The sequence below is a fragment of the Nelumbo nucifera genome, chromosome 1 (assembly GCF_055504915.1).
Source record: "Nelumbo nucifera cultivar China Antique chromosome 1, China Antique-T2T, whole genome shotgun sequence".
NCBI lineage: Eukaryota > Viridiplantae > Streptophyta > Magnoliopsida > Proteales > Nelumbonaceae > Nelumbo > Nelumbo nucifera.
Window position 1 is genome coordinate 187,053,132 of NC_142649.1, and position 144,179 is coordinate 187,197,310.

The following is a 144,179-nucleotide window of genomic DNA, read 5'->3' on the forward strand; positions in this document are numbered from 1 at the left end:
GACGTCAAAAATTAATAAAAACATTTAGAGCATATGATTTGTAGAATAATGGAAATATCTATAGGAATCGACTGTAACAAACCAAAAATGAAATATAATAACGGTAGCCCTTGGTGGACTTCACAAGACATTGTCCCCATAGATCAAATACAATAAGCTCCAAAGGTTGTTTGTAAATAGTTTTTGAGGATGATAAGGGAAGTTGATGACTCTTTCCTTGGGCACAAGCAGAACAAAAAGTGAGAGAAGAACCCATTGTGGGAAGATCAGAGGCATGCACCACCCTTTGTACAATATCCGAGCTTGGGTGTCCGAGTCGAGAGTGCTAAGTGTTTAGTGAGGTCCGAACACCAACAAAGGCTACCACTTTATTCTCTATGTGAACTTTATTCAAAGGAAGGGATAAATGATGGAGGCCATCCTTAAGTGGCAAGCGAAGCAGAGAACCCATGCACTGATCCTTGATGATACATTTAGTAGAACGGAATTCAAAGAACACACTATTGTCAGAAGCAAATTGAGCAACAGATAGAAGGTTCTTGCGAATATGAGGGACATGTAGAATATCTTTCAACAATAAGGGCTGAGAAGAAAAAGAAATTATAGATGAACTAGTGTGAGATATGTGCAAACCTTCACCGTTACCGACGGTAACTTGATCAGGGCCAGTGTAATCTGAGTGTAGCAGAAGTTTGCTAAGGCCGGCTATCATGTGGTTTGTGGCACTAGAGTCAAGATACGAGCAATCATCTAGAGCATATGTCGAAGATACTATGTAAGCTAATGGAGAGGATGGTTGGGGATTAGGCTTCTTAGACTTTGGTTTGAACTCATTATATCTTTGTCGGCACCAGAATGCTGAGTGGTTGTGTCCTCCACAGATTTGACAGGGGTTATTTGCATATTTTGACTTAGTTGTGCTCGAGGATTCCTTATCATCAGGTTGTCGAGGAATTTTGGAGGTGTTGCCTTTTGCAGAGTAGTGTGTAGATGGGAAAGAAGAGAGTGTTTGTTGTCAAGCTTCCATTCTAAGCTCTTAACTCATAAGAAGGGCCTACAAATCATCGAATCCAATATCATCTTGCTGAGCTTGGGTGGAAGTAACAAATGAATCATACTCTGCACCAAGTTCGTTGAGAGTGTAATGAGTCAGGTCCGTATAAGAGAGAGCAGAGTTGGTTGTAGATAAACTATCTAAGATGGACTTGATCTTTTGAAGATAAGCATACATCAAGTCTCCATTCTTTCTGATACCCAAGAGCTGATTTCGAAATTGGGTGATGCGAGTTTTGGATCGTGATGCATACAATGTAGCAAGGTTGGTCTAGACTTCCTTCGTAGTTTTGCATCCAACGAATTATGCGATGGCAGATTCTGTTAGAGTGGAGAGAAGCCAGTCATTAGGAGATGGTCTTGCTAAATCCAGAGGCTATGGGCCGGATTCACCTGATTGTTGTTTGGGAGGTGACGAGGTGGGCATTCTAGGCTTCCATCAATAAAGCCAGTCATACTAGCACCGACTATGATTGGGAAGATGTGGAATTTCCACAATACGTAGTTCCGGTCGTCCATCTTGACTAATATCATGTTTGAGAAGTTATTGTTGCCAAAGACCAGAGACGAGGTAGCAGAGGGTAGGGTATTCAGAGGGGTCGAGTTGGTGATTGCTTTGATACCATAAAAGTATTCTAAATTAAGGTAATTTGCTCACACACTTATAAGTAATTAGTGATCTGTATTTATAATGTTCTATTATAGAAAATGAGAGACCCAGAAGTTTGATGGACTCTTAGAGATAAATACAATATTTCAAATAAAATAAAGGAAGAGCAGATAAAGATAACAGAACAGAGATAGGATACAAAACAAGATAAGAATACAAGGGATAAGTGTGAAGAAAGGATAAGTTCCTAATCACGTAGGAGTCTGAAAGTTTGCTGATAAGGCATAACTGTCAACAAGATGACATACCAAAAAATCAGTGCACATATAGCTAAGCAGTGTATTCAAAACCACACTGGACCAGACAGTCAGATCGGAAAAATTGGGAACTCGTCACTTTCGCTTCACCCCAAAAGTGCTTTTTGGCCAAAAACGTTGATTTGGTCAGTAAACCGTTGACTTGGGCAATCAAATTTCTGAACCATTGACCCAAATAATAGTTTTTGACTTTTTTTATTTTTTTTATTTTTGACCCAAAAACCTAATCTAGAATGGTTCTTTATCCAGTCATGTTTTAAAAACCTTGTAGCTAAGCATGCCCTTTCAATTCAAGTAACTATCATATCGTTACATGCATGGTATTCATGTCTTGACTTTCTTTATCTAATTGTTCCTCGCATATGGATGACCAAATTTGTATTAAAAAAGTGTAATGGGTAATGTATTGAAAATATAACGAGTGAACTTGTTTTATGATAAAGAAATGTAATGGACCTTGAGAATGAGTTGTAATTTAATGGGTAGAGCTGTAGAGGGGCTTATATCTTTGTAAGCTTAAGTTTATAAACTTTAGACTTCATGTGTTTGCCTATCGGTATTTAGCAAAGGCTAACACAATATCAATGTTTGTTTTACAGTATATTACATCTTGTGGTAAATGAGTATTCCCAAGTGTCATGGGGCTAGTCGATGAGGCCCCATGCGGCATTCAATTGGGTCGAGTAAGTTTACAAAAGCAAGCAACAATACACAAAAGGCAACAAAGAAGGCACGCGAATTAGTCAAAAGGCTCTTTGTATTGCATAAAATGATGGCAAGTATAAGCAATACGGTTTAGTATCGAGGGGACATCATGCTTAACATTTACACGTTCTTAATTAACTCAACTACCTATCTCCCCTCAAATAGTAAGTTAAGTTTTTGGGGGAGTGATAGAAGGAAACACCAAAATGGTGAAAAATCATATTACATAATTACAATAACGCCATTGGCATACCCCACGTACAAAATACATACATAGCCCACCCATGACATACACAATGACACTCTAAAGGCATGCTGACGCACGGTGGAAGGTGCTTGACAGTGCAGTGAAGGAGTCACTTGTGATAGTCTCCCCCACTCAATTCGACCTACGTCCTCAGAGATTGGCTTCAATTGGTCTCTTGGAGTTGCTAGAACAGAAGGAAGATTTTTCGGTTATTCCATGAACATGTTGTTGTCCAAGGCTTAAGTGTACACTTGGGTGGAAGGGTTGAAGTCGCTAACTAGGTTAGGGAATCCTATGGCTAAGTCCTTTCCTAGTTGCTTTGAGGTATGATAGTTGACAATTCGGCTTGGTTGTAGGCAAGGTTTGGGCTAGGTCATGGTCAAAATGATGTTTTGACTCATGCATTTTCGCCCAAGAATGGTTGCTCACAAGGCTACTACATGGTTTGGCTTGAGAAAAGATGTGGAAGTGGTCCCTAGGGTGGCACTCTCTCCCCGATGGTTGAGGTAGTAGGTGCAGCTATAATTGGAGATGGCTTTGGATCTTCTACTTTGCTTGATTGTTGATGGTGGGCACAATGACCGTTGTTGTTGGAGTGATGAGGATGGCTTGTTGGGTTGCTGCTTCATACTGGCATCGAGGTCGAGCTTCAAAGTGACTACTTCGATAAGGAATGTGGAGGTCTTATCTTGCAAGGGGAGCGCTCATCCAATATGCATAATGAGTCAATGTGAGGCATGAGTACTACTTATGCCTGTGTCTAGAAAGTTATTCCCAAAACAACTTGGAAGTCGTCCAGGGGTACCACTAATAAGTCAATCTTTCTTGTCCAAGGTCCAACTTGGAGATCAACCCCATGGGCCACGCCTTCGATAACCTTGGCGCCAAAGTTCACAACCTCGAGCCACCTTGTCTCCTTTCAGGTTAAGTCACTTGGCCTCGGTGATCGAAATGAAGTTGTGAAATGCCCCTGAATCAACTAGGGGCTAAGTCGGCTTCCCACCGAAAATAATGTCTACATACTTCAGCCCCTTTTGGGTTTTCTTGGGTTGTGTGGGATTGGCCCCTTTCTTCACCATATCATTGAAAAATTGTAAGGAGCCCACTCTTGGTGCCTACACAGACTTTTCCTCATCGCTTTGTTCATCATCACCAAGCTTGGCAACAAGGGCATTAATATTCTTCTTGTAGGGCAATCACGAACCCAATGCTTCTCCCCACAAATAAAGCAAGAGTGTGGGGTCCATTGGATCTTGGCTTGTAGTTGTGTTGGTGACCCTGTTCTTCTAGTGACTTTTTCCAAAAGTCATGTTGCTAGCTTGTTGAAGTTGGAGTTATCATAAGGGCAGCATGATTGATTTGTGCCCCCACTCAAATCTGAGGCACGTGGGTTGATTGGCTTGGGGACTTCTTCATTTGACAAGCAAAGTTCAAAGTATTGGATACACTTAGTGTATCGAGAAGGCAATTTTAAGATATGTATCGAGATACGCCTTGGATACGCATGCATATTGGAGAAAAATTAAGATGCGCAGAGAAACACTATAAAAACTTTAATATAACATAAAAATACTTCAATAACACTAAATATAAGGCTTTAATAAGATATACATATTAAATTAATATATTTTAATAGAATTCATGAAGAGCCACATCATAGTCAAGCATACGTGAACATCTAAACAATGTTTATTAAAGTTATAATCACATCAATATTTACAAAAAAATAATATTTGAAGAAAAATATCAAATTATCTTTGCATATGATAGATCAACCATGTATTAAGAATATATTCAACCCTTATGGGAAAATTACAATAAAAAATAATTAATTAGTATTTGTTTTTAATTCTGAAATTTACAAAACAACAACAAAAAAATCATATTTGAAGAAAAAATATCAAATGATCTATGGATATGATATATCGGCCATATATTAAGAATATATTCAACTCTTATGGGCAAATTACAATAAATAATTAATATTTATATTTAATTCTGAAAATTACAAAAAAACATCAACAAAAATCATATTTGAAGAAAAAATATTAAATTATCTATGGATATTATAGATCAACCATATATTATCACTATATGCAGTTCTTATGGACAAACCACAATAAAAATAATTAATTAATATTTAATTTTTAATTCATAAAATTACAAAAAAAAATCATACTTGAAGAATAAATGCCAAATGGTCTATGAATGTGATAGATCAAACATATATTAACACTATATGTAGTTCTTATGGACAGTTCACAATAAAAAATAAATTTTTTAATTTCAAAAATTACAAAAAAATTCAAAGAAAATAAATATTACAAAAAATTTCAAATCTTACATGGATATGGTAGATCATCCATAGGTTTCTAACATATTAATTTCTTACATTCAAATAAAAAAACAAACATTTTTCTATTTTTTCTTTATTTTTTATTTTTTTCCAATTTTCCTCACAAAATCCATAGACCTACACATATAATCAAAAAATTTGTGATTTTTGACATGGGAAATGTAGATCATCCAAGATTATAACACATTCAAGCATTCAAACAAAAAAAAAGCAACAAATCAAAAGGATTAAATAAAAAAAAAAGTTTAAGAACTCACCTATTTTCGTAATATTTTCCAAAACTTGAAAATTTTTTCTCAAATCTTTACTTTTGATGCGTTTTTGTTGGGTTTTTTTTTTTGTAGATCTAGCAATGTAGGCAAGCTTTCCAAATATTTGGAGTGGTTTGGGGGTATCGGTTGATACACCCCCATATCGGTAGTGTATTGACCGATACGACATTGATACGCCCGAAACACCCATGTATTGTATCGATACAATACCCGACACACATGAAAAAAGACAATATGTCCGATTTTCATGTGTATCCTGTATCCCTTTTCAAAGATACGACACAATACGACCCTGTATCGGGCGTATCATGCCAATGCTTTAAACCTTGCTGACAAGGTTGTCTCAGCGAGTTTTTCTACCACTGCCATTTTTGTGGCAAGGTCTTGCACATTGCGGTGTTGGAACTCTAGTTCCTTCCATGGCTTCAATCCATCCATGAAATTGAACAATAGATCCTTGTCGAACATGTCCATGATTTCCAAGGTAAGTATTGAAAACTCTTTGACATATTTGTGGAGTGAGTCCCCGTGCTTGAGTCCTTTCAACTTTTTTCGGGCTAGGCACTCCACGTTCTCCAGATAGAATTGCTGCTTCAATTCTCTCTTGAAATCAACCCATGTGTTGATGGTGCATGTGCCACGTTCAATGTCTTGGCATCGCCTGCGCCACCATAGCATAGAAATGTCAATCAAATACATGATTGCAGTACGAACTTGAGTTGTGTCATCATCAATGTTAGCGGCCCGAAAATATTACTCCATTTGCCAAAAGAAATTGTCAAGTTCTTGAGCATCTTGGGAGCCGACATAAGGTGTAGGCTTCCGAATCTTCACATGAGCAGAGGCTAGTGATGTGGAGGGTCTAGGTGTGTTGGCCATTGCTCTCTTTAGAAGGGTCATATCCCCACTCATGTCGTCTAGTTGTGCTTGGATGTTAGTAGGGGCGGCCATGGCAGCTTTCATGGCCATCCACTTTCTCTTGATTTCTTCTAATTGTGCTTGAACGGCTACGGGCGTAGGCATGGCTCTCTTCCATGTTGACCATTCAGCTTTCATCTCATCAACTTGGTCTTGTATGCTGGATTGGGAGGAACTCCCTTCCTGTCGGGGTGGCGTGCCAAAGACTTCCTTGAGGGTGTCATTCAGGATGTCTTGGACTTCGTTCAATATGCCATTCATGTGGGCTTCTAGCTCCACCATGGAGCTCTTGATGGTTTAACATTAAGATGGATTTCTTCCACTCGATCATGCATCTCCCTAACTATTACCTTGCAACGAAGGATGTGTGTGTCAAAAGGCAGCAAGCTTGTCAACCAACTTGTCATGCTTGCTTGATTTGGATGTATAGCCCTTTGGGGCTTTCTCCACAATGGCTTCATTGGTCTCCTGGGCATGGGTAAGTCCATGTTGTATCCCGTTGGTGAACTCCTTGTTGTGTTTCATTGCGCCACCACCAGTGTCGTTGTGCAAGGGTCACAATGCGTCAAGAGCAACCTGGCTTTGATACCAATTGTCATGGAGCTAGTCGATGAGGCCCCGTGCGGCGCTCGATTGGGCTGAATAAACCTATGAAAGTAAGTAACAACACATAAAAGGCAAAAATAAGACACAAATTAGTCAAAATGCTCTTTGTATTGCATAAAATGATGACAAATATAAGCACACAGTTTAATGTTGAGGGGACCTCGTACTTAACCTTTAGATGTTCTTAGTTCACTTGCTACTTACCTCCCTTCAAAGAATAAGTAAAACTTTTGGAGGAATGACAAAAGGAAACATCAAAATGGTAAAAAATCATACTATATAATTACAATAAGGATATTGGTATACCCCCATGCAAAATACATACATAACCCACCTATGACACACACAATAACACTCCAAAGTATGCTGAGGCGCGATGGAAGGTGCTTAACATCACGGTGGAAGGTGCTTAATGGGTAAAGCAGTAGAGGGGCTTCATAGCTTTATAAGTTTACGTAGACCAGTCTATTTGTATTTAGTAGGGGATAAGTCGGTCAACTGGTAAGTTGACCATAATATCAATGTTCATTTTACATATTACATCCTAAGTAAATGAGGATTCCCAAGGGTATCAGTTACTCAGGCAACCGATACTCTCCTTCAACTTGGGTAAACCACTTACCCATCTGCTGAACCATGTCAATAAGTGTCCGAGTAATTGATACTCTCTCTCAACTTGGGTATGTGTTCTCACCATCTCACCTCTCTTTACTCTGTAACTATATTAAGTGTATAAGAAAACCAGAAGCATGCTTAGGCAGACAAGTTTTAACCAGGAGACATTTCACCGGATAACCACATTTACCCAGGTGAGTAAAAACGAATGAAACTTATGTGTTATGCAGAAGTTGATTTCTTGACTAGTAACTTTGTATAAGCATCGATGGTGGCTTTGGAAATTTTATAGACACAGACTGTAATAGGGCAGCAATTTCCCTGCAGCATCTCATCGTTGAAATCCTATAAAAGCCAGGGCAACAGATCATCGAACATCTCTTCTCTTAGGTCATCAATATTTTAAATTACTCCATTAGCGATTTTTTCCGGAGAAAACGAAGACAAAACATGATTGCAGTAGTCCAAAATTCCAAATGACCACTGTTTCTTCGGTTCTGCCAATAATCCTTCCTTTCCATATTTCGGTTTTGTATTCAGTAAAATGTATTATCCTTTCTGCATTTAATGTAGAATGACATTTTTAATTTCTTTATTATCCTTTCTTTTGACAAAATTCTTTGTCCAAGCAGACTGCAGACGCTAAACAGCCTATGGCACAATAAGACAAGAGCTGCTTGCGCCCGCCATTTATGCGGTTGGAACCGAGCTTGTGAAGGATAAATTTCAAGCCAAGGCAATTGACAAAGTTCATTCTTTTGTTGTTCATATTATGATCGCAGTCAGAGAAAAAGAAATGCTCAAAAAAAATCTGAGCAAAAGAAAGTGAAGAATTGAGTGGTGAACTCCATCACGAAGTTTCTGATCGCAGTCAGAGAAAAAGAAAAGCTAAAAAAATCTGAGCAAAAGAAATTGAATAATTGAGTTGTGAACTCCATCACGAAGTTTCTGATTTCAATTTTTAGTGAATAAAATAAACACTATAACATGTTTTGGTGTATAGTAATCAATCCAAAATGCCATTTAAGTCATTAAGTTCAATCATTTTTGCCGTTGTCAAGGGACCCAGTTTCAGTATGATTGGGGGGATTCAGCAGAAAGCCAGAACTCGGGCTGTTAATACCACTGTTTTCAAAATCAGACGGTCGGATTAGAAAAATCGGGAACCGGTCACCTGACCGGTTCCGTTTTTCTTTAAAACCGTTTTTTCCCCCAAAACCGTTGATTTTGGTCAGCAAACCGCTGAACCGGATGATTAACCATTCAAACCGTTCAAACGGTTTTAACCGTTTTCCAATTTTTAAATTTTTTTTATTTTTTTGTCAGAACAGGCCAAAAGTTTGAATTGAACGGTCGGACCATTGAACTAGTAACCGGACCCCTGACCAGTTCGTTTTTAAAAACCATGGTTAATACAACCATACGTTCATCTTGAAATCAACTCATTCGAACCTCCAATATACTAATATATAAAATACACGACAAACAAGCTAATCCTTGGGTTTCTCAATTTATCCAAGCAGGGACTATCTTATTTCTATTATCTCGAGGGTTAATATAGTAATTCAAATAATCTATATAGGTGATCTGGATCATCCATAGTCTTTAGCCCCATCTTGCATTTTTTTTCCGGAATGATTTAGCCATCCAAAGTTTCCGTTTTTTATTTTGAAACTTGTCGAAAAAATAATAAAAAAAGGAGGGCTTATTCTGGGCACATGAAACTATGAAAGGCTTCAAGGCTACCAAAAGGAAAGAAAAAAAGCAAGGCTTTCAAGGTAAAATTTGCCCAGGAACAAATGGTGGTCAGAGAAACGCACAGGTTCCTTTTGGGTCCTGGCCATCTTGCCATGTGGAAGATTCTTGGGTTGTCTAGGCTTATTTTTGGCAAAGTTCATTACTGCTGTAAAAGTTAAAAGGCTTCATAATCGAGCAAGGGAGGGAGCTTCCATGCACCTTACTTTTGCTATGTGGAGGGATCCTGTGCCCAATCCAGATCATCCACCAGACAGGGGACCTACTGGATTGACGTTCAATACTAAATACCTGACCTTGTATTGGGTTTGTGGCTTTTTGCAACCAATAATAGCCATTCAAATTTTAGCTTTTTAATGCAAAGTTTGATCGTAAAATAAGGAAGGTCCTTAGGACCAAAAATTTTCCCATGAACAAAGGGTGGGGAGAGGAGTACGGAGACTCCTGATTCCTAAGTTGGAACGTTGAAGAAACAATAGGAGTGATGCAGACGGCAGACTCAACATAATTCTGGTTACTGCATTTCTTTTTTCTTTTAAATACTTAAATCTGCAAGTTCAGGCAAAAAAATTATGGCAAGGATCATTTGAGAGGCAATAATTATGGTATAACTGCCTGGAACCTCCCCAAAAATTGCTGAAAATGTGACCCTTATTTCTCATGAACAAGGGGGCTGTAGATAGGGTACCACATATTACGTGCCACATATTCCACAGTCTCCTCCTGCATCGACATAAGATCAATAAACAACAGAACTTTAAAATAAGATTGTTATGTGATTTAACTTTAAATTTTTACTGCATTTCAGGGCCCTTTTTTGTATGGCCGTAAATCAAGGCTGGGAATCTTAACACTATTTTCTCACAATAATGTAAAAGAAGATCAGCACACTCATACCTTTGACATGTGCATGAGCTCTCTGGGCCCTATTTCGCCATGCCCTTCAGCTAGATCTTCAGCAACAGCTGCTTGCACAACAGCTGCTCCAACCTGTGTTGTTATGTGCCGAATACTGCATGGTACACAACAGGTTATGAAACTAACCAGGTGGCCACACTTTTACATCCTATACCAAGAATACCCACTTCTTCAACTTCAACATCAATCTCAATTTATTTATATACTGTGCTAAATGCCATACGGAATGTGTAGTCACGTCAAAAATGTAATTTTCAATCACTGTATAAAACAGTGAACTTATGCTCTCAAATGCAATGAAAAACCACGATGAAATCATGCATCATGGGTGGTTTCCAAAGATCCTATTACTAAATGGCATAACATCATAATAATTGCAAAGAAGCTAACTAACAACAAGCCAGATTGGGTTATTCATCAAAAACAAAACAAAAAAAAAAAGAGCCAGATTGCATCAGATGAAAGAAGCTAGAAACTAGACAATCAAACATCTGTAAAAGAAAAATAGCAAATACAAGCATGCATATGCGCAAGCAATCCAAAAGTCTAAGGACTAAGGGGCTGTTTGATAACAGATGAAGTAGCTGAATTGAATGATGCACTGCTTTGTCTTTTAGTGGATAAAATAATTAAGTAATAAAGCATTCAAGGATATAGTAATCTACCCAACTTCAGCTTCAGCCATTAAGGAGCCCAGAACCTCATTAAAAACTTACTAAAAGACAAAACAATAAGCTTTTCAGTTCAGCCATTTCAGCTGTTATTAAGCAGCCCCTCAGTCTATTAACTGAACCAACAAGGCAATTATTATTGTTCAATTAGTCAAGAATTTTGAAGAAATTGATCATTCAATTGGAAGGTGCTAATTTGGGCAAACCTTGTTTGATAACTGGGACATGACACTAGTAAAAATACACAGATGACCTTAATTAGTAATAATAAAAATAACTGCATAAATTTTCTGTTCCAAAAAGTGCCTTTTCAACTAATAATTGTGTGTGCTCCATTTTCCAGAAATAAGATGTCCCCACATGACCACACTAGAAGACTGCATCAAACGACATGGAATGCAGAATATTACCTAGATATAGAAGGGAAAAGGATGCCATTCTGGATTTCTTCATCTGTCATATATGATGCAAGACTGTAAAAATACCAGCAAGCTAAATTAGTAGAGTGAATTTAAAAGAAAGAATTTTAAATAAATAACAACATGACAAATCTATAGACCCTATGTTAAGTTCCATTTAAATAAGTCTTGTATCTATGGTAGCGCTTCATAGACATTTTTACTCTGTCTTATATCTATGACAAAATAAATCAGCAGACTCAAATTATACTTGATTGTGCCCTACGTGTCACCCCAGTAAATAAAAATATGGAGAAAATTGAAACTTCTTTTGAGGGTACCTGTTTTTGTCCAGGTTCTGATGAAGTTATAGAACTGATTATCAGGTGTGCAGACAATATTCAACAAATGCAATGCAATAAGATTTTCAAGGATTGCCCAGATTCGACTAGGGAATATAGAAGAAGTTATGATGCAGAAATACACAGTAATGCAAAGAGTCTCAGTGTGGTACAAGAAAACTGCATCAACCTCCTCCACATTCCAAAACTTCTAGTTAGCATTCATTAAGATCTCACCAGTCAGTTCAAGACTCAAATATCAAACCAGAAATTCTTAAATGTTGCTCAGTTATGGTTCCAGTTCTTTGTACACATGAAAATTAGTGCTAATAAGTTAAACTGAAAAGCATGAATTCTATTCACACTGAGTTTTACCATTCAGCAGCAGCTTGCAGCATCCCATCTGAAATAAAATGAGCACCTGACAGAAGAGTTCCCAGACCAATCCTGAAAGATGACATCATATTAGAAGAACATACGTGGATATCTGGTGGCTGAAGCAAGATGTGTAGTTCTAAGATCAACCCTGAACAACAAAACAGTACATACCCTGGAAATAAATACATGTTATTTGCTTGATTAACATGACCTATCTTTCCATTCCCTGCACGTATGAAAGGAGTGTAATTTGTTGGTGTCATAAAAATTAGGAGTATTGACAAAAGAACCACTATTTTTCCAAATTCCGTCCTGCTCAAATTCTAATTGATTGAAAAGAGCAGCTGCGAAAGGGCTCCCACTAGCAAAGGGCTACCAAAATAATGTTGACAACAGAACCATTATTTTTCCAAATTTCAACACCTCCTTGAGGTGCAAACCCACTCCTTCACTAAAATAATGTCGTAAAAAAAGCAGGAAGGCTACCAAAATGAACATTTGCGAAAGGGCTCCCACTAGCAAAGACTACGTTTTCTCCCACATGCTTGAATGCATCAGCAGCTGTGCACTCAGCTGTTCCATAGAAAATGGAAAAGAAGATAATATTCAAAAAAGAACAATATGCAATAAAATAAAAGAATCCCTCTTCTTGAAAAAAACTGTAAGGCTTGAAGTACAAACCATTCATGGTAGGATTTGACATTGCAAATATGGCAGGCCTAGTGGACTCCGATTCCTGCATGGCTTTAAGCACCTGCCATATGCTCCAGAAATAGCATCAAACATTACAAATATGGAAAATAACCAACTGTTAGAAAGAATAAGAAATAAAAAAATAAACGTCAGAATATAATATTCATCAATGACTATAGGGAATTGAACCATGTGATTTAATGCAGGCAGTTGTAGCAGTAAAATAAGGTTAATACAATGTGATGTTAAAGAACTAGATATATTGTGGCATACAAATAATATTTGATAATATAAAATACTTCAATTTATTTCTTAGAGATTATATGACCTTGGATAAAGTGAAAAGAGAAAAAGGAATCATGTCTTAGGCCGGATATAGTTGAGACATGCATTGGAAACAGTTGAGGTAAGACATGGATGATAATGATGACATTTATTTACAGAAATCAGGTTATAAAAGCATTAATATAGAAAACGCAACTCTACCAATAAAAAATACAAATCTACATAAATGGTATAAGTTACTAGATTCATGTGCACCATGCTGATCTGCATCCAACATAGAACCAGTGTAGTTATCCTTTCAGAATCATCACTACATGGGATAATGCATTGATGTTGTATAAAAGGCAAGGTGAGGTGTTTCAAGTTGAAGAAGTTTTAATGGAGGGTTTTTCCACAAGAAGAAAGAACAGAGAGAGAGAGAGAGAGAGAGAGAGAGAGAAGATATATATGGTCTCACCAGCCTGTCCAACCTTGGGATTGAAGTCTACAGACTTTATACCAATCCTAAGGAGGTTATATGGTCTCAAAATCACAGATGAGTCTCACTTCTTGAAACTACAAAAAATTCAGCTACAAATTCTATTCTTTTACTAAAATGGAAATAGAAAAATATAATGCCTTGTATAAAATGGATAGGTAACCTATCTTGCTCAATAATTAAATGAAAACCAAAAAAAAACATGAAGAAAATAGGCTGCAGAATCACTATTTAAAAGGACAAGTTTGGAGCCAATAAAGATTCTCTTTTGGAGCTCATTTTTCTCCATAGAATTACTTAGGAGGATGAGTAGCTCAAAAGAACTCTGTCTACAAATTTTTCACATTTTCAAACTTAAAACTGATTATTAGAGTAACAAGAACCACCAGAATTGATTCTCTAACAATATTTGTTAGTGTATTCTCTTCTTCAATATGATTGCCAGAGTGGCCTTATACATAGGTGTAGGTTAAATGACAAGACTGGACCATGGGTGGGTAATTAAAAATGGGCCGAGGATATAGGCTGACATATAGAACCACCATAGGTTAAGGGCATTTTAGCAGAAAGGAAGCCCTGTGGTAAGGGCTTGAGGCTGCATGAATAAGACCCAGCTGTGTTGCATTATCCTCAGTAGACGATAGAGGGCCACACTTCACTAAATAAGTATCACTAGAGAAACCATTGCAGGTGACATACAACACATGCCATTTATCAACAACTAATCTGTCTTTACCAATTAGTTTTTTTTTTTTTTATAAATGAGAGTAGTTTTGTTAATTCAAAAAACAACAGTACAGTCAGCCTAGGAGGAGGCACGAGGTGTTACCTCCCCCTAGGACTGAGCCATAAACACTAAATATACACAAGCCTGAAGCACAGTTACAAAGTGACCCAAAACAGATATCCCCTTGACACCCCTTGCTTCGCCAGAGAATCAGCCATTGCATTTGTTGATCTGCTGACCCACTGAAACCTGACTGACATATTTCTTGTCAGCCATTTAACTTTCTTTAACAGATCCCTGTAGCCCCAACAAGCTGTCTTTATCAATTAGTTTTAAAATGCACATACATTCTCGTTCTGGATTAGTTTGAACAAATCAAAAGAGTAAAAGCTCAAGTCTTCCCCATCTGCAAGTATGCAACCATTGACATAAGATAAAAACATAGGCACCTAGTAACGCACACCTCTTCATTGAAGATACCACCAACTCCAGAAAGACCGAGAAGCACATGGGGTTTGACTTTTTTAACCTGATAAATAGTCATGGAAGTAAGAATCAATCAATTATTCATGTGTAAACTTAAAAAGAAAAGATGTTTGAGTGAAAAACGGTTATTAAGCAAAAGGGTTTAGTCTATCTTCCAAAGGGGAAAAGTTTTGAGTTCAAAATCATTTTACTGTATTTTCATCCCACTATAATCAAACTAAAAGAAAGAAAGAAAGAAAGAAAGAAAGGGGAAAAAGTCATGAAACTTGGATAAAGTCTGTTGAGGATAACCAACAAAAATTTACCACTTCAGTGAGACTAGCCCCTTCCCTGAGTCCTTCAATTTCTCCTGGACCAAACCCTCTTGCAAAAGGTGCAGCCGCTGCATCAATATCCTTTCTCTCTTTTGTTATAAGACCCTGCACATCTTTCTCAAGTGCAAATTAATCATCGTGGACATCGGATTACATGCAATTGAAATAATGAAGCTTTTGAAATCCTTCACTGTAGGAATTTTTTACACAACTTGATTATCACATTTATACATAGATATGTAGGTCAATATGTAAACAAATGGTGCAGCAGCATAGGTAGCATGATTACTTTTACAAGCCCAAAAAAGTTTCATAGATTCTTCTTAGTTTTGTACACACACATACAAAAGCTACATGATGCTTTCAGTAAATAGCTAATGAGATGGGTTGCATGCACATAAAATAAGAAAGTGGTTAAGGGACCCCAGACAAAAATAATGGTTGATCACCGTATACCATACAAGATGAAGAAAATGAAGCAATGCAAGTTGTGAGCAATAAGAAATTAAGAATGAGATCATACATCTTTATCGAGTAACCAGAAATTATGGTTTTCCATTCCATTATCTCCTGTCATTCTTGAAACAGCCTGTTTGGCCATATTAAGAACACCTATTCCTGCACTGAATGTCAGACAAAAGCATTAGAAGTGCGAGCTAAAGCTGAAAATAGAATGCCTATGCAGCTATTTCAGAATTGATGTATATGAAAGTACACCCAGAGTCTGAGACTCCAAAGTCATGGGATTTTGCAAGTACCTCCCAGCTCCCACTACAACTATCTTTTGTTTCACAAAGTCTTGCAAAGATCGACCCTGTGCTCTCACAGCACCCAGTAGTCCAGCTAGTGCAACACCAGCAGTTCCCTGTTAGCCATGAAGCCATGAAGTTCCGGCACAATAAAAGAAACATTAATAAAGAAATTATAGAATAATCAGCACAGCTATGATTAATTAACAATAGTGTAGATATAAAAACCAGGAGAATGTCATAGAGGCACTCACCTGTATGTCATCATTGAACATGCAAAACCTTTTACGATATCGTTGGAGAGTTTCAAAAGCCCACTTCATTTGAAAGTCTTCAAACTGGTTGAGTTGTCAAGAGTGTCATGGCACTAAGATAATGATTATTAAAGATAACATGCTTTATCATATTACTGAAAGAAACGAACCTGTACTATAGCCTTCGGCCAACGTCTGAAAACAGCTTCCATGAATTCATCAATAATGGATAGATATTCTTCTCCTTCCAAACGAGGTTGTCGTAATCCAAGATCTGTAATTAACATAGTCTGATGATATCACACCAAGAGAAAGGTAAAACAAGCACATAATTTAATATAAAGTACATGACATGTGTTTTTTTTTTTTTTTTGAAAACAGTAAAGTGATTTCACTAAAAATCAACTATAGAAACCCCTGTACAAAAAGAAATGAATAGAGGATATACAAAGAAACCAAAACAGTAGGGGTGGCCACGAGCCGAGCTTCTCACGAGCTATTCAAGCTCGGCTCGTGAAAAGCTCAGCTTGGCTTGGTTTAAACTGAGCTTCAAGCCAAGCTCGAGCATGATATATAGGCTCATTTGCTAGTCAAGCTGAGCTCAAGCCCAATGAAGCTCGGCTTCATGCATACATATAAATAAATATATATATATATATAATAAATAATTTTTATTGTATATTAATACTTTGTATATAACATTTTTTTTGTTATGTATGATGATAAATAATTTTTATAATTCTTATGTTTTTGTGTATAAAACAAAAACAATATTTATATGTATATTTTTTATTTTTTATATTAATAATAAATGATTTTTATAATTCTTACTTTTTTTGTATGTAAAATAAAAAAAATTATATGTATACTTTTTTATTTTTTAGAAAAAAAAAAACTTGGCTTGCAGTTGAGCTTGAGCCAAGCCAAGCTCGAACTTGCGAGCTTTGAACCAAGCCGAGCTCGAGCGTAACACAGTTTCAGCGAGCCGAGCTCAAATAGCCAAGTGTTCAGCTCATCTCGGCTCGAATCCACCCCTACGAAACAGTCCCATACAGCCCTCAATCCCCTAAACAAAAAAAACTACTCCCTCCTTACAAACAAAAAATTAAACTCAAAAAAAAGCACTTGGATGTCTGTCTTTAAACACCGGATGTACAATCAGCCATGAGTGGATCATCCCCATAATTTTCCTCAGAACAACTTCTTTTGATTTTTGAATTCCTTCAAATAATTTGTTATTTCTTTCACTCCAGACAGTCCACAGAACAGCTGCGGGAATAATACCCCAAGCCACCTTTTCAGCTTTACTCAGACCACTCAGCCACTAAGCTTCTATGAGTCCCATAATATCCGCAGGGAAACATAGCTTAGCACCAAATAATTCCACCACTCTTAACCACACCCGGTGAGTAAAATTGCAGTGTAACAGCAGATGACTAGATGATTCCACATTCCCAATACATAGGGGACATGCCATGTCTACCACTTCTAACCCTCTTTTGACTAAATTGTCCTTGGTTAGAATCTTATCCAGCACTGCTGACCAAACAAAAAAGGTTATCATTGAAGGCACAGTTCTAACACATATTCTTTGACTTGGGAAAGATATAGCTTCCTCCTTTGAAACTGCTTTAAAAAACGATTTTACAGAGAACATACCTGACTTCTCAAAACTCCACTCTTTTATCTTCCCCTATTCCAGATATGTTCAAGTCATACAGAAGCTGGAGCAATCTGATTAAGGATGCCACCTCCCAATCATTTAAATTTCTCCTAACATGTGTTAAAAATTTAGGGGTATGGTTTCAATAAAATCTTCTTTGCTGATCAAAAAATTAGGAGTATGGGGTGCAGGTCACTTTGTACACTAAAATGGGGTACAGGGCACTTTGTACACTAAAATGGGGTGCAGGGCACTTTGTACACTAAAATGGGGTGCGGCACTTTGTACATATGGGTAAACCATCAGGGTGCTGGAACATTTCACATAACACTTTCTGCATTGCTAATTTTAATAAAACTTCAGTTACTTATCAAAAATAAATAAATAAATACTCAAATTAACAACACAGAAGCTCTCAACCCATAGTAAATTCAAAATTCTAGATAGAGTAGATTTCCCTTGATGTCAAAAAAATTATCACAACTCTCAACTTCCAAGACAAGGACAGCCAGTGCACAAGGCTCCCATCAATGCAGGGTCTGAACTTTGAAGGCACATGGATCTAAATTACTAAGAAAAACTTTAATGCAACAATAAAAACCATTAAAAATAACTTGGGTTAAAGAAAAGGTTAGGAGAAATGGGTATAGCAACTGAACAGGATTTGCCACAATAACCACAATATCCTACCAACCACAGGAATTTTGAAGCAATCTTTGTTTAATCTATCTCAATTCATGCAATTAAAATAGAAGGCCTAGCATGGAAAACAACTAAAATATTTGAAGATTACAGTAAAATGTCTTTTTTATTAATCAATAAAAGATAACCTTCAATAACCAAGATCACTCATTTAAAAGCCATGGTTTCTTACAATATGCAGAATAGATAAATGGGATTGTTTACATTCATATTTTGGTAATTAGTTTACTATTTTGTCTGACTATAAATTCTGAAGTACAATGTAATAATTTAATGCTATCTCTACATAATATTACTGCTGCAGGTTATATTACTGTAAATTCTGGGTCATCATGAGAAACTGCTTTGAGAAGACTTGTAGGTTCAAGACCAGTGTTTTAAAAGCACAAGCCACACACACACACACACACACAAACACAAAGGGCATTTTGTGCCCGAGGTGCAAGGCACAAGATTATTTTAATAAAATTTGAAAACAAAATCAAAATAAGTGAATAATAAAGTCAGGAATCAGGATAAAGTGGGTTTTAAACCTAATTATATGTCAACATAAGGAATCATAAGCATTCCATCCTCAAAATTAAATAATTGAATAATCTAAAACAATTGTCGGTTTATTCTCAAACATATATAAAAGATGAAGCTCTTTCAAAGGTTTCACACAAGTATACTAGAAAGAAGTCTAGGAAATTGAATTATACACTCACATAGAGGGTCTTCAAGAAGCCTTTTATTGTTGGTTCCAACATCTAACATAACTGGAAGTATCTGCCATAAATGAAAATAAGGTTTATCAATACTACAAGTCCAGGACCATGCCAACGAAGAGTACACATTTTAAGCAGGATAAAGGAAATCAATATTAGGGACATCTCTGGAGATGGTCCAAGGATGGAGTGTTCTCTGTCAAATCTTTCTACAGCAATCTGGTGGATCCTATGGTTAATTATTTCCCTTGGAGTGAGGCTTGGTTACCCCATGTCCCATCCAAAATAAATTTTCTTGTCTGGTCAGCTGTGATGGGGAAAATTCTCTCCAAAGGATCCTTGCTGCAAAAGGGAATCAGTCTAACCTCAGTGGAGAGCACTTTTTGTCGCTATCACTCTTTGTTTTCTGACCACCTATTCATCAGCTGCTGTTTTACAAGAAGCATCTATCATTTTTTTTCTGCAGCCTGGTGAACAGTATTAGTGCTACCCCAGATATGTTAGGGAGCATGTTATAGGTTGGAAGATACAGGGTTTAGCCATAGGGGAAAGGCTCTTTGGAGCACAATTCCCTAGGTGGTTCTTTGAAAAAGTCTCTACAAAGAACTCTTTCTGCATGGGGAATCAATCTAACCTCAGTGGAGTGCACTCTTTGTGGATCTCACTCTGAGTCCACTGACCACCTATTCATTGGCTGATGTTTTACACAAAGCATCTGTGATTTTTTTTCCTGCAGCCTGGTGAACTGTAGCTGGTGCTACCCAAGATATGTTAGGGAGCAAATTGGAAGCTACAGGGTTTAAACAAGAGGGGAAAGGTTCTTTGGAGCACAATTCATGTGGAGGTGATGTGGATGGTTTTTTGGAAGGAGAGAAACAGCAGAATTTTTTACAATAGAACAAAACAAGCATCTGAAGTAATTAGGTGGGATGTGGCAACTCTTCACTCTTGGCTCTCAGCCCATGAGCTGTTTGGAGGAATGCCACACCATGGTTGTCATCTCTTTTGGTTTAAAGTTGAAACAGACAATATTATTTAGCCATCTTTGTGGAATGAATTTATGAGTTTTTGTTTGTACATCTTTTACTCTAATGTGTAGGTCAATCAATGTGCATGGAACATAGTGATACATGTTTACACTTTACAGTAACAGATTAATGAAATTCCTTATCTTTTCTCTAAAAAAATATTGGGATTTGGGAATATCTCATTAACATTATTTTTTTAACGTGTACATGTTGCATGTATATATTTTTTTAAATTACTAAAGACATAGAATAAAAACTATGGATAAAAAAGACATGATAGAAAATGTCAAGTGGTATAGAAACAAATTTATTTCCAATGGTATGCCATAATTGGTAATAAATACCGGCATACTACTATTACATGTTCAATTGTTCAGTAAAGAAATATACAATCCTGATAGGAGAGATTTAAAATTAGTGTTAACATTATAAAACTCAGGTAGCTAGATAATACAAACATGCAAGCCACCAAACATGTGAACACATTATGTTAGAAGCAGTATAATATATACATACTTTCTGTGGGTTGATGCCAGCAGCAGCAACATACATATCAAGTTTTCCTATAGGTATCCCAATTCCTTGAACCCCAAGGTCACCAAGGCCAAGAATGCGGCTTCCATCTGTCAGCACTATCATGTCAACCTGTGAAAACAGAGGAACAACCCACTATAATGACAACAGAAAGACAAACAATGTTTTGAAAACCAAACAAGCATGTAGTAACCCTTACAAGAAATTGCAATTCCTAACAAAATAAAATTTTTTTTCTATTATGGCCAATTGGCCAATTCATGATGAAAAAACAATAATACAGAACCTGCAACTGTCTTCAAAAAACCATTATATTTATCAGTAAACCACTATAATGACAACAGAAATTACACAAATAACCTTGTGAAAACCAAACAAGCACATAAGAAATTACAATTTCTAAGAAAATACAATCTTTTTCTACTATGGCCAATTGGCCAATTCATTACCAAGGAGAAAAACAATCACAATTAAAGGACCTGCAAATGTCTTTAGAAACCCACTATATTTATCAGTAGATAGTTTCAGCTGACAGACATACACAGTAAGTCTCTCTTTTTTGAATAATATGTTAAAGCATCTGAAGTCTTAATCAACTGAAATGCAGAATTTGAATACTCAAAATGCTAGAAAGACTTCCATATCACTCAGCATTCAATTGTTCAGAAATTACAGAAGGACTAGAAAATCAAATACCTAAAACTTCAGAAAAAAAATATAAGCATGAAAATATCCCAGCTTAATTCAAAATAACAAGACCAATAAATTAACGATGTGTCAAGTGAAAGTTATATACTAACTTGCATGACAATGAATGGGTAACATCCACATGCATTAGAGGCACATATAGACGAAAAACGAGACATTTTGTGGATTATTGAGAAAGTAGGCAATCAGCCACAAATTTGGGAAATATGGAGCCATTGGCCATTGGCATGCATATTGGAAAACAGTAGACACTTCATCAAGAAATTCTATTATATCAAACCATTATAGATCACCTTTGGACTGCTTCATCATCTAAGCCACTTTATTAAACCTTTTGATGATGATGACACCACATTGCAGAGAACAAGTCAACCATCTAAACAGGATCCATTGCTTGTCCAAAAAAAATACTTGAATTGGTGTAGTGTCAATTCCCTGGACCTGACTATCCATTTGGGATGAAATGGTGTATTTGTACAGAAGGGTAGCATCCAGCACAACTAACGTATAGAGAAAGCAACCAAATTGCAGACTCCCTTGCAAATCATGCTTGCAACACAAGAACCAGCATTTTCTTCTGGTTGAGTGATACACTGCCACCTTTGGTTCAGAAATGCATCATAGAAGATAAATTGGGAGTGCCATGGATTCTAGTCAAATGGGTAAAATAACTTTGTATTTTATCATTTTCTGGGAGAGGTTTGAGTGGCTTAGGGAGAGCTCTTTGTTCAACGGGTTTGGGGCAAGACAGGCCTTTTTTTTTTGATAAATGGCAAGGCAGGCTATGTCCTCCCTGTAAATTCCAATCTGATTTTTAACAATGGTTAATAAAATTTAAGGTGGACACCTTTCCACCTGGAGAAAGTTTTGGGTTTAAAAAATACTTGAATGGTGTAAGCTCAGGTTTTCTTAAAAATTAACTTCTTTATAGTTTTCTTCTTGATCTTGTTGCAAGAGTGTTTATTGATGTTCAAAGGGGTGTTATTGTCTTTTCATTATCCCCAGCATGGTTCACTAATTCGATATAAATGGACATTTCACCATGTAGAGATGGGGAAATTTTGGAGATGTTCTGCTAATTTCACTAAAATATTTGGAAAGTTTTAAAAATTAGGGAAGTTTTCTAGAAGCATGGAATACTTAATAAGCCTCCAAGTAATTATTAGAAGAATTATAATTGCACGTTTAAGGTTCAAAAAGACATAGCAAAGAACTGTATAAATCAAATAGAAGAAAATCAAGAGACTTTAATAGATATCTTTCTTTGTCTCCCATTTAATCTGTCAATCATCTTCTCTCTGTTAAATTTGTCATTTACTTGCCATTTTGTCTTTTTTTTGTTACTATATCTTTTTATTAGAGTGAGAATCCTCTTTTATAGTTGTAAGTATTTTCCTTTTTCTTTTGAATTACAGTGACTTAGTGTTGAAGGCATTTTTTTAATCCAAATAATATTTAATAAATTAGAACTCAAATAAGCGGGTTGGCTAGTCTGCTAGCCAAATCATTAAAACTATATAAGGAGTTCCCTCTCTTTAAGTGGGAGGGACAGGTGCCCTTCACCTAGGAGGAGGAGGTAGTTACATAATTACCCCACTCCCTATTTAAGATCCTTAAGGGGAAGCTAGAGAGACAGAGAGACTCTTCGGAGAAAATTTTCACAAGAGATTCTAAAGAAAAGCGAAGATAAGGAGAGAAGAAAAGAGAAGTGCTCAAGGGAAGGCAGGGAAGGAAAAGTCTCACTAATACAGGTAGAAAAAAGAAAGTCCTCTCTGTGAATACTTCCCATATATGTCTTCTTCTATGTATCCTTCTTCCTCTCTCTTTTATTTTCACTTTTGAGAAAGGAAATAGAGGGAAATAAACCATCTACAACCAGGTGTCTCTACTTGGTTGATTATGGTCCCTCTTTCAAGACAAAGTTAGGGATTAAACCATCTAAGGTTAATTCTTGAAGACTGATTATGGTTCCCTTCAAATGAAAATGAAGACTAGAGGAGAATAAATCATCTACAACCAGGTGCCTCTACTTGTTTGATTATGGTCCCTCTTTCAAGACAAAGGGATTAAACCATCTATAGTCTAATTCTCGAAGCTGATTATGGTTCCCTTCAGATGAAAATGAAGAGCGGAGGGATGAAAATCGTCTATAATCAAATATTCAGTTTGATTGACTATGGTTCCCTTTTTGTATGCAAAATTCCATGGATTAAGGTTGTCTACAATCAGAATTTCATCTGATTGACTATAGCTTAATGTGAAGAAAGGAGTGAGAAGGAAATTTTCTTTGTATTAAAAAGAAAAGAGAAATATATTGATGTATAGTTTCTCAATTGTATTTTCTTTTCTTTCTTCTCATTCTTGTACACTTGATGTAAAAGAAAAACAAATGAAAAAGTTCTTTTTAAGTACCCTATTGTTCTTTTCTTTTGTTCTGTGTTCATTTCTCCAAGTCAAAATCAAAAGGTGTTCCCTACTTTCTTATGTAGATGTGATTAAGGGGAAGAATCCGTATGATTCCCTGAATGGGCCTTACCCAAAATAATAAAAACTCAATCACTTGATTGAGTGAATTATGTTGCATGAGAATTTATAAAAATTTTCACACCAACACTTAGTAAGTAAATCATATCAAAATTGTAACCTAATTATCCAATCAGTTATTCTCCTTTGGTTCTTTTGGGAAAAGATTTTTAAAAACTTGTAATGATCTTAATGAAATATTGGAAAGCTTTTAATAATATTTTAAAATTTTAAAACTTAAATATATAGTCTACCAATGGAATCTGAAATATCAGCAAAGTATTGGAGATATTTGGAAAAAAAAAAAAGATTCCCAGAAAATTTCAATTGCCACCTAGCAAAATGGGGAGATTTTGGGGAAATTTAAATATCACTGATATTGTGAACCATGATCCCTAGAGAGAAGAAAAGCATAACTTCTCTTATTATGTGCTTATATCTCCATGATCCTGCCTTGTCCTTTTTTAGCCAGCCAACAATCACATTTGAATTCCCTTCAATCAAGATGTTCTTTAAGTTAGAGACTTAGCCAACTAGAGACCAATCAATACTGACATAATTCCCGCTCATTGAATTGACATGGAGAGGTGTTTGCTTGTGGGGCTGACTTAGCTCAGTAAGATAATTTTGGGATCAAACATATGTTTTCATGTAAAATTCCATGCAGTTGTGAAGGTTCATGATGAAAACACTCTTCCATATTTAATGTCTATCCCTGTATGTGCAATCCTAGGGCATTTTCCAAATGTTTTGAGTTTTGACAACTGTTATGATCCTCTAAGGGCATTTCTTGAAGTGCATGAGTGATAAAACTCTTTGGTTGAATTGCTGGTGATTTTTTCATTGGTGTATCCCCTTTTGCCTCTATGAGAGTTGACTATGAAGGGAGAGGTCTGTAGGTTTGTGGCTCCACATAACAGATTGAAAGAAGTGAAGGATGTCAAGTACTGATGAGTTGAAGGCTATCTCAAGATCCAACTAGACTTCCATGGGGATGTGTAGAAATCAATATTCAAACCACAATACTAAAACTTAATGGATATAATATCCTAGAATGGATTTACTCATCCAAGCTCTATAATTCTATATCGGTGGTAAAGGCAAGCTAGGCTATGTTATTGGGAAAGACATGCAGACTAAGGTTGTAATCTGTTTTTTTCAATATAATAAAATAAAATAAAAAGAGCTGCAAACTAAGCCTAAGGAGCTTTCCTATTCTAAGTGGCTACAAGAGAATCTTATGGTGATATTGTGATGTTATGGCTTGTCATATCTGGAAACAGCATTTAATGTAGTTCAACTATACAATCTGAAACAGGTACACCATCAACAAGTAATATAATTAAAAGTTGTCTATAAGTCAGTGCATTCAAAGATTCACAAAATACCTCTTCAGCTGGCCAGTTATATATCATGGACATCATCTCTCCTTTATCTTTTGCACTGAAGTACATCCCGCGTGGTCGTCTAAACAAACCTCCATAGTTTTGGCATACCAATCCCACAGTTGGAGTGTATATAATAGGAGCAAAATCTTTAATGTTATCAATAAGAACCTAAGACACAAGTTATAGATATCACTTTAGATGAAAGTTTAGAGCCAAGTAGAAATTTACTAGCTTATATTGGCAGCTTACCCTGTAGTACAATGTCTCATTCCTGTCATGCAGTCTGTTCAAGATTCTCCATTTAGCTAGGGACACAACATTATCTGGTTGGTCATGGGTATTTTTCTCCAGGGATCGAAATGATTCCACTAACAATTCAAACAAAAGAACATTGGTATTGGATTTACCATGTTTTGAGTGAGAAACATCATAAAAGCCAATTATGTCAAGAAAAGAGATGCTAAAATGAAATCCATTGAAGATGGTCATACAAAAGGCAGATTACAATATGGTAGCTATTTTTATTTACAGAGTTTCATGCTCTTTGAAACCATGGACAATCTTTCTGCTAACACATATGGACATAACTAAAAAGATACAGGGTTCTTATGCAAAATTTTTGAACCTTAAATGTTAATTACACCATATACTAGACATTCTTTGGATGTTATAGACTTCAAAAACAAAAATATCCATGCCTTATCCCAACTATTGGGTCAGCTACATGAATCCTGTTTCACCAATCCATTCTATTTAAAGCCATATCCACTGTTAAACTATTGGTGCTTAATCATTTCTTACTACTTCTATCCATGTCCTTTTTGGTCTACCCCAAGCTCTTCTAGCCCCTTCAGTGTATAACAAAACACTTCTTCTAACTGGCAAAGTTGGTGATCTTCTATGCACATGCCCAAACCATATTGGTCTGCACTCTCATTTTATCACCTATTGGAGCTACTCCTAGGTTCCTACAAATAACTTCATTCCTAATTCTATCCTTTCTGGTTTTTCCACTCATCCATCTTAGCAATCGCATTTCTGCCACATTCATTTTCTGGACATGTTTCTTGGCTGCCCAACACTGTTTTATAGAATTTTCCTTTTAATCTAAGTCGTATTTGTCTATTACATAAAAGTCCAAATGCACCCCTCCATTTTGCCCATCTCGCCCTAATTCTTTGGGTAACATCCACCTCAATCTCTCCCTTGTTATGAATTATTGAACCAAGGTACTAGAAATGGTCACATTGAGTTATCTCTTGGTCTCCAATCCTAAGTGTATCTTGATTTACACTCCTATTATTACTAAATTTACGTCATATACTCTATTTTAGTCCTACTTATTTTAAAACTTTTTGTTTCTAAGGCATTTGCCCATAAGCTTAATTTTGCATTCAATCCTTCATTAGTTTCATCAATTAAAACAATGTCAGCCGCAAACAACATGAACCATGGAACTTCCTCTTGAATATGTTTAGTCAATTCATCTAGGATCAGTGCAAATAGATAATGGATAAGTGTTGAACCTTGGTGAAGACCCATAGTAATTGTAAAATCTGAAGTCTCTTCCACCGATGTTCTAACATTGGTTATGACCCCCACATACATATCTTTAATTAGGTCTATATACCTATTTTGAACTCCTTTCTTTTCCAAGACCCACCATATTACCTCTCTAAGAACTCTATCACATGCCTTTACTAGATCAATGAACACCATATGAAGATCTTTCATCTTCTCTCTGAACTTTTTTATCAATCATTTCAAAAGAAATATAGCTTCCATGACTGATCTCCCTAGCATAAAGCCAAATTGGTTCTCTGATACACTTGTTTCAAGTCATAATCTTTGTTCAATTATTCTCTCCCAAAGTTTCTTAGTGTGGTTCATAAGTTTAATCCCCCAATAGTTATTACAACTTTGTACATCACCTTTGTTTTTTTACAAGTGATAAGCGGAATTTTATCAATAATAAGAGAAACTATCAATGGATACAGTATGGAAGTTCCAAGAGGCACGAGTTGCAGCCTCAAAGAGAAAACAGGTTTACAATTGAGCCCAAAATAAGTTGTCCCTAAACACCCCTTGCTTAGCAAGAGAATCTGCCAGTCCATTAGTTGATCTCATCTCCCACTGAACTCTCACTGTTATGTTGCAGGTTAACCACTTAAATCTTCTCATCGCCCCCCTAAGGACTAGGCACCATGCTATTGTTTCTCCAACCATCAGGTATCTTCTTTTCTTTCACTATCTTATTAAATAGTTTGGTTAGACATAACAAGCCTACCTCTCCCATACCTTTCCATACTTCTGTTGGAATCCAATCAAGCCTAATGTCTTTCCCTTTTTCATCTTATTTAGTGCTTCTTTTACTTTAGTAGGTCTAACTCTACGAAGATACGTATTAATTTTAACACAACAAGTACTTCTAGATTCTCCTCCATTATCCCCTCCTCCCTGTTGCTCATTTAATAATTTTCAAAATAGTTTTTCTATCTTTGTTTGGTTTCCTCATCTTTTACCGAGATTCTTTGATCTTCATCTTTAATGCACCTAACATGGTTTAAATCTCTACATTTCCTTTCTCTTAACTTTCCTAGTTTATACATTCCTTTTTCTCCCTCTTTAGTGCCTAATTTATTGGTAAAGCTCATCATAAGCCTTACATTTAACTTCATTCACTTTCTTTTGAACTTCCTTTCTTATAGTTTTATATTTTTCCTAGTTGTCTACATTTTTAGCTTTTGCCATTCTTTGTAGCATTGATCATTTTAATCTAATTATATTTTGGACCTCTTCATTCCACCACCAAGTTTCTTTAGTGCTTTGCCACTTCCCTTTATATTCTATTTAAGCCTGAAATAGCATTCTAAAAATTGACCATATTTATAAAAATATGGGGAGCTAAAAAGACCCACCCATCCTTAACAAACCAACGAGTATATTATAGGAGCAACCCAGAGACCATGTGTTGAAATGATCTTGTAGAAAAAGCCAGATAAACTAAAAAGTGGTGTTAAGATTCAAAACAATGTCTATGCATATAGGGTTCAGTATTTCAGCATTCCACTTTGCAAAGCATTGCAACCTGTGTGACCAGGGTTCAAATCTTGGAAACGGCCTTTCTATATGTGCTAGGGTAAGGCTGTGTACATCCGTCCCTCCCCAGACCCTGCATTGGCGGGAGCCTCATGCACTGGGCTGCCCTTTTTACTTGCAAGTTGCAACTACAGAAACCTAATATTAGATCTATACCTTATTTTTGTCTTTTTTGTTTTTTGTTTTTTTCATTTTCCTTGCTGTTTTTGTTAATTCCTTTTCTCATTTTCCATCTCTTGTCACATGCAACAAAAAGTTTAGACTCAAGACAAACTTGTTCCACAAGTTTCATGCTCAAGAAAGCTGTCAAAGCATCTCATAGTTTCAGCAATACAAGGTTTCTCAAAGTTTTAGATATTCTAGTAATGAGTATATATCTACTTCTATAAACCCATCTAAGATCAAATTAACTCCATCATTGCTTCAAAATAAATATAGCATGACTAAAACATGAATGTACAACACTCGGACTTACTGAAACGATCATATTGCTGCTCAAATGACATAACACGAGGTGGAAGGAGGCCACGGAGTCCAAGCCTATCTCTTTCTGTCAAAGGAAAGCCAGTATCCTGTCCGCCAAAAGATCAAACAAAGAAAGTTTCACATTATCTCATCAACAATAATGTCACTATCAAAAAAAGCGATGTTCTAAAACTTGTTTTGAAAAATCATCCTTCCAAAGTTTTTTTCAAATTTTGAACACCCAAGAATATTAAAAAGATAGTTATACCAAAATCACTCAGAATTCCATTCACATAGATATGTCAAAAAGGTCACATCTCAAAAATAAATTGCCAGACTTCAATATATTTGAAGTTCTGTTTTTTAAATAATTAACTAGTGGAAGGCAGGTACAATGCATGTATTTGCAAAGGTAAGCATCAAAAAAGCTAACTACATATAAGTTAGTGAATAGAATCCATTGATTGGAATAGTGGTACCAGATCAATAGAAATCCTCTGACTGGAAAGAAAAAAAAAAGTCCACTAAGGTCTCTGAAATAGGATGATTAGTTTATTGTCATCCCATCAAGTTCATATTTTTTTAGTTATCACTAGGACAATGTCTAGCTACAGAATTCTGTAAAGATCAAGCAGGCCATATGAGTGGCAACAGGATAGTCATTTCGCAAGCTCCTTTCTACATTAAGATCTTCAAAATAGAAATCTACTGATTCAACACAATAAGTGGTGAATGTGCGCTTAGGTAATGACAGATTACATAAGGCCCTTGTCAGATGTAAATGTTACAGTTCATATAGATAAAAACAAGCCTGTAACTGAACAGAGTGGTCAGTGTGGGTGATGGCACTAGAAAGAGTGATCATGTGGTATGTGCATGACATGCAACGGAAACTGGAAATCTTCTGAAATACAGCATGCTTTTTTTCATTTGTAAACAGAGTCTATTGGCTAAATGTCCTAAATTCCTCCTTGGGTGTTGTGGTTTTTGAAATTGCTGAAAAGTGATGTCTCCATCAAATGAGAGGTTGGCAACTTTACTAGTGTATTTACCTAAACTTATTGTCATATTTCCAACATTGATAAGCAAGCAAGGTTTTCAAGCTCCAGCTCTGTCTAAAATCTATAAAAGCTACAGAAATCCCGATCTGTGAAATATCAAAATCTAGAAATCTAACATAGAACCCGCATAATTCAATTATAGGACCGACATAACCAACAAAACTCGTGAACATAACCAAACGCTACTTCACATTTGTAACTGGAGTGAACATAGGCATTTATGTATGTGCTGCAAAACACGACGATTTCGGTGGAGCTCTCTAAATCTGTAGAATCAATATATACTAAATCCACAGGAGACCAGAACTGAAACGGTTAAACTATATAATATAATATAAGACACAGAATACAAAATTCCATATAAATAAAATTTAGTTCCTACTCTAACAATGAATTATCCTGCCAAAATCAAAATAAATAAATAAAAGCTAGCCTTTTAACATAAACAAACTGTAAACTTGAATAGAATTCTCACTTGACTTGAAGTCTTGACGCAAAAGCATCGCCATTATACTGACCAAAGGAAACAAACGGAAAAGAAAGAAATATGCAAAATAAGCAATTCTAAACCTTATTAAACCATGGATCGTGCAGAATATCGGCCCCGCGCTTATGCACGATGCAAGGACCTGGAATCGCAGCAGAGAACCGCCGCGCCTGGCGCAGATTCGACGCTGCCGCTCGAGCCAGATTCCACATTTTAAGCCCTCCGCTACGGTCCGGATCGGAGAAGACAAAAATTCACAGAAATTCAGATCGAAAACACACTAGGAAGCTACTTCCACTCAGTATCGCCCTGCTTCTAACCACATTTGTCCTGTAACTCGGTTGGATCAGACGAGAAAACAAAGTAGCGTTCTAACCGGTGTGACTTATTTATACTCTACGATCTCCACATCTCTCTCCCTCTCTTTTTGCATCTGCTCGAAACTTTAGAAGCTGTTGGAAGCAGGCCAGATTCCAAATTGCCCGAGGAAAAATCTACGGGCAGGTTTCAATAGCTGAAAAGGCGAGATGGATGGACGTCCAGCCGAGAATGGGGGGGAAGGCGCATATGCTGATGCTAATACTCATATCCTCCCACAAAATAATAATTGAAGTAGATGGTCTGCACGTGGAGAGCCCCGATTAGGACTTATAGGAAAGGCGATGATGAATTGATTCCCAAAATGTGGAAACTGTGGAATTTATAATTACTTTTTCTTCCTTCCATTCTTTGTTTCATTCCCAGTAAAGTGGACTGTGTGTATAGTACAATCATTCACGGGTTCGGGTATTTCAACGAGGACAAATCAATTTCATAAATCTGCGTCATTTTATTATTGTAGTCCTGTTGATTTTGTTATTTAATCAGAACCGTTCACTGACTATCAGCTCGCAAACGGTTGATATCTGATGATGATAAGGCTGTGTTTGGTTGCTATGCAAATTTATTTGCATTGGTGCAAAATTTTCATTCTCTTTATCTACACTTTCATACATTTGTACTAATACAAATAAAATTGCACTGCAGCAGCCTAAAAGACGATTCGAGAAAGAAGACGCGTTTGCGTTTCGATATTCCATTCTGATATTGCCACAAGGTTGGAAGTCTTGATGTATGATGTCTGACAAATTTCTGTGTTCATCTGTTAAAGTATTAGTCGCGGCAATTTCATTTTGCAGCTGTTAATGGAGGGCGTCTGTAAAACGAGAACTTATTCGTTATTCCATATTTCAAGTTTTCAATGTATCTGCGTATTAATTCTTATTCCCAACATTAGGCGTGAAAGCAGAGCTTGATTGACCACACTTTTTTCCTACATTTTTTGTGAGTTTGTCAGCTTTCCTTTATTTTTGACAACTTTTCCGGGCAAAAGAGTGGTGATTGAATTATATTGTGAGTAAAGTTGTAAGATTCGCCCAAAATGAATTTTAAGGTAAAGTTTATAAACATAATAAGGTAAAGTGTTCTTAATTTTAGATATGTGCCGACTTTGGATATGTAAGATTCGCCCAAAATGCACTTGATCGATCATGTACGCTCCATTATTAGAAAGTTTAACTTCTTTATTATTATTTTAGCATCCAAGAAAATTCACACTGATTGGCATTGCAATGCTATAGCAGCTTCTAAGTCCTTGATGACTGTATGAAGTTCTACATCATAATTGTCAATGGCTCTGCAGGTTGACCCTTGGGCTGCAATGATCTATCTATCATCAGATTTCTTGATGACAAAACCAATGCTTTGCTGTCTGTGTGTTGATCATAAGATCCATCAGTGAATACTAGATAATGGTTGTTTAGGAGCAATGCATTTAGAGCCCATTTGGTTCGCAGCAGGAATCGGAATGGTCATTTCCTATAATCTGTTTGGTTCAGGCAGGAATGGGAATGGGTATTAAAATCAGCAAGAATGGGATTTTAATCCCAAGAGAGGGGCAGGGAATGGCCATTCCCTCAAATGGGGGAAGCCATTCCAGCAGGAGTGAGAATGGGATTTCAATTCCGCCCAGCCAAACTGTTGGAATCGGAATAGTCCAGACCCCTATTCCCGCGAACCAAACGAGGCCTTAATTTGTCCTGACAGAGAGTGAAACATGAATCAACAATTGTTTCATTTGCTTTGTCCACCAAAGAGACGGAATTCACATCCTTGTTTAGATGGAACTTCTTGTTGTGCGCCTCCAAGATCATATATAGAAACACTTGAAATTTGGACAAAAAGCATAATCTAATACCTACATTAAAAGATTGCCCAAGTGACTGAAGCCAATCCGAAATAAGTTTGTAGGTGTTCACCATTCACTGTACTGGGGTTTATACCAAGTTGGGCTTGACATGCTCTTGCAAAGTCATATTTGAAAGATCGATGTGAAAAACTCTCCTCTTAATGATTGCAAAAAATGCATGGTACCTCTGCATTTCTATTCTATGGTTTCAACTTATTTCTTATGGGAATTCCTCCCCATAAAGCCTTCCATTCAAACACTTGGTATTTAAAAGGCACTTTAGTTTTGCCGGATTAATGACCATTTAAAGGAGGAGGCAGAGGAAAATGTATTTTGATCGAGAAAAGTCCATTATGCAGATTTCACATTATACGTGCCCAACTTATTTCTCCAAACATCACGGTTAATGACCATTTAGGGCTTGGATTGACAAATAAATGATAAATAAATTGCACCTCAGCCTGGCCTTTTGTTTGTTAATGATCATCTTCACGTAGCGGTGATCATTTTCAGCCTGGCCCGAAAAATCCAGCCCAACCCAACTCAGAAATTCTGAAGTTGGGCCTAAGTTCTATGTTCAGGCACATTCCAAGATTGAACCCGTATCAAGTCTACAAATTTTAGGGTCAAGTTTGGGCCTAATACTTCAGACTCAACATGTCCATAATATATATAATTTATAATATATATATATATATTATTTAATGTCATACTTTATATTTTATATATAGATTATAATATGACAACTATAATTTATTATATTACAAAATATACAAAATACATTTTTATACACATATTATATAGGAAGATCAGAAATCAGAAATCTCATTGGGCCTGTCCATACTTCTGCGAAGAAATACATGTATACTATACATAATTAATATTTTATAAACAAAAGCTTTATCCCGTCACATTTTGAGTTTACCAAAAAAAGCTTTACAATCAGGCCGTTGTAAGTTGTAAGTTCGGGCCCAAGGTCGGAAAGTCTGGTGCGGCTCATGAACCCCTAATTTTGTATTGATAAAGGGCTATTGAAGAACATAAAAAATAAGTGGCCTATTAGCTCAGTTGGTTAGAGCGTCGTGCTAATAACGCGAAGGTCGCAGGTTCGAGACCTGCATGGGCCAAGTCAAAGCTTCGCTTTAGCTTGCTTGATTTTAGTGGAATGAACTTGTATTTTATTATTAGGAAGTAAAACTTAACATCGACTGGCCTAATAACGCGAAGGTCGCAGGTTCGAAACCTGCATGGGCCAAATCATATCTACGTTTTAGCTTGCTTGATTTTTAGTGGATTGAACTTGTAATTTACTATTATAACCTAGTTCAGTTGGTTAGTGCGTCGTGCTAATTACGCGAAAGTAACACCTACGTAGAGATTGGCCTATTAATAGTACGGGTTTTTCAGTTTGTATGAAAAAATAAACCAACAATTCAGTTTGGTTTTTCATGTATGAAAACCGAAATTAAACCAAATCGATCCTTTATTTTTAAGTAATTATTAATTAGTTCTTACCCTATGTGTTAAATATTGATATATTTTAATTGTGTTTTTTTTAATTTTAAAAAAATAGTTATTTATGATAAAAACTAAAAACATAAAACCAATACAAATGTAATACAATGGTACAATATTTAATAAGTTTTGTATAAATTTAAATACATATTGACCAAAAAATCAGTTTTGCATAAAAAATTAATGGATTTAAATATATATTTTGGTTTTGCATAAAAACTAAAAAGAAATAAACTTAAATATAAATAGATATTTAGATAAAGATATTTTAGTTTAAAATATATATAAAAATCGACTAAACTGATAAACCGACCCTTCATGTTTGGGTTGGTTTTGCTTCAAAGTCAGTCGGTTTCTGTTTAGTCGATAAGTAAATCGACTAGGTCAGGTCGGGTCGGTTGAAAAAAATGACTCAATTTGACCCAACCCGACCAGTGAACACCCCTACCTATTAGCTCAGTTGGTTAGAGCGTCGTGCTAATAACACAAAGGTCGCATGTTTGAGACCTACATGGGTCATGCTAACAATGTAACATTTAAAATTAGGGTTCAACTATGATATGGAAAATATATGATATTGGAAAACAACTGACCAATAAAATGAAATCACAGAGGTGGTAACAAATAAGGTGTAATTTAACAAAATTCATAGGTGGGTTTTGATTGGTCAAAACTTTTTCCATATCATATCTTTTCTACATCATAGATTTTCCCTTTAAATTATTATTAACCTCGCAAGATTGACTCAAAACCCTCTACCTAACATATTAAGGCCATGTTTAATAGCTACTTATTCAAATATGTATTTATTTGTATTTGGTACCTAATTTTTTAAAGTGCTTTTGGTACCTAATTTATTTGTATTGGGCATTTGATAATCTTTTTTCTCTAATAAGCACTTAAATAAGCATTTGTGTCATTTATTTTCTTTCAAATTTTCAAAATGTATCCTTTGAAAGCACTTTTATAAAAACTTTCATAAAGTACTTTTTATAAAATTCAATTAGTGATAATTTTATAAGTGGTATTTTAAAATTCAACTATGAATAATTTTGGGAAAAAAATTGAATAAGTGTCCCACAAAATGCATTTTTAATGTAACTTTTAGGATTTAGGATTTAAAATTAAGGGTTAGGGTGTAAAAATCAAGAGGTGGTTGTATTTTTTCACTCGACCATTGTAGGAGCCAAATAAAACCCGAATTATGAATAGTCACACATCGATTTTTTTTTTTTCTTTCATTTCCTTTATTTTTCTTTATTTTATTGGTAATAATCGCAGTCTAACATTTTTTTTTTTTTGCACACACTTAAACTTGCCTTTTTTTTAATTTTTGTTGTGCCGGAAGGTGGGGCTAAGGACTAGATTCATAAAACTTAACGTTTAAAGCATTCCATCATATCACCTTTACAAGAATTGGCAAACCTCCCCTAACGCACTTTTAGGATCTATAGGATCTCCAAGTCAGAAATGCGGAGTATGATGTCACACCAGTTTTTCATTGTTTAATACTTTTTTCTACTATAATGTATCGGCCAATTAGGATTTGAACTTCCATGCTCCAATGGGTTATAATTTATAAGAGTGGATATAGTGAAATCAAAAGTCGTGTGAATATAGAGCATGGCATCCGATCACACATTGATAACATCTTTTGTATGCATGCTGAGAGCAAAGCAAGTGTGATATGCTGAAAGAAAATGGGCATCAGTTTAGGTGCAAGTGTGCAAACTATAAAACTTAGATAAGAGTATCATATTATATACTCTTATATGTAGGGGTGCAACTTGGATGGGCCCAGTCCGAGTCTTAATCAATCCAACTCGAAATTTTATACGAATTGGGCTTGGATATTTAGTCATCGGGTTTAAGAAGTCAGGCATTTTTATTTTTCAGGCTGGGCTTGGACCAAATCTTTAGGTAGCCCGAACCTGGCCCAATTATATATATGTGTGTGTATGAAAATGTTGCATACATATTTACATATATACATACATATTTGTATATATAATATTTGTATAGATATTTTGCATACATATTAACATACATACATAAATATATGTAAATATATTTGTATAAATACATTTATATATGTATAATTTTAGAGTGGGTTCATTAACAACCCGAACCCAGCCCGGGCCTGAGCCCAACCCGAGTGCATCAAATTACAGGGTGGGTTGGGCTCAGGTTGAAAAAATCAAGCTTAACCTCAGACTCGGACCTTAAGCCCAAATTTTAGGACCGGGCCTGGGTTGACCATAAACCCAACCCAACTGGCCTGACTTGCACCCCGACTTATATCTTTTTTTTATCTCTATGTACATGTATAATATAAAATCGGATTTGATCCTCACAAAATCACTCTCACAGCCCCTTGCAGTCGTGTATTACCTCCCCATGAATAAAAAGACAATCAGTCCATCGCTGAAAAAGGCTTTGAAAACAATGTAGACATAATTTTGTGTGGACTGAATCTTCCCTTGCGTATCACATGTACGTCACTAGTTGGAAATTAAAAAAAAAAAAAAGGAAAATCAGCTTACAACAATGAGAATTGATAAGATGATTTATGAGGGTAAAACTTGGTCCTACCCAGTTGGAGGATTAGTGTCCCACAAAATGCTTTTTCAACCTCAACTTTTAGGGTTTAGGAGTCGAGAGGTGGTTGTACATTTTCTTTATCTGACCATAATAGGAGAAAAATAAAGGCCGAATTATGAATAATCGCATCAAGAATGTTCATCTCTCTCTCACACATCCATGCGGGGTATGTGTGGGATGCGGCAGTCCTTCCCCCATCTCAAGGATTTGATTTATAGAGTGTGATAAGTACGCGCTTGCCTTTATTTTCCGCCTTCATGTATCATATCAGCAAGCCCACCTTACCGTACTTGTACAAGTCCCGAAAGGGAAGATATGATGTTACCACACCAGTTTTCATTAATTATTACTTTTTCCTACTGACTTATTGGATTTATCGGCCAATTAGGATTTTGCTGAATGCAAAACGTGTGTGAATACAGAACATGGCATCTAGTCTCACATTCAGAACATCTTCCGTACTTTGCATGTTGAATTCATCATGCTTTCAGTATGTTTTGTATGCTTCAGAAGATCCTGTTTAAGTTTATAACAATTGATTTTGATGTAGCAGTTGTTTTTTCTTTCTTTTTTTGAAAAACAAAATTAAACATATTGTTAACACCCCCTAAGCCTGATTAATCCAACATTATGTTTGACACTGAGTAGAATGAACAAGTTTGATGGTGATTGGTCGTCGATCCATCAAGCGTACAGATTCAATTGTTCCCAGACATTACAAAAAACACACCACGTACTAAACAGATCCTTTGCAGTAACCAAAAGAAAGCACACTTTGTTCTTTGCCATTGCTAGATGGCAAGATAGGGAGGTTTAACCATTATTGTCCTTATAGTCTAAAAGAAGTACAACTAATATTCCTTATTTCCAAAATTCTTGCACCAGAGCTGCGAAGGAATTGGACGGACAGGATGATGCGGACGTTGCTGCAAGAAAATTATCCCGTTAGCTCTCGAACTAAAAATCTTTCAAAGTACATGGATCAGAAAGGAACAGTAAATATAGATCTGTTTTAAGTCTTTTTAATAGTTTCTTATTTTTCCTTTTTTTTGTTTATAGAACAAAACTGCTAATGCAAGAGGAGAACCACACCTACAAAAGGGCTATATATAAGAAGAGTTTCACGTTCAATACATTATGTATACAGGAAATGAAGAATCAAGAGAACACAAACATAAAATTAGAAAATCATATGCCAATGACAACAGGATAAAGGAGCGGGCTAAAGCTTTGGGTTGTGTGGTGTCTCAATGGCCTCTGAATTACTTGGGGATGCCTCTAGGGGATAACCCGAGGAGAGAGAGCTTTTGAAGTCCTGTGATTGATAGGTTTACTAAGAAATTGGCTTCTTGGAAGAAGAATTACTCATCTTTAGGTGGCAGAATTACCTTGATTAAGTCTACATTGGCTAGTTTGCTTGTGTATTACGTATCTGTTTTTGGATTCCAGTGAAGATAAGTAGGGTTTTGGTGAAGTTGATGAGGGGCTTTTTGTGGGAACCAAGGGAGGAGTGGAAGGATCACAAGGTGAATTGGGATTTGGCTTCTAAAAGTAGGGTTGATGGAGAGTTAAGATCAGGTAACATTCAGAAGAAAAATGAAGCTTTGTTGGGGAAATGGCTGTGGAGGTTGGAAGGTGAGAGGATAAGTTGTGGACTAGGGTAATTCTGAGTTTTCATGGTCAGGCACATGGCGGCTGGGACTCAGAAACTTTGGCAAGGTCTAATGGTGCCTCTCCTTGGAAATCAATACATCACATTCTTCCTTCTTTTTTGCAGCACATCAGGTATGACCTTTGCTCAGGAAATCAGGTAAAAATTTGGGAGCACATTTGGGTGGGTGCAAGGTTCAAAGTATCGATACGATACGAGTTTCAGCTGTATCGTATCGGCACTTAGAAACGGCCGAAACTCTATTTTTTTTAGTTTGCTTTTCAAAGTTTGGTTTTTTGGAAAGCTTATAACCTATTTTTTATTATTAAAAAAAATTGGGGATCCGAACCCCTGGAAACAGGCGTTTCAGACCGTATCGTTTTCAAAAGATACGATACGATACGCCCAATACTTTGAACCTTGGGTGGGTGAGGTACCTTTGAAAGACCAATTTCCCTCCTTGTTTTCCCTCTCCAGGTATAAAGGCAAGGTTGTGTCCAATTTTCTAGTTCCTTCTCAACTTTGGGTTTGATTGGGATTTGAGGTTCAGAAGAGGCCTAAGGGATGTAGAGGTTGAAGGTGTCTTGAATCTGGTTCAGATCTTGAACGAGGTGGTGTTGGACCCCTCTGAGAGGGATAAGAGACTATGGACTCTAGCTCCCTCTGGGACCTTCTCTTGTGCTTCCTTCTTTAAGTCCCTCTTGCCTTTGACCAATAATTTTGCACAAAATTTTCCATTTAAGGATGTCTGGGGTGAGTCGATTCCTCCAAGGATTGGAGCATTTTGTTGGGAAGCCTTCCTGGAAAGGTGTAATACATTTGACTTACTCCAAAGAAAAAGGCCTTTTGGTGCATGTCTCCTAATTGGTGCATCCTTTGCAAGGCTAATGGTGAAATCTCCTACCACTTATTAATTTCTTGCCCCTTTGCTGTTGATCTTTGGGTTTGGTTTCTTTCCTTATTTGGTTGTAGGCAGACCCCACTACCAAATATTCAAAGCTTGTTTAGCTCTTCGTTCCTTCAATGGCCTAACAAAAGGGGGAGAATTACGTGGAGATCTGTAAGGGCTGCTACTTGCTGAACCCTATGGGAGGAAAGGAATGCCAGAAGGCTCAGAACTTTTCCTGAAAATGAAAGAAGTAAAGAAAGCCTTGTTGAAGTAATAACAATTAGGGTGGTGCACTCGCTTAAATCCTTGGACTTGTTTGTTGATGTTTCTACAAACATGTTGCTGAATAGCTAGATGGAGGTGGCAAATTCTGCTCCTGCTCTCTCATCTCTTTGTCCTATGTGGTCACCACTAGTCTGTGGCTTTACAAAGCTAAACATTGATGGTAGTAGTGAAGGTAATCCAGGTCCATCAGGAGTAGGAGGGGTCTTCAGAGATGAGGATGGGAGGGTGCTTGCAATGTAATCAGGTCCCATTGGGGTTGGGGACTCTCTTAAAGCTGAGATCTATGCTGTACTAGAGGGGATAGGGAAGACTAAGGAATTGAATATACAAAAGTTAGTTGTCGAAGGGGACTAAAAGTTGGTGTTAAGCTGGCTACAAAAAAAAATAGTGGACTTTGGAAATTTGCTAATGAGAGGAGGGAGATTAAGTGGCTAACTAGAGGGCTAGAAATCCATTTTCAGTGGGTTAAGAGAATAGCAAATGCCTTGGCAAAGCAGGGGGTGGGAAGGGATCAAATGTTTTGGGCTGTTCTGTAATTTTTTCTTTGTTGTCCTCCTAGAGAGAGTAAGCCTTTTTATCTCTCCCTAGAGTTCTGTAACTACATTTTTTATTAATCTAATGGATTACTGTTATTGATCAAAAAAAGGTTGCTTTTTATTATGAGAGCAATCAATTAATTCATCAAAAGATTATTACATGCATAATACCTAGCATCCCTTTGTGTATGAAGGCTATTCATGGCATAGTTTCAAGTTTTGCATATCATGTATTCCCAAACCCGATGCCCACATAGGTCATCATCATCCAAAGGAAGGCAGTGACTGGTGATAACATCTAGTTTAAAGACTACTTAAGGTAGCTTAGTTCCATACTTGCATGCAACAAATGTCATGGTAGCACAAGCAAGGAGCAAACTGACATATATGCCAAAAAGACTAAAAAGAGTAGAGAAAGGCTAAAAATGATAATAGAGCAATATTGTAAGGATGGAATGGTGATTCTAGCATATAAAGGACCAATTGGGTGAATAATTACATACATGCACAAATGCACAGACAATATACATTGACTGCATAACTGTGCTGGTTTAAGCCCCTTGTTAGTGAAAGTAGCTCAACTTCATTTGATTCCATCATACATATTGAAGTACATCTAAGGTCATCTGATTTTTGAGGGGAAAAAGGACAAGATTTTCTAAGCCTCCCCGATTCGAAGTGAGAGAGAGAGAGAGACCTAAGTTGAGTGCTACATGCACTTGTGTCAACCCAAAATTGGTTGCACAAACTCACATAAATATATTAATATGTGAGATAATCACTTATCATTGGCACAGTTACCACCTACCAAAGTTTTTCAACAAGGTGACAGACATCTAAGTGCCTAATATGTAGCCTAGTCAAAAGCCAGGCAACGCTTCAACTGGTAAGTACACTAGTTTAGACTATCTATATCAATGAATCCTCAGATTGTAAACAAATTTCAACTTGTGAGATGTTACTTTGTGTTGTGAGGAGCAGATTTTAAAATGAGGGCAGCCTGATTCAGAGGATGGCGCTATGAAAACCAAGATGAGGAACCTATAGCTATTGTTCAAAGTATCGTCGTTACGCCCATGTATTAGCAGAGGTGTACCAATACTAAAAACCATCCGCTTTTATTTTTTTTCTAGTTTTTTTTTTAAATTGGTTTCAGGTACACACACACACACATACATTGTATTAAAAACCATCCACTTTTATATAATTTTGTATTAAAAAAAAGATACTACGCCCGACATGGGGCACATTGTATCAAAATTTTGATCATTGCCTGTAGCTATGATTGAGGAGTCAGTACCTTCAGGCTTAACAAGGGCAAGTTGGAGTAGCAAACGGAGATAATGAAAGGGGAAGAAGACTTTGTTCACACAGCAGGTTGGAAAAGAACTCATAAGATTGAATCCAAGACCTTTGTAGCTGAGGAGATGATGTACGAGGACTTCCAACTTTGAAGGTCAGGGAGCTGAGGATGACAACAGTTTTATTGGTGGGTGTAGCAACAGAGTGGTTCAAAGGCTTCTTAGATGAAGCAATAAGCACTGAAAGAAGTGGGTTTTGTAAAAGCTCGACTGAAGCAGGGGGGAAAAGATATCTTGCTGAAAGAAAAGGAAATGGGAAAGGCTGCTACATAACTTTGACAGAGTTCTTTGGACAAGGTCCAAAGCAAATAGTGTGTACCCCTGAAGGATGGAAAGCAGAGGGATGGAAGGAGATGGCAACATGCTTGCCAACAGTTTTTGATGGTTGCCGGGGGGGGAGTCAAAGAAGGCAGAAGAGTTGAGAAACCCGAGCTTCTCGGCACTAGAAGCTCCTAGAGTGGAGATGAATTAATTAAAGTTGGCTGCTTATGCAGGGTCTTCTAAACTTTCCATTTGCAAGAGTAAAGGGGAATGGAAGCGTTGTCTGGTGGTAACAGCCAAGAAAGACTGAAAGAGGTTTGAAATTGGAAGAAAGTGGGCATAGAAATCAACCACACCAGAGGAAAAAGGAGGCAATCAATCCCAAAGATGGAATTTAGAAAAAAAAAAAAAAAAACAAAGAATTAGAGGACACTCTCTTAAGGGAAGAGATAAATTGGAGGCAAAAATCCATGTACAAGTAGATAAAAGAAGGTGATGGCAACACTAAATTCTTCCATGTTGTGGTAAATGGGAGAAAGAAAAAGAACTTCATTTCCAAGTTAGTAAGGGATGGAACAGAGATCACTAATCAAGAGGATAAAGCAAGTATTTTTGTCACCCATTTCAAACTAATCTTCAAGAAACCAACAGAGGATCACTTGCAAGTGGAAGGCTTGGATTGGTCTTTGCTGGATGGGTCTTGTAGAGTTATGTTGGAGAGGAGATTTGTTCTGGTAGGATGAAGAGTGTTGTTTTCTCCACAAATAGATCTAAGGCACCAGGACCACAAAAGGTTTTACCTTAGCTTTCTACCAAGATTGTTGGGATATAATCAAACCTAACTTGTTTGAGGTTTTCACTGCATTTTATGAGAAAGGCATAATAAAACCAAGGCTTAATGCTACCTTTCTTGTGTTGATCTCAAAAAATCCAAAGGCTGCACACCCCAAAGAATTTAAGCTAATCAGCCTAGTGACTAGTGTCTACAAAATAGTGGCGAAAGTCCTTTCTCTGAGATTGAAAGTGGTACTCACTTCTATTACCAAACATGCCCAAGGGGCCTTTGTGCAGGATAGGCAAATAGTGGACCAAATTTGAATAGTCAATGAGAGTGCATGGAGGAGAAAAGAAGGAAAAGCGAAGGGTTTGTCTGTAAGTTGGGTGTTGAGAAAGCTTATGATCTAGTGGATTGGTCTTTCTTGATAGAGATTTTGAAGAATTAGGTTTGGGGGAAAATGGTGTAAGTGGATAGTTGGGTGTCTACAAACTAGTCATTTCTTTGTGTTGGTTAATGGTGTGGTAAGGGATTTCTTCCCAGATTCTAAAGGCCTATGATAGAGAGGCCCAATTTCACCTTTCCTTTTCACCTTAATTGCATATGTCCTAAGTAGACTGATTTCTAAAGCTGACCAAGAGGGTCTAGTAAGAGGGTGGAGAGTAGGGAGAAATGATGTGGCAGTCACTCACCTACACTTTGCAAATGATATAATAATTTTTTGTGATGGGTTTAACTTGCAACAGATAAGAAGGTTGAGGTTGTTATTGAATCTTTTTGAAAAAGATCTCTAGCTAAGTAAACCCTGAGAAGAGTTGTGTAGCAAGGGTGAATTTAGCAGAAAGTGAATTAGAAGCAATTACAGAGGTCCTAGGTTGTCAAACTAGTGTGTGGCCATTGAAGTACTTAGGTCTACCATTGGGGAGCAATCCAAGGAATGTTAGTTTTTGGACACTAGTCGTAGAAAGGTTTGAAAAAAGGTTAGCAGCTTGGAAGCATAATTACATTTCTTTAGGTGCTAGAATACCCTTGATCGAATCCCGCTTGCACCTGGGTTGGGGAATGGGCTACCCCCGTTGTGTAGCCCTTTAAAAGAAATCAAAAAAAAAAAAAAAAATCTACTTTGGCAAACCTCCTAGCTACCTCTCAGTGTTTAAGGTACCCAAGAAAGTGACTAACTTGTTGGAGAAACTAATGAGGGATTTTCTTTGGGAACCTAGGGAAGGAAAGAAGGACCACTTAGTGAAGTAGGAAAAGTGTATTAAACAAGAAACAAGGAGGCCTAAGGGGTGGGGAATGTGACTTGCAAGAATCAAACACTTCCAGGGGAAATAGTTGTGTAGATTCCCTCTGGAGTGTAAGAAGCTTTGGCACAAGGTGATAGTAAGTTTACATGAGCTGATGCAAAATGGCTAGGGTGTTGGTGTATCAAAAAAAGCTATGTTAGCCTCTCCCTAGAAAGCTATCTATGTGGTATTCCTTTTCCTTAATCTCATCAGGTAGATTCTTACTCAAGGTCTAAAATTTTGTTTTGGAAGGACCTTTGGTGGGTGTTTCTACTTTAAAAATGCTTTCCCTTCTCATTATGACATTTATTTGTTCAAAAATGAGCCTATTTCTTCCTTTTATTCAATTTCTGAGAGGGTGGCATGGAACTTGGGTTTCAGAAGAGATTTGAGAGAGGCTAAATGCTCCCTTGTCAGTGAACTTTTGCAAACCCTTGATTTAGATTTCATTGATCCTTTTAAATTTGATGAGAGAATTTGGACTCCCGACCCCAAAGGCTCCTCTTCTTGTGCCTCTTTCCTCCAGTACCTGGTTACACAAGTTCTCATTGGGTCCCCCTTTCCCGTGTGTGAGGTTTGGTGCAAACTAGCTCCCCTAAAAATAGAGGTTTTTTGTTAGGAGGTCTATCATGGAAAAATCAACACTCTAGAACTTTCAGGTGATCAAGGAAAAGAGGAAGAATTTTGTGGAGATGCACTAGAGCTGTTGTATTATGGACAGGTTGGGGAGAAATAACTGCAAGACTCTTCAAGAAGAAGAGAGAAATGTGGAAGCAATTTTGGAACGTATCATCATAAGGGTGATTCATTGGGTCAAATCCTTGGACTTGTTCTCACCCTATTCTTTTGATGATATATTAAGACATTGGAAGGAAGTAGCTTCTTCGTCTACAAGGAAGAATAGGATACTTAAAAGTTCGGCAACCACCTTTGCAGAACTTTATAAAACTTAATTTTTGCAGGAGCAGCCTTGATAACCCAGGCCCTTCAGGCATTGGGGGGTTAGGGATAAAGATGGGATCATAGCCTTATTCTCGGGCCTTATTGCTCTAGGAGATTCAACTAGAGCTGAATTGCTTGTTGTACTTTATAAGGCACAAGTAGCAAGAGTTAAATGTGAGAAGACTGATAGTTGAAGGGGATTCTCAAGTGGTGGTAAGCTGGATAAGCAATGAAAAGAAGGCATCCAGGACTTAATGAGAAGTCGTGAAGAAGATTAAGTGGTTATTAAGGGGAATAACAGTAATTTTTCAGTGGGTTCCAAGGGATGATAATGGGTTGGCAGATTCCTTAGCAAGTCGAGGGGTAACTGTATTGGGCTCATTTGTAATGACTGTGTTTTAGGGGAATTTATTTTTTTGACAAGTATTTTAGGGGTATTTATACCTCGTTGCAAATCTTTGTTTACATTAATGAAATGGTACCCTGTTAGCTATCAAAAAATTCTCAGATTGCAAGGAGGGAGGTGAACAAGAATAGATCCAATGGCCTTGAAATTGATTAGGGAGGCAGGATGTTAGAAATGCAGAGTGAACACCCCCTACCAATGAGTTCCTAGATCAAGCAATTTATTCCCAGACAATCTTATGAGGGAAGAAATATCAAGAAGTATCTTGAGCTTTCATTACCAATTTGAGGGCTACTTTAGTATGTTTGCACTTAATTGTATATTGAAAGAGCCAATGATAGATTGAACGAGCAAACAGAATTAATGGAATTGACCCCAAATAGTTGGCAGAACACTTAGATTATGATTAAGTAATACCTAGATTATAACAATCATTAGCATCTGAAATACACTGTTGATTAAGTAGCTTCCAGCTGCTAAACTAGTCAAAATAGATCATGGTTCCATTTCAGGACTCGGAGCAAATAAAAAGCATATAATATTGCTAGGAGAGACTATGCAAATGATAGAATATCAATGGGTGAAATGATTATGATGATAAGCATTTCATACCGCCAACAATTACATGACTTTTTGAAGACATGTGAAACACACAATAAATAAGGAAAAAAAAAAAGGTCATTACCCAACGTTGGTCCCAGCTATAGGATATACTTGGTACAGTCCTAACCTTTTTTTCTTTTTTCTTTTTTTGGGTGGGGGGGAGGGAGGGACACAAAGTGTCCATCCTCAGACTCAAATCTGCATTCTCATGCATGCCAGCCTGAGGTTTTACCATTACACCCAGTAATGGCCCCTCTGTAAATCATATAATAGACAAATGTACCATAGGCAATTCCTCACATGTTCAAGAGATGTGGTTGGTTTGGACTCCTAATTCAGAATTAGCCAGGATCTTCCCCAACAAAATGATCAAGCACCTTACTTTGGTACTATGTTTTTTCTTTTTTTTTGAAAGGTACTTTGGTACTATGTTACATGGGCATTTCAAAATGGATTTCATATTCATGTGGACACTTATATGACATTTTAGGGGACCCTTCTCTTTGTTGACACCATAATAGCCGACTAAAGAACAATGAACTCTCGGGATAAAATTTTGCCATGATTTGTTTTTTTATTGCAATTGATAATTTAGTATTATCAGTTATAATATTATTTTAATTGTTTAGTTCATTGGTTATGCTTCCACTTTTTTTGCCTTTCCCAACATTTATCCCATTATTCATTTAACAGAAACAATGTATTATTAAAAAATAAAGCACTTAAAATATTCCCGGCAAGTACATCTATTTTTCCAGGCTTGCCAAAGCCCAAACCTCATACCATTTCAGATTCTGAATATATTCTGTAGAAAGTAAATATCATAACTCAATTGACTCAGTGTTCATAAAAGCACTGATCCTGCAAAAGTATATTCCCATAATTCAATTAATAAAATCACCATTTGTATAGGCACAGGATCCAGATCTTAAACTGTCGAACAATCTAATGATAAAATTCAATGCTTGAAAGTATGCAATGTATAATAGGATGAAAAGGGGAACCTCGAGCTCAGCGGATTTCATGGCGATGGGAATGCAGATGAGAAAGACGCCGAACATGGCGATTGCCGTGTTTCGCTTCCAATGTTTAGGCCTGCAATACGGGCCTCCGGTCATGCTCCATACCTTGGCTCTGAAATCTCCATGTGCTCCTTCTGCGTGACCGTGTTCGCCTCCCCCACCCATGGATGCGCCCTTCTTCTCTAGTTCTACAATACGGAGAGTAGATCGAGGGATGTCTCAGAACGAAACTCCGAGTATTTTGTAGCGTTTGAAAACTTGGAAGTAGGGAGGAGAATTGGAGAAATAGAGATTAGGATATTCGACGAGGAAGATGAAGAAAGAAAGTTTTCTTACCTGTGAAGATGTGAAGGTCAGTCGAGGGGTGCTTGAGAGAAAATGGAAAATGTTAGGCTGCCATGGGCAATTTATGGTGCTTGGTGCTACACTAGAGGCTAGAGCAGAGCAGTAACACGGAAGATGAAACACGCACGTGTAGAGTAGAGCTGGTGATTATGATTTGTGAGTCTACCGTTCATGCTCAAAGTCAAACCCTAACCCTATTACGTGTTCCGGTTCCGGCTCTTTTACCCTACTGAACCATGAAATTGAGCTGTTTGGACTTTGGACCCGATATCCACCATGGTTTATGGGTGTAATCAAATCGCACCGATCCCACGAATTTCTGCATGATTTTGGCTAAGTTCGGTTCCATTAAAATACTATTAGGTTCAAATTCGAGTTCAACTTAAATTTTATCTCAACTCGAAAGCCTTAAAAACGGATATATATTTATATTTTATAAATATATTGATATAGTATATTTTTATATTGTATTATATATTTTATAATATATATTATAAAATATATTTTTATATTCTATAATACATATATATATATATACATGCATGTATGTATGTGTTAATCAAGCCAGGATCATGGGCTCTTGGGTTGAATTTTTTATTGGTTGAATTCGAGTTCGAATAATTAATCAAATTTATTTCAAAATACAAACTCTAATTGAGCTTAATCGAACTTCAGCCTGAACTATTCGATTAAATCATAAAAACATTTTTACATATAAATGGATTAGCCATTTCTTCCACCCTTTTTAGGTTTTGTGTTGGTGGGGAGACATATTTGTTTTCTAAAAGTTTTTTTATCAATTGGACCAAAGTACATGTATGGTTTGCGTGTTGGTAGAGCTTCTAAACATTTTTGTGGAAGCTTGTGTGTTGGTGGGACCCATACACTCCATTTGCATAGTTATGTATAATGGTGGGGGCCCACATATCTATTTTTTAGGTTTTATATTGAAGGAGCTCACACATGTGCAAATGTATATATGTTCTTGAATCACACATGTATAAAATTTGTACATGTAAACTCATACCACAATCCAAGGTTTAAAGTATTGGAAAGGTAAGATGTATCAGAAAGATAATTTTAAAAGACGTATCAAGATATGCTTTGGATACGTATAGATACAAACGAAAAATCAAGATATGCATAAATATGCTAAAAAACTCAAATAAATCATAAAAATATATTAATAACGATAATTACAAGTTTTATATGATTGTAAATAAGTTATTTAAAAGTAAAAAAAAAAAAAAACTGTAATTTAATGGTCTATATAAAATTCAAGATACCGGGACACACTTAGTAACTATTCACAAATGATGGAATAACTAAAACGTGAAAAAACAAAAAATAAATAAATGTATATTGATATATATTAGTTTTAAAACAATCAACATAATTTATCTTTATATTTATTAATACATAAATTTTAATAATTAATTCTAACATTTATTGATAAGCATACACTAAGAAAAAGAGAAGATTTATTTAAAAATAAAAATGCATAAACCTATAACAAGCAAATGGGTGTGCCTTAGTGTGAACCTCTGGTTGTTAAAGCCTAATGTCCAAGGTTTGAATCTTGTTATTGCTAAGTTTATAGTTTTATACTAATAAAACGAATTTAATGAGAAAAGGGGTTATTAATTAACGAAATTAATGTTGGGTTGAAAATTTTGTTTTATTTTTTCAATATTGGAATTTTATGCAATTTCTACTTTTTAAAACAATATTTTTTATTTTATCGTTTTCCTTTTCCCTACAAATTTATATCAATTTTTATGTTTTTCATGCTTTTTTTGCAACTTTTTTATGTTAGTAATTTTCTTCAAGTTTGTATTTTTGTTTGGGTAGAATGTTTGTATTTTCTTAATATTTGCCTTGGAGTAGCAGGTCATATGGGTGGGTTAGGGTGGGTTCTGACCCACTATGACCCAGTAAATGGGGTGGCAAATGGGTTAGAGGGTCAATGTGGGTGGATTGATACTCAACCCTCACCCAACCCAACCCGATTCACTCACTTGCCACCCCTGAATCAAGTGACAAGATCTCTCAAAATAAATGACTACCGAACAGTATTTGGTCTATGAAGACCAACTACAACAAGCCTAATTAGCACATTTTTCTGATTAATGGAGTGATCTAGTTAAAAATACTTGTTAAATGACACCAATAGATCCCAACTCAAATCTTACCCTTTACAGATATACTAGTGAAGGCATGTGAATTTAAAGTTTAAAGACTCACATAAGTTTATTCTCTTAACAAATCTCCATTCTATAGTTCACTCTTTTTCTTCTCTACTCCACTCATCCCAATCTCTCATGTTAAAAAAAAAAAAACACAAGGTTTTGTCACTCCAAAAAGTTGTCTTTTCCCTATATGATTTTAGTGATTAATGGTTTTTTTTTATGTTTAGGGTTCAAGCTTATTGTTTTTTATCTAATCCATGCAAAAAAAATTCCAACAATTTTTGTCCATATGGATCTTATAGAAGAAAGAGTGTTTTTTAGTTATTATAACCTAATACAACACCATTTTCAACCACTAGTTAGGAGTGACATGTGGCCCTTGTAAGGGTCAAATTGAGAAAAGGCATCGATGGAAACGAATGTAAAAGAGGAAATCTTAAAGTGGAAGATTGACTAACATAAAAAACCATGCCAAATAAGGAAATATAATCCTCCCTTGACCATATCCCCCCTCTATATCATGGTTTTAAAACCATCATTCTCCCAAGTGGTCAAACCATTCAACCTAAGAGTCAATCACCTGTACAGTTCCATTTACCACATGGCATGGATTTTCTAAAAAAAAACATTGTTGAATTGGTTAACAAACCATAAGCATGAATAAATAGTTGAACCGTTAAATCATTTCATCCAAATGATGGTTCACAAATTAATAAAATGTTTATTTTTTAATAACTAAAACAACCCAAACAGAAAATGGAAATTGTCTACAATGGTAGGAGGGAGATGAAAATCAAGAGAGAGGGAGGAGGGGAGAAACAAGTGGTGACGACAATCGTTGATGATGTCTATGACATAATCATTGTCATAGTTGCCGGTCAACATCACCACCACCAATTATTATTCTTCTCCTTCCTTTATTTCTTTCATTTTTGTTTTTTGGTTTATTTCTTTTGTTCTTTCTCGGCAAACAGCCACACTTCTCACATTCTCTTCCCTCTAATACTAATAATATATATCCCTCTTACCCTAATTAAAAGTACATGTTTTAATGAACTTGATTGTTTTAATTGTCTGACATGGTCGGTTAAACTATTGACTTGAACATTGATGGTTAATGTAGTTCTGTTTCCAGTTTGATTTTTAAAACCTTATTCAATATAAAGGCATTCAACCCAATGTGTTTACTTCACAACTTATGTTGTTGAAACCCTGTCTCTCCTTATGTTTTTTTTTTTTTTTAATCTTCTTTGTTTGACTTAAGCCTCAGAGAATCCTCCACAAGGAACAATTTTTTGTGGTTTATGACAAATTTTAGAGCTTGTGGTGACAAGTTTTTCCCATTTGTGTTTTGCAAAGTGGCGCCTTTTCCTCAATTGAATCCATATGATTGCCCAAAACTTGTATTTTCTATACGGGTTTAGTGATCGTTTTTTTTTTTTCAAATATGTAAATCATTGATTTGTGTTTTAGCTTATCTATCTTTAATTTTAAAGCATTTTTTTGTCAAATCCTATAATCCCCACCCAAAACGAGCGTAGTTCCCCATTTGAATTTGGAGTTAGTGTCATTTTTTGCCCAATTGAAATTCAAATGAATCAGAAAGAATAATCAGTTTAAAGTTGATATAAAAAATAATCACTTTTAACCCATAACTTATTATTCAAATAATAAAATTTTGAGCATAATATCTCAAATTTCCAAAGTACTAGATGAACCAAAAGGGAACACAATTCATACATACACTAAAACATAGCTTAGAATTATGAAAAAAAAAATACAATATCAACTCTAAATACACAAAATGGATAATTTTAATAAAGTAAAAAAACCAAACAAATTAAAAACCAGACATTAGCAATAATCTTCTATAACTTCACACTTAAGATCAAATCTTTACTAGCCATGTTAGTGATGTATAGCACTATTGCACATCACTAAAAATATAGTTGAAGCATGCACTTATTTCTCTTCATCAATGAAGAAACACCTTTGGCCTCCTAAAAACCTTCCTCATAGGTCGAAGATGCTTACATGGTAGTACTTACTCCAATGTTGGCATTTGAATAATCCCCTTGATTTGAAAGCCTTAACGACAATTTTTAGCGAGTACAACTCTAATAAATCTAATATGTGAGGCTTATCACAAGGGTTGAGAGTTTTGCTCTTTGGAGCTTTTTAACAAACAATATGGTGTTGGAAGGGAAAAAAACACATGCACTATGGTGTGAATTACATTGGTTTTGGTCAAGTTGATTGAAAAGTGCGCAAATGACCCTTCCTTGAGCATCATTATTGGAAGAAAATATCAAATTATTGTTTTTTATTTTTTATTTTTCTATGGGTAGTAGAGTTTGTAAGGTGGTATTTCAAGGCAAAAGACAACCATGTTTTATACGTCTACAATTAACAAATTTGTCTTTTCATTGAAACCATGTAAGATAACATTGGAAATGTATATTTAGCTCTATCTCTAAGGCTTAGGGGTATTGTTTAAGCCAATTTATGAAAACTCAAGGTATATTTAAGTGTTGAAAAATTTTATATGCTACCAAAAAGACATGATACTAGCTAGAAGGCCATATTAGTAAAACCCCCTCTCAATTTTGATAAATACCATCTTATTGGTTACCACTTTTATGACATTTGTTGGTTGGCTGCAAGATTTTTCAAATATCATGTTTTCCACTCAAAGTTTGAGGAGAGATTTTTTTAGGGAAGTATAGATTTTAAGGGAACATTTCATGGCTTAGATTATTGTATGACGAGGGAATAGAATGAAAAGCTCATTGAAGATGTAACCTTGGGTGATTTTTTTAGGGAAGTATATATATATGATCATCATTAGGGAGTTTGTAGAAAGAGTAGTGAAGGCCTTTTCACTTGGGTGGGAGAATGTTTTTGAACTGTCATTGACCCGGATGGTCGGACCGTTTGACTTGAAAGTTGTCTTGGCAACCGATTCCATCACCCTTAATCCGTTCTTAGGTTAGATAACCGTTGACCCGGGCGGCCAAACCATCAACTCATTCAACCCAAACAACGGTTTGTGATTTAAGAAGCAGAGAGGGTAGAGAGGAAAGAAAGTGAAACACGAACCCAAATGATCAGATCTGAGATTCGACTGAAATAGATAAAGGAAGAAGAATAATAGGTTGGAGAGAAATTGATATCTCATATCTCAAATATGATATCTGTGTTTGTTGTCACTGCCTCATCGTCTCCATTATTGCCACTAGTGAGCATCAAATCCTCCTCCTCTTCCTTCTTCTTCCTTCATTTCCTTTCTCTTCTTTTCTTTCTTTCCTTCTTTCTTTTTTTCTTTCTCAACCGACAACTCCACAATCTCCTCTCAATTATCCTATGAAACTTATAAATGAGAAAATATTTACCCTAATATAGCAAACCATCTGAACCGTTTGACCTGGACAGTTAAATCGCTAACCCAGAAACTGGTAACTAGAATGGTTCTGTTTCCAAGTCAGTTTTTAAAACCTTGGATGGGAATGACAAGATAAATAAAGAAAAGTTTTATAACATTAATCTCTCAAACAATGGACAACTTTAGACATGTAAGTTTGTCCAGTGTAATTTATAAGATTATTACTAACATTCTAGTTAATATAGTGAGGCTTATCTTTGTTAGATGATCTCTCATTTTGATAGTGCATTTATTCTAGTAAGGCAAATAATTGATAACATTCTAATTGCGCATGATAATGTTTACAAAGGGGAAAAAAACAATAGTTATGGCTTGCAAAATTGACATACAAAAGGCCTATGACATGTTGGAATGGGATTTTATCTTATAAAACTTAAACATTATTTTTTTTCAAGTTCAAGGCAGAAATAAAAGAAAAATGAGAGGTTATAAAACTATAAACAAAAAGCACTCTTTAGTGCAGTGAAATTATATTGTTGAAATACATTGTGAGTATGATCCCCTGGTTTCTCATAAGTTCATTTCTATTTTCTATCATCTATTTAAAAAATATTGGATAAGGCCCAACAATAGTTTTTATGATGAAACGGTGACAAAGATTGGATGAAAAAATGAGATTAGTGAATGCAACCTACATGGTCAAGATTTGATGGAAGATCCTCACTTGACTAAACAACATTTGAGCATGGGTTAGAACAAGAAATTACCTACAAAGGATAAATTTTTATTGCTAAAATTAGAGGAGGAATATCACGGGCATGGAAGGGTATCCTTCATTATAGAGATATGCTAAAGAAAGGGATAGGTTAGAGAGTTGCTAATGGGAAAGAATCAACTTTTGGGATGATATATGGGTAGGAGAAGTGGTGGATTTATGACCTTTAATCAATGGGGCAGGCATTATCATAACATCAACTTAGTTATGACATTTGAATAATTAAAACAAAAAAAAAATTAAAATATTTTCACTCTAAACACTTTAAGAGAAATAGATACATCTCACAAATGGATCAACTTTTTCTCTTAAATTTTCCTAACCTTTTAAAGCATATAGTGACCTAAATACTAAAAAGAAGGAAAAAAAATTGTTCCTAATCCTAACACAACAATAGATAGAACAATTTTGTATAAATAACTAGGGTTTTTTAATTTGTAAAACACCAAGAGAGATATCTCCTCAAGTGTGTTTCGTTATTGAAGAATGTTAAAGTGAATAACGATAGAATAGAAGGACTCTACCTGGTTCATCTCCTTCATGATCCAACAACCTATTCCAAGCTTCCAACCTTAAATTTTAAAAGAGAATAAATGGTTTGAATGACCCACTTAGCTTTTAGGGCTAATGATTACTAATTGTCATTTTTGAAGAAATATGAGGGTACAAGAGTCACTTCAATTCTTATTATTTTAGTTTTAGATTTTAAGTAGGTCCTACAATATAGGTGTCATTATTTGCCCTTTACTTATTACAAAAGAAAAAAAAAGACCTTTTACTACTTTATTCGAGTGGAGCAATTATGAAAAAAAATAAAATTTCCATTACTATATACAAACTTCTCAAATTTCAGTGGGGTGACATATACAACATAGATCAAGATGTTGAACAATTGCCACAAGTTGCATAGGAGATAAACCTTATGAAAAAAAAATATCAAGCATAAAGTGATGATAAAGTAATTGATTTTATCATTCCAATTCAAGGGAATGTGGCATCAAGAAACTGCATAATATGGTTATAGGTGAAGATTGGATGTGTATTAGAGATATACCCAACCCAATCAAGGGGAGAGAGAGGACAAAACGGGTTGGAGGTGTGATCATAATGGCTCGTTCACTATCAAATTGGCCTAAGAATTGGTTGAGTGAATCAATAATGACGAATGAAGGGAGGTGGATTAAAATAAAATACTTCATTATCGTAACATTGGAAGGAAATTTTTTTTAATAAAATAAAATTACAAAAATTAGGGGTATTAGAGGACATTGAATGTCCAATTTATGGTGGTGAAAATGATGATAAAGTCATAACACATTTTTTCAAGTGCCTTATAGCAAAACAAGAGTTGTTTACTCCGGATTCCACCATTCCTCTACCTAATGATAATGTGTTAGTAAAAGTTTGGTGGAGATCATCTTTTCTAAAATACCATATTAATATTTATGGCAAATGTAAAATATTGCATTGATACTTACTAGGGATGACAATTTTTCCCATCCCCAACGGGGATTCGATTTTTTTGATCCGATGGGGTCGGGGCTGGGGATTGAGGTCCTTGCCCTACTCTGACCTCGATTATATATATATATATATATTAAATGTTATTTGTGTTAAATATATTATATATCAAAACATTATTTATAATTTAAAAATTTTATTTATTTTAAGTAAATTTATTTTTCAAAGAAATACTATTATCTAAGAATATTTGTTGGGATTTGGGTCCCCGCGGGGAATCTATCCCCACCAGGGATTGGGGATGGAGGGCAAATTTAATTCCCGTGGGGAATCTATCCCCATTCCTAATACTTGCCCCGCCCGCCAAAGTCATAATTAAAGGCTATAATAGAGCTTATGAAGGTTCATGAAGAAGAGATGACTCTGGAAAATTGGTGTGGGTTAGAAGTTACATGGATAATGGATTACTCTCAAAGTTAATATAATTAAAAATAAAATTTGATGCATAAAAAAGGATGGCCTCTGGACTAATGGAATTATAGCAAGAACTAATGAGTGAAAAGTTATTACCGTACGAGTATACCGACAAAATATTGCCCTCTATGATGTTCCTAATGCATGTTGAGATGTACATATAGGACGCTGTTGCGATCTCGTCATCAATAATTTTAAGGGGAGACGGGATTGGGATCACTAAGTAATTGAAGCCAACCTACATTACTTGACTCTAAATACTAACTCTATGAATAAGCAAAATTGAGGTTGTGTTAAAGATGAAGATCTTTGTGAAAACCGCTAAAAAATATTGAAAATGTGGAAGGTATACTAACTAATTATGCTTTCATTTCCTCCATATGGAGCATTGAGGTACTTATGGTCCTCAAGAATGTGGAATCCCAAAAAATGTTTATTTCCTTTGGGACTAGCAATGGTGGCTTGTGCAACAGTCCTCCTGAAATATGATTTTAGGAGGCAACTATTTTTTTTCTTATATTTATCGTTTTGTTGTTTTAGCTGCCCCATTTAATTTTCTTCTCCTCGAGTAGAGCGTGGCAGAGTAGTATACTTGAATATGATTGGGCTCTCTCCTACCCCATCTCTGCCATTAGTTCAAAGTAAATGCCAGGTGGTCGGGTGCACATTTCAAAGTTTTGTTTCTAGTGAGTTTTAAGAAAATAATATAAAAAGGAATTCATATTTCGTTTTGATGAAGGGTAATATTGGGTTTTTAAAAAATTAGATGTCACATGGTGTCATGTGTGTATGGATTTTGATGGAATATTAATGGATGCTAATGGTAGGAGCAAAGATGGTCAATTGTCAAAAACAATACGAGTGGTTTAAGACAATAGTTAAACAGTAAGGGTACAATTTGTCAATTAACTAAATAGTAGGGGTAGTTTAAGAAATTTGCTCTTATAAATAAATAACATATATAATTTATTTACTTATAATATATATAATATAATATTTCATAAATAAAAATCAGATCAAGCATGTCAATCCGGATCTGATGACTTAGTATATGTTTGGTTCAGTGGGCATTTATAGATGGGCCATTTATTGCTTTAAATGTTTATTGTTTTTGTTGTTTGGTTGGGCATTACTTTAAATATTTTTACTTTCCACCTCAAATTAGCACCCCATAAAAGTGTCATAGGCATTAGGGGAAACGAGAATTTGACGTTTCCCTAAATGCTCCATGCACATAAATTAAAGCATTTCAGTTTTTTAGCGTTTATTTGATAAATGATGAAACCAAACATGGTTTCATATGCAATAAACACCAACACCTATGTGACGTTGATGTGGTGGTGTTTTTTGAAGGGAAAATTCCTCATTAATACCCTGTACTTTGGCTCGAATGACAATTTGGTCCCAAAACTTTAAAATATGACAATCCAGTACCCAAACTTTCAAAATGTGACAATTTAGTACCTGAACTTTCAAAATGTGACAATCCAGTACCTGCCATTAATCAGTCATTAAGTGACATTTGAAAAGTAAAAAATGCCCAAATAATGCAATCTAATTATCTTTATCAAGCATCCAAACATTGACAATAAAATGAACAATTCCAAATTCTAGATTCTTCTAAACATTCACCAACTTTTTTGAATAGAAGAGGCCAAGATTTAGGACTGTTCAATTTTTTGTCAATGTTTGGATGGTTCATAAAGAGAATTAGATGCCATTCGAAGGACATTTTTGACTTTTCAAATGTCACTTAAATGCTGATAAATGGACTAATTAATAATAGGTATTGGATTATTACATTTTGAAAGTTTGAGTACTAGATTGCCACATTTTGAAAGTTCGGGTATTGGATTGTCGCATTTTAAAGTTTGGGGACCAAATTGTCACTCGAGCCGAAGTACCGGGTACTGATCAGGATTTTCCCCTTTTTTCAATAAACGTCTACATAACCAAACACTAGGGATGCAAACGGATCGAATCGGATTTGAATTATGATATATTCGAATCCAACCCGACACTGCTCATGTTGGATCCGATCCAATCCAATCCGAAGATTTGACTAGATCTGTTAGGACTCGATTTGAATTCGAATCCTATTGGTAAGTCAGATCTTCGGATATGATCCGATCCAACTTGTATTCTTTAAAAATGAATAAATTATTAAAAGAAAATTAAAATATACTAATTTAAATAAAATAAAAACAAAAAATACGAGTATTTTTTAGTTATTCTCATCATATATACATGCTTTTTTATAAAAGAATAAATAATTTAACAAATTTATAAAAATATATTTATAAATAAATAAGTAACATATATATGTATTATATATATTTATATTCATAAATATATAATATATTGGATAAGCCATTATTGCTTCGGACAAGGAACCCGAATCCAACCCGATATGATCTAATTTCGACCAAATAAGATTGGACCATTTGCACCCCTACCAAACACCCTCTTATTTGAAGCCCTAGAGCATGCCCTATGGTGTGTTGCTAATTCTATGTAGAATCCATAAATCATTTACCCGACCTAAAATCTAACCCAATACTGAGTCCAAATTAGGGGTGAGCATTTTGGTTAAAACCGAATAATTGAATCGAAAATTTCGATTTCAGTTTTTTGGTTTGGCTTTTTGGTTTTTGATTAAATCGGTTCAGTTTTTGGGTTTTCGATTTCTGTTTTTGAAATTAGAATTTCGGTTAACCGAATTAACCAAAGTTTTTATTATTATATGTAATATATAATATATAATATATTGAAATTTAATTTCATAATATATATTTTATAATATATAATATATTATAATATATATAATAGATTATATATTATTAAAATTCGGTTTTAACCAAAATAATCGAAACCGAACTGAAAAATTTCGATTTCAATTTTGATTTTGATTTTTTTAATTCGGTTCATTCGGAACCGATTGCTCACCCCTATTCCGAATCTCTTTTATTAGATAGGATCCTGAGTTGGAATATCTTGAAAGCAAATACTTTTCGCAGATAACACCTAACTGTACATAGGAATATTTACATACATATATTTAAAATTTATGGATAGATGATCACAATGTGCGGCTGGATTTATACGCTTTCAGAGTGTGTACAGAGGTTTGGGTTTGCATAAGCCCGTTGCATCTACCCGACCCAACCTAATTACAAATTTACAACCAGTTGCATACTCGGATTATTACTGCACATATTTCAAGCCCTCTACGATAACGAGGACTCTCGTTACTCGTTAGTAACCGGCTTCCTCGAGGTCCGAACTCCGAAATCTGCCAGTCAAGGAAACGACGTCAAGATTCAAGAAACTCATAGTTTACATACTCAATGAAGCAACATAAAGGAAGTTCACTAGCATGAATTTGGACTGCCATTCCCCTCTCTCGATAATTCGAAGAGGGGGAGTTGTTTTCAGTTCATCTCCTAACCCGAACATCTTAGCTTCGATGGAGAAGCTTGAACCCAAGTCTCGAACGGTGCTGGAAGCTGTTGCAGAGTTCGATTCATCAAAGGCCTCAACTTTGCCTCCGTCCACCACTCGTCCTTTTCGATCTCTAGCAATTTCGACGATATCCGATTCTCAAACACTAATTTATATCGGTACTGCAAGAGGAAAGATCATTCTACTCTCCCTAAACCCTTCTTCTGTTGATATTCGTGATTCCGTTCCTATCTCGGTTGATGAAAACGGGACTAAACAAGAAAATTCCACTGGCTCTAATGTTTCTTCTTCCAAAGGTTTATCCTTTTTGAGATCAACATCGATTAGTGATTGCCCAGTGGATTCAATTCATGTACTCGTCGAAGTACAGAAAATTCTGGTAGTTTCGGATGGATTTATATTTTTGCTTGATCTGTTTCTGTTACAACCCGGTCGGAGATTGAGTTTTCCTAAAGGAGCAACTGTTGTTGCCAGAAGATTTCGTTCTGGTGATTCAACGAGTTCAGATCTACTTAGGGATGGCATTCCTCGGTCCGAGTTATCTAGCGCCGGTCAGCGGTTTCTTCAGAAGCTAGGAGGAGGGATTAGGACAAATGGTATGAAAACTAGAGAGCCTGAATCTCTGGGAGAAGGTAATTGTCTTGTCGCCGTTGCAGTTGGCAAAAGGTTGATTTTGATAGAGCTCCTCTTGTCTGGCAGAACTGATAGGATAGACAGGGATGCGGATATGGGGGGTGTTTTCATGGTTTTGAAAGAAATCCATGGTATCGAGGGAATCAAGACCATGGTGTGGCTTGATGACTCAATAATTGTCGGTACTGGTAATGGGTATACTTTATTTTCTTGCATTACTGGGCAAAGTGCTCCTATGTTTTCCCTTCCGGATTCATCCAGTCCTCCATGTCTTAAATGTCTATTGAAAGACCATAATGTGCTTCTGTTCGTTGATAATGTTGGGATCATTGTCAATGCTTTTGGACAGCCGGTTGGAGGGAGTTTAGTTTTCCGAAATCTTCCAGATTCTGTTGGGGAGATATCTTCCCATGTGATAGTTGTAAAGGGTGGAAGGATGGACTTATACCACAAGAGAACTAGTCTCTGCATTCAGTCACTTTCTTTTGCAGGGGAAGGAGTTGGGCCTTGTCTTGTCGCAAATGAGGAGAGCAGAACAGGGGAACTTGTTGTTGTTGCAACACCTTCTAAGGTATACTCGAGATATTTGTCCACGTATGGTGATAAGCTTCCTGACTGAGATAAATATAAATTAAAAATAAAAAAGATTGGAGCCAACGAACCTTGGATGAGATTTACCCTAAGTATGCCATACGTCCAAATGGTATTGACCATGGTTCATGTCAAACTCTTAAAAGTTATGTGTCCTTAATTTGACTGTGCTTCTGGTGCTAGTAAATAGTCTATGTTAAGTACAATTTAGGTTAAACAAATATTAGTACTTTTCCAGCTTGAGTATGTTGGCCATGAACATAACAGGACTACCATATGACATGGTTTGTCTCAAGAATTTGTTATGCCATTTGCATGAATGCTTGCAATTTCACATTGAGATGTAGATCTAAGTTGTATAACGTACATGCATTTAGTATGCATAATTTTTTTGAATATCGAACAACTACTCATGCTCACATATGGCTGTATGCTTTGGTTACCAGCTCTCTGTCACTAGTTCACCAACTTCCTTGACCTTTTGACATTGGGCAAGTGTCATTCTCAGTATACTGTCTTACGACTTTGTGGGCACCTTATCCTTTGGTAAACAGTAGCTGAGCCTAGTCAGTATGGCTCCTTTTCTGAGGAGGCATCCTTCCACCCAAAATTGTGGGGCTATTTGCTGAGTTCCTTCTAAATCATATCATTGGCCAGGCCAGACATGCTTACAATGACCAATTCGATTTTTATAGTGTATATTATGATCATATCTTTGCTAATTAAAAAATTGAGTATGCACATACCTTTAATTTTGTATGTTCTTGATGGTGAAAAAATATAAGCAACAGAATTAGTTGTGGTTTGGAGAAAGAGCACTGCAGTGTCTATACTAAAAAGCAAAGTTGATATACAAAGTTGTAATAATTATCATAGGATTAAACCCATGAGCCACACTATGAAACTCTGAGAGAGGCTAATTGAGCAAAGGTTATGACATGAAACAAGCATATTAGAGTATCAATTTGGGTTTATGCTAGGGAGATCAACCATGGAATCTATATTTCTTTTTAGATGATTGACAGAAAAGTTTAGAGAGAAGAAGAGAGGTTTTCATATGGTGTTCAATGATCTAGAGAAAGCATATGATAGAGTCCCTAGAGAGATAATATTGATGCATTTTGGAAAAGAAAAGAGTTCTTAATATGTATGTCGACCTAATTAAGGATGTCTATGAGGATGCAACAACCAATGTTAGAACACATGTGGGATAGTTATCAGATTTTATAGATATAATGGGTCTTCACCTAGGCTTAGCACTTGGTCCTTGTTTTACTTGCAGCCATGCCCATGGTGCTTGTTGTTTGCTGATGACATTGTATTGATTTATGAAACTAACAAAGGACTAAAACAGAATATATGCTATTTAAATTTAATAATAATAGAAGTGCAAATCAGGGTACACTTAGGATTGGATACCAAGAGAATTCTTTTTGATTGGAACCGGTAACTTTCATTAAAAATAGCAGTTAATCATTATACACTGTCAACCACTCAGAGTATGCGTGTTGACCCCAATCAATTTCAATAGTTACAACAAAGCCCTAAAAAGGTTTTCCCTGAAGGTCCCCTGCTTTGCCAAAGTTCAGTCACAGAATTGGCTAAACTCATTACCCACTTGAAAATTACTCCAACATCCTTTGCTAAGCAATGTATTTCCCTCATTTGTTGTTTAAAAGTTCATACACCTGAACTTCTGTTTGCAGCCATCCTTTTAACGGTTTAGTGTCTCCCTCCACCTCAAAGTTTTGAAATCCCCATTGCTTGGCCTTTTCCCTTACCTTGGTTTGATAATTCATAACAAGAGAGAGATTGAGGAGGATGTTGCTCATAGAATTAGAGCAGGATTGACAAAATGGAGGGGTGCATCTGGAATCTTATGTGATAGGTGGATTCCACTTAGGTTAAAAAGAAAAAAATCATAAAATGGTTGTAAGGTCAATTCCATAAAATAAGTCTTATGCTGTATAGAGCAGAGTGGGGCAGTCAAGAAACAACATGTCCTGAAAATGAGTGTGGTAGAAATTTGTATGCTTGAGATGGATGAGTGGAAATCTAGAAATGATAGGTCAAAATTGAAGTCGTTCGGAGGAACCTAAGAGTAGCTTTGATGGTTGACAAAATGAGGGAAAGTAGATTAAGATGGTTTAGTGACATGTATACAAGGCCATCTATAGCACCTATAAGAAGAAGCAATCTATTACAAATTGAAGGGGCTAGAAAGGGCTAGGGGCAGACCAAAAAGGGCATGGGTTGAAGTAGTAAGAAATGGTTTAAACTCTCATAATTTAACAATGGATTTGGCATCTAAACAGAACAGAATGGCAAAACATGATTCATGTAGCTGACCTCATATAGTTGGGAACTTGGGATAAGGTTTAACTTTCATTGATAAAAAAGGCTTAACTTTCACACTCAATGGCTTAAATGTTATTTTACCCAAATAAGGACTTAAACATTCTATTGTATTTTGTAATGAGAGTGAGATCAATATTTCCCAGCAGAGTTTGTTCTCTCTTTATTGGAGTTAAATTTGCCAGAAAATCTAGCAGCCATTTTGTTATTACCATCCTTTAGAAGTACAATGAAAATTTTCTAATTCTATTATGCTTAAGATTGGAAGCTTTGAATCTTATGTTGGATACTGAATACATAACAATTATATTTCTGGCTTAAAAGTAGATAGATCATACTTCGTGGTCATATTGACAGGGCATTATGGTATGCATTCATTCTTAGGTTGAAGCACCTGTTCTCATTTCATTCTCATGTTGTTGTTACCAGAACTTCATGTTCACTTCTACAGGCCATTTGTTATCGGAAAGTATCTGCTGAAGAACAAATAAAAGACCTATTGAGGAAGAAGAATTTTAAGGATGCCATCTCTTTAGTAGAAGAACTTGAGTGTGATGGTGAAATGACAAAGGAAATGCTTTCTTTTGTGCATGCTCAAGTGGGGTTTCTCTTGTTATTTGATTTGCATTTTGAGGAAGCCATAAACCATTTTTTGCTGTCGGAAACGATGGAACCTTCTGAAGTATTTCCATTTATAATGCGGGATCCAAATCGCTGGTCACTGCTGGTATTTCTTTTATTTTTTTTGCTCTTTTGATTTCTTATTTCCATATATTTTCCAGTTACATGCCTTATTTTGGAAAGAACATATTTCCTTGGGCAGGAATTCAACTGGATCTTATGATCCATGTCCTGTAATTTTGCTTGCAAACTTTTTTATTTTCCATTTTTTTATGAGGGTCTAGGAAGCATGTACAGACTCTCCTTTTTAACTGGACAAGCTGTTTGCAATAGAATTTATTTTGAAATGTCATGTTTGGTTGTGCCAAACAATGAACATTCTTGACACTCTTCTGTGGAGAAGCACTATTTTTCTTGTGATCTGAAACATAGTGGAGTTGCCTCTAGCCCCACTCCCATACACCCTCTAATGCATTTGCATGCTTTTGCATGTCTATAAATTACACCAAGGTTTGTGCATGTGGATTAGTGAGCAACCATGTATAATATCCACGGCCCTTTATTATGAAGACAAAAAGATAAACAAAGAAACTGAACTTGTATATTTCAGGTCCCCAGGAAGCGGTACTGGAGCTTGCATCCACCGCCTTTACCTCTTGAAGATGTTATAGATGATGGGTTAATGGCTATTCAAAGAGCTGGATTTCTTAGGAAGGCAGGTGTAGAGACTGCAACTAATGAAGATTTTCTTTTGAATCCACCAAGTAGAGCATATCTATTGGAGTCAGCAATCCAGTACATGATCAGGTTCATCTTCTTCTTTTGCTTTTGGTCTCTATATCAATTTAACATTTTGTTGGTTCCCATTGTTAATTGCACATAAATCAAAATACTAAACGAGTGCTGCTAAATTATGTTTCATTTTTCTTGTGTCAACATTTTTGTGATTCCATTACTTTATCAAACATTCTGTCAATACTGTAGGTATCTACAAGTTTCTCGGGAGAAGGATTTGACACCATCAGTGAAAGAGGGTGTTGACACTCTTCTTATGTATCTCTATAGAGCCCTTAATCGTGTAGATGACATGGAACAGTTGGCGTCTTCAGAGAATAGTTGTGTAGTGGTATGATCTTGTGTTTTAGTTATTTTTGTTATTTCTACTTTATCATTTGACACATGCGGTCTTTAAATAGTTGTGGTTATAGATAAACTAGTGATTATAGGCCTCAAGACCATGTGCAGTGTGCATATGTTGGAAATCAATGTAATTGTAGTATTCTTGTGTATTGCAAAGCAAAGAAATCATTGTTAGAAGCCTGCTCAAAGGATGACCCTGCAACTTCCATGGCTGATGCAGGAAGAGTTGGAGACTCTATTAGATGATCCTGGGCATTTAAGGACACTTGCTTTCTTGTATGCAAGTAAAGGGATGAGTTCAAAAGCTCTTGCAATTTGGCGTGTTTTGGCAAGAAATTATTCTTCTGGCCTATGGAAAGACACTGTAGTTGAAGATGAAACTTCAGATACCTGCAAGAATGTTATCTCTGGTAAGAAGACTGCTGCAATAGAAGCAACAAAACTTCTTGAGGAGTCATCTGATGAAGACATGGTTCTGCAACATCTTGGATGGGTATGTAATGTTTCTTGTAGAAGCTATGATTGAAGCTTTTCTACCTGCATTAGTTCAATAGCTAATCGGAAAATTGATTCTTCTTAGGTTGCAGACGTGGACCAGGGGCTTGCTGTTAGAATTTTAACATCAGATAAAAGAGCCAATCAGCTTGCACCTGGTGAGCCCTTTGTGAATGTTATTAGTCATTGCCCATTTGCTTTGATTATCTGCACTTTGGTTTACATGTCAATGTGTTTTCTTGTCTTTTTTCTTTTGGGTATTAGGGTTGGGGGGTGGTGGTGGCTCAGGATTAAATGAGAGACTGTTCTTTTGACTATAGAAAAAGTTCTCTTTATATCCTTGTATAATTGATAGTTAAATGGAGTTCAACTACTTCTTGACGGTCTTCTAATATTGTTGTTGCATTTAGGAGGTAAATATTTTCTCCATAAAGGTAATTATGAACCCTAGATACTGTACTTTAAAGTTGTTCTTGTGTTGGACTTTAAATTGGTGTTACAAATGATATAGAAGATTTGGGCAAAAGGGAATTCCATCACCAAGAAATTATCTTCTGGAAGGAGGTAAAGTATTCTAGAGGGGACGATGTAGGACTTTTGGTGGGTGCTATAGGACCTTTTGGGAAAAGAAACAAACATACTTCTTAGGTTTTGAAGAAATAGGCTTAAAAATTTACATTTTCACCAAATCAGATTGTAAGATTTAAGGCTTGGCTACAATAAGACAATAAAATGAAAAAAATGGTCTTAGGGTAGAAAATATAGAGAATTAGAGAAACTATAGCACCCATATCAGCTAAGGTCATGCATGAATCACAAGAAATTTCAATTCAATGCTGATGGGATTTCAATTCAAACTGTAGAACTTCCCACAGCTACATGCTTGAATTGTAGAGTAGAGGTCACATACAGAACTAGAAAAGGATCTTGAAAGAAACGTATTTCTGAAACACTGCCTTCCATAACCATCTTCGTTAAATCATCAATAATATTAGTTTCTTGAACACTTAATTCATCAACCAGCCATTGCGATGAATCTTCTCCTCGCTTTTCTAAACCCTCAACTGCAACATTTGGAACTTTTCCTTCAACCTCTATCTTAGGAATCACCATCTCTATGTGTTCTGCTATCCTTGGTTCTTCAACAAACTCTAGGACTCCTTCCATTGTTGATGTTGGTGGAACTTGTGCTATGCTAGGTTGTAATTCTTGAATTAGTTCTAGTTGGACTTGTAAGGTAAAGTTACTTACTTCCTTACTAGGATCTACTACAATCAACACATTTTTATCTTGCACCTGAATTTCTTTAACTTGCTCCACTTTTATTTCTTCTTAATAATTAACCTCAAATTGATCATGAGTGTTGGAAACTGCATCAATTTCTGTTTTTTCTTGGTCTGCATCCTCTTGATTTTTAATATCTATAACTTCTATAGCTTGAAATTCTTCTTCTTTAGCTTCATCCTCATCTTCAGCTTTAGGATAGGCATCAATTTCTGTTGCTTCTTCTTTTGCTTGAAATTAGTCAACTCCATATATAGATCATTGTGGAAGTCTAGTGGGATGTACTTTTATTGCAAACACCTCTTCATTTCTGCCCATGTATTAATTGGATGATCGCCTCTTTTTTCTAGGCTCAAGAGTTCTCCACCATACTTTAGCATGACCCGTTAGCTTCATGCACGCAAATCTAATCCTTTGTTTGTCAAACATATCATGCCAACCAAAATATTCTTCTAGTTCAACAACCCAATCAAAGAATGCTTGTGGATCATTATCTCCTTTGAAATCTGGTATTTCCCTTTCTCTTCTAACATTTTTGAAAACCTTACTCCCGTAGCTAACATTATTAGATCTATTTTCTTTCACCATCTTCTCAAATAAGTCAACCAAAGACCCTTCATATGGTTTAGAAACCCAACCATCATTGATTTTAGACCTGTATGGTTGTTCATTAGATACCCTAGGCCTATAGAATCAATCACTTTGTCAGAACATAGTGAATAAACCATTAGCTCTGATACCAACTGATGTAGGACATGCTCGCTTCTAGTCCTTAAAGAATGTTGAATGGTCTTCTTTGATCAGAATTTTATGGCTGTAATGGCTTCTTGAAGGAATAAGAGAGAAAATAGGGATAGAAAGAAGAGAGAAAAATACCTGGAATCACTCACAGGGTGCCTAGAACCACTCTAGGGCATGGGAATCACTCACCATAGTTATCATAAGCTGAAGAAACTGAATATATTTTGTTGCCTTTGCGTAAAACATCCATGCATATTTATAGACTCTAAACTCATAATAATCCTATGAGCCAAACTGTTAGAATCATAATAGTCCTAGGAATCAAACTGTTAGGCTGTGTTTGGTTGCAGTGCAATTTTATTTGCACTAATACAAATGTATGGGAGTGCAAATGAAAAAAAAATGCAAATTTTGGTTTAATTTTGTTTTGGATTTTACTTAATTTTTCTTTGGGTCTTATTCTACTTCATTTGTAAAGCAACAAACAAAGTAAGGTAAAATTTGAAACAAAAATAAATCAAAACTTGCACCCAAATTATTTGCACTACCATAGTTTTGCATCAGTGCAAATGAATTTGCACTGCAACCAAACACGGCCTTAGACTTAAACTAAGTTATCATATCCTATTTCAATTCAAAGAAGATTCAATAACTCAATGACTCTAAAATTTTAAACATAGACAAACTATAACCAGACAAATTAAACCCTATCATTGGACCCCACAGAAAATTACAAATTGACAAAAATACCCCTATTGTACATAAAATTTCATAAAATTCCAATTTTGACTCTTCGGCTCCTGCATCAGGCTAATAAAAATTACAGACTGTGAGCGTATTTCCTTAGGATAGTATGTTGGACTCTCATTCTTCAAGGCACCATAGAGGATGGAGTCATGGAAGATTTCATCAGGAGAATGGCATTCAAACAATCCCTAATGACTACAATTCTTATATCCCAAAATTGCAAGGCACATTTAAAGATCATTTCCTGACTATGTGCATGGGAAAAGGAAACAGTATTTCCTCAACAGATGACTGCCATTCTCCTTATATGTTCAAAGTAACCATAGGCAAGCAGGGTTCGACCAGCCTATATAGCTTGAATGGTTTACAGTGAGCGTATCTTTGCCTTTATTTTGAAAATTTGAAGAATTAATAAGAGCAAAAGAGACTTTTGACATTCTGTTAGACATAACTCTGACAGGGGAGGTCTTAGTCCACTTTGAAAAGAAAGGGGAGTTTTTAGTATTTAGGAGAAAGGTCAAGGGAAGTTTAAGTCTTTTATCCTAAAAAGGGCATTGCCCAATGCTGACTATGGCCGTCCATGGTTTTTGGAGGGGTGGACTGGGCCAACAGAACTTCCAGTGTTACCCAATGCCGGTCCGGACCAGATTAAATTGCAATTGCATTCTCATGCTTCAGCCTAAGATCTTACCATTTTGCCAATCAATACCCTTCCTCTTTTCTAAACTCTAGCTAACAATTTGGTGAGGGTGTGCAACTGATTAGATTCTGATCTTGGTTCCTGGAAGGTTAATGATACAAGCTGCTTTTTATTATTTGCATGCATTTCTTTTATATATATATATATATATATATTTGCAAATCAGTTGGTTCTTCATTTGTTGGGATTTAAACTAATAAATTTTGTGCTTTTTATAACAGACAAAGTTATTGCTGCCATTGATCCTAAAAAGGTGGAGATTCTTCAGAGGTATGCCCTTCATTATAGATGAAAATAGTTATCCTATAGGGAAGGTCAAGGAACTTGTTATTGTTTCCATTGAAGGGGATCAATCTTCAAAGGCTCAGAAGTCTTTTTTTTTTTTTTGAGAAAAAGTTAATCAGATTTCATTAAATAGAACAAGGAGTACATGAGCAGATGTACTAAATAAAGGAAAGAGAACTTAAACAGCGGAAATGCAAAATTACAAGGGGGGAAGCCTGTTGCTGTATAAATTTTCTAAGTTTGCTCCAATTTTAGCTAATCCATCTGCAATATGATTCATCTCCCTTCCACATCAGATTAACATTAAATTTTCCAAGGAGTCTCTTGCCTCTGACAGATAATGACTCAACCTCCATGGACCCCCCTCTTTGTCTTTCAGCCATTTGATAGTATTAGCAGAGTCTCCAACAATGGATAATTTCTGAATGCCTAAACTTTTTATTATTCTGATACCAGTGAGTGCTGCCATCACTTCAGCCTTTGTTGAGTCTGTGTTACCTATTGGGCCACTGAAAGTCCAAAGGCTCAGAAGTCATTGACTGTCTGATTTTTTAATCTTTCCTTTACTGTATATATATTTTTCTTTTTTCTCCTTCTTTGGTGTGTATTTGTCATTTTGCTGTGTAAATCGTTGCTTGTGATGGTTATTTTGCCTATCTTTACAGTAAATATTGTATTTACAATATCTTTTAATCCTTCTTTGGTGTGTATTTGTTATTTTCTCCTCCTTTTAATCTTTCCTTTACTGTAAATACAATATTTACCTTATCTGTACAAAAAGAAAAGAAATGGAAAAATACAAGCACAAGTGCAGTTACTGATCAAATAGACAAATGAATGAATGAATAAAAACATCAGTATTTTGGATTGGTTATGCTAGTAGGTTTTGTCAGCTCTAGTCAGTTATTTTGATTCATTGAATAGAAGGTCAGCCACTATATATATAATTCATGAACCATGAGGATGTCACTTCCCTTTATGGTGTACAGAACTTCCACCTTGAATTTTGTCTAGAAAATATCTTGTTCAAACTATTTTTTCACATAATACTTACGAAACTGCTGTGGCAATAATACTTCACAGTAGATCTATCCAAAATACTAATACTAATACTAATAATTCACAGTAGTGGATTTTATTTAAGTTTCATTAATCTGTGCAGGTATTTGCAATGGTTGATTGAGGATCAAGACTCTTATGATACTCGATTCCATACTTTATATGCTCTTTCACTTGCCAAATCAGCTATTGAAGCTGTAGAAATGGAAATCAATCAACAAACCCTGGACACTGCAACATCAGAAAAGACAAATATTTCTGATGTTGAGATTGGTTCAATCTTTCATAATTCAGTCAGAGAGAGACTGCAGTTTTTCCTACAGTCCTCAGACTTGTATGATCCAGAAGAAGTCCTTGACTTGGTCGAAAGTTCAGAGTTATGGCTCGAAAAGGTTTGTTGGGGTTTTTCTTTTCTTTTCTTTTTTAATTTTCTTTTGAGATGGTTAGGTTGTTCTTATTTACTGATGCAAGCTATTCAGACTTCTAAGTTCTTTCGGTGCCATCTCAACAGCTTTGTACTGATTTCCTTTTGTTTAATGAAAAATTTCTTTCCTTATATTTAAAAAATGAACAAAAAATTATTCAATCAGAAGACATGAAAGTACAGTAAAGGAGATGACAAGATAAACATGCAAGCCCCTGGCTGAGTAATCAGGTCCCCAATATATCTATAGACCCCTAGACTGGGGAGTTTGGTCCAGTTTATCTGTCTTCTACCAACATCCTCCCAGCCAAGTAGCTTCCAGCTCTTTTGCTGATCTCAAATCTAATGGAGCATGATGCTCACCTTGGATAACAAAGATCTTATCTCTCTGGTTACATGTCTAAGACACCATGGTCCTTCCCTCCTGTTCCTCATCCATTCAATCACCACTTTCAAGTTCCTCTCCACCCCTGATGGTGTTGACTGGCTCAGTTGGTAGGGTCTCTGGTTGGTTGTAGTGGAGACTTGGAATTGAATCCCACCTTTATCAGGCTTGGGGGGGGTGGGGGGTTATGGGGATGGGCTACTCCATTGTGTATGCCCATGGATCCAAAGAAAAAACAAGCATCTTTTTTCTTTTTTTAAGCAAAAAGTCTAGAGAAAACATTGAAAGGTCTAGTAGACCTCCACTACCTTAATTTTTGTTTCTTTATTTTTACTTTCTTTACTTTCATCTTCTATCTTCCCATACTTCTTCCCCTCCTTATAAACTCTATCAGTTACTGATCAATTAAAAAAAATGTGCAAAGGGTTTCTAACAACACCCCCTAAAAAAAAAAAAGAAAGAAGAAAGAAATTATGATTGAGCTGTCCATGCAGTTACTCTTTTCAGTTTGTTTTTCTTTTTTCCAATTTATACTTTACATTAAGAGAAGGCGCTTGGCTATGTTCCTGATCGAAGTTTTGCCTTGCATGATGTGGAAGATGAACAGAAAGAAGTAACCGACGACCGACGGTAATTGGACTCTACGGTTGTGTTTCTTTTGACGAGTGACGTTCAAATGTTGACGGAGTGCTGGGCCTGCTAGCGCAAATGTATAGCTATTGATTTCAAAACCTTCAAACTGGACACAAGCCGGTCTTCTAGTGATTGTGAGTTGGTGATTCTAGTGAGGAAGAGGGGGTTGGACTATAATCTCTCTAAAAGAGGAGTAAAGGACGAGGTAATATGGTCAGTGAGTGTTTTGGAAAAAAATTCTAGAAAATCGAAATAGAACATCTGAACCTTTAAGTTTAGTGGACAAGGGAAGAATAATTACTATCCTAGTTGCAGAAAATAGATGGGGAAGATTCATTAGACTAAGCCATTGGGAGGGTGCGAATAAAATGCGAAGTATCTGCATTCTTGAAGAGGCCAACACCTTTGGGTGGGAGACGATGACAAGTGCTCTGAAATTGGTTCTCGTCAGTAAGGAAAGGTCAAAACCGGACGCCCCTTCATCGGAGGAGTTTCCAAGTTTAGAGAAAGGCAAGAGTAGAGTGGTGGTGGTCGGAGGTCGAGCCTTTATCTCTATGGTTTGTCGACTTGGTCCATTTGGAAGTTGGAAGACAACCTCCATCTGCACCAAACAAGAGGAGTTAAGTTGGAGAGACATGGAGTTAGGACTCTCTGCAAATCTGCATTCCTCAGAGCTGTTAACTCTGAAACCTTTTGAGATGAACAAGGGAGTGGGGTTTGCCCCATTGGAGGAGATAGTTAGCAGGTGGGCAAGATTGGGTTTGGTGTCTATCTATGGGAAGAAGGCTTTGATCGAACTGTGGTGGTCGAAAGTGAATACAAACCTTGCTTCTCTGAGCTTTGACGAATGGCTAGTGATACATGGCCTCCCCTTTCATCTCTAGACAATGGAGGTCTTCAATCTAACAGGAAGCCTTTGTGGTGGATTGGAAAGTACCAATGAAAAAACGAGAGGCTTCCAGGGTGTTCGGTTCGCTAAGACTAGGGTGAGAAGCAGAGGAGTGTTTGCAGTGCCCCGCGTAATCCCTATCTTTGACAAAGACATTTGGCTCTTTTGCTCAATCGAGGATAGAAGATGAACGAGTTAGTGCAAAGCTTTGCTGAGTCAACTCACCAAGTTGATTCCAGCACACATGACATGTTAGGGGGAGTTGTAGTGCCAACTGCTTCTCAGGTGAAGTTGTGTGTGGTGTAGGATCAACCACCTGCAGAAGAGGTTACTTTGAATAGAAGAAAAGTCAAGAACAAGAACTATAAAAAGAAGGCTGGCTGGACTGTGGAAGAAACTCAGGTAAGAAAGGAAGTTTTGTTTAAATTTCAAAATTTAAATAGAAAGAAACCCAGGGGAGAAGGACAACATGACTCAGGTGGGGGATCTGCCTAAAACCCGACCCAAACCTCTTCTTTTGGCCTTGTCAGACCTGAGAATGTGGATCGAATAAACACAAAAGCCCAAATCGAATGGCCTTATGAGGAAGACGATCACAACAGTCCCCCTCTATTCTTAGGAGAAGACGTTCCAGATACCCTGCAATCCGTTGGAGGGGAAGTAAGGGATGCTAATTGCCCTCCTACACCGATGTCTTCAGGAAGATTGAGCTTGGATAGGGAATATTTGGAAGAGGATTTTGACTCAAAGTTGAGTTCATATGAATCTGTGGAGGTGTTGATGGCCGAGAGGTGGCTCTAAAAAGAGCCCAATCCTTGTCCGAGAGCAGAGAGAACTGGGGTAGCAGGGAAATCCTGGAGCCGATGCAGCTGGTGAACCCAGATTACGGTCACTCTGATCCTAGACACCTTGAGAGAGGAGGAAAGACTAAACTTGCGGCAAAATCCATTCCAGGCCTTTTGTCTAACCTTTTAGCTTGTTCCTCCTGTGTTACTTCTTCTCCCTGCATTTCTACCTCTGAGCTTCACTATGTTTCTTTTGTTTCTCTTGATTTTGGTGATGGTGGCCTTCTATCCCAACCTATGGCAAGTTCCTGTGAACAAGGAGAAGCTCAATTCTCGAAGATCTGTCAGAAAGATGTTGATCAAGAGAACAATGGGGATGGGTTCAAGCAGCAGAGAGGGTTAAAAGGAGGCAGTAAGGGGAAAAAGTTGGAAGCTGGGGGGAAGAAAGGGACAAACAAAGAGTTCAAAAGGCTTCAATGGGGCTTTGTTGACCAGGGAGTCCGACCTGTAAATAACACTGATAGAAGGTTAGGTAAGGGAAAGGAAGTTGTAGACAAATCATGAAGATCTTGAGCTGGAATGTAAGGGGGTTGGAGGGAATTTGAAGAGAAGTCTGGTTAAAGACACTCTAAGGAGAGAAGACCCAGACATAGTAATTTTACAAGAAACAAAAAAAGAAGTAATTAGCAGAAAACTGATTAAAGCAATTTGGGAATCAGAGGAAGATAATGGGCAGATCTCCCAGCAATGGGAACAGTGGGAGGAATCCTCTGTGTGTGGAAAGAAGAGGTGGTTACTAGGATAGAAGTGGACAAAGGAGAGGTCACCCTTTCAATCCTTTTCACGAACACTTCCGATGGGTTCAACTGGATTCTGACAGGAGTTTATGGGCTAAATTCTCCTTCTCAGAGTGGAGGTTATGGGAGGAATTGGACTCCTTACATGAATTTGATGACCTGGCCTGGTGTGTCGGTGGTGACTTTAACGCCACAAGATTTTGCTTTCAGGTTGGATAAGGTTTGGACTACTCATAAGGATTTTCAGCAAAGAATAGCTTCTTGGTGGGAGGAATGCAGAGTGGATGGTTGGGCAGGATTCCGATTGCAGCAGAAACTAAAATATTTGAAGAGGAAGCTAAAAGCTTGGGGTGAAGAGGAGTTTTAAAATTTTTTGTGGAAGATAAGAATAAGCTAATTCAAGAGCTTGATGATTTGGAGCAAAGTGAGCAAATGGGGAATTTGGATGTAGATGGTAGAAGCAGAAGAGAAATTATTAGAAAGGAATGGGAGAAGCTTATAAGAAGGGAAGAAATCTATTAGAGACAAAGGTCTTGGGTGAGATGGCTGAAGGAGGGAGACAATAACTCGAAGTTCTTTCATAGTTACACTTTAGGGAGAAGGAAGAATTATATCTCAAAATTGAGGGTGGAGCAGAGAGAGAGAGAGAGATAGAGGACAAAGGATAAATTTCAAAAGTCATTGTGCAATATTTCAAAGGGCTCTACTCAAAGGATGGATCTAGTAGTACTCCTCTGAACAGCTGGGAGGGACCTAAGCTGTCTGAAGACAAAAGGCTGTGGCTAGAGAGAACCTTTGAAGAACAAGATATCAAGGAAATAGTGTTTAGGATGGATAGTGATAGAGCTCCTGGTCCGGATGGGTTCCCTATCGGTTTCTATCAACTGTGCTGGGACACAATCAAGTCTGATTTGGTGGAGGTGTTTGCAGATTTATATCTTTTGGCCATTGTGAACAAAGGTAACAACTCAACCTTTATCACCCTAGTTCCAAAGAAAGAGGGATCCTTGGAAGTTATGGACTTAAGACCTATCAGTTTGGTGGGAAGCTTATACAAAATAGTAGCTAAAGTTTTGGTGGCAAGACCAAAGAATGTGCTGAAAGATCTAATTCTAAGCAACCAATTCGCCTTTGTGCATCGAAGACAGAATATTGACAGTATACTAGTGGCTAATGAATGCGTAGAAGAAAGAAGGCAAAGTGGCAAGGCAGGGGTTGTAATCAAGATGGACCTAGAAAAGGTCTATGACAAAGTGAATTGGGACTGCTTGGTAGAGATTCTAAGCCTGAGAGGTTTTGGTAGACGGTGGGTGAGATGGATTAAAGGGTGCATAAGTTTTGCTTGATTCTTAATCGTAATAAATGGTGAACCTACTGGATACTTTAATGCAAATAGGGGCCTGAGACCAGGCTGTCCTCTCCCTCCCTACTCTTCACTTTTGTGGCTGATAACGTAGTTATTTGCTGCAAAGAGTGAGGGAGTTAAATTTTTTGAAAGGATTTGAGATAGGTAGGGAGGCAGTTCAGGTTGCTCACTTGATGTTTGTAGATGACATCATCATATTCTTGGAGGTGGATTGGGAGAATATTTTCAACCTAAAAAGGGTGTTAATTATTTTCGAGATGGTGACTGGACTTAGAATCAATTTCACTAAAAGCAGTATTGTGGGCCTAAATATTAGTGACTCTCTCTTGGACAAGTTTAAGGAGCTGTTAGGTTGTAAATTGGAGAGGCTTCCCATTGCTTATTTGGGAATGCCTCTTGGTGGGTGAAAGCTGAACCACTGTAGTCGAAGTAGCAGAGAAGAGGAGAAGAAGAAGAGATGCTGAAAATGTCGAACTGTACTAGCCAGTCGACCAGTTCTTTATTTATAGATGAATATAGTACAAGGTACAAGAAATTACTGGGATGCCCCTGATTAGTGATGGGACACCCAGATGACTTAAATCATTAAACAGGATTAGGCCCATTAACACAAGCCCAGTTACAAGATAAGTTAAACATAAGAATGGGCTAATAAGAACTCTTATCAGCCAAACATCACTCTAACATTCTAACACTCCCCCTCAAGCTAAGCATAGATATCAATCATGTTTAGCTTGCCAAGTATGTCCCTGAACTTCGTTGATGCCAGCCCTTTAGTTAATACATCTGCAATCTGCATCTCTGATGGAGTATAAGGCACACAGAGTTCTCCTGAAATAGTTCTCTCTCTGACAAAGTGTCGATCAATTTCAATATGTTTTGTCCTGTCATGCTGCACAGGATTGTTGGCAATGTTGATAGCAGCTTTATTATCACAATACAGCTTGAGAGGACCCTCTATCTTGATACCAAGCTCATTAAGGAGAGTCCTGAGCCATAAGAGTTCAGCAACCCCGTGTGCCATAGCTCGGTATTCTGCTTCTGCACTTGATCTAGCCACAACATTCTGCTTCTTACTACGCCATGTGACTAGGTTTCCTCCCAAGAATGTACAGTAACCTGAGGTTGATTTTCTGTCTCCAACAGACCCAGCCCAATCAGCATCAGTGTAGGCTTCAATTTCAAGTCTGCTGTTTTTTCTGAATAAAATTCCTTTCCCTGGGCAAGTCTTCAAGTATCTGAGGATTCTTTCCACTGCTCTCATATGAGGGGTCTTTGGTGAGTGCATGAATTGACTGACAACATGCACTGCATAGGCAATGTCTGGCCGAGTAAGGGATAAGTATATCAGTTTTCCTACCAACTTTTGGTACCTTCCTTATCACAGTATTCCTCACCCATTGATTCTTGTAATCCATGGCTTGGTTCTATTGGAGTGTCTGCTGGCCTACACCCCATCATGCCTGTTTCCTCTAGGAGATCTAGCACATACTTTCTTTGACATATGTAGATTCCTTCTCTTGATCTAGCAACTTCAATTCCAAGAAAGTATCTCAGATTTCCCAGGTCTTTGATCTCAAACTCTGAAGCTAAGAACTCCTTCAGCCTCTTCATCTCTCTCACATCATTTCCAGTAATCACCATATCATCCACATACACAATGAGTGCTGTAAGTTTGTCATCCTGTCTCCTTGTAAACAATGTATGATCTGCACTGCTCTGAGTGTACCCTACTTTCTTCATGGCCAAACAAAGTCTCTCAAACCATGCCCGGGGAGATTGCTTCAAACCATATAATGCTTTCCTTAGTTTACATACCTTCTTTCCAACATCATATCCAGGTGGGGGTTCCATGAATACCTCTTCATGAAGATCACCATTTAGGAAGGCATTCTTCACATCCAGCTGATGAAGTTCCCAAGAGAATTTTGCTGCTAGTGACAGTAGAACCCTGATTGTGTTGAGCTTTGCTACTGGGGCAAAGGTTTCCTTGTAGTCAATTCCTTCCTTTTGTGTAAACCCCTTTGCCACGAGTCTGGCCTTGTACCTCTCAACTGACCCATCTTCCCTGTGCTTTACTGTGAATACCCACTTGCACCCAACAGTGCCTTTCCCTTCTGGCAGGTCCACCAATTCCCATGTCCTTGCTTTCATTAGGGCTTTCATCTCCTCATTCATGGCTTCTTTCCACCTTGGATCAGATGCCGCCTCTGAATACCTGGAAGGGACACATACAGAGGAAAGAGCAGACACAAAGGAATGATAGGCAGGGGATAAGTGTGAGTAAAAAACATAATCGGCTATGGGATGCCGAGTGGTACAAGAACGAACAGGCTTACGGAGAGCAATAGGAAGATCCAAATCTGAATTGAGTGAATCAGAATTACCTTGGATTGCAGAGACAGATTGATCTGAGTTCAACTGGTTGCAATCATGAGGTTGAGGGGCCTTCTTCCTTCTACTGTATGTAAGTATCTCTTTCTCTTGTTTATTGGAACCTTCAGAAGTATCAGCCGAATCTGGAGAAGCAACTGGCACAGTGGAAGTCTCACTAGGTTGACCCGGAATGTTATAGCTAGTAGTAGTGGAAGGTGCTGAAATGGGAACAAAAAGAAAGGGAGAATGAGAATCCTCTTCCAACCCACTACTCTCCCCCTGAAGAGGATTCTGAGAAGACTCGAAATAGGGTTGAAACTCAAAAAAGACTACATCCCTGGTGACATATTTTTTCTTGGAGACAGGATCATAACACTTATACCCCTTCTGCGTAGGAGAGTACCCCAAAAATATTCCCTTTGTAGCCTTAGGATCCAGCTTGGTCTTCTTTGGATCTTTCACATGTATGAAGCATGTACAACCAAAAACCCGCGGGGGAAGAGGAAATTTTGGAAGAGTGGGACACAAAACAGAGAAAGGGGTCTTCATACCCAGTACCTTAGATGGCATCCGATTTATCAGGTATGATGCAGTGAGAACAGCTTGAGACCAATATTGCTTGGGCACATTGTGCTGGAAAAGAAGGGCTCGAGCTGTCTCCAATAGATGTCTGTTCTTGCGCTCAGCGACCCCATTTTGCTGAGGGGTGTAAGCACACGATGATTGATGTAACATGCCTGCATCTTCCATGAATGAGTTCAGGGATCTTTCAAAGTATTCAGCTGCATTGTCTGAACGGAATTGCTTGATCTTTTTATCAAATTGTGTTTCAACCATCTTGCAAAACATCATAGTTATTCGGGGAACTTCTTCACGTCTTTTCAATAGATAAATCCAAGTGCACCGAGAATAATGGTCAATAAAACTGATGAAGTAACGGAAGCCATCAATGGAAACAATGGGTGAAGGACCCCAAACATCAGAATGAACCAAGTCAAAAGGGGCTTGAATTTCATTACTAGAAATTGGATACATTGATCTACATTGTTTTGACATTTGACACACATCACAAATTAAACTTTGACTCGAAATGCCCTTACATAATTCGGGAAACAACATTGCCAAGGAAGAAAAGGATAAATGACCTAGCCTAGCATGCCACAAGTGCAGCCTAGCTATTGACTCCACACTCTCCGGACTAGTAGTAGAAGCTTGCATGGCTGAGTTGGCATCTTCATCAAAGTAGTAGAGACCCCCATACTCATGACCACTCCCAATCGTTCTCCTCGTCAATCTGTCCTGGAAGACACAATGAGAAGGAAAGAAAGTTATACTGCAGTTCAAGTTTTTTGTAAGCTTTGAAACAGACAACAGATTTGAGGTAAGACTAGGAACATGTAGGATTGATTTAAGAGAGAGATCCTTGCTTAGGTCAACCACCCCCTTTCCAGAGATGGTGGAGAGGGACCCATCAGCTACTCTCATCTTATCCTGGCCAGACAACAAATGATATGTGGAGAATAAGGAGGACATATGTGTCATATGGTCAGTGGCTCCGGAATCAATCACCCAAGAGGTAGAACTAATGGAACTAGATGCACTAAATGCAGAGGCTGTACCTGATTTGGCAAGAGAGGTGGAAGCTAAAGAATTGTTTTTCAGACGGGCTAATGCCCGACTGAGAATCTCTACCTCACTAGCTGTGAAGCCCAAAGTACTTGGTCCAGAGGAGTCGGCAGCCTGCCTTGCGGTGGAAGATGACACTGTCTGAATACTCTGTGAGTTGTCACTACTGTTGTTGGTGGCAAGATTCCCATTTGCTGTGTGGCCCTTCTGTTGCCTTTTGTCCTTTCTCAGAGTAGCTGGCTTCAGATGAGGGTACAGGACCCAACATTTCTCCTTTGTGTGTTTCTCACCACCACAATGTGTACACTTGAGGGACTTCTTGTCTGAAAATCTATTCCCTTTAGTGGAGACTAAGGCTGAATGCTCTCCAGGTTGTTCTGTTGACTGTGTCTGGGAGTCAACTTGCATCTCCTTTCTCCTTACTTCTTCATTCCTCACCAGGTAGTAGACATGGTGAAGCTCAGGTAATTCATCTCTCCCTAGAATTTGTGACCTTATACCTTCATATACAGGGTCAAGACCCGCCAGAAACTTGAAGGCTCTGCCCTCCTCAATCTGCTTATCATGCCTCCCCTTATCATTAGCATTTTCCCAATCCAAAATCAAATGGTGGTCAAGCTCTTCCCAGAGGCCTTCCAGTGTTGCAAAGTAGGTTGCCACGGACATGTCTCCTTGCCTTAGGGCTGCAATGTCTTGGTTCAGCCTGTAGATTCTAGCATTGTTCTTTTTCTGGCCATATGTCTTAGATACTTTCTCCCAAATTTTAGCAGCTGTGGGGAAGTGATGAACAGTTCTGGCCACCCTAGGAGTCATAGAGGCCAGCAACCAAGACATGACTGTGGCATTTTCCTTACGCCACACGGTGTATTCAGGACTGCCAATTTCTGGTTGTTTCTTGTCTCCATCCAAATAGCCAGTGAGGTCACGAGAGGTAATAAACAGTCTTGCTGAGACAGACCACTCTCTAAAGTTATACTCATCCAATAGCACACTTGTAATCTGCAAGCTATGCAGATTAGGGTCCTCCAGGTTTGAAGACCTTATAAGAGGTCTGTTATCTTTAGAAGAAACTTCACTGGATAGTGATGACATCCTAACTTCGGTCAAGGAGTTGTTTACAGTACTGTTGGTGGTTCTGGTTAGGGCTGGCCGAAGTAGTCACAGAGTTCACAGTGCTGATAGCACACAGATAGGCTTCACCTCAGAGTTCACAGTGCTGGTAGCACACCGGATAGGCTTCACTTGGACTAAACCAGTTCGGGTACAGCAGCAAGAAAAAAAATTCTGTAACTGAACCAGTTCACAGAGCTGGAGTAGGGCTGGTAACCGACCTGGAAATGATCAGTAACTGAAGTCGCCACAGTCTTGTAAAGGTTTTTCTGAACCAGTTCTGATGCAGGTTCTGATTAGCTGAAGTAACCTCAGCAGGTCCTGACAGCTCGCAACACAGTTTCAGACTTGTCGAGACTGTCACAGTTCTGAAGCAGCTCTGTTACAGCAGCAAAAAGTGTTCTGGGCTGGTAACCGACCTGTGCTATGTAGACTCCACTTTGCACTTCGAGTACTGCTACTGTAAAGGGAGTTCCCCTCCTTACAGACAACACTAGGACTGCTGAAATCAGTCCTCAACTAGGTCTGTCCTATACAGACCTCTTCTTAGCAGCCGAATAGCTGCTAACTACTAGAAACTAGTAGGACTCCAGCTTCAGGGTCTTACCTCCCTTGCGCCCTACAACCAAGGGAAACCCTAGGTCGAACCTTGTGTTGTTCTCCTGCAACCCTAGGGTTTCACAGCAGCAACCCAGATAAAAAAAAGGTGAACTACAGCAAGAAAGATGAGATGGCGTCGGCAGTTACCAGGAAAGTGCTCAATGCTCTGATACCATGAAAGCTGAACCACTGTAGTCGAAGTAGCAGAGAAGAGGAGAAGAAGAAGAGATGCTGAAAATGTCGAACTGTACTAGCCAGTCGACCAGTTCTTTATTTATAGATGAATATAGTACAAGGTACAAGAAATTACTGGGATGCCCCTGATTAGTGATGGGACACCCAGATGACTTAAGTCATTAAACAGGATTAGGCCCATTAACACAAGCCCAGTTACAAGATAAGTTAAACATAAGAATGGGCTAATAAGAACTCTTATCAGCCGAACATCACTCTAACATTCTAACAGTGGGAACCCGAGAAGTCAAAGCTTTTGGGACCTAGTGGTGGAAAAATGTGGGAAAAGATAGGCCACATGGAAGAAAAGCTACCTTTCAAAAGGGGGGAAACTCACACTTATTTAGGCATCCGTTGCCAATCTGCCAATCTATTTCTTTTCAGTTTTTCGAGTCCCGGGAAAAGTAAAAAGTAAAATTGAAAAGCTCCAGTGGGATTTCCTTTGGGAAGGAGGTGGTGAAAAGATGTGTCGTTTAGTTTGTTGTAATCAGGTTTGCAAGCGTAAGGAAGTCAGTGGATTGGGGCTAGGACATATCAAAGAAAGGAATTTACCATTCTTGGAAAATGGCTGTGGAGGTACCCCTTGGAAATGGAAGCTTTATGGACAAAAATCATCATGAGAATTATTGATAAAAAAAATCATCATGAGAAAGTACGGGAGACATGGCAACAGTTGGGATAGCAAGGTCTACTTGAACCGGGTCAAAGCTTCTAACCCTTGGAAAGGTATTTCTTCTACCTATGACCTTTTTTTTTTATTCTATTAGATATCAAGTGGGAAACGGAAATAGAATTAAATTTTGGACTGATTTGTGGTGGGGAGCAGATACCCTTGCTAACTCTTGCCCCAGAATTTTTAACATGTCCCAATCCAAAAAAGCCATGGTAGCTTCTAAGCCCTAGCCCCTCTTCTTTGGGAACCATTTGGAATCTAAACCTCAGAAGGCCTTTGAGAGAGATAGAGATTGCTGATATAGCAAGTTTGCTAAAGTCTCTTAATGAGGCCTCCATCTCTCCTGCTACCCCTGACCAGAGAATCTGGAAACTTAATCCTACCGGCAAGTTCTCCTCTAATTCCTTTTTCAAGGCTCTAGTATCAGCAGATCAGGGTTCTCCTTTTCCGGTTAAGAAAGTCTGGAGTTCACACATCCCCTTTAGAGTCTCCTTCTTTGTTTGGGAAGTCTACTTAAAGAGAATAAACACTTGTGGTTTGATCCAGAATAAGTTTAGAGGCAGATTATGCATCTCCCTCCATGTTTGCCCTCTTTGCCTCGGTGATGGAGAGACATCTGATCACTTGCTTCTCCATTGCCTTGTCACAAGGAAGGTTTGGTGTTTTTTCCTAAACTTAGTTGGTTACAGCTGGGTGTTCCCGGGGAAGGTGGTGAACATCCTGTGGCAATGGCAAGGCAGAGGTTTAGGAAAAAGAGGAAGGTTATACTGGAATACAGTAACCCATGCAGTCTTGCCAGGCATTTGGAAAGAAAGGAATAATAGGATTTTCGAAAATAAAGCTAGAAATGCTGAAGATCTAACTTCCTAAATCATTTTTCTCTGTAACCTTTGGGTGATTAATACTTAAGTTTTCAAAGGTCTCTCCTTAAATGATCTTCAGAGCAACCTTCCAGCAATCCTGTACTCCTCTCCAAGATCTGAGTGGACTATAAGACATTCCTTTAGAGAAGGAGGAGTATGACTCTAAACTTTGATGGTAGTGCCCAAGGCTCCACAGGTCAAGCAGGAATTGGGGGTGTAATCTGAGGGGAAAGGGGGAATATATGCTCGGCTAATAGTGGTCCAATTGGGAGGGCAGATGCTACAAAGGCAGAGGTCTTGGCTACACTCACAGGAATTTGCCTTGCCAAACGGATAGGTTTTTCCTCTTTAACCATCAAAGGGGATTCTGCTAATACTATAACATGGTTATGGGAGAAGGAAGGAGGGCCTGGGAGACTAGTAAACTTGATAGCTGAAGCTAGGGATATCTTAGTCTCTATGAATGTGAAGCTGATCTGGATTCCTAGGGAGCAAAACACAGCTGCTGATAGCCTAGCAAAATCAGGGGTCTTTAGAGAAATCTTGTTGAGCAATAGTTGTTTGCCTTTGTTATTTTGCCAAGCCGGTCTAGGCTTCACTACATCTTCTCATGTACTTCTTCTGTTTTCAATAAAAAGTTAACTTTGTTCATATATATATATATATGCTGCAAGACCTGCAACATGTGTCAATTATATCTTGCACTGGATGCTCTAGGACAGTTTGTGTCTTCCTTTTCCATTTTCAGATAATGGTTTTCCAGAAGTTTTCTGTTAGAACAAGAGACCTTCTATTGCCTTCTCCCTCATTTTTTTGGCTTTCTATGACAGGCTATTCTTTACAGGAAACTTGGGCAAGAGACATTGGTGCTCCAAATTTTGGCTTTGTAAGTTCTACAGTACTAGTAGAAAAAATCATAGTTGCATGTTGTCATCCTAAATATGCATTTTAAGCTTATCAATTTTGGATTTAGTTGGAGGCATACATGTGATTTTCAATTATCTTCAGGAAGCTGGAGGACAGTGAAGCAGCTGAACAATATTGTGCAGAAATTGGTAGACCTGATGCCTATATGCAGTAAGCTTTTGTTTATTATTCATTTTGTTAAAGTTATTTAATGATATGTGTACACCATTTCTTTTAATCTTTTCTGTCTTGTTTACAAGCTCATTGACGGTTGATCCAATTTTTACATCAGGCTACTTGATATGTATTTGGATCCCCAAGACGGGAAGGAGCCTATGTTTAAGGCTGCTGTTCGCCTTCTTCACAATCATGGAGAATCTTTGGATCCACTGCAAGTTCTGGAGGTAAAGTCTCTCTCTCTCTCTCTCTCTCTCTCTCTCTCTTCACAATCATGTGTATGTATGCATGTGAAAACATGCAAGCTTCTTTGTTAAGTAAAAGAACAATATTAAACTTCCCAAGGATGGGGATAACAAGATGCATCCTGTTGAAGTGTTGATCAATCAACTCCTGACTTGACCAGCTGAGACTTTAAAATGGGGATGAGAACTATTAGATGAGGAAACAATTGATTAAAGGGTAAAAGACTTAAACATACCCTGAGTTTTGCATATAGACTTAAATATACCTTGTGGGCTGACCCCAGTGAACTTAAACATACCCTCATTTCTTCTCCTATTTTTATGAACCTCTTTTAATATTTTAAAAATCCTATTTTACTCTTTGAAAATGATAGTCTTCTAAAACAATATACCTATTTCTTGCTCTGTTTCTGCAACTGAAACAATCTTTACAATATACAGCACAGGGGAATGAAGTTAATCTTTGACAGATACAGACGGTTCAAGTTGTTGAGAATGGAGCTTTCCGGTAGGCTTGCACAGATCAAACTTATGTGTTAAGGAGGAACAAGCATGCCTGAGATGAATCAAGTGGGGGCCAGTGGTTGATCCATGGCGTAGCAGGAGAACAAAAGATGTTGGATTGATTTGGATTAAAATAGGGGGCTGGTGGATGGATAACGTAGTGGAGAGGGGGAGGCAGATTGAAATAGGGGCAGGTGGATGGTGGTGGGTGAGAGAAGAGGAGGTGGTGATAAGCTGTTTTTGTTTTTGTTGCCACTCTTGCCACCTCTCTGTTATGTTCAGCAGTGAAGTACTGAAGGGGCAGAGGAAGGAGATAGAATAGAAGGGAAAGAAAGATGAAGATGAAGGAGGAGGAGAAGGGAAGGGAGAGAATGGGGAAAGATGAGGCAGCTTAGCTCTCTGTATTTGAATAATGGTGTTTAGGAGTTGATGAACAGTGTCTGGGTCTCTATGGTTCTTTTTGAAAATTTAAAGAACAATGAAGAGTAAAACAATCTTTTTATGGCCACGAGGTATATTTAAGTCTATTTGAAAAACTCGGGTATGTTATGAAAACTTGGGGTATGTTTAAGCCTTTTATCCTCAATAAATCATTAAAACCTTTGAATGCATCATTTTGTTTTTTTTTTTTTTTTTGGTTGTTGTATGGTGTTCTTTCAATGAGTACCATGAAGTTTTAGATCCATAGATATCTTAGCAAGCAGTGAACTATCATTTTGGCTATACGAGAGAGACTTTGATGTTTTGCCACTACAAAAGGGAGGCCTTGGTCTTTTGGTAGAGTTCTAGAATGAGTAACTTATTCCTCATGTCTCCTTTGGAAGAGAGAAAATGGGGTGCCTAGGATTGACATCATAGACTACCTATGTCATTCCTCACTTAACTACAAAATAAATTTGGTTATCTTGGCCCTTCTTTAAAGGATTTCTTTCCTATTGAAAGAACAAATCTAATTTTTCACTACTATCGTATGATCTGCTGTGTCTGTCTTATGATAAAATTCTGAAAACCTGTTGTAGCAGAAGCTATAGAAAACTGAGTTCATCTATTTGTTAAAAAAAGAAAAAGATGCTGAATATGGATCCATGGACTGGACTTTTAGATATTTTTTTGTCTGCCTTCTTGTTGTGAATGATCAGTAACTTATCAGCCTCATTTTGCTGGAACAGTAGAACTGCTTGTTTCTTTTTTACACTTTTAGATGCTTCTCCAGGATTGTTGCTAGGGAGTTTGAAATTTGTTGTTGCAGAGATTGTCACCAGATATGCCTTTACAACTAGCATCAGATACAATATTGAGAATGCTGAGAGCTCGAGTTCATCATCATCTCCAAGGACAAGTAAGATATCAGCAGCTGAATTTTGTCCAGGTTCTATATTTTTGGATTGATAAATGTTGCATTGGGTAATTTGCCTACGTATAACCATTTACCATTTTATATCAAGTCTTAGGTTTTGATTGTTTTCAATCATTACATTCTGTATCTTGTATTGCAAAATAAAATTTTCCAGCTTTATATCAGTAGGACTAAATTGTTTCTTTTGAATCTACTTATTTGGGGAATATTGGTTGAACAATATTCTTATAGCATGAGGATGATTTGATGCATGTCTCTCATGACTATTCTTATAGCATGAGGAAGTGCATGGTGAGTTTCCTTATATATGGTTATTAACATATTTTTTGACCATCAATCAGCATTACTTACCACCTACTGTAAAGGGCCATTTGACAATTGCTGAACTGAATGACTTATTGCTTTGTCTTTTAGTGAATAATCCGCTAAAATACAAAGCAATAAGTTATTCAGTTCAGCCACTTAAGCTGTTACCAAATGGTCCCTATGTTTCTTTGCTTGAGCATATGTTCATCTGTTCTATGTTATTTAAATATATTTCAGTTGAAATAAGGGCCATTATCCCATGCTGACTGTTCTCTGGTATCAGAGGTCTTGTGAGGAGTGAACTGGATATGGACTTACCCTCCAGTTTTTTCTGGTATGAAGTGCCCAGTCTCAGACTCAAACCTGCATTCTCACATTTGTCAGCCCAAAACTTTACAGCATCCAAGCAATGACACCTTTTTATATTTCATTTGAAATATAGACATTAAAAGCAGAATCTAAAGACAGTAAAATGGGATTGGAGGAGGATGAATAGAATATTTTTGACTTAGACTCTGTTTGACATGGAAACTAAAGAAGTGCCTTTGTCATTACATGCACAACCAATTGGATAGAGATATTCTAGTAGTCCAGATCTCATAAAAGATAGGCATGGTGGACTAATAGATGTTCTACTGATTCCTAAAAAAAAAAAAAAAAAAAAAGAAAGAAAAAGATCTGCAACTTACTCGAGCTACTGCCTAATTTCATTCATTTCTGATCACATAGAACATTTGGAAGTACTAATTGGTTTAGTAGAAATTGGGACTTTTACATACATCTAGCACTAGAGGAACTTAAAAATCATAACAGAGGTGGTGAACCCACTGCCCTGCCTCCCCAGTGGTAAATCCACTGCAATAGTTGTGGGCCTTGTAGCATGATTTTAAAGCAAAATATTTTGGATTGGAACCTTAAGAAGGTTTTATAGATTTTGAGAATTTACTTCTTTGAGAGTAATGCAATTGAGCTTGTGCTTACCATAATGGTCTAAATTCGAAGGGATTATGGTGAACATCTATAAGATTTCCTGAAGATTTGGAAAAAAAAGTCATTCCAAGAAAGGGGATCTTGTTGTTGTCAATCAGAGTTACTGCTGGCACTGTAGCTCCTTTTTGGGTCTTGCTAAGTTCAAAACTCTCTTGAAAATCAGGGTACAGAAGAAGATAAGACCTTTTTCGTCGAGAAATCCATGTCATTATTAGCTGACCTCAGAATAAGAAATTTCTAGATATTCCTAGGCAATACTCTGAATATCTTTGATGTGAGACTATTTTCAATACCCTTTTTGGTTCTACATTCTCAACAAACACCTTTGGTTAATTCTCCTTTTACAATGTTCCTTTGATTCAAGCCCATCAAAACCTAGTTGAGATGGCATACTGGCATAGAGATGGAACTTTACCATATCTGAATTACAATCATAGTTGTCAAAGCATATAGATTAGCCTAGGTGACAGGGGGGCACCTTATCATCTAGGTGATGATAGATGAAAGAAACCAAAAGTCAAGATTACTTCCTAGTTATAATGGTAAGCAAGAAGCACCGAGGCACCAAAACTAACAGATACCAAGCTATTCACTAAACAACAATGGTGAGAGGAATCAACAAAATAGAACAACATGGTGATGAGATTGCATACCTATGAGGGGAAATTTAATCTAAGTGAGCAACAGTGCTAGTCGAATTTGATATTTGGCAATTCAAATCAGCTAACAAAAATCAAAGATTTCACAGTAAATCAATATGGCTATCACATGGGCCAGCAAGGCAGCAATTGGATTTCACAAATTCACATAAACTTAATGGGCCTAAAATGTTGTAGCAGTCAATCTAAATCGAAAGGATCGTTGAGTTGAAAAACAAAAGTTAAAACTAGGGTTTAGAAGAGAGAAAGCAAGAGGAGAGAAGAAGAAGAAGAAGAAGAAGAGATGTGTTGAGAGGTGTGTTCTTGTTACTGTTCACACTATCAAAAGATCTTTATACTTTGAAAATAGTAAATTACAAGAAAGCCCTTACTTGGGTGCCCAAATACAAAAAGAGTACAAGGGAGAGAAAAAAAGGTCCAAAACACCCATGTCTAAGCAATCTCAACACTGAAGGGATGAGAGATCCATCGTATGGACGCCCAAATCTTGCGGAATAAGGTGGGCGAATTTCAAAAAAATTTCTCTCCCTTTCAACTGGGAATCGAATTCCCTATTTAGAAAATCATATTTTCAAGGATCAATCTTAAACCATAAACTGAACCAGATCTGAACAAAAGCAGTGAGAGAGAATTATACCTGATACGGAGAAGTAATATCTCCCAATGGAGGTGTTCACGCCCAAGGAAGGATCCAAAGACTGCTCCCACTGAAGATGGCGTAGTGCAGGATGGAGCAGAATCAACAGTGTTCTTCTCCAAGAACCTATTCCGTCGCAAGAAACAGTAGGATGGCACGTGAGCACAGCTTCCTATCAGTCCTTTCACAAAGAATTGATATCAAGATCAAATCTTGACTTCTCCTTCAATTGGAGATCGAACTGGCAAAGTAGGCGGCAAGAAAGAATTCTGCAAGGTTGCTTAATTCTTTCTTCTGTGATTTCAACTCTGAAGAGGATGTGAGTATGTGTCTTCTAAAGGCTGCCGCCCCTTCCTTCTTTTGTAACCCTAAAGGATCAGCTCCTAATCCAATTAAGAGTTGCTGATCCACATCATATTTGGATCAGACATCCCTTTAGGTGATAAGGATAAACCCTTATCTTATCTGCAGATTAGATCAGCCTTCTCCTAATCTCATTAGGAGGTTTCTAGATCTGAATCACATTCAGATCTGGACTCTCTGAGTGGATAGGGTTAAGACCCTATCCTATTTGCTAATCCATCTCAGAATTCGCCCCATATTTAACTTATTAAATTAGCCCAGTTCGAAATGGGCTTAAGGCCCATTAAGGTTATGTGCTCACTTAGTCTTCCTATCTGCTGCCCAGTTGGGCTTCCTTGTATGGCGTGGGATCCAAGCATTGATCTACACATCAGCCACATGGGTTCGGCCCAGCCTTTGTTACAAGGCTTGGTCGAATACACTGTTATGGACAATGCACCCTTTGAAACCCATCAAATGGGCTCTATGGGCCCAACACTTACCCTAAGTGGTCTCTGGGCCAAGCCACCTTGTAACACGCAGGGACTGTGGGCAGATGCAAGATTAGCCCATCAGGTATTATCCTCAATGGTCTTACACTCAACCTCTCAGCCCATAATGATCAAACACTGCCCGACAAGAGAGGACCTCTCCCTCGGCTGCAAGGTACAGTGTTACACTCTCTGCTTATATGGATCCCGGGAATTAAAACCTTTTGCAAACATTTTAGAAACCATAATATATATACCTTTATATCTCATATAAAATATACTTTGCAAAACAAATCTCAACGATTGAAATCGGCTGCCGGCAGTCTTGGTTTCCATCAGTGAGAGTGCATCCCCGATCATTACCTTTGTCCGACAAAGGGGCTGATTCTGTCACTATGATCACCCACTCAGATGAATTCTCAGACAATCCGATACCTAGTGCAGTATCATAATCGAGTCTAAGGGTCGGGTGTAACTTTCCAGTTTTGCCCATTAATCTCCAAGGTCCAGGGCAATACTGGAAATCTGGTCCAGTTCAAAGATTCAATTAATCCTACACTGCATGTGCCTAGGGTCTCACCCTGGCAGTTGAGACAGGCCACCCCAACCGACTTGGTGGCACATCAGTGTCAGCCTTATCAGGATAGGTCTCCCCAGACCGACCCACTGGCTGTGAACATTCTAAACTAACACGAGTCTCATTAAGTGTCCAGTTTAAGGGTATTACACAGAAACATACCAAGGGAACATGAATCAAATATGTACTTTTATTCATTTACAATAAACTCATAATGTACATCATTCTGATTGAAGCTAAGGGCATACAAAACTGTCTAACAAACACTCCCCCTCAAGTTGAGCATATATGTCAATCATGCCTAGCTTGTCAAGGTTCCTAGCAAACTTTGGATGGTGGACACCTTAGTAAGGCAATCAGCTAGTTGGTCTTCCGACCTTACAAAAGGAAGGCAAATCTCTCCGCTAGCAACCTTTTCTCTATTGAAGTGTCTATCCACCTCAATATGCTTTGTACGATCATGTTGGACAGGATTGTGGGCAATATTTATGGCTGCTTGATTGTCACAATATAGTCTCATTGGGATATCTACTTGGATGCCCATTTCAGTCAATAAGGTGTTCAACCAGTAGTTCAGACACTCCATGAGTTATTGCCCTGTACTCTACCTCAGCACTAGAACGAGCAACCACAGGTTGTTTCTTACTTCTCCATGAAACCACATTGCCTCCCACTAAGGCACAATAACCAGATGTAGATCTTCTATCATCATTGGACCTTGCCCAATCAGTATCTATGTAAGCCTCAATCTTTAGATGATCATGATTGGAATACAACATCCCTTTACTAGGGCATCCTTTTAGGTAAGCTAAAATTCTGTTAACTGCCTGCATATGAGATGTCCTGGGTTCATGGATATATTGGCTAACCACTTCAACAGCATAAGATATGTCAGGTCTAGTCAAGCAGATTAAAAGGCGGCCTACCAATCTCTAATATATCCCCCTGTCTGGAAGAACTTTTCCTTTAATGGAACTCAACTTGTGGTTAGGATCAATTGGGGTTTCTGCAGGCTTACACCCTAATTTCCCAACTTCATGAAGCAAATCAAGTACATACTTCCTTTGTGATAGAAAAATTCCCATATTGGATCTTGCAACTTTAGTGCCAAGAAAATATCGAAGATCACCAAGGTCCTTAATCTCAAATTCAGAAGCGAGGAAGGACTTTAATTGAGAGATACCTGTGATATCATCACCTGTCACAACAATCTGATCAACATCAACATTGTTACTCTACCATCAACTCTTCTAATGAATAAGGTGTGTTCAGCTTGAGATTGAGCAAACCCAATCTTTAAGATAGCATTTCTGAATTTGTCAAACCAAGCTCTTGGGGACTGTTTAAGCCCATACAAGGACTTCTTTAGGTGTAGACTTTTCCATCACTGTTAGGAAAGCTTACCCCAGGTGGTAAGTCCATATACATTTCCTCTTGCAAGTCCCTATTAAGGAAGGCATTCTTTACATCCATTTGATATAAAGGCCAAGAGTAATGGGCAACAAGAGACAGTATCACACGAATAGAGTTCGTTTTAGCAATTGGAGCAAAGGTTTCTAGATAATCAATGCCATAAGTTTGAGTGTATCCTTTGGCTACAAGTCGAACTTTGTACTTCTTAATCGAGCCATCTGCCTTGTGCTTAACAATATAAACCCACTTACACCCAACAGGAATCTTATCTTTAGGGCAAGAAATAACCTCCCAAGTCTGGTTCTTTATTAGAGCCTCCATTTCTTGGTTCATAGCTTCCTTCCAGTGAGGGGACTGCATTGCCTTTGTAACACTGCGAGGGATGGAAACAGAAGAGATGGAAGAAATATAGGCACAATAGGAAGGTGAGAGAGCATCATTAGACACATAGTTAGTAAAAGGATATTTGCTACATGTCTTCTTCCCTTTTTGAATGGCAATAGGAAGATTAAAAGTTAGAATCAATAATAGGATTGCTAGGAGGTTCAAAATTACCTGAGTCTGGGGAATCAGATTGTGATGGGCACTCTACTTTAGGAGCCACTCTCTTACTGCACCTGATGAAAAACTGCTGCCAGGACCGAGGTCGATACACAGGAGGAGGAGGAGGAGGAGGAGGAGGAGGAGGAGAAGAAATACCATCGTTACAAGGAAGAGAGAGGGAGGAACAGGAAGGCAAAAGGGAGTCCGATCTTCACTCGCATTCTCCTCCTGAAGAGAAGGATGGGATGACTGGAAAAAGGAAGAGGACTCCAAAAAGGTAACATCCTCAGAGACATATTTCTTGCCAGATAAAGCATCAAAGCACCTATAGCCTTTCTGGACTGGAGAGTAACCGATGAATACACATTTAACTGATTTAGGATCAAACTTATGCCAGGAGGGACTCATATCATGAACAAAACAAACACAACCAAAGATCTTGAGGGGTAGATTAAAAGGAGGTTCATTGGGGAAGAGGAGTTAATGAGGAGAATGAAGGTTTACGACCCTTGTCTCAACAACATCACCCCAGAAACGAGTGGGAACATGAGTTTGAAACAGTAGACCACGAGCAACTTCAACGACATGCATGTTCTTCCTTTTAGCCACCCCATTTTGTTGTGGAGTATGACAACATGAACTTTGGTGAATAATACCCTGATCTTCAAGAAATTTATGCAACTAATGTTCAAAGTATTCTTTGGCATTGCTAGATCTTATTATCTTCACTCTTTTCTCAAACTGAGTCTCTACCATATTCATGAAGTTTTGAACAATCATAGGAACTTCATCCTGACTTTTCATCAAGTAGAGCCATGTATACTGACTATAGTCATCAATGAAGAGGATGAAATATTTAATACCCACCCATGCAAGGGATAGCATATGGGCCGCAAACATCAGTATTGATCAAATGGAAAGCAACATTACTTCTTTTACTACTTGCAAAATATTTGGTTCTACATTGTTTAGATAGATAACAAACTTGACATTCAAAATTCAACTTTGGCACACAGTCAAACAAGTTTGGAAACAAAAGTTTTACAGAATTGAAAGACATATGACCAAGATGACAGTGCCATAATTTCAAAAGGCTCATTTTTTTCATTTGAACAAAACTCAGTCTGGCTTGACAGTCCATGCTCAAAAGGTTCATTAAAGAGGTAGACTCCATCAACTTCATGCTGCTCACTTCCAATCATCTTCCTCGTGCTCAGGTCTTGAAAAACACAATGGGTAGGAAAAAATTCACTGAGCAATTATGGGATTTCGTGAGAGAACTAACAGACAACAATTTTTTATGTAGCCAGGCACATGAAGAACAAATCCAAGAGAAAGGTTATGAGTGAGTTTCACTTCACCCTGACTCGAAATAGGGGTCTAAGATCCATCGGCAACAGTAATCTTGCTCTTCCCTAGGGTTAACTTATATGAGGTAAAATGTGAGGGTATACCAGTCATATGGGCACTGGCTCCAGAGTCTACAATCCATGGGCTAAAAGATGTGGAACAAGCAAGTGCAGTACCTGTTTTGGCATATGAACTAGATGGATTACTAGGTCCAGAACCAGATGAGGAGGATGTACCACCCTTTTCCAGCTGCAACAATATATTCCTAAGTTTGTCCATTACGTCAGAGGGGTCAAGCACATCAGAAGGTTGAACACCATTACCAACTGTAGCCAAGTGAGCATTGCCCTTCTTCTCAGTTTTGTACTTTTCTGGCTTTAAATGAGGATTGAGCTTCCAACACTTTTCCTTAGTGTGTCTTGGCTTCTTGCAATAATCAAAATAACATCTTTAGCCTTCTCAGTAATAGGGTGCTTGCTAGTATTTTGCTTGGGTCGAGATGACATAAAAGCAGAGTGATCAATCATAGGAGGTTGCATCATGGTGGTCCTTCAACTTTCTTCCCCTTGTACAAGGGAGTAACTGGAAGCAAGAGAGATAATGCCAGCACTAAGAATGTGTTGCCTGGTAAAATCAAACTCTGGATTTAAGCCAGCCAAGAAATCAAAGACTCTGTTCTCCTCTATGTACTTTTGATATTGCTCGCCATCTTCAGGGTCCTTCCATACGAGTGCTTTCAAGTGATCTATTTCTTCCCAAATAGATTGTAGAGAAGAGAATTATATAGCCACAGATCTCTTCCCTTGACGCATACTACAAGCTTCCCTCCGAAGCTGGTACATTCTAGTAGTTGTATTGTTAACTTGGGAATAAGTGCCAATAACTCTATCCCAAATATGAGGTTGCATTGAGCAAAGCAGCCATGACATAATAAGGGAGTTATCCTGTTCCCACTTTGCAAATTTCGGGTCTTCGAAATTTGGCTTCACCTCATTTCCTGTGATGAATCTCAGTTTACCTCTCCCAGTAATGGTAAGTTTAGCAGATTGAGACCACTCTAAAAAATTGGTTCCATCAAGTTTAACTGTAGTTGTCATCCCACTAGCAATATTTGCACTTCCCGGGAACACACTGGAAACCATCCGAACATCCTTAGATGATTCCATATTCTATAAAGACACTTTCTCGCCAACCAAAAAAGGCTCCCAATACTTAACCAAAGCCGTAGACCCAAGAACCAAGGTCACCACACGGTTAAGATACAAAAGAAGGCCAAAAAACCAAATTGGCAACAAAATAATGGGAGAAAAAAAACTCCTAAAAATTATACAGAGCTCAGAAAATTACGGGACCACTTTCTATCATTCCCAAAGAGTAAAATGACCTGAATGGTCTAGGTTTTACAGCAGAAGAAGCCATTAAACATGATGCACAAGTCTCGACATCAGATCTGAAATTTCTGCGATTTTCTCCTTGAAGAAATCATTAAAAATCATAGAACCTTCGTATGAGGGCAAGAGTCATACCAAAATTCCTCTAGAATCAGGGAGAATCAAACCATGTAAGTTTCATTGGCTGTTGCCGACACCTGTACGGATTGCTGATGTCATCCGGTGGCGGTCTGACGTCAGCAGTTCACCTCGTGAGAGAGGATCAGCAGGAGAGGTACTCCCAAGTGCCCATACCCGCTCTGTTACCAAGTTGACAAGCAAAAGTTAAAACTAGGGTTTAGAAGAGAGAAAGCAAGAGGAGAGAAGAAGAAGAAGAAGAAGAAGAAATGTGTCGAGAGGTGTGTTCTTGTTATTATTCGCACCCTCAAAAGATCTTTATACTTTGAATAAATTACAAGGAAGCCCCTACTTGGGCGCCCAAATACAAAAAGAGTACAAGGAAGAGAAAAAAGGTCCAAAAACACCCCTGTCTAAGCAATCTCAACACATTGAGTTGAGCCCAAGGGCCACCAAGTTTTACCCATTCTAGAAGGCCTAATCATTAGCTGTCAACAAGTGGACCCACTAATGATATCCTAAGAAATTGACAGTACTGGATCAATCTTTCATAGCTAGATCTCTCCCTTTCGTACATTTAATCCCTTGTGATCAGAATCCTGTTATGCTGAACTTTGACTGATGTAGCATGGGAAACCCGGGAGTATGAGGCATTGGGGGCTGAGATGGAACAGATCACTTAATTCCGGGAAGTTAGTTGTGGAAGGCGACTCCAAAGTGGTAGTAGGATGGCTGAGAAGCACTACTGAGAGCTCATGGCAGTATAGAAACATTACGAAAGAAATAAGGCATCTGGAAAAGGATCTCACAATCACTTATTCATGGGGCAAAAGATCATCAAACCCTTGGTTGATAAATTTTCTAAACAAGGGGTAAACAGGGGCCAGATGTTTTGGGGGATATTTGTAAGACAATAGCTTTATCTCAAAAGAAGGAAGGCATTAGGCAGTTTAGGCTGGCCTGTACCATGAGGTGCTTGGTACTTTGTACATAACAATTCTTTTAATCAATAAATAAATTTTACCATTAGCTATTAACAAGGATGTTTCTTCAAGATTTACTTCAAATCTTCAATATATTATGAATAGGTTTTGTAATTCAAGTATTTTTAGTTCTTTCTGTGTTTAGGAAACTCAAATATTTTGTAGATCTTAGAGGATCTATTGTGTTTCTTTATATACTCTATGTATTAGCTCATTTGAGCAATTGATGAATAAATGAAAGAATGAACAAAGAGTTTCTCTACTTCGTGTTTGGTTCTGACTACATACTTACGAAGGTACTAACTCCATCTCTACTTGCTGGTGCCTAGAGAAGCCTAATGGTGCTAACTACATTACGCTTCATCTTTAGTTCACAGTAGTATTTCATATATTGATTGAATGTTAGTCTATTGGAACTTCTGTTACTAATTTGTTCTTCTTATTGATGTTTTTTCTTCTCCATTGCTAAATCACCACCTTAGCTCTAATTGCCTCTCTTATTCCCTCCTTACAGAGAGTTCTTAAAGTGAATTTATAGGAACAGTAAAATCCCCTTCACTTTTCTCTGATCCCTCATTTCTTGTCCTATAGTAAGATTGGTAATTACAGATTAAATTGCTTTCCCTTGTCCTTCATGCACTCTACAATAGTTTGTAGGTTCTGAAAATTGCTTTCCATCAGTTTGGTTGGATTGATAAGTTAATTTCCTTTCTTAGATTGTACACAATCTTTCCCGCGCCATAGACATAGATACAAGGCTATCAAGATTGGAGGAGAGATCAAGGCATGTCCAGATTAATGATGAGAGCCTGTGTGATTCCTGTCATTCCCGCCTTGGCACAAAGCTATTTGCAATGTATCCAGATGATTCTATTGTTTGTTACAAGGTTGGTAATATTCTCTTCTCTGCCAGAGAGTACATAGAGGTTGCTTGGTTAATAGTGCAATTCTTGTTCTTGCTACTTCTGATGATGTTATAAATTAAAATGTTAAATCAGAGATTGTGAATTCCCTTGAACAATAGGATGTTGATTTTGTATGTTCTGTCCTTATTTCATTCCATTTTCCCCAATAGTTGTCAAGGCGACGCCTAGGCGGGTGCTTAGGCGGCAAGGCGCCCTTGGAGTCTCGCCTTGCCTAATCGCCAAGCAGTTTTATATAGTGTGTTATAACAAACTTTTATGTTCCTAATTTTTTGAGGTTATAATTATAAATAGACATTTTTAAACTAAAATATTCATTTTGTGTGTTTATATGCTAATTTCTTTTTGTTATTTTCTTATTTGTTAGGGTTTAATCAACACAAACATTGCTAAATGCTGTATTGAACCCTCAAAGACTTCAAAACCTGAACTAATAAGTAAGAAAGAACATAAAATGTTGTCGAATCAACACATTTTCTTCTTCTTCTTCCACCTTTTATTTTCTTCTTTCCTATAACAGAATAGGGGTTCAGCCCCTATATTTTTTGAATTTTCTTTTCTTTCTTCTTTTTCTTCTCATGAATATGTTGATTTTCTATACTTTAACATGAAGTTTATACTTTTCTTATGAAAATCATGGATATTTATTAAGGAAATAGATTATGGAACCTAGGGAACTACCCTAGGATACATGTTTTTACTTAAAAAAAATCCATCGCCTAGGCGACTAGGCACCCCCCTGTCGCTTAGCCTCGCCTTGGTGCCTAGAAAACTATGATTTTCCCTTTTGCTCTCTTATTCTTGTGGGGAAATATAAATTTGAGAAGTTTCTCCTTTATGAGAAATGCTAGTAAACAGCTTTTATCTTAATGCAACTTTTGGAACCTTTGACCTACAGACATTGTGGGACCTACATAACTTTGTTTTGAAAATGATCATAACAGAGTTTTGTTTCCTTAGATTTATATACCTGCTACAGTATTACTTAAATCTAAAACTGGAATTTTACCTACATCTTTCTGGTGCAGTGTTTTCGTCGTCAGGGTGAGTCCACATCAGTCACAGGACGTAACTTCAAGCGAGATATCATATTCAAACCAGGTTGGCTTGTTAACAGATAACCTTAAGATGCTGACAAATTCTACTCTATACAAAGCACAGCTGTAGGAATCATTCCATCTTGATGTCCTGAACAAGCCACTATTGCCGCCAGAACACAGCTCATTGTAGGCCAAGGACTTGGATTCAAGTTCTCAGATTTTTCTAACCCAGATTTTTAGCATTCCATCTCTGTAGAATATGTAATTATGTATCAATATTTTCGTCTTCGACGCTAAAACTTAGTTTGTAGTAGACGCAGTTCCTTTTTGGTGAACAAATTTATTTAAGAATGATAGATTTGGTGTAATTATACGTAATCAGAATAATTAGTTTTTTCTGTGATTTATCATGGTTTTAAATGGTCTACCATCATCCTGAAATATTATTATTAACTTCTTAATGATGGAAAAGAGAAAATTCTATAGGTTTCTCTCGGTAAAATTCTTGTTTACTATAAAGAAAGAATTGCAGAAATGACTGGGGATTGTTTCTAGGCTCAGTTTGGAAAGAGTACAAATACAAATATATACTGCAAAAGATTTGTATTTGTACTCTTTCCAAACTGAGCGATAATAGTTAATACCATGAGAGGGAAATTAAATTTAACCAATCGAATGGTGCTCCATCCAATTGCATTAGATATTCAATACTTCTTTGGTTTTGAACTGTGTCTGAATGGAAGAAAATATTTTTTGGTTGTCATAGAATGGGAATGCCCATCATCATTATTGCCTTATTAATAGTCAAGTCCTCCACTGCGAGAGACACATAGATGGTTTAGTGATTTTTGTTTATTTTTATAGTTTAAATGTTAATTTGATTTTGATTGGATCGCTTGCATTTTCATATTATACTGGGCTGTCACAGGAATTTGCTTTGACCATGATTGCAGCTGATGTCAACTCGTTAAGCATGGGCTGTTGGTTTAATCCAAAAGAGATTTAAGGACTTCTTAAAAAAAAAGTTCCATCGATTGATAAATCGGTTATATTTTTCAAATCAGTGAGCCCATAAAATAAAGTTTAGTTTTGGACAAGATTGCCCTTTCTCGTCGAAAATTTCTGCATTATGCTCTGTTCTTGTCTTGACGTAAAGTCATGAAATTTTTGGAATCCTTTTAAAAGGCTGAGTTTGGAAGGAGTACAAATGCAAAATCTTATTTTTTGTATGTATTTACGTTGTACATATTTGCATCTGTACTCTTTCCAAACTGAGCCTTAACAGAAAGAGAAAACCCACCAAGAGCTCTCTATTGCTTCTAGCGTTTATCTGGCAATTTGAGACCCTGTGGCGATCCTAGAACTCTGCTTTTGTTGGGAACTTGACGGTAGAGAAAGAACTCCTTCACTCTAAAAACAGCTATAAAGACTCAAAAACCCAAGATTTCTGGGACTGAGAGATAATGGAGAAAACAAGAGAGAATTAAGGTGGTGGAGAAGATTAGAATCCTAGCTAAGGCGCAGCAATGCAAAATCTAGCTTTTGTAGTAGAAAACATAGGATGTCCTGGAAAAAGGAAAGAAAAAGGTACTGATTGATAGGGGTGGCAATGAGTCGAGTTTTTTATGAGTTATTTGAGTTCGGCTCGGTTTGGTTTAAACCGAGTTTTGAGTTAAGCTCGAGCCCAATTTATAGACCTGTTTGCTAATCAAGCTAATCTCGAGTCTAATATAACTTGGCTTGTGAGGTTCGCAAGCCTAATTGAGCTTCTACATACATATGTAATATTTTTATTTTTATATATATAATAATAACTAATTGTTATAATTATTAAATTCTTAAATATCAAATAAAAAATAAATTATATATATATATTTACTTTTATAAAGCATTTGACTCACAATTGAGCTCAAGCTAAGCTGAGCTCGAGCTTATAAGCTTTTTACTTGAGTTCATGTCTCTAGCTCGAATCGAGCTCGAATCGCTTACAATCTTGGCGAGCCAAGATCGAAAAACTAGTTATTCAGATCAGTTTGGCTCAAATCCACCCCTATTGATCGATGGAGGGTGATGTTAAGCTCTAATTCCAGGAGCGTGATCCAGGAATGATGAGTCTTTTTATAGCAAAAACCATGGACAATGGCCAAGCATGATCCAGTCATTAGCAGTGTTTATCAAAAACTGAAAAACCAAAAAATCAAATTGAACCAATGAAATCGAATGAAAATTCTGATTAATTAAACTGGTTGGTTCAGTAATCAATATTTTTGAAAAACCAAAAATATTGGTTCAGCTTTGGCTAACCAATATGAAAAATCACTAGTTAACTGAAGTGACTAGTATATATTATATTTTTCATATATATTTTATATATTATATATATATATATTTGTAATATATAATATACTATTTATTATTTATAATATAGTATATGTTATGTATTCTTATATTTATATATGTATTTATAATATATATTATAAATATCAAAAGCTGAAAATCCAAAAAAACAAACCACTCAAAATCTAAACCGATCAATCAATTAACCGATTGGTTTTGGTTCATAATTTTCCAAAACCGGTAGTACTTATTCGATTTGAAAAATAGTCCCATGGTTTGGTTAACCGAACAGGTAAGCATCCTACTAGTCAATGATTTCTGTGATAAAGCTCTAATTTTAGGGTCATGCTTTATCACTATAGATGCCCTCATGACCCATAAATCATTGACATGATTCAAACGGTTTTTTCCTCAATACGTCACTGATTTTGTCAATTAATAAAAGATTATTTTATTTTTTGTAAAAAAGTCCTTGATCTAAAGCAAGGTTTTTAAAACCAGACTAGACATGAACCATTATGGGTTTGGTTCTTGGGTCAAATGGTCCAATCGTTAGGACCAAGGCCTGCTTTGGCAAAAAAAATAAAAAAAATCAACAACCATTATTCGGGTCGACAGTTCGATCGCCCAGGCCAACAGTTCACTAACCAAATCAGTGGTTTTTGGCCAAAATGTGGTTTTGGGGTGAAACAGAGGTGATCGGTTCCCGGTTTTTCCAGTTTGGTCCAGTTTTGAAAACATTGATTTAAAGCAGTATTTTTGGCTTTGATTTTTTCTTCCTTTAGTTCCATATGACTACATGAGAAGTGACGATCTGTTAGAATTTGCTTGGTTGCCAGATATAAGAAAATAGAATAAATGGAAAGGAATTAGAAAAAAAAGTTGAAGAGTATTTTTTTAAATAAATAGCAATTAGTGGGTTCCATTTCCATCCATTCATTTGGCACACTGCACTAAATTATCATTCATTTCAAATAATTTTTGAAAATTTGCTATTTATTAAAAAAATACTCTTTTAAGACGGTCCATGTCAACATGCCTATCTTTTAAGAGAATATATTTATCTATTTTCTCAATTTATTGTATTTTTCTATTTTCTATTATTTTAAAAATATAACAAATTAATCATTATCAACCATTGATTATATTTGTATCATGTGAGCAACTCTCTTGCAAAAAGAGGGCAGGCAGTAATTTATTATTTTTGAAACAAAGCACAAAAATAAAGATTAATTATTTTAAACAACATTGTAGTTATCAGATTTATTATTTTTGACAAATCTAGTGCATTGCATGGGTCCCCACTAGTAACTATCATAAAGAAAGAGTGTTATGGCAAAGAACAGAATTCACAAATACCTGTCAACAATGAGATTGGTTTTATCAAACACAATAGTCATTCATCGGTCCGTGGAATTAATAATAGGGAAAATCTATGATACAGGAAAGACATGGTATGGAAAGAGTTTTTATCAATCAAAACCTACAAATAAATTTTGATAAAACAACACCTTGTTGATTACCACGTTTATGATTTCAATTGATTGGTCAGACATTTTTCAATATTATATTTTTCCATTATCATAGTCGAACCCTAAATAATAATGCTCTACATCATTCATAAAATACATTTCCCACAACCATTAAACTTTTCATTGGGCATTCCATGTAATTTATTTAAGGCGTTATCGTTGGTTCTACAACTAATTCAAATCCCTTGAGGGGGAATTCGTTTTTGGAATTTTGAGAAGGGGAAAGTTGGTCAATAGGATTGCTTGACCAGGGAAAGTTTATTTACCTACGTATCTACCCATCTCTTAGGTGGGTAAATTAACTTTCCCATGTAGGGGAAAGTTTCCAGCACTTGGATGGGACAAAAATGTCCCTTTTGATAATGGAATTTTTATGGCTAAAATGGTCATTATATTATTTACATGGAAAATAAAAGAACATGGGCAAATGCACTTACCCAGGAAAGGGTTTCCTAGGAAACACTTACTTGAGTAAGTAACTTACCAAAAAGCAAACAGGGCCTGAGTGTATCAAATTACAGTGTAGATCGGCCTGAATTGGGTAAATGGGGCTTGGTCTAGGCTCAAGTTTTATGTCCAATTATTAGGTTTTGGCATATGTTCAAATTAAATCCAACCCAACTCACTTGGCTTCCACCCAATGTGGCCCATTAAAAAAAGTAATTATTTAAATATACCTTGTGATTTTGACAAACTACTTGAACAAGCTCTATATATAATTTTTAAAACTACTTGACTACACCTTGTGGGTAGAGCTCTAAGTCAGGCATAGCACAACCCATGTCGTGTCGGCACATAGGTCGTGCTTCCCTCCCTTGGGATAAGTTGGCGGTCAGCTTGGCACAACCCACAACCCGAGCCCATGCGGGCCCATGCTGTGCCAGGCCGCGAGCTATAGGCCTAGGCCTTATTGAGTTGGGCTATGGGTCGAGCTTGAGCCAAACCATGCCAAACATTTTTTTTTTGACATTTTGATTTTTTTGTTAAGTAAAACTAAAATACTTAACTTTCCTTTAGGAACAATTGAACAAATTGAAAAAAAATAAAAATTTTAACAAAGAAATTAAAAAAATACTTAACAAAATACAAAATGCCAAATGGACAACAAATTAAAAAAAATAGGAATTTTATTTCATTGAAATTTGAAAGTTGAACAATACAATGGTAAAAAAATACTTAAAATGGAATAAAATATAAAAAATATAATACAATTACAAATTTAAAATTTAAAATTACATTGTTGAAAAAATAACAAATAATTTAAATAAAAATACAAAATTTAATAACAAAATTTATAATAAATTCAAAAAATGTACAAAATTATTGAATATACAAAAAGTATTGTCTTCATTATCTTTCTTCAAGTTCCACATCCATCTTCATTTTGATTTTGATCATCTGCTTCAAGTGAATCATCAAGAGTAGTATAATGTCCTCTGGAGGGGTTAGTAGATTATGTGCCATGGTGACAAGGAATCACTTGAACTAGAATTTTTTTTTTTTGTAACTAAAAATTAAGTTTAGTAAATGAACATGTTGATGAAGTGGTAGCAAATTTCTGCTTCCTACTTATTAAAGACCAAACTCTATCTTTCGCACTACTAGAATTAGTTGTTTTAGAAGTGAAAATTGTACTACAAATTGTAGATTTTTTATTCCCTACCATATTAAATTCATATAAACTATACATTTCAACTAATAAACTATTAACTTTTTCTTTTTGATTTCCAATTTCAATGTTCATATTTTCACAACATGATTCAAGTAAAATATCTACACCGTATTTTGTAATCCTAGGATCTAATATTGTAGCTAAACAACAAAGAGGAGAAATGTTCTCCTAATATTTTTTAAATTTATTTTTCATTATTTTAATAGTACTTTTAAATTGTGGATTTTTTATATTTTGCATAACATTCACTAATCACGAATAATTGATTAACTAAAAGGCAACTAGTTGGGTAATAAACACCCAAAAATTCCTTAGTTGCATCATAAAAATTGTGTAAAAAATTTCTTATGCAAATAGCCATTTCCCAATCTTCGTTAGTATAATATCATGTGGCATTTTTTAATTATAAAAATAAAAAATAATTTGTTTATAGGGAATACAATTTCCTAACATAAAATAGGTAGATTTCCATCTAAGTTGAACATCTAACATAAAATGTTTAGATTTTAAACCATAATTAGGACATGAATATTTAAATTCTTGTTTTCTTGCTCTAGAGCTTTTAATATATATAATATATTTTTTAATTTTAGAAATATGATGAGAAAAAAGTTTATTGTCAATTCCATAAACATGTAAAGTATTTAAAATACTTGTCGCAATAGCTGGGCAAGTATGTGGCCATTCAGTAAAGCTTAAAATTCTTTTTTGTAAAAGCCAGATTTGATAAAAAAGATGATCAGTAACACAAATATAAATTATGTTAAATTTAAAAGTCCAAGTATTAGAAGTAATTGCAACTCCATAATTAAGATTTGATAAAATAGAAATTAAATTTTGTTTATATGAATAAAACATTTTCAAAGCATCCGTTCTAATAGTATTTCTAGAAACTTTTTTTAAATTGAGGATTTACATAATTATGTAAAAAAATTTGAAGTTTACTATCACTAGATAATAAAAAAGGTTGTTCAACATGTACAATATATTTTCCCAATTCTTGCCTCATTTGTTCTTGTGAATATTTAAAAACACCAAACCCCCTCCTAATTTGTGTTTAGGAGTTTTCTTTCCCTTCTTCTTCTTCTTATTTCTCATGGGTAAGAAGATGTCTGCCCAAGTGGTTAGTACAACCTTTACTATAATAGCTAAAGTCACTCCTATATTTTTGGCAAACGACCATTTTCTCTCCCTCTCAACCTCCTCTATTTTACATAGTTTCTAAACTAGGCTAGTCAATTTAGTCCCCTTCTTTTTCCTACCCATAGAAATAGTACCAATATTAGGGGTGGGAACTCTGACAATTTCAATAGCATCCATATCAATGCTAATGCTATCATGTTGTGACCGAATACCGTTGGTACTAAACATGCTGGGGAATTGGTTTTGGGAGGAGTTGGCCATTTTTTAATTCTAAAAAAATAATTTAATTGCACTTGTTCGAATCGGTTTAGAATTTCAACTTGATTTCAACGATTGAAGCCTCCAAACCTCCCAAATTGCTAACTTGAGATACTTGAACAAACCTTTTTTTGTTGAAACTTGAAAAAAGTCAAGACTTGAGAATTGGAGAGTAGAGAGAGTATGAGAAGAGCATTGTTGAATTGGTATAGTGAGAGTGGTGAAGAAGTGAGCTATTTATAGGAATTAAAAATAATTCATTGGCATAAAATACTCTAAAAACTAGTCAATTTTTAGTTGTTCAGAGGGGTGTTTGGTCATTATAAAGTCATTATCACTTTACCCAAAATGCCCCTAATTAGTTGTTATATAATTGTTGGGAGGCATTTTTATCATTTTCTTCCCCAAAGCCAAAATACATAAATATCCCTTATATAGCTGTTGGGGGTATTTCTGTAAGCCCCAATGGCTAATTCCTCGGGTAGGCCACTGGTGACTCTAACCCATTTTAAAGCACTACTTGTGGGGTGGTTCCGCTTGACACAAAAAAGCTCTCCATTAAAACATTTTGGGCTGTTTGCATGTGACATCACATGTGTCCTAGACTTCATTAAAAATTCAGTTTTACCCCCACTTTCCTCTCTTTTTCCTATATGCAATTAGGAATGGTAATGGGACGAGGACCATAATCCTCCCATCCCTAACACCAACTTAGAAATAAATTCCTTCTAGACCCTAATCCTTGTTGGGGATAAAAGTTCCATCCTTGATCCCTAATGGAGGTGAGTTCCCCATAAGGGACTCGAATCCGTAAAAGTTTTTAATTAAAATTCTTTTGGAAGACTATTTTATTTAAAATAAATGGGGATTTTTGAAATATATTTTTTTAATATATATAATATAAATAATATTATATGTATACATACATAATATATATAATATATATACATACATATATATACACGCGAGTTCGAATATACCCCCCACCGGCTTGCGCCCCAAAAACATCCTACAACGTTAGAAGTGGCCGCGTGTCCTCCCACACGCATAAGCCTCATTCTCGTGCGGAGCTAACTGAAAGGCCGTTAACTCGTCCCGTTAGCTCCTGTTTCATCCAAAACCGGATTTCACTCTCCTCTTTCCTGTTCATACTCGCTCAGTCGCTCTTGCACTCCTCTCGACCTCAGACCGCCCTATCTCCTTACAAATCTTATCAAGTGTAGGAAAATAAAAGACCACCCATTCTGATTTTATTTTCATATTTGGGTTTTTGGTGGAAATTTGCAAGTTATTACAAACAACATCTCTGGGAAAATCCCGACGGAGCTCGAAAGCCTCGCCAAACTTCAGACATTGAATCTTTCCAATAATCGGTTCTCCGGCAAGATTCCCGAGTCTCTGGCCCAATTTTCTTAATTGGTCTTCTCCAATTCATCTTTTCTTTTCTGTTCTTGTTTCTTTTGCATCTAAACGAGTAGGAAGCTGAATAATAACAGCTTATTTGGAGTTTTCCCAGTGTCTTTAAGCGAAAATCCCTCAGCTTGCTTTCTTGTGAGTATTAGTTCCCTTCTTCTGTGGTTTCAATGTCTTGAAATTAGAAAAATACTTCCCACAATTTCTGATCACTTTCTGCACAAGAAAAAGCTTCTTTCAAACAAAAACTGATTAAGGGTTGTCATCTCTTTTCGTTTTACAACGACTAAGAGACTTGTCTTTCAACAACTCAGTGGTCTAGTCCCCAAGTTTCCCGCCAGAACATTCAACTAAGATTTCTCTGCAACTCTTGCCATCTTTAATTTCCTCCATTACTGCTCTGGTTTCTCTCACTTTTCCATTTTTGTGTTGTCTTCCAGTGTTATGGGAAACCCGCTCATTTGTTGAAGCCCGACCACTGAGTGTTGTTCTGGAACACCCACACTCCATAGATTCAGCAAACGGTATCTCTCCCATTCTTTCTCTCTTCCTCTCCTTTCTTTCTCACTTCTGTCAATCTGATAAGCTCTGCTCTACCATTTTCTGGAAAAAGCAAGGCCTAGAAACTAGCCGTTGCAGTTCCTCCTTTCTCGTTCTAGCAGTCGCCCTCTTCATCTGGTGGCGGAAGAACCAGAAGACCCAAACAATATTGAGCATAAATATTAGCAAACGAAATACCCATTAACAATCTCTCTTCAAAACCAGAAACCCACCAAAAATTTTCATTAATAACCAACTTTTGAACTCGTTGGTTTTCTGGCACAGACAAACAAGAGGCTGGTTTATAAGCCTCGACAATCTGAGACAGTTCAAGCTGAGAGAGATCCAAACAGCATAACTCCGATGTATCTTCCGGAACAATTGTCTATCGGAGGGAGGGGAGGAGGTGGGGCTGTTTGAGTTTTAGAATGAGGAGTGAGGGACCGACTATGAGCGGGAAGAGGGGAGTGACACCCGGTTTTAGGTGAAATTGGAGCTAACGGAATGAGCTAACGGCTGTCCTGTTAGCTTCGCATGAGAATGAGGTTTTTGCGTGTGAGACGACACGCGGCCACTTCTAACGATGTGGGACGTTTTGGGGCGCAAACTGGTGGGGGGCAGATTCATCAGTACACTGTATACGCTAGGGGTTTCTAAAACCCTAAACCCTGCTCAACCTCACTGAAACCTTACCTTACTCTTTCGTCTCTGCATGCTCCTTTGAAACGGGGCTCCATGTATTCATCTCGGCTTCGTGAGCACTCTACAACTTTACCGAAACTCCTCTGCAACCTTTTGCTTGTCCGTTCCATGGGCGGTGGCCCCCGGACATTTCCTGGCGGTCTGAACAAATGGCAGTGGAAACGCCTACATGAGAAGAAAGCAAAAGAGAAGGAGAAAAAACTTCTTGAGCAGGAAAAACAGCTTTACCAGGTTAGAATCAGATCTCAAATCCGTGCTAAACTCGCTGGAAAATCCGATGATCAGCCGTCGTTGGATCCAAAATCGGCCTCAAATTTCAAATCGATGAGCGCCAACGATCAAATTAAGGCTCTCGCTGATCGGTTCATGAAGGAAGGTGCTGAAGATCTTTGGAATGAAGACGATGGGCCGCTGAAGTCAGCTCCTAATCGTTCTCATCGGAGGCATCAGGCAATCGAACCCCCTATTGATTTGAGAAAACTGATTGGGGGGGATAGGCGTAGTCTGACAGATGATCGTGCTAGTCCGAGGTCAGTTTTTGATTCATCAAGACCTAGACATTATTCGGTTACAGTGGGAAGGAAACCGAGGCCTAGATTGAGATATCTTAGAAATGAGAGTTCATCTAGTGAAGATGATGATAAATTCAGTTTGGAAGATGATTTAATAAAGCCTTTTGCTGGTGAACCCAAGGGAGTACGGGGAAAAGTTATGGGAAAGTCAAGATGGCCGAGGTTTAACTTCAGCGAAGAGGAGCCAGAGGAGGATTTGGATTTCAAAGGTAGAACGAATCCAAAGAAAATGATGAGCAGAGCTACTTTGGGAAATTATGATATGAAGACAATGAGACGAGTTCCTAAGCTGCTCGAAGATGAAAGCGATATTTCCAGTCAAATTCAGTCAATCCGTGACGAGCTGAACCATAGAAATTTAGTAGACGTTGGTAAACAGAATGAGGAGGAATCGCTTCTAAGTCAGAAAAGGTATGCAAATTATGATATGATTCGTGGTGTAACATTTGGGTTGATTTGTAATCCTATGGTGAAAAGATCATGGTCTTTTTTTTTTTTTTGATAATTATCATGGTCATTTTTTTTTGAGGACATAGTAAAAAATTATTTATTGCCCATGTTATGGGGTATAGCAGAAAGAAACAGTACGTGTGGTTGGTTATGTTTTTTTTTTTTTTTTTTTGATCAGCAGAAAATAGATTTCATTAGATTTGATTAAAGAAATAGATAATACAACTTGATGACCAGAGTGTCATCCTCCAAAATTCAAACCCAAGTTACATAGGAGCTCCAAAGTACATCACATTTACAACTTCGCCCAAAATAAACTAGGCCCTGTCAACTCCTTGCTTTGCGAAAATATCTGCCATCCCATTTGCAGTTCTTCTTACCAGCTAAAAGTAGAATTGAATCTCTTTGCTAGGATATCAGTTTCCCTGAAAGCATTTCTGTATCTTCAAGGAGCTGAACTGAGTTTCCTGGTCCATGAGATGACTAATTGTGAGTCTCCAACTTCCAATTCCCTTCTAGCTGTACTGCAAGTCTCAAGCCTTGTAAGAGAGCCAGGGTTGCAGTCTGAACTGAATCTCCAAAACGAATTGGTTCTGAAAATAAAGCTACTTTCTAAAGATTCCTCCTATTCCTGCTCTTCTTAGATTACCCATTGAGCTTCCATCAAAGTTCAACTTTAGCTTATTCATAGCTGGAGGTTTCCAATCCAATCTTTTAGACTTTCAACAGGTCTGACTGTTTGTGCCACTTCACTCTAGGATCTTAATGTGTCATTTGTTGAGAATTCTCTAAAAAGATCCAAGGTTTTTACCCAACGTGCCATTCTTACTGTTATGGCTTCAATTAAGTCTTCCTTAGATTTGCTTTTCTTGTTAAAGGTTCTCTGATCCCTTTCTTCCCATGTTGTCCTTTCCAACACTGCTCTTGCTTCCCTCCATAAAGTTCTTCCTCTCTTTTTCTGTTGCCTTAAGAAATTGGAGTTGAACAAGCCTACCACATCATGTGGGGGTACCCATCTGCAACCAAAGAGAGAATAGAGGTGTTTCCAATACCAGAAACAAAGGAGCAAGAAAATAACAAGTGAGGAAGAGTTTGATCACTTTCCTTGCAAAGGATACACATATGAGGAGAGAGGCACTTGTTTAACCTTCTTTTTTTTGTAGCAAGTCACAGGTGTTGATCTTTCCAAGGAACACTTCCCAACACAAAGCTTATACTTTGGGGATTGGGAAGGATAGGTTTGCACCAGATTTCTTCCATCTGAGATATTAGGGTCCAAAAAGACATTTTCATCTTTGGTAGTAGGAGAACAAGGGAGTCACACTCACTATCTCTCAGGCCCCTTCTAAAACCAAAGTCCTAATTCAAACCAAGTTCTGAGAATAGATCAAATTTAGAGACAGGTTCGGAATGTATTCATTTCTACTTATTCTTATTATTTCTTTTTCTTTTGAGAAAGGTTAACATTTCATTCAAAAAGAAAAGTTGAGTACATGATAAGGATATTAAAATCAGGGCCTTACAAAAAAAGTAAATAAATAAAATAAAAGGGCCCTTTCAAGTAATAGGTAAAGTATTTCCACTATACTTGCTATTCCTCTCAGAATCAGATTTAGATAACTGATCAGCCACATGATTAAACTCTCTTGGGATCCAGGCACCAGCTGAAGCTACAGCTAGAATCTCTGGAAGGACCTACCTATCTTTTATCTGTTTGAAAATTTGAATGTGGTTGACAATTTTACAATACTGACAATGTTAACTTGCAAAAGGGAGTTGAAAGCCTCCATTATGTGGAAATTGACCATAGCATTTGGGCTGGATATTGTGGCACTTTATTAATTTATCTTTAATGTTTAAGTATTATCTGGATAACCCTACCTCTTTGTTTCTTCCCAGATTTGACGAATGCAGCATTTCTCCATTGACAATAAAGGCACTTTCGTTAGCTGGCTATGTGCAAATGACCATGGTACAAGAGGCCACTATTTCTGCTTGCCTTGATGGTATTGGATTTTTCAATTCTTTTAAACTGGATCTTTGCTGGTGCATCAGTTTGTTCTTTTATGTTCTCAGTGGAAAACAGATGCATGCATATGCATACATGCATGCATACTAACTCTCCAAACCCCATAAGTTCTTGATGTTGCATACCCTGGAAATTTTTTTATCATATAATTGCAATGCAACTCGTTCAAGAAAACCTTATTACTAATAAACAAAGGTCATTATTCATCAAAAAATAAAGAAAGGACATTGATTTGTTTAACTGAGGTGTTATATGTATTTATTGTGGGAGAGGAATATTTTCTTCCACAAAAATCCTGGGTGTTTCTACTTTTTACATACTCCTATCAATTAATGCATTTGGTAATGGATATCAACATACCGATGACATGCTATTCATGTTAATATATTTGCTAAATTTGACTGTTATTTATCATTCTACCTTTTTTCCAATCTTTGTATATGCATTTTTGTAGCTCCTATCTGAGTCATTTCTGATACATGAGTTGTTTCTTCTTAAGGAAAGATTCTTCTGATAAAACATTGATGGGTTACTATTTTTTGTGAATTAAATGATGTATATCGTGCAATTTGGAGCAGGCAAGGATGTTTTGGTCAAAGCTAAAACTGGCACAGGAAAAAGTGCAGCCTTTCTGGTAAATCATATGCTACTTTTGTGCTATCTCATCTATCATTTTTTTTTCTCTTGTTTCTTTATTTTCTCTTTTTCCCAATGCCCTTGTTAAATGAAAACAGCTTCCTGCAATTGAAGCAGTTCCGAAGACCACAAGTGACAGCACAAGTCAACGGGTGCCACCAATTGTTGTCCTCATTCTTTGTCCCACAAGGGAGCTTGCTAGTCAGATTGCTGCAGAAGCCAATGTCATGCTAAAGTACCATGACGGGATAGGTGTCCAAACATTAACTGGAGGTACACGGTTCAAGGATGACCTGAAGCGCCTAGAATCCCATCCATGCCAGGTTACTTGATATTAAATGTTATTTATCCCATCCAGAACCCACATGTTTCATAAGCATACAAAAGTGTTAACAGTTTCCTAAGTAGATTATGAGTCTCTTTTATGTTTGATGTCTCCAACCACATCATTTTGATTTTTATCAATATATTGCTGATATTTTACTTTTAAGTGTTAGTTGTAATGTCAAAAATAGTGGAAGGACATTAGAACAATTTATATTAACACCCTAGCATTTCTCATTTAGTTCTTATTTGTCACATCTATGCATTTTAGTATTGATTTTCATGTTATCCATTGAACGTTGCAGATTATAGTTGCAACCCCTGGTAGGTTGTTAGATCATATAGAGAATAAATCTGGCTTCTCTGTGCGTTTGATGGGCCTGAAAATGCTGATACTAGATGAGGCTGATCACTTACTTGATTTGGGATTCCGGAAGGATATAGAGAAAATTGTTGACTGTGTGCCACGCCAAAGGCAGTCATTGCTGTTCTCTGCTACAATTCCGAAAGAGGTGCCCCCATCCTCAAAAAAATCCTACTTCCTTTTCTTTTATAGTTAAAATATAATGCTGTTTTTTTGCTGAATTCACAGGTGCGTCGCATTTCACAACTTGTTTTGAAAAGGGAACATGCTTGTATTGACACAGTGGGGTTGGGCGGCACTGAAACTCATTCCAAGGTATTATGCATGATGCATCTTCTGTACTGATTTTCTGATTTTTGAGCTATCTAGCATCAAATGATTATTATGACTTGCTTCCCGAGGAGTTTTTTGTGGTTTAGTACAAGAACAGGGGAAAAGAAAAGGCAAACAGGAATTGGTGATATAGTTTTTTTTTTATTTTTGAGAAAAAGTAAAGTATGATTGTATTAATAAAAGGTCCTGTGTACATTGAGAAGCTGTACAAAAAGGACCTCAAAAAAGGGCCATCCTCAAAAAGAAGGAATTGGTGATATCATAATTAATTAATTATCACAGGATTACTCTATATATTTTCTATGTAATCTTGACTATTCTCAAATGCAGTGGTACCTAAAATCAATTCAAGATTTACAGTATTGGTAGTTGTATATAGTTAGAGGTTCTGTTATTTCAATATTATAAAGGATTTGTGTTTGTTTAGAATGCTGGTTTCGCAGATGCTATTTTTGATAAAGCTGGATCAACTCTGTTTATGGCGATATGTTAATATATAGGGGTGTTTCTCTTTTAAAATAAGTAGTTTTGTCAATCAATTAGGGGTGTTGCAGTTTATGTTATGTGCTCAAGTTATCACTATGTTTCTCTAACACACTTTTCAATGTATATGAATACCTTACTTTTTGTTTTATTGATGGTTGACAACTTCCAGATCTTGATAGTAAGTAATTTTGCTAACCTTGCCATGGCTAACTATATGGTTGTAAGTTTGGCTTGTTGAATGCAGGTTAAACAGTCGTATCTGGTTGCACCACACGTACTGCATTTTCAAATAGTACACCATCTTTTGAAAGAGCACATCTCGCATATGCTTGATTATAAGGTATATATTCTAGTTTTCTTCTTATTTGTAGATAAATTAATACTTACAGTCTCATTGTTCAACCTACACAGATTATTATTTTCTGTACAACTGCAATGGTGACATCCCTCATGTTCTTACTTCTCCGGGAGATGAAAATGAATGTCAGAGAAATGCATTCTAGAAAAACTCAACTTTACCGAACCCGCATATCTGATGAATTTCGTGAATCAAAGCGACTAATTCTTGTAACATCTGATGTTTCAGCTCGTGGAATGAACTATCCTGATGTTACTTTGGTGATTCAGGTAGCAATGAAACTTGGCATGTTGTCACTGTACTGCCTTGTTTAATGCACAGCCAGTATATAATACTAATATGTTATGCTTTGAGGCCTTTATTTTTCTGTAGGTATGTGTACTGTATGCATTATGCATGACTTTAGTGAAATGCGCTTAATAATAACACATTATGAAGAGTATTTTATCATTGACACTTCATAGAATTTTCATGTTCATCATAAGAAGACTGTATATGAATTAATAGAGCAGCTAGTGAAATGCATCCAAACAGAAAAGTAAATTCATGTGATTCAGTGATTATTCAGTAGTGTGTATCATTCTTGAACATAACATTGTGTGAGTACACTTAATGTAAAGATTTCTGATTTCTTGATCCTTAGGTTGGTATTCCTTCTGACCGGGAGCAGTACATACATCGTCTTGGAAGGACAGGGCGTGAAGGCAAGGAAGGAGAGGGCATTCTATTGCTTGCACCTTGGGAAGAATATTTCCTAGATGAAATAAAAGACCTGCCTATTGAAAAGGCACCTTTACCACAATTAGACTCAGATATAAAATTGAAGGTGATTCTCTAATGCATTTAAATTATGTATGTGAAGATTTTAATCCCCTCTTTTATTTTTATTTGTGTTTGCCTTCTTGGTATATTAAGGTATCTAGATTCTAGAAACACATTTGGCACTATTATTTCCCTCTTTCATCATCATCTAAGCCTTATACCAACTATATGGGGTCAGCTGCATTAATACTGTTTTTTCATTCTGTTCTGTTTATCACCTATTGGAGCTTCTCCTAGGTTCCTTCGAATGGCTTTATTTCTGACCTACCCTTTCTAGTTTGTCCACTCATCCATCTCAGCATAGACATTTCTGTTGCACTCTTTTATTGGACATGTTTCTTGACTGCCCAACACTCTGCTCGATATAGCATTGCTGGCCTAGCAACTGTTTTATGGAATTTTCCTTTTAAGTGGTATTCACATATCAGATAAGACTCTGGATGCATCCTCATCCTCCATCTCTTGTGATACTTTAAATTAAATCAAGATGATAATCAATTTCTAGTTTGAATGTTTTCATCGAATTAGGTCGATAGGTTATGGAAATAACTACAATCCTGGCATTTTGTAGCTGTTTGCTTCTATTTTATAGATGTAACAATGAACTTTGGTTGTTTTTTGTAGCTTTTCTCTCCACTTGTATTCCCTAAGTTGTGTTGCTTGAATTAGTATGATTTTTTCATTCTAGAAAAGACATTAGGTAGGGATAGCCTGTGTGAGAAACTTACGTGCTTTTGTCAATGCTTCTCAGTTAATATGATACAGGGCCATTTCCATGTTTAATTATGTCAATGATGTTTTCAAGTAGAAGGCACTTTTGTTTTGTGCGGTACTAAATCATGATATGAACTTGGTAAACAAATATTTGATCATGGGACTGGTGGGAAATCCAGAAAATACATAGAAGAGAATGAACCCTGACAAGACACAAAGATTCATGTAATTCAACAAGATGCTTATTTCCATGTGTGAAGAGAGTAAAAGAAAACTTACTAATAAAGCTAAAAGACTACAAGAGTTATATCAAAAACAAAATAGAGTTTTTCTTTCCAAATAAGCTTTCTCCCTATAGCAACACTCTCCCCAAGATGTGGACCTAGTTTGAGGGGCACCAGGGCCAGGAGAAACACAATTGTTAAGGCACATAAGTGATTCTAGGTGGCAGTGGAACACCTAGTTGCCTAGGTGGGTGCCTACTACCTAGGCAATAGAACTTTACAAATGAAAAACTAAATTCTAGGTTAGTTCCCTAACTGTATCAATTAACATGCATATAAATTGGGAAAATAGAAATTCTCTTCAGTATTAATATTAATTTGTCTCTCAGAACATATCAAATCATTGCATCTAAAAGACAACAACATTTTTAAATTTTAACTCAATTAATTTTACTGTTTCTGAAGGGACGAGATATCCATCGTATGGATGCCCGAATCTTGCAGAATAGAATGGGCGAATTTCAAAAATTTCTCTCCATCCTACTGGGAATCGTATTCCCTATTTTAGAAAAATCATATTTTTCAAGGATCAATCTTGAACCAAGAACCGAACCAGATCTGAACAAAAGCAGTAGGAGAGGGATATACCTGATACGGAGAAACAATATCTCCCAATGAAGGTGTTCACGCCCAAGGAAGGAACCAAAAACTGCTCCCACTAAAGATGGCGCAGTGCAGGATGGAGTAGAATCAACAGCGTTCTTCAAAAGAACCAGATCCTTCGCAAGAATCAACTGGATGGCACGTGAGCACTACTTCCAATCAGTCCTTCCACAAAGAACTGATATCAAGATCTGATCTTGATCACTTCCATTGAGAACAGGAGATTGAACTGGCAGATATAGCGGTGGTAGGAAGGAGGCGATAAGAGAGACTTAGCGCAGTGAAGCTGAATTCTCTCTTCTGTAATTTCAGCTTTGAAGACAGGATGTGAAGTGTGTGTAAAGGCTGTCGCCCCCTCCTCCTTTTATAACCTTAAAGGGACCAGCTCCTAATTCTATTAGGAGTTGCTGATCCAAATCATATTTGGATCAGAATTCCCTTTAAGTGATAAGGGTAAACCCTTATCTTATCTGCAGATTGGATTAGCCTTCTCCTAATCTCATTAGGAGGTTTCCAGATCTGAATCACATTTAGATTTGGACTCTCTTAGTGGATAGGGTTAAGGCCCAATCCTATCTGTTAATTCAATATCAGAATTCACCCCTTATTTAATTGATCAAATCAGCCCAGTTCGAAATGGGCTTTAGGCCCAATAAGGTTATGTGCTCACTTAGCCTTCCAAACTGCTGCCCAGTTGAGCTTCCTTGTATGGCGTGGGACCCAAACATTGATCTACACATCAGCCACATGGGTTGTTACAAGGCCTGGCCGAATACACCGTTATGGACAGTGCACCCCCTAAAACCCATCACATGGGCTCTATGGGCCCAACACTTACTCTAAGTGGTCCCTGGGCCAAGCTACCTTGTAACACTTAGGGACTGTGGGCAGATGCAAGATTAGCCCATCAGGTATTACCCTCAATGGTCTTACACTTAACCTCTCAGCCCATAATGATCAAACACTGCCCGACAAGAGAGGACCTCTCCCTCGGCTGCAAGGAACAATGCTGCACTCTCTACTCACATGGATCCTAGGAAATAAAACCTTTTTGCAAACGGCTAGAAACCATATTATATATATATACTTTTATATATCATATAAAATATATTTTGCAAAACAAATCTCAACGATTGAAATCGGCTGCCGGCAGTCTTGGTTTCCATCAGAGAGAGTGCATCCCCGATCATTACCTTTGTTCCACAAAGGGGTTGATCCTGTCACTATGATCACCCACTCAGATTCTCAGACTGTCCCAACATACCCAGGTTTTGACCTCGCTAAGGATCTCACTGGTTGGCATATCAAAGACAGCCCAATCCGACACCTAGTGCAGTATCATAATCGAGTCTAGGGGTCAGGTGTAACTTTCCAGTTTTGCCCATCAATCTCTAAGGTCCAGGGCAATGCTGGATATCTGGTCCAGTTCAAACATTCAATTAATCCTACACTGCATGTACCTCGGGTCTCACCCTGGTGGCAGAGACAGGCCACCCCAACCGACTTGGCGGCACATCAGTGTCAGCCTTGTCAGGATAGGTCTCCCCAGACCGACCTACTAGCTGTGAACGTTCTAAACCAACACAAGTCTCATAAGTGTTCGGTTTAAGGGTATTACACAGAAACATACCACAGGAACATGAATCAAATATGTACTTTATTCATTTACAATAAATGTCATAAGTACATCAAACTGATTGGAGCTAAGGGCATACAAAACTGTCTAACAACTCCCACTTGCACTTAGGTTCAATCTGGAATAAGCCGGAGTCCCATACTTTCCACGTGTTTCTCAAACACTTTCTGTGTGAGTGGCTTAGTTAATGGGTCTACAACATTCTCCGCTGAAGCTACCTTCTGAATCAGGACGTCCCCTCTACCAACAATCTCCCGCAGTACGTGGTACTTCCTCTCGATGTGCTTGGACTTCGAGTGGGCTCGTGGCTCCTTGGCCTGAGCAATGACCCCATTGTTGTCGCACAGCAACAGGATGGGTGATGTGCTGGATAGAACTACTCCCAACTCTTGGATGAAATTTTTCACCCACACGGCTTCCTTGGCAACCTCACTTGCGGCAATGTATTCGGCTTCGGTTGTGGAATCCGCCGTAGACCCCTGTTTCCTGCTTTTCCAGCAAATAGCACACGATCCTATCGTGAATACGTAATCAGATGTAGACTTTCTATCATTTGGATCCGACTGGAAATCAACATCAGTATACCCTTGGATCTATAGTGATGCACCATCGAATACTAGACAAAACTCTTTTGTCCTTCGAAGGTACTTAAGTATGCATTTCACAATGGTCCAATGCTCCTATCTTGGGTTGGCTTGAAATCTGTTTACTATACTCATCGCGTGAGCAATATCGGGGCGAGTGCACAACATGGCATACATGATGCTCCCCATGGCAGAGGCATAGGGAACATTCTTCTTATCCTCGATCTCCTCAGATGTCTTGGGAGACATCTTCTTGGAGAGAGCAACTCCGTGCCTGAAAGGAATGTTTCCCTTCTTGGAGTTTTCCATGTTGTACCTTTTGACGATTTTGTCAATGTAAGCAGATTGGGATAATCCTATTATCCGCTTCGATCTATCTCTATAGAGTCGAAGACCCAGTATATAAGACGCTTCTCCAAGATCTTTCATGGAGAAGAGGGAAAGAGACCTAGGGGCAAAGCTCTTTTTCTATTTAACATAAAAGAGATGTATTACCGTAATTCTCTATCCTTATCTTCTTTAATATAGATAACACATAATATATTATAGGATGTACCATAACACATTGTATTATCACCCTATTCATTTTTTTGTAAATGGAGGGGTGGGGGTGGGGAGTTGGTTAACAGAAAAGTTGCTCCCGTTGACCAACCAATCCTGTGTTTTCTTTTCAGTAATTGTGAGTCCCATGGTAAATTTCTTTTCCCACGGATATCGCTTACCTAGGTACCATTTCCCAGGTGGATTAGTAATTTTCCCATTTGGGGGAAAGTTGTGAAAACATTATGGGACAAAATTGCCCCTTCTAATAATGAAATTTTATGGGTAAAAATGGTCAATTGCTTAACTTACCTCTGGGAAACACTTTTGATCAAAAGAACACGGGTAAATGACTTACCAAAAACCGAACAAGGCTTAAAATGTAGCTATAGTAATAGTATTATAATAAAGGCACTCACCTTGTGTTTTTTGTCACCCAAGCTGGTGCCTTGTTGCCTAGAAGGGTGTTTGTTTTCATTTAAGCCATGTTTTCAGGCTAGTGCTCACTACAAGTGCCTAGTTGTCTATGCTACGCCTTGATGGGCAAGTTTCTAAGGTAGTGAGTTAATAACATTTTTCTTGATGATAGTATGGACATGGTCAGCATTGTGCTGTTGTTTCTTTTCCCTTTTCCTTTTTAGGATGTTTGGAGTTTTCTGAAATCTTCACATAAATGATTTTTTTTTTTTATTATTGTTACTGATAAATAACACTACCCAAGGAAAGTATGCTTGCTCAAACTCTAAGAAGCAATTCTCTTCTTCCCAAAGAGAAGTTTTCTGACTCAAAAATACAAAAGATGATTCCTCACCTCACAAAGGGATTCTTACACCATGCCAAAAGCGTAAGTATCAAAACCCAGGGCACAAGGTATATAGAACCTTAAACCTCTATTTTGGTGGAGGAAAGGCACAAGTTCCATTTTCTTGATCTGTAGGGATACACCATCCTAGTGGCTATTAATCTCTTTGGGTGTGTGTGTGCCAAAAAGATATCTATGACTTGTAGTCCATTTTTTGTATTTCATTCTTTCATTGTAGTGGGTTTTGATATCTGCCTTTATCACATGTCTTGGGATTTTTTAAACTTCTTTTAAAGGAAACTTATGGCATCTAGGCACCCTTGCACTTAGCACTCAACATGATTATAAGGAAGGGTACATCCAATGAGGACTTAACACTTCAATTTCGGTTCCCATTATATATACATACATTTTGTCCCCATGCACTGAGATACTTAAAAAGGGAATTATTCAATGTGGTCCCAGCTATTTGGGGTCTTGGGAGGGGTGGACTGGATGCGGGCTTAACCTCTGGCTTTTCTTGCAAAACTCTCAGACTTGAACCCATGTCCTCAAACTTGTCAGCTCGGGATTTTACCATCATCGTGTCTTGTCTGAGTGCTAAGTGCCAAGGATTTTTGCTGACTTAGCTTGGGCCTTGAGAACCACTGAGATTAGTGTTGCATCAAATGGACATGGGAGTCAGAATGCATCACATGTCAGGACTCGGCTAATTGGAAAAGATGGATTCAGGACATAGCAGAGAAAAAAACTATTTACTATAACTCTCGCAACTATAGTTTTCAAGAAGCAAAGGTGAACTTAGGTGACAGGGGAGCGCCTAGTTTCTTGCCCAGGCGTTGCTTAGTGCTTCAGAAAAGGACACGAAAACAAAAGGCTAAACCCCTCTTTTTGTTGTAGAAAAAGAATTTAAAAACAGAACATAAGAAGGAAAAGAGGGGGGGGGGGGGAATCCCTATTCTTGTTTTAGAAAAAAGAAAATTAAAAAACAAGAATTCCTGTGGTTAGTTGGTCTTCCTTGTTTCTTCAAACAAACACATTCTCTGATACTTTGACAGGGGAGTGTCTAGTTGCTTGCCTAGGCATTGCTAGTGTCTCAGAAAAAAGGACAGGAAAAAAGGGGCTGAACCCCTTGCTTTTGTTGTAGAAAAAGAAGTAAAAAAAAAGCATAAGAAGGAAAGTAATGGGTGGAAACCCTATTAAAAAATGGAGAGGAAGGGGCAGAGTCCCTGTTCCAGAAAAGGACGAGGAAGAAGAATTCCTGTGATTGGTTGGTTTTCCTTGTTTCTTCAAACAAATGCATTCTCAGATACTTTGACAGGGGAGTGCCTTTGCTTGCTTAGGATTTTCTTAGTGTCTCAGAAAATGACAGGAAAAAAGCGGCTGAACACCTTGTTTTTGTTGTAGAAAAAGAAGTAAAAAAACAAAACATAAGATGTTTTATCTCCCCTAATATGTATTCTAATCTCTTATTTTAATGAAATGCTTCCTGTTATTGATAAAAAGAAAAAAAAAAAGGAAGGGGGGTAGAACCCCTATTCAAAAATGGAGAAGGGGCGAAACCCTTGTTTATAGTTACAGAAGAGGAAGAAGAATTCCTGTGATTGGTTGGTCTTCCTTGTTTCTTCAAACAAATGCATTCTATACTTTGACTGGTGAAGTAACAACTTTGATGCTAGCATATTAATTTCATTTGTTGACTATGCTTACTCTCTGTATAGGATTTTTGCATTCTCTGATACTTTGACTGGTTAAGTAACAACGTTGATGCTAGCTTATTAATTTCATTTGTTGACTATGCTTACTCTTTGTATAGGATTTTTGCAATTAGTGTAAGATCAGATTTTGTTTTGATTTATTTATAGCAATCTCTTGTACTAATTGGCTGGTTAAGCTGCTTTGATTTATCCAAAGGATACACTTCTGATTTTTTCTCATATATGCTCGCAGTACTTTTTTTCATATTTGCGTATTTCATGTTATTGCCTTAAATTTGCGTTGGAGCCTTTTCTTGTTTTACCTGTTCTTAACTCTGGCTATAATCAAATTTAGAATTTAGTGTATGGTCTGTCTCTGCTTCAGCCTATTCAAGTACATATATAGCTACCACAATTAATCTTTTTAACTGAATACATCTTCTAGAAAAGCTTCTGTCGTAACCTCCATACAAGGGTCAAAGTATCATTACACCCAATACACACAAACATGCATATCAGGTGTTTTGAGTGAATAAAAAATTTTCATATTTTACTTTAATATTTTCACAGGACGGTTTAAATACTTAATCTACATATTCATATAGGACACATCTGCCCAAGTAAAATACTTAATCTACAAAACTTTCTCTATGTACAGGTGGAAGATTCGATGGCAAAGATTGATGCCAGTGCCAAGGAGGCAGCATATCATGCCTGGCTTGGCTATTACAATTCAATAAGAGAGATAGGAAGAGATAAAACCATGCTGGTAGAACTTGCTAATGGGTTCTGCAATTCAATTGGTTTGCAAAAGCCTCCTGCACTCTTCCGGAAAACAGCATCCAAGATGGGTTTAAGGGACATCCCTGGCATCCGTATCAGAAAATAGAACAATATTTAGTGGTAACGGTGGTGATCCAAACACACGGACCAGCCAAGCTTTTAGGCAGCCGAATCCCAGTTTTGGTTCAATGTTTTACGTCAGGCTCCTCAAGTACTAGGCCACATTGGGTTTGTACGTGGTCCTGCCCAACCTAGTCCATTTACAAAAGTTGCAATCTCTGTAAATTGAAGTGAAAATAGGCATATTCTTTCTTTCATTCTCGGATTTTCTAAGTTATTTCCTTCTTTATAATATTCCGAGAAGAATACTTCAAAAAAAGGATGCTTTATTTTCATGGTAAATGAACAATTATTATGAAAAACAACTAAATATTATATGTACCTGCAAAAGTTAAGACAGCAAACGGGATCTGTGGTTTAAATATTTTTGATAAGAAAAATCCACTATCCACTTGTCTTCACCAGTATTGTAAATGTTGATGTGGGAACTTTTACACGCAGAGCCACCGTGCTAGTCACCCGATCAAATTAGAGGACTAATGGCTACCACAGTACTGAGAAGACTCCATACAGAAAGGCACCGGTTTTGAACCAATTGATAAATGGCTCACAGTCAAATAGATAATGATCGAATGATGGGATGGCACATTTCCCATCCATTTTAAGATGGCCTTGGATGCTCATGTTCTGTGTCCATGTAAGAAAATCTCACCACACCAGTTTCACAAGGGTTAAATATGGTGGGTCGATGATGTGATACCATTCACTAGATCCTGGTTATCATTTGAGAGATCTATCACGTCGTTCTTGATTTGTTGAAAGTGAATGTTTTCTTAATTGATTCTTAAAATGACCGGCTTTGGATGAAATTTGGTAGACAGATTTTGAAGGTCTATATAATGCCAAGAAACACTTGCCCTGGATAATTAGAGTTCTAGGTTTCCATCATCCCATGAACCTTTTTGCTTCGATGTGAACATTAGGTTATCAGTCTTTAATTGATCAATGAGATTTTGGTTCTCATTGATCAAGATGTTCATGTTCTTTTTATCTCCTAAATGGATAAGTGACTTTCTCACTTGGATGAAAATTTGTCAGCACTGAACACCGAGATCGAGGCAAAATTGCCCTTTTTAATAATAGATTTTTATGCCTATAACAGCCATTGTCTAATTTGCTTGTAGTCTTTTAGATTTTGGTCATAACATCATCTAAGCTATCCCAATGGTGTCATCTACTAATTGTTGGTGGCAAAGTAGGTATGTCTCTTTGCCTGGTTATAGTGGATACTTTGTATTAAATCCCGTAGTCACCAAGGTTGGGAGACCATGAATTAAAAGATAAAAGTAAGGTCATTTGCTAAAACACCCCTTGTAGTTTCATGGATTTATTAATGTTTATCTTATAGTTTATATTTTACTAAAAACACCTAATATAGTCTGCAACCGATTTATGACCTTTCGTTAAATTTATGGGAGTGAAAAATGACAGTTTTGACCCTAATGTCCATTCAAATAATTTTAATCAAAATAAATTAAAATTAAAAACATCATTATTGCCTTTGGTAAAAACACGAGCAACCACCTTATGTAGTCAATTTTCTGTTTGAAGAAGTAGTATATGTTGTTGCAAACCAAAAGTCTGAATGCCATTGATTTCTCTTCTTTTTCATTCTATTAAAATCAAATATTGTTTGGTAGATCTGGAATAGAAACACCATTTCTTTCTAAAAACTTGATATTAAATGTGAAGAGTGCATTTGGAATGAAAATCATGGGCCCATACCCTTAATCATATTCCCACTTTGTTTAGATGGTCACATGACCATTTCCAAAGAACAATACAGAAGGTTCTCAATAGAAGGTTGAATAAGTAAATAAGGGATGTTTTATTAAGCACAAACTCTAGAGTAAGTTTTAGTAAATCCTTTAAAACTATAAGGGGTATTTCATTAAATGACCCCAAAATTATATGGGTCAGACCCTTAATTTATGATAAGTTTTTAATTTTATAATTTTGATAAAATTTAATTATCTTATTAATAGCACAAAAAATATGAAAATAAGTGGCTGGAGTTAAACTGTTTTGACGATTTCAAAACTTTGGTGAAAATAAACCTAGCTGATGATATTTTCACTATTTAATTTTGGTGGGTGTGTAAGAAACCACAACTTCACAATTTTACATGCCATGGTAAAAGAAAATTCAGGGCAAAATTACGAGCTGATGGTCGAATCAGTTTTTTTTTTTTTTTTTGAAAATTATGACATTCACTCTCCCACTTGAGGAAATGTTAGATCATCGGTCCAACTGTTTAAGTCATTTGAAAGTCGAAACTGCATCCACCAACTTACCAACCGGCTAATTGGAATCTTCAGAGAAATCATTTTTTGGTTGAAGGAATGTTTTTTTTTTCTTTTTGTATTTTTAAGAGAAGAACTGCAAAGGATGGATGCATGTGATAGAGGCCAATGATATAGTCTTTATTGTATAAATTGTGTTTGCATATTTATTTGTTTTTATATTTAGGGTAAAATACAAAAACCTCCCCTATAATTTCATTTTAGCAAAAACCTCCCCTCTATTTTTGAAAAATTCAACAAATACCTCCCTTTCGTTAATGACCAAGATGGAAAACGTTATTGAGATGATATTTTTTTCAAAATACCTATTTTACCCTTTTATGAATTAATATGCATTTGTTTTTACTAAAATAGCCTTGTCTGTCTCAACAATTTCATAATCCCTCGAACACTGTTCATGAGAACGTAGAACGGCAGAATGGCGATGCACTCCCCCCTCCAGACATCCCACTACACATTAAAAATATCTATACATGAATGTTTATGATAAGAAATTAAGAATGAGACAACTCAAAATGTGGTTTTCTTTTTCATTTTTTTTAATTTAATACAGTATATAATATTTGATGGGTGATGCTCTCACTTAGAAATACCAGTAATTAAGCACATGCGTTGTACGTATGAATTTTTTATATTAATTATTTGAGTTTTAGATATATCATATTAAGATATAAATTAAAAATTAATAAAAGTAACATTATGACTAAAAATAAACTTAAATACTTGTACTAAATGAGCACATGTGGAAATTTTAAATTACAATTATTATTATTATTATTACTACTACTACTATTACTATTACTATTAAATTTTGTGTTCTATTTTTGTCTTAAATAAAAATAATTTTTATTTTAACAACTATTTTTATTTAATATGATGATTATATAACATTAGAAATGCTCCAAAATGTCTTTGACAAAACTCTGTACTTTTTTTATTTTTTGTGTTCGATCTTTTTTAAATATTTATTATTCAATTATGACATACAAAAATTATAAATTACAATTATTATTATTATTAAATTTCGTGTTCCATTTTTGTCTTAAATAAAAATGATTTTTATTTAATATGATGATTATATAACATTAGAAATGCTCTTAAATGTCTTTGACAAAATTTTGTACTTTTTTATTTTTTGTGTTCGATCTTTTTTAAATATTTATTATTCAATTATGACATCATGATTTTTTTTGAAAAGTTTGATCGTTGACCCACCATTTAGATAAGGAAATAGTTTTGCTTTTAGATCAGCTTTAAATCATATATTTTATCGACATTATATAAATAATTTTTACATATCACATTTAAATTTTGTTTGACATAATTAATATATGATTTTTTATATATTCTTTTGATTACTTGTACTTTTTATTATTTTTTAACTATCATATCATTGATTAATCCATTTGACCTAAACCACTAAACCACGACCCATAAAAAAGTTTGATTTCTAGGTTGACATTAAATTTTGTATTACATTTCTATTATTGATAAAATTATATCTTATGCATAACATTTATTTTTGTTCAATATAATGAATGTATAATATTATAGATGTACGCAATATTTTATTTTTTATAAATATATAACATAACATTTATTTTTGTGATTCTTTGTATTTTCTATTTTTAAAAAATTATTATTTGACTATGACATCATTTCACTTTTAGGTTGATTTTAATTTTGGCATTCCATTTTTATCATTTATAAAAATACTTATTACAATTCATACTTATTTTTGTTTAGTATAATGAATATACAATATTAGTGACGTGCTCAATTCTTTTTTTATTATATATTTTATATAAGTTATTTTTTATTATTTAATTATGACATTATTTGTTAATGCATTTGACCCCAAATGGTTGAATTGTTTACCCACCACCGAGAGGGAAGAAAATGATTTTGTTTTCAAATTATTTATTTTTATATTATTAAAATTAATGTTGTAGATTTAATTAGTAGAATTTAATAATGACAAAAATATATCTTAAATATATGATTTAATAAGAGAATATACCTAGATATGAGATTTAATGAGAGATAATAGGAAAATAATTTTACTTCCAATTGGTTTTAAATTGTACATTCCATTTCTATCATTAATAAAAAAAAATTCTTATTTATCATAAGTGTTTTCAACATGTCGTTGACCTAGGCGATTGAACTGTTCAAACCGTCACTCGGCCTTGATCCTGGGTTTGGTTTTGTTGAAACTCCCCTTTCAATTAAAAACCATCTAACCCGGGCGGCTCAATCATTGCCCCATTCAACTCAGTAACCAAGTTGTAGGTTATGCATTTAATTATGTGCAAACTTTTGGAACCATAACTTTTGCACTCTGATGTCTAATTGGGGTTATATTTTTTTTATTTTTTGAGTAACTTTTCAAGATCTATACATCCCATGGGCATTAAGCACCTTGCCTTGCTATTTTTGAGAAGAAACCCCTTTTGGCCCCAAATTGCAATTTTTAATATTTTTATAAATAAAAAATTAAAATATGATTTAAAAAACATAAATAAATGTAACATAATACATATATTATATGCAAAACCTAATTATCTTATTTATTAATAAAATATGTATTTTTACACACATATATAGTGTTGACACGCAAAATGTTTTGATACGTTTGACCTTGATAGTTGAACTAGTGACCTATATAACTCGAAGGCAAAAGTGGGCCGGCCTCCGGGTTGGTTTTTAAAACATTGTTTATCTACTTATTATTTCTTAGTATGTCAAATATATGATGTTAAAAATGTTCTCAATTTTTTTAATTTCTATATTTTTTTCATTTTATATATTTTTTCATTTTATTATTTAATTGTGTCAACAAGGATTGCCCCATTTGACTCAAATCATTTAATTTTTACCACCACTTAGATGAAAACACTATTTTTTTCTAGGTAGATATTAAAAGTATAAGTTTTTATGTTATTAAAATTATTAATTTATTATGTACGGATTTAATTATAAAATTTAATGATGAAAAAAAAAAGTCTTAAATATATAATTTCAATGAAGGTGAATGCAAATTAATACCATAAATTTTGGATTTAATGAGAATTGAATGCATTGAATATCTTGAAATCACCTATTTACAACTAATTTAATATCAATAACCAACTACCCTATATGTTCTCATTATTTTTTATTAATAAATTCAAATATAGAGGGGTAAATTTGGTCCTCAAAAAATTTCAAAAATATTCTTGAGGTTATTCATACTTTTTAAAGTAGTATAGATATAAATATACTATATTCTAAAATGCAGTTATCCACATCAGATTTCCCTATTATTTCTCAACCCTTTTAAATTTTTTTTTGGTTTTTTAAAATTTTAAAACTATAAAATTAAGTATAAGATTATTTACATTCACCCACAACAATTCAGTTAAAAATTGAATGTGATATATGTATCTTTTTGACAACAACCGTTCTATTCCATTTGTGCTGTTTTTCATATTCGTAACAATTTGGCTAATTATTTAAATGTAATGGCAGATAAACGCTATGGTTTTTCTTTCCTGCTTAAGCTAAAACTCTAGTATGACTATTTATTTAAATGCTACGGTGCCATTCAATAAAATAATTGTTAATTCGCTGGATTGAGGGTAGTGGTGTAAATTGGGCCATACCACCCGTGATCCGGCCCGATGGTCTATGAGTCGTGTCGCGGTGTGACACGATTGTTTGGATCGATGGGCTGTGCTGGGTTTGGGGTTTCATGTCAACGGGTCAGGCCAGCACGCCGCACTGTCATGCCGTGCCGCCCATGGCCCGCGGGTTGGCATGGCCCAGCCCGTGGCACATCCCACATATATGTAATATTTATATATTATATATAATATAATATATTATATAAATTATAATTATATAGTAATATATAGTATATAATATATTAATAAAATAAACAATTTTTTTTTCAATTTTACTATATTATTTTATTAATCATTGTATATATAAGCAATTGTATACATCAAAATTCATATAAAATTAAAATGTTAAGTTTTTCTTTTTAAATTTTTAAATAAATAACTTTGGCCCAATCCACAGCCTGGCTTGGCCCAAGTCTCGGACCATGGACCAGCCCAGCCTGGCACGGGCCCGCATAGGCTTGGGCCGTGTGCCATGCCAGGCCAACTCTAATTTATAATTGGCTGTAACTTATAAATAAGAGAACTATGATACCACTGGATTCTTTGCTCTTTGTTTGAAAAAAAAAATTCTTTGCACTTCAGACATGAAGGATACTTTTTTTCCTTGTCCATATGGTGAAGAATCAATGAAGAATAAAGAATGTCTTTCTAATAATCAAGGTATTTACATTAGGGGTGGGCCTTGGGCCGGGTTAAGCCCTAACCCAACCTTAAAAATGGTCAATTCGGTCATGTTAATGTTTGGATTAGGGATTTAGGGTTGAAAAATATAAGTCTAATTTAACTTTTGCTTGAGTTAAATTGAGGCCTTAGAAATGGACTAAACCCACAAATCAAACGTGTCTTCTACATATATAAATATGGAAAAAAAAACCTATGCTGCTAGAAGACATGATGTTAGAAGGGCTTTTGACCAATCAACTGCTCATATAAATATTATATAGGATTCATAATTTTTTATTTTATAAATATGTATGGATATGTCTATGCGATTATAAATTTAAGAATGTATGCATATATATAGCTGTACAAGAGCACCGTATTTTGTCATTATAAGTGTAATAATACTAACTCAATTTGTTTATTTTCGGTTTAAAAAATAAAAATATTTTGACGAAACACAATTGAAGAAACTAGGACAATCCCAATCCAATATGTAAAGTCATCGTTATGGTTAGAAGTTCAGCAACTCAGGTTGGGTTAGGATTGATCTCAACCCGAGCTAATCGGGCCCAACTTGCATCCCAAAGTTCGTATAATGGGCTTCGCCTGTAACATTATCTATTGATCTCAACATATAATATAGTTTTCACACAAAAAAGTTGGTCAATGGGATTTTGATTCCTATTGATCAATAATTCCATGTTCTTTTTTCAGATTTATGTGGGGACCAAGGAAAGTTTATTTTCTTGGGTATCACTATCTCCTAAGTGGGTAAATAATTTTCTCACCTCTTAGAAAATTGCCAATATTTGAATGGGACAAAAATGCCCCTCTTAATAATGTATTTTTATGGCTAAAATGGTCATTGCCTTATTTACATGGGAAATAAAAAAACATGGGTAAATACACTTATCCGGGTAAGTCTTTCTTAGGGAACACTTACCCGGGCCGGGTAAGTACATTTACCTAGGTAAATATCTTACGAAAAGTGAATGGGTTCTCTATTTTTTCAAAAAATAGTACCCACAACATTCAACTTTCAAATGAATTAGACATACATCCCATTCTTATGGGATGTATAGTCTATGATACTGAAAATATATAGTAATGGAAGAGCTTTAACCAATCAAAGTATTTGGGGGTGTTCTTTTTTTTTTTTTTGGATTTTGAGAAGGGAAAGTTGGTCAATGGGATTTTGGTTCTCAATGACCAAGAAACCCATACCTTAGGTGGATAAATAAATTTTCTACCTAGGGAAGTCACTAACACTTGAATGGGACAAAAATATCCCTTTTAATAATAAATTTTTATGGTTAAAATAATCATTGTCTTATTTACTTAACAAATAAAAGAACACGAATAAATGCATCTATCCAAATAGGCCTTTTTTAAAAAACACCTACCTAAGTAAATGCATTTACCTAGATAAATAACTTACCAAAAAACTAAGGGGCCTTTGTGTATTTTAATGAACACCGCTTGATTGTTCACTTGTTTATGATATTGGTTTATTGGTTATAAGTTTTTTCAGTATCACATTTTTTCGATGTAATAGTAGAATTTAGGAAAAAATACTAAATTTAAATACATGATTAATAAAATAGAATTTTGATAAAAAACCACTTGATTGGTTCTCACTTACATTAACCTTTCCAATTCAATTTCCTAATTCAAAAGAACCATTATAAGACTTTTTAGTTTACAAATTAAACTTGATTAATTATTTAAATTAAATAAGAAAACATTATTAAAACAATGAGAAAACAAAGATACGTAGTTGCCCCGTGGTTTGTACAGGGTCATTGTATTGTAAAGCTCAAGTTCATTGGTGACTGGTGAGAGGAAGGAGCCAGTTTCAATTCCATCGTTTTCCTGCTTCGAGGTTTCAACTACAGAGAGCAAGTCCAGAAAGAAGATATTGAAGGTGAGCATCGTCATATAATTTCAGAACTTTATTTACCCGTTTTCTTGTTTTCTGTCTTAATCTTACATGTAAATCTTGCGGATGGTTTGCTCTGTAAAGGTTCTGTTTCGGTATTCTTGTTAAAATGTTTTATGTCTCCTCGACAAGTGACGAGATTGGAGGGATTATCTCCGATAAAATTTTTCTGTCTTAATTTTAGATGTAAATCTTGCGGATGATTTGCTCTGTAAAGGTTCTGTTTCAGCATTCTTGTTAAAAAGTTTTATGTCTTCTCGACAAATGAGAGATTGGAGGAATAATCTCTGATAAAATTTTACAAAGCCCATCAATTAGAAAGATGAAAGGTAGAATTATTTAGGAAGAAACTGGGCATATTCCAGTGCTTGTGAAAATAATGAACTTCTCAATTCTTTCAATTTCAGTTATTTTTTTTGCATATTTATTTATTCCTTTTGGCGGAAGGGGCGCATAGATCGTTCACATGTGCTGATTGTGGTGCCCTTGAAATTTCAAGTTTTCAGTAGGAATTTGACAAAAATTTCAGATTTTGATACATAAGCGACCACTGATCAAGGTTCAAAGGGAGCAAAAAAGAAACGTTAAATAAAGCAGTACGCATGCGACATACAAAGTTTATCCTGTTGATTTTGTTACGAGTTACATTGACTTTGAAACGGGCTGATTGGAATGCCCCTAAAATCTTAGGTTTTTTCTTTTCTTTTTCTTTTTCAGTAAGATATTTGGACAAAAGACTAGGTTTCATGTAAGAATGCATGCGATATGTGGTAATAAACTTCTCTTCCATCTTAGTAATTAATTCACTGAAATTCTGTAGGTTATGTGCTGCACGTTGCCTGCATAAATAATCTTAAGTCTCTTCCAGTTGACAGCCATGGCTAGTTAGAAACTTAGAATTGGTTCCTTTTTGTATAGTGGATGCAGACTATTTTTCCCTCTGGTGTACCATGTTGTTCTATACGCTCGGTTTCCAATTTTGTTAACAATCGATAGGAATGATTTTTGAAGTGTTTGTCCTAATAATTACGGATTGGACATGCTGAGGGTTTATGTTCATATTATATAGTTCTCAGGTATTTTGTTGACATTATGCGCTTACTTTGTTGTTTATTTTAAAATAAAGAATGTTGAAATAAAAGAATATAGAAAGGAAAGAGAGGTTCACTCAGTAATTAATGATGCCAAATTACATGCTCTAAAATGCAAGACCTACTTGGAGAAAAGGAGGAATTGAACTGACCCTCCTCCAATAAAATGACCCTACTTTACCTATTAAAAATCATTTAGAATGGATGTTAAGAATGTAAATGATCCCTTACTTTTTTAACATTGCATAAATTTCCTAGAAAATGTGATTTTCTGCTTATTCAAGAGTGACCAAGAAATGGCTAAGCAGAACATGCCTTCTATCTCCAAAATCCACAGCTCTTCAACCAAGTCCAAGAGTGACTTAGAAAGCGGTCACATAACCCCAAACTATGGGCGAATCCAAAAAAATTTCTTCAATAATTGATCTATGGATGGAAAAGTGGTCATTTGTTCTCTCATGCTCCTTGCATAAAATTGCTATTTAGGTCCCAGCCATGTAACTGCGTTACCTGGTTACAGCAAGGACATGGCCAGAAAAAGTATCAGATACAAAATATACACTATCCAACACGATATGACACCTTGTACAGTTAACCAGGTATCTTAGGGTTCCAGATCCTACTGTTTATTAAAAAAGTAAAAGAAAAGAATACTACCCTTAGGCAAACTACCACTTCAGACATATTTAGCTAGGAGTGTTAATCATATTTTCAAGTCGGTGGCAAGTGAGTTGCTTACTGCCAATATGTTGATGGTGTTAATCATATTTTCAACTTGAGCATTTTAGTAGCATGCTAAAAGAATTCTCAGTGTTTCTAGATTCTACTTGTCTTGGCTATTGCAAGTTTGCTGATGGTGCTATGAGCAATTACAGCGATACAGCTCCAAACTACTCCCCATGGAGCAAATTTCACTGAGATTTAGCGAAATCTCCCTTTTTCACAATGGGGAATATGAAATCTCCTAGGAATATAGGAAGTCTAAATTTTGTATAATCTTGTAACTCTTGCTGATGTTTTGACAATATATGATGTATCAAAAAATAATTGTTGTCCATGTGTTCCATATTTTGGCACAATATTGGTGAAACATTGTCCTTTTCTATGGAACCAATTGGACATGATAGGGAATTTGGAAGTGCTCTAAAACTATATACTTCTTATTTCTTTTGGTAAGAAGAAAGCTAATTTTGTTGACTAAAGACCTTGAATTAACAATTTTATTGGGGATTTTTTTTAATATTTTTACTATACAAGTAATGCTATTTGACATCCATATACGATGAATCGTATGGAACTATATTGCTATTTTTAATAACAAAATAAAAACATAATCAATACAAGCGTATTTCATAAAATGATGAACTGGGGACGTGGTTGTACTTATGTTGGGCAGGGATTCTATGAGACTATGACTACTCATTCAAATAGGGATGATCTAGACCTGTCCCAAAACTCTATGTGTGATGGTATTAAGGAAACTTGTATTTGGCTTATCTGGTTGTGTGCATTTTTGAGGACTTTTGATTGTAAGAAACTTTTTGATAATAATGAACCAAATGTTATTCATCAAAAAAATAATGAACTGAATGTTTTTGTCAATGCATATTTAAGTATCTTAACTTTTTTCTTGCTACCAATAGTTGTTAGTTATAGTTTTTTTAGTCTTATTATACTTATTTTGGCATTCCTTAAAATTTCATTGGTAAATTCATGCACTCCTTAATGGAGGGGTGCATCTGGACTTTTATGTGATAAGCGAATACCACTTAGACTAAAGGAAAATTCTATAAAACAGTTGTAAGGTCAGCTACGTTGTATGGAGTAGAGTGTTGGGCAGTCAAGAAACAATATGTCCAGAAAATGAGTGGTAGAAATGTGAATTCCAAGATGGATGAGCAATGAGCAGAGAAACTAAAAAGGATAGGATCAGGAATGAAGTCATCTGTAGGAACCTTGGAGTAGTCCCAATAGGTGCTAAATGAGAGCAAGTAGACTAATATGGTTTGGTCATGTGCATAGAAGACCATCAACAACACCAGTTAGAAGAGGTGATTTGTTACAAGTTGAAGGGGCTAGAAGGGCTAGGGGTATACCAAAAAGGACATGGGTAGAAGTGGTGAGAAATGATTTAAGCACTAATAATTTAATAGTGGATATGACTTTAAATGGAACAGATTGGTGAAACAGGATTCATGTAGCCGACCCCATATAGTTGGGATAAGGAATGGACGATGATGATGATGATGATGATCACTCCTTAATCAGGTGTAGGAGGGGTCCTGTGTGGTCACCACCAGATTGTGGTTTTACAAAGCTAAATTTTGATGGAAGTGGTGAGGGAAATCCAGGTCCATCAGGTGCAGGATGGGTCTTCAGAGATGAGGATGGGAAGGTGCTTGCATTGTATTCAGGTCCCATTGGGGTTGGGGACTCTCTTAAAGCTGAGGTCTATGCTGTACTGGGGTCTAAGGAAGACCAAGGAACTGAATATACAAAAGTTAGTTGTTGAAGGGGATTCAAAGCTGGTCTTAATCTGGTTACAAGAAGGTAGTGGACTTTGGAAGTTTGCTAATGAGAGGAGGGAGATTAAATGGCTAACTAGAGGACTGGAAATCCAGTGTCAGTGGGTCAAGAGAACAGAAAATGCTTTGGCAAAGCAGGGGGTGGGAAGGGATCAAATGTTTTGGGCTGTTCTGTAATTTTTCTTTCTTTGTTGTCCTCTTGGAGAGAGTTAAGCCTGTTTATCTCTCTCTAGAGTGCTGTAACTAAAATTTTATATTAATCTAATGGATTCTTGTTATTGATAAAAAAAAATCGCTCCTTAATCTTCTTCAGTTCCCTTGGTTATAATCTCCTCAAAGCTTTCTTATTTTGACCAGGAAAAATCTTTAGTGAGTCAAATATTGAACATTTTACAATATCTGTTTTGTTATAATGCCTAAGATCATGTGGTCATGAGGAATACTTACTAGCTATATTAATCACATAAAAAATAAACATATTGGTTGATTTTCTCCAAAAAAATGTCTTAGTTTCATGTATTTGTAAGATATATGTATAAATGATGTAGATAAGTGGTAAGGCTTGGTGGGAAGAAGTCAAAACTAATGTTATTATTTCTAAGAACTTGGCTAGTACTAAAAGATTACAAGATAAAGAATATCTTATTAGTTTATAATCTTTTAAGAAGCTGTTTATTAAAATTTAAAGAGGTTTAGAGATTGTTCTCACTGTTACAGACTACTTCACAAGGTGGTTTGAAGCAATACAAATGACTAAGACAGTTAGGAATGATGTGCCATGCTTCAATTACACTCATATTGTTTATGGATTTGGTCTTCCTAGTCTATAGTCTTAGATTGCGGTACCTAAACTGTCATGTTAGCAACACAAGTTTAGGTTTAATCATCATTATAGCACCTATTTGGTTAAGCTGAGGTCACAAACAAGACCATGCTTTCTATCCTGCTTAAGCAATTTTTTGTTGTTCTGTGACAAACCTTCTCTAGTTAGTCCATATTTGGATTCCCCCATACATCTTTACATCTTTTAATTTCTCTGGAACTCATCCCAAAGTTTCACCTAGAACCCTAAATTTTATAGTTTTTGGGTTTTCTCTCATCCCTAGAATTTTTGTCATTTTGTGGAAGATGCACTCCAAACCTTACCATACTTGGTTGACACCTATGTAGAAAAAACTTACATACAAAATTTTATTGAAAAATTCCAATCCTGTACCTATTTTCTCCAATTCATAACTTTTAACAAATTTGGGGCAGATCTGCAAACCTTTCCTAACCTATTCAACCCTTATCTTTTTTTGCTTGTACATTTTTTACCTCTAGCTCGGTAGCTCCTTGTACAAGAGCATGGATATGCAAACCACCACAAACCTGATTTAATCCACCTTGAATTGGAACTAAGCCAAGTTAGTCTGGTCCATTGACTAACTTAGGTTACTGTTATGCAAGAGAGAAGAATGGAAGAAGAGAGAAAAGAGAGAGAAGAAGAGAGAAGAGAGAACTGAGAGCAAAAAGATACTGTTGGCGGCGCAGCCTTTTTAATATATATACAAGGGCAACAACAACTAAAATAAAAAGGAGTAAAAGTATAATAGTACCCCTGCGGTACTATACATCGGAAAAAATAACAGCTATTAACATTCCCCCTCAAGTTGGGACATAGATGTCAATCATGCCCAACTTGTCACATAAATCATGATGTTGTGAGTGGTGTAGTCCTTTTGTAAAGATGTCTACAAGTTGATCCTCAGAGCTGACATAGGGAGTATACACTTCCCCTGTGATAACCTTCTCTCTAATAAAATACTTGTCGACTTCGATGTGTTTAGTTCTATCATGTAGCACAGGGTTAGCAGCAATGTTTATGGCTGCTTTGTTATCACAGAATAGGGTCATAGGTCTGTCCACTGGAAAACCCAACTCACTCAACAAATTCTTTATCCACATAATTTCAGCCATCCCATGAGCCATTGCTCGATATTCAGCTTCAACACTAGATCTAGCTACCACATTTTGCTTTTTGCTTCTCCGGGTAACTAGATTTCCTCCTATGAAGGTACAATAGCCACTAGTTGACTTTCTGTCATTTAGGGATCATGCCCAATCTGCATCAGTATACACTTCAACTTTCAAATATCCGTGCCTTTGAAACAACAAGCCAGCACCTGGAAACCTTTTAAGGTATTGGAAGATTCTTTTTGCTGCTTTAAGATGAGTGGTCATAGGGGCATGCATGAACTGGCTAAGGACACCAACTGCATAAGTAATGTCTGGGCGGGTCATAGAAAGATATAACAATTTCCCTTTAAGTCTCTAAAACTGTTTCACATCCTTGATAGGTTCACCTTGGCTGTCACCTAATTTATGGTTAGGATCAATAGGGGAATTAATTGGCTTCACTCCCATTTTTCCTGTATCCTGGAGTAAATCTAGGACATACTTCATTTGGGAAATGAAGATACCCCTTTTTGAGCGGGCAACTTCAATTCCTAGGAAGTATCTTAGAGGACCTAGATCCTTTACTTCAAACTGTGTGGCAAGAAAACTCTTCAACTTTTGGATTTCATCATTCCAGTCGCTAGTGATAATTATATCATCAACATATACTGTCAAAGCAGCAATTTTACCTTCTCCTCTTTTCACAAACAATGTGTGATAAGATTGACATTGCTTGTATCCTTTCTGTTGAACTGTTGCACTGAATTTGCTGAACTAGGCTCTCGGTGATTGTTTTAGCCTGTATAAAGACTTCTTCAACCTGCACACCTTTTGTTCATTGCCTTGAGCCTGAAAACCAGGGGGTTGTATCATGTAAACTTCCTCTTCAAGGTCACCATTCAAGAATGCATTCTTGATATCAAGCTGATGTAGATCCCAGTCAAGATTAGCAGCAAGAGAGAATAGAACTCTAATGGAGTTCATCTTGGCAATGGGTGCAAAAGTCTCTGCATAATCAACTCCTTACACTTGTGTAAACCCCTTTGCCACTAAACGAGCTTTATACCTCTCCACCGTGCCATCAACCCTATGTTTGACTGTGAACACCCATTTACATCCAACTGGATCCTTTCCCTTAGGAAGATCTACAAGTTTCCATGTGCCATTTTTATGAAGGTCATTAATTTCTTCCTTCATAGCATCTGTCCATTCAGGTACTAAAAGAGCTTATGCCACATTCTTAGGGATAGAGACACTATCAATGGATGTGAGAAAGGCTCGAAAAGAGGGTGAAATGTTTTCATAGGAAACAAAGTGGGAAATGGGGTGTTTAGTGGTGCACAATCTAAAACCTTTCCTGTGAGCAATAGGAAGGTCAAGGTCATTAGCAATAGAGGTATCAATTGCAATGGGGTCAGGGACATCAATGGGAACCAAGATACCTGAGTGAGTATGATCCACCCCCAAAGAGTTTAATGGCATTGGAGGTACAACTTCTGGATTCTCCACAGCTCTTGAATTTGGTTGGCTTTTGTGACGACAAAAGAAGACACGAAAAGGAGGAGGATCAGGAAGAGGAGGGATCTGAACCAGTTTCTCTTCATTCCTACTCTCCCCCTAAGGAGAAACAGGGAAAAAAGGCTCACTCTCAAAGAAAGAGACATCCATGGAAACATAGAATTTCCGAGAAACAGGATCAAAACAACGGTATCCCTTCTGAGTGAAGGAGTACCCCAGGAATATGCAAAGAATAGCACGAGGATCCAATTTTCTACGAGTGGGGGACAAATTTTGGACAAAGCAACGACAACCAAACACACGAGGAGGAATGGAAAGAAGGGGGGCCTTAGGAAAGAGAAGCTGATGTGGGGCTTTGCACTCTAACCAACGAGAGGGCATACGGTTGATGAGGTAGGTAGCACAAAGGACAGTTTCAAGCCAAAAGCATTTTGGGACATTCATATGGAGTAGTAAACCCTGGGCCACTTCAAGGAGGTGTCAATTCTTTCTTTCAGCAACACCATTTTGTTGTGGTGTTCGGGCACAAGAGCTACAGTGAAGTGAACCATGTGACGCAAAAAAATCCGTGAGATCACTATGAAAATACTCTTTGGCATTATCTGATTGAAAAATTTGGATTTCAGTTTGAAATTGGGTGAAGACCATCTACTGAAAATCTTGGATAATTTTTGGTACTTCATCCCTGGTCCGCATGGGATATACCCATGTATATCTAGAATAATCATCGATAATGGTAATAAAATAATTGTAGCCACTCTCAGATGGTAAAGTAATAGGGCCCCACACATCAGAATGAGCAATGTGAAAAGGAAATCCAGATTTATTATTTTTTGAAAGAAAATGAGTTCTACACTACTTACTCAATTGACAAGTTTGACAAGAGAAATTTGAAACGAACACTGAATTAAACAATTCTGGAAACACCACTTTCAAATACTCAAAAGATAAATGACCAAGACGACAATGCCATAAATAAACTTAACTCTTACAAGACTGACTCTTAGACTTTGTGACTTGAAGATCAGCCTTATTCTCCAGCATGTTAAGTCCATCAACCATACATCCTCTACCAATCGGCCTCCCCGAGGCTAGATCCTGGATCACATAATAAGAAGGGAAAAAGGTCACTGAGCAGTATAAGGAATTAGTAATACTACTAACAGAGAACAAATTAATGGGAAATTTCGGAACATGTAAAACATCAGAGAGGGTAAGGCCAAGAGGGAGAGATATGGTTCATTGACTAGCTATGGTAGTATATGATCCATCAGCTAGTCTCACCTTGTCTCTTCCAGAAAGAAGGTGATAGGTTTGAAAGTAAGGGGACGTACCAGTCATGTGTTTTGACGCTCCAGAATCAATGATCCAGGGAGTGTCAGGGTTATGAGAAGCAACATGAAAAGCTGTGGTAGAGTTACCTGATGTAAACGCAAATGAAGTTGAGTGAGGAGCATGCATCTGACGAATTGCTCTACCATAGAGCTCTAAATGGTCGCGGAAGGAATTTATAATATCCTCCCTTGGGTAAGATCTAGATGAATGTGTCTGAGTCACAGTATGAATGGGGGGCTGATTCTCCTGAGTAGCCATGTTTGCCATAGTGTGTTTTCTAGCAATGAGTACACCACAATTTGTCCTTGTCATCCATCTTTTTCTGAAGATCCCCCTTCCTAGAAGTATTTCCCCCACCGGTAGTAACACTCCCTTTCGTTGCCAACACAACTGCATCTCTTCCAGAACTGTTCATCAAATTCCTTCTGCTTTCTTTTGATTGTACAATAGCATAAATTTCCTGAACTGATGGAAGATCTTTGCTACCTAGGATCTGGACTCTGATAGATTCATATGTAGGGTTCAAACCATGTAAGAAAGCAAACACTCTCTGCTGGGAAATGAGTTTTTTGTACAGTTTTGCATCTTCATCACACTTCCAATCCACACTCTGATAATGATCTAACTCCTTCCAGACAAAGGTCAAGTTTGAGTAGTACACAGATAGACACCTCTCCCCCCGTTTACAAGTAGACGATTCTGCCTATAGCTGGTAGATTTTTGCATAGTATCGCAGTTCTGAATATGTTGATTTTGATTGTTCCCAGATCTCATTTGCTGTTTCAGCTCACATGAAATTCCTTCTTATTTGAGGTTGCATAGAAACTAAAAGCCAAGACATGACCATGCTGTTTTCCTGGTTCCATCTGTCATATTTAGCACTCCCAGAATGTGGTTCTTTGATTCTCCCATTAATATAACCTATATTTCCCCTTGTAGTGATGTACAATTTGATCCCTCTTGACTACTCTAAATAATTTAAACCATCAAGAGGAATAACAGCCATGGGAAATGATAGGTCCACACCCCCATTCATTTTATTCAGCATTGAGGAAACACCGGATGTAGCAGAATCTTCACCACTCATGATTTCAGATTCAGAAACAACTCTTAAATGGGTGTTCACAGTCTTAAAGTGTTGCTACAGGTGCTGTTACAGCACTAACAGGTTATCCCTTGACTTACAAGCTCAACACAAGTGTTGCCACAGTGCATACAGGTCATCTCTTGACCTACGCATCAACAGGACTATTGTTACAGCAAGTACTGGTCACTTTCTGACCTTCAGTTCACCATAAAAGCTGATGTTGCAACACACAAGAGGTACTGGTCACTTTCTGACCCACAGTTCACCATAAAAGCTGCTGTTGCAGCACACAAAAAGGTCTCACGACCTACAGTTTCACAGGGATCAGTCGACCCCACAAAAAAGGAAAGAAAGAGGTGCTGATCACCTCACATCCAATCGGCAGACCTAGTACAGGTTCTGCCCTGGCATACAACCAGAAAAAAAAGGTAAGAGAGAGAGAGGAAAGTTACTTCAGTGTGTGAGATCTTCAATCAGCCGAACAGAAGATGAGGGCGGAAGATCTGGAAATCTGGTGCGAAGAAGAAAAAAAAACTGTTCAATCGACTTCTCCTTTTAGATCTGGTAGTCCTGCTCTGATACCATGTTATGCAGGAGAGAAGAATGGAAGAAGAGAGAAAAGAGAGAGAAGAGAGAAGAGAGAAGAGAGAACTGAGAGCAAAAAGATACTGCTGGCGGCGCAGCCTTTTTAATATATATACTAGGGTGACAGCAACTAAAATAAAAAGGAGTAAAAAGACAATAGTACCCCTGCGGTACTATACATAGGAAAAAATAACAGCTGTTAACAGTTACTAAGCAGTAATCTAGAGTAGATTATAGGAGTAGTATAAGCACAAGCTAGTGGCTGACAGCTGGCCACCTTGGATGGCATGGCATAGTTCTAGAAGATTCTTCATTCAGAAAAGGATCGAGAAAATATACATAAAGGGTACCCATATCCAACAAGGGGACCTGAGTACTCTCTCTTTCTCTCCCCCCCTCCCTTCCTCCCTCCCTCCTCACTTTTGGACATATAGTCTCTCTTAATGACATTCTCTCTCTCTTTCTCGTCTACTGGAGAAGGTCGCTGGAACTATGATGACCTGATCCCTCTCTGGAGGGTATTAGTGCAGCCCCTCCACAGGTCCGACCATCTTCCTTGTCCAACCAAATTCGGTAGCCTCTCTGACTTTTGAAGAACCTGACCATCACCACTACATGTTGAAACACCTTGCAACCATTATGTTCATGCTCCACTTCAACCTTCAATTTGGCAACCACTATGTTCATGTTCCATTAGCAAAGGTTTTAGAGGGTAAAAATGAAGGTGGAAGGCCAAAGATAGTAAATCCTTGGGTGGAGGTGAGTAAATCCTTGGGTTTGTTTTTTATCAGAGGGAGGAATTTGCAAGGAAAGCTTTGGTGGTCCTCTGAAGGGTAGGGAGAACAACAATTTAGCTCATGAGGCAGTTTGTTTTAATGTACAGAGTTATGGTACTCAAAACAATGGCAGGGCAGATGGAGTTGAAGGGAATGGTTTTGAAGAAAGTGGTGTGGTGGTAGCAAATCAGTTATTTGAGAAGAATGTGGCCTTGGTATTAGAAAGGATCAATGATAACTCCATGGACCAGGAGGCCACTGAGATGGTTCCTGATGCAGACCAATTAATGAGGATCTTGACCACATTGCAAATATTCATCACTTCCTTGATCTAGAAGCTTGCATTCTCTTTTCTGGATGTTAGATTCCTGAATTTTTCTAATGAATATCTCTTAGGGTAAGCCAGAGTTGGTATAACCTTATTCATTAAACCTAGGAGATAAACATTTGTGCAGACAGCAAACAGGTCTGCACAAGATGATCTAACAGATTCCATCAAACCTACCAATATATTGTTTCTCTTTTATTTTTTATACTTATAAGTCACTAAACAACATCACTGTTCCTTTTTTAACTAACTTTTATTTGGTTTGTCCAGGCACCATGATGCACTAAGATTCACCTCAGATATTTACAAAGTTGATATCCATGGAAGATGGTGAATCAACAGAGAGGAGATGGGAGGATATGGAAATTGATATAATGGTTAAAATATTCAAATCATTCAACATCATAGAGTTGACCTCAGGAATCTCCCGAGTTTGTAGTTCATGGCGCTTGGCTTGTTGCGATCCACAGCTTTGGAGGACTCTTGATCTAGGGTTATTGAAATCCAACTTCATCAAAATTCCCTCGTCACCATATGTTTGGGTATCTGACAGTTCTGATAAGAAATTAATGCAAATCTTGAAGGTTGCATTGGGTCTCAGCGGTGGAATAGTGACTTGCTTGATTTTTCATTTCAACTTGTACCTAAAGGACGATCACCTAATCTATACTGCTGAAAGGTATTAGGCATTTTTCTACCATCAGATTCAATAATAGGGATAATTTTTTAAAACCACTCAGAGAATCCTGTTAATTTAATTGCCACTCTTTCCAGGGGAAATGGAAAATTGACGCATATGACTCTTCTTATTGCAGGTGTCCAAGGCTCAAACGATTGGTCTTACCAGCCTGGAATCGAGTTACAAAGATTGGAATCTGTAAAGCTGTCCGCATGTGGAAAGAGCTGGAATCTTTGACAATGCCTAGTATTGGTTATCCCCCTTATATCATGAAGGAAATTAGTGAAAGTTGCAAGAACTTCACTGAACTCAAGATCATGGGTACATGTGACACCTTGTTTGCTTCCTCTATAGTTTCTTTCCTTCCCAAGCTGAAAGTCTTAAGCTTACGGTGCTCAATGTTATATAAGGAAGCCTTGATCCTTATCTTGGACTGCTTGGAACATCTAGAGGTGCTCAACATCTCTCATTGCCTCCTCATAGAAGTGCCTCCACCTCCATCACCCAAAGTAGTACTCGGGGAACTTGACGAGACAATCAAAGAGAAAGCTTCGCGGCTTCGTGAGTTCATCACTTGTCAGGAAGATTCATGCATTATGTGTCAGCGCACAATAAATGATGAAGGTCTTATGAGGTGGTACAAGTACGAGGAGGGTTTGTGGCGCATGGATGAGGTTAGATCCCTAGCACATGGACGTGAGCAGCATCACAGTGAGATAGTATTAGGTGGATCTCTATGGAACTCTTAGTTTCATACAAGTATGACTTAATAACAAGTTCAACCTTTGGTTAACTAGAAAGTATATGCTGTTGTCTTCTTGATGCCTGAGTTTTCCATTCCATTATCATCCAACTTTATTTTGCAGGTCCTCGGACACTGACATCAAGTTCATTGTACCATAGTCACTGTACTTTAATCTCTTTTAAAAAGATATCAATGACCATGTGTACAGTTACTCTTTTGGATTTGGCTCTTTATTTTAGTGGTAAAATTGAAGACATAGCTCTTGGATGGGGCCAATTTATATTGGATCTCTTGATCTGAAACTATTCCTCTTGGATGAGGATTCAGACGGTCCATCTAATAGGTGCCCTTTTGTGTTTCATATGACCTTTTAGCACTACTGTTCAGACCTGAATACCTGATATCACCACTGTCTAGTGCACTTTCCCTGTACTTTTAGTAAATTACTTAAAACTTCCCCTGTACTTTTTTGAGACTAGTTTTTTATTTTTTATTTTTTTTGGAAACTAAGTACTTTTTGAAACTAGTTAGTTTTCCTTGTTTTTGAAGAATAGGCTCAAAACATCTCCCATCGCAGAATTCCCATTAAAATACAAATGAAAATGTGTAATCACATGATGGCCCTTTCCATTAAATAATAAAAGATGCTTACATATGTAATTTAATTTGTATGAAAACATAGAAGGATTAAATGCAGAATTAGATTTATGGTTAAGTACCTAGGTTTTTAATAACCAGGACTAAAACAGAATATTCACAATTAAGTTTAATGGTAATAGAAATGTAAATCATTATTAGCTTATACTGTGTTTGGTTTAATACGAAGCAACAGAGAAACAAATAGAACTTTCCCTTAACTTCTTGTTTCTATCTTATTTCTATCAAATGAATTGTAATCCCTTCGGTTACTTTGATTTGATAATCCATAACAAGGGAGAGATCAGGGATAGAGGGAGGATGTTGCCCATAAAATTGTAGTCAGATGGGAACAATTATAATAATAAGGTTGGGATTTAAGAAAATGTTTAAAGGTATGGTATTAGATGTATCAGTATCCAAAGGCCATGATATAGGATATGCTACCACTGGAATAATGTATGCTGATACACAGATACATGCACAATTTCTACTAAAAAAATGCAAATATCATGATTCAAACCCAATTCTCAACTCATATGCCACTTAGCACTAAATAATGGATTGACCCATTTGGCCTAGATGATTGAATTGCTTACTTGCCACCAAGATGGAAGAATAGTTTTAGTTAGTTTTAAAAAGCATGTATTTTATATCATCCAAAGTATTAGATATAAATCTAATTGATAGAATTTATTGATAAAAATAATAAGTTAAATATTGGATTCAATGAGTGAATGTTAGTTAATACCTTAAATATATGACTTAATGAGAGGGAATTGAATGAAGAGAAATGTAGTCATTCAAATTATATTTTGTACCCTCACAATTAGAGAGGCGCCTTAAAAAATAGGAGTATTTTTAGTCAAGAATATGATTGAATGAATGTTAATGAGAGTTAATACCTTAAATATAACACTTAATGAGAGACATTAGAATGATGAGAAAATTGGTTGTTTAAATTACATTTCCATTCTTACAATTAGAGAGGGACCAAATTCAATGCATATGATTTAATTAGAGGGGTATTCTAGTCAAGAATATGATTCAATGAATATTAATGGTAGTTAATATCTTAAATATGAAACTTGATGAAATGAATTTGAATGATAAAAAAAGTGATTGTTTTCTATCCTTGCAATTCGAGAGGGGTCAAATTAAAAAATTGGGATAGTTTAGTCAAACAAAAGTTATACACTATGTGTGTGTGCTGAAGTGACATGGTCTGACCTGTTTGACCTAGATGATCAAACCTGTTTGACCTAGATGATCAAACTGGTAACCCATGACCTAGAGGCAAAAACTATTTG

General features: G+C 36.7%; 5 protein-coding genes and 1 non-coding gene across 10 annotated transcripts; 4 read left to right on the forward strand and 2 right to left on the reverse strand.

Moving 5' to 3' along the window:
- Positions 1-9,785: 9,785 nt before the first annotated feature.
- Positions 9,786-31,133, reverse strand: NAD-ME2 (NAD-dependent malic enzyme 2). Of its 3 annotated transcripts, XM_010257154.3 has the most exons (19): positions 30,595-31,133; positions 28,974-29,070; positions 25,649-25,767; positions 25,400-25,567; positions 20,763-20,891; positions 19,219-19,279; positions 16,317-16,420; positions 16,147-16,230; positions 15,902-16,008; positions 15,667-15,766; positions 15,135-15,248; positions 14,807-14,872; positions 12,842-12,914; positions 12,647-12,733; positions 12,332-12,386; positions 12,158-12,229; positions 11,454-11,516; positions 10,352-10,466; positions 9,786-10,177 (listed from the first exon to the last, which is right to left on the reverse strand). In XM_010257154.3, exons 1-19 carry the CDS (start codon positions 30,721-30,723, stop codon positions 10,106-10,108), a joined length of 1,815 nt encoding a protein of 604 aa, XP_010255456.1. In that variant the 5' UTR covers positions 30,724-31,133; the 3' UTR covers positions 9,786-10,105. The 3 variants fall into 3 exon arrangements, with proteins under 3 accessions (XP_010255456.1, XP_019053130.1, XP_088751756.1); XM_019197585.2 differs by lacking the exon at positions 12,647-12,733; XM_088895630.1 differs by lacking the exons at positions 9,786-10,177; positions 10,352-10,466 and adding an exon at positions 10,499-10,520.
- Positions 31,134-33,791: 2,658 nt separating this feature from the next.
- TRNAI-AAU (transfer RNA isoleucine (anticodon AAU)) lies at positions 33,792-33,865 on the forward strand. The gene has a single exon. It is a non-coding gene; the product is annotated as a tRNA-Ile (tRNA).
- Positions 33,866-37,471: 3,606 nt separating this feature from the next.
- LOC104596128 (uncharacterized) lies at positions 37,472-47,364 on the reverse strand. Of its 2 annotated transcripts, XM_010257156.3 has the most exons (3): positions 47,208-47,364; positions 46,854-47,059; positions 37,472-37,780 (listed from the first exon to the last, which is right to left on the reverse strand). In XM_010257156.3, exons 2-3 carry the CDS (start codon positions 47,034-47,036, stop codon positions 37,706-37,708), a joined length of 258 nt encoding a protein of 85 aa, XP_010255458.1. In that variant the 5' UTR covers positions 47,037-47,059; positions 47,208-47,364; the 3' UTR covers positions 37,472-37,705. The 2 variants fall into 2 exon arrangements, with proteins under 2 accessions (XP_010255458.1, XP_019053078.1); XM_019197533.2 differs by lacking the exon at positions 47,208-47,364 and having other exon boundaries at positions 46,854-47,195.
- An 11,362-nt stretch (positions 47,365-58,726) lies between these two features.
- LOC104596129 (Vacuolar sorting protein 39) lies at positions 58,727-97,742 on the forward strand. Its single transcript, XM_010257157.3, has 14 exons — positions 58,727-60,163; positions 62,990-63,265; positions 63,770-63,966; positions 64,144-64,285; positions 64,520-64,792; positions 64,880-64,952; positions 68,488-68,536; positions 69,714-70,002; positions 83,202-83,257; positions 83,380-83,448; positions 83,570-83,681; positions 85,453-85,542; positions 96,076-96,246; positions 97,311-97,742. The coding sequence occupies exons 1-14, from the start codon at positions 58,874-58,876 to the stop codon at positions 97,401-97,403; spliced, it is 3,180 nt and encodes a 1,059-aa protein (XP_010255459.1). The 5' UTR covers positions 58,727-58,873; the 3' UTR covers positions 97,404-97,742.
- Positions 97,743-105,511: 7,769 nt separating this feature from the next.
- LOC104596130 (putative DEAD-box ATP-dependent RNA helicase 48) lies at positions 105,512-121,366 on the forward strand. The gene is made up of 10 exons (XM_010257159.3): positions 105,512-107,902; positions 109,841-109,947; positions 110,549-110,604; positions 110,705-110,929; positions 111,236-111,442; positions 111,523-111,609; positions 112,358-112,453; positions 112,525-112,740; positions 113,115-113,297; positions 120,812-121,366. Exons 1-10 carry the CDS (start codon positions 106,953-106,955, stop codon positions 121,040-121,042), a joined length of 2,358 nt encoding a protein of 785 aa, XP_010255461.1. The 5' UTR covers positions 105,512-106,952; the 3' UTR covers positions 121,043-121,366.
- An 8,086-nt stretch (positions 121,367-129,452) lies between these two features.
- On the forward strand, positions 129,453-142,450 carry LOC104596131 (F-box/LRR-repeat protein At3g48880). Of its 2 annotated transcripts, XM_010257161.2 has the most exons (4): positions 129,453-129,611; positions 141,080-141,488; positions 141,625-141,809; positions 141,903-142,450. In XM_010257161.2, the coding sequence occupies exons 2-4, from the start codon at positions 141,130-141,132 to the stop codon at positions 142,235-142,237; spliced, it is 879 nt and encodes a 292-aa protein (XP_010255463.1). In that variant the 5' UTR covers positions 129,453-129,611; positions 141,080-141,129; the 3' UTR covers positions 142,238-142,450. The 2 variants fall into 2 exon arrangements, with proteins under 2 accessions (XP_010255463.1, XP_010255462.1); XM_010257160.2 differs by having other exon boundaries at positions 141,625-142,450.
- The last annotated feature ends 1,729 nt before the right edge of the window (positions 142,451-144,179 follow it).

What these genes read in the sequence shown, in the direction of transcription:
- NAD-ME2 (XM_010257154.3), bottom strand. Translation starts at nt 30,723, where the DNA reads ATGTGGAATCTGGCTCGAGCGGCAGCGTCGAATCTGCGCCAGGCGCGG. An exon ending in GTTGTAGTGGGAGCTGGGAG is followed by an intron (nt 15,767 to 15,901) that starts GTACTTGCAAAA and finishes TCTGACATTCAG; the next exon opens with TGCAGGAATAGGTGTTCTTA. An exon ending in GTCAAATCCTACCATGAATG is followed by an intron (nt 12,734 to 12,841) that starts GTTTGTACTTCA and finishes TCTATGGAACAG; the next exon opens with CTGAGTGCACAGCTGCTGAT.
- LOC104596128 (XM_010257156.3), bottom strand. Translation starts at nt 47,036, where the DNA reads ATGGGTGGGGGAGGCGAACACGGTCACGCAGAAGGAGCACATGGAGAT. An exon ending in TGAAATCCGCTGAGCTCGAG is followed by an intron (nt 37,781 to 46,853) that starts GTTCCCCTTTTC and finishes ATTTTCTTGCAG; the next exon opens with CAACGTCCGCATCATCCTGT.
- LOC104596129 (XM_010257157.3), top strand. Translation starts at nt 58,874, where the DNA reads ATGAATTTGGACTGCCATTCCCCTCTCTCGATAATTCGAAGAGGGGGA. An exon ending in CAGAGAATAGTTGTGTAGTG is followed by an intron (nt 64,286 to 64,519) that starts GTATGATCTTGT and finishes TGGCTGATGCAG; the next exon opens with GAAGAGTTGGAGACTCTATT. An exon ending in ATCATCATCTCCAAGGACAA is followed by an intron (nt 85,543 to 96,075) that starts GTAAGATATCAG and finishes TTCCTTTCTTAG; the next exon opens with ATTGTACACAATCTTTCCCG.
- LOC104596130 (XM_010257159.3), top strand. Translation starts at nt 106,953, where the DNA reads ATGTATTCATCTCGGCTTCGTGAGCACTCTACAACTTTACCGAAACTC. An exon ending in TCGCTTCTAAGTCAGAAAAG is followed by an intron (nt 107,903 to 109,840) that starts GTATGCAAATTA and finishes GTTTCTTCCCAG; the next exon opens with ATTTGACGAATGCAGCATTT. An exon ending in ATGTTACTTTGGTGATTCAG is followed by an intron (nt 112,741 to 113,114) that starts GTAGCAATGAAA and finishes CTTGATCCTTAG; the next exon opens with GTTGGTATTCCTTCTGACCG.
- LOC104596131 (XM_010257160.2), top strand. Translation starts at nt 141,130, where the DNA reads ATGGAAGATGGTGAATCAACAGAGAGGAGATGGGAGGATATGGAAATT. An exon ending in CTAATCTATACTGCTGAAAG is followed by an intron (nt 141,489 to 141,624) that starts GTATTAGGCATT and finishes TTCTTATTGCAG; the next exon opens with GTGTCCAAGGCTCAAACGAT.